Below are 144,179 nucleotides of genomic sequence, written 5' to 3'. Positions count from 1 at the left end.
AGAACGTTTTTTTTTTTTAGGTAGGAACTTCGTATTTAACGACTAGTAAGCACTTATACTCTGTACATATCGAAAAAGTCCTGTGCAAATGCGAAAAAGAAAAATCCGTTCTTCCACGATACGTTAGGACATAGTCATGCAATGTTTTTTTTTATGTTTGAAAAAATCTATCACATATACACGAACCGAACTGCCAGCCAGCCAGCATCCATGCATAGATATCATTGTTAGGCTTAACATATTTCAACCATATCAACAACCGAGACAACGAAGCACAAGACACGTACAACAATAGCCATGTAGTGAACTCTCAAAACTCCCCCGTCTTTCCTGTGTACATACATTATACAACTGTTTTACAGTCTTCCTCCTAAGGATCGATAATTTACAAACCCACTAGGAAACAACAACAAAACTGAACATAAATCAATGCAATAGAATTAATCATCAATCACTTCCCACAAACTCATTTCACACACACAAACACATTTATTTTTCGCAACACTCATGATTTATAGATCCGAGCTACAGTCAAAAAAAAAACTACTTTCGCTGTGAAAAGAAACACATATATCCTTAATAATTTTATATGTATACACAACATTTAAGTGATGCATTTTGACGACATATTTCAGGATTGAATCTAAAACCTCAAGATTTCAAATTTAAGTGCAAAAACGACGAAGATTGTCATAAAAGGGCGCAATTAATAGTAATTATAGATTTTTACAAAACAAAGCAAACAAAACCGTTCCGATGTTCGCTGATTTCGGTAGCTGAAGATATCACCCGCCATGGTTGGTAATTCCAACTGACAGCAATCTACCGAGCGTCTCCACTTGAATGGAACAGCTTGCTTGCAATCTGAACTGTAGCTGAACTTGCATGCAACTTGAAGCAAGTCCAGTTGGAAAATCATGCCCGGACTTTGAATACTCGTTAATCCGACTGGCAAATCCATTCCTATTAGATTATCCATACAGAACAATCAGAACAAACAGACAGTACAAATCTGATAATTGACAGCACAATGTATTGAAATACCTGTTTACACTCATTAATCCGGCGGAGACCCGGCGAACCGGATTTTGAATGCCCACGATGACTTTCTACAGAATTGTATGAAATAAAAAATAACTAGGTAGACCATGCTTTTATTGTTGCGTCAAGAGACGAACCAGCCCAAGGCTGAAAGTCTCTCTAATAACGAAAAAATCAAATATTTTATAGTGAAATCAATTGGTAGGGGAAATGGATGTAATGTCGGCCTGAATGCCCATAATTTGGGCCCATACATAAATTCAGCAATCAACTAAATTTTCAATAGCGACCAAAAATATACATTAGTACCGTCCCAATGACGCGTTCATCTAGATAAAATTGATAGATAGCAGATTTCTAGCGACGGGCCGAATCTTAGATCCATAGGCCAATATTAGAGCCATTTCCCCTGATTACCCGTTTTGCAGCTGAATCCGAATGAGCTTTTGTAAGTTGTCAAGCAATGTGGTATGTCATGGCCTAGCTAGTTATTCCCAATCTAATATTTTACCTCTCCTCCGGTAAAATGAAAGTCAATTAAAACTAGGGTTGAAAAAATATTAAGATAGGGGAAGATGGGGTAGCTTCGCAGGGACTTTTACTTTCCTTGGAAGGACTGTTATTTACAACGATGAGTCGTATGCGGATCTGCGATGATTATCTCTCCAGTGTGTGCCGTGTTTGTGAAGATGTATAGTTACCGACATATTTTTCAAAATTAAAGATTTCAATTTTTACGTTAATTGCAAAAAATATGTTTTGGATTTTTTAGCAATCATATCGGGGAAAAGTTGGCTTCGGCAATGCCTTAACCTATTATCGTCAGGGGGTAAACAAAGTCCTAGAGCACTCACATTTGGTCAATAGTTGCTCTGAAACACAATGTATCCACATGCCAAAATTGAGCTCTCAAGGACGTTGTTTACCCCCCTGACAATAATAGGTTAAGGTATTGCCGAAGAAAACTTTTCCCCTCGTCATATTGCAATTTTCGCCATCATATTGTCGTATTCGTAAATTAGAAAGATTTTGAACGTTAATAACTCAGCTGCCCCTGGACCAATTTCAATAATTTTATCACCAATCGATCAGAAATATCGTAATGTTAAATTTTAAGACTTTATCATTTTTCAAAATGTCACTTTTGAAAATTGCACGAATGTGCAACTGTTGCTATGATAATTAAAATTATCACCCATTGCCTGCGAAAAGCGATTTCCCTAACTCGGATTTCAAAGTTGAATTCCATCCGGTCTCACCAAACGGCGTTTATTCAATCACCGCGTGGTAAGTGGTGGTGTTCTCCAGTACACAACGAAAGGCTGCCTGCCAGCAGCGAGCTGCAGCCCACAGGAAGAAGCCGTACCGCTATTGATCGGAATCAGTACCTCTTTGTGAGTCGCATGTTCAGCTTTAAAGGCTCAGTAGACCAGCACATCATCCAGATAGTTTTTACAGCCTGTACAGCCAGCCAGGATCTTGCGTTGTAGAGCCTCTTGAAACAGGTCGGGAGAATTACACAGGCCGAAGGGCAATCTCGCATAACGGAAAATACCAAATTCCATATAGAAATTGGTGAGATGTCTGGATTCTTCATCAAGACATTTGACAGATCAATTGTCGAAAATCATTTCGCGCCGTTCAACTCTGCCAGAATCTTTTCTATAGTGGGCATTGCAGTGCGGTAGATGCATCGGTTGGGTCCCCGGAGATCGACGACCAGGCGTATGTCATTCGTCCCTTTCGGGACCACCAACGTTGACGAACAAAATGCTGTGTCCATGCCATCTACAATATGTTCGATGATATTCGCTGATACCAAACCTTCCAACCTCTTCTCGACCTACGGCCTGACTGCTAGTGGTATGTTTGAAAACACATTTCTAGACGGAGATTTTTACTGGCGGAATGTTGAATTTGGGAAAAATCTGATTATTTTCTATCGCAGCAATCTCTCCGGCCCAGCGGACTGTTTCATAAGAGCATTGTGAACAGGTACCATCAGGCCAAGCATCAATATATTGTATCTAGGAGAAGTTTGTCTGTTAAGGAGTGCTCGACTTTCCCTGACTACGTAAAACTTCTCTAGCAGCATGGGTCTATCTTCAGTGATGTAAAGGTGCACGTTGCGAGAACGTCGATGTTTTTTCTCTGTTGCATACGCTTTGATTGGACGGTCTACATAATCCTGGATGTTGAATACCTCCTTACTAAAATCAGGAGTCTCGATCAGCTTTTGGAACATATGTTCGGTGAAAGTGTTCACCGTAAATTTTCTCAAACTCTTTGCCATCGTCGTATCCACAAAGTTGAGCCGTAGATCCAACCCTGATGATGAACGCTATCCGAACCCGAGCCAAAGTACGATTTGAGTCGGTGCATTGCGTTGGAAAAAGGCTTTGTTTTTGGATCCGGATCGTCATTTTGGGATTTTGTGTTCCGGAATATCTGAAATAGCTTTACTCCCGCTTTCACTTTGAATACAGTTGTGTTTATTCTACGAATGGAGTGAGGGGAGATGATTCGACTCACTTTAATAGAGCGATTCCAGCTGTCGAATGCAGTGAGAAAGGTCACTGTGAATGAACCCGCATGAACTCTCGCTCTATTCCAACATTCGAGTTATATCGACTTTTGTCGGTGCATCGTGACTTTCCGAGTCGTGACGTTTTGACTTGTCGACTGGTGTTAAAAAGCATGAAACATGGAGGTGAAGAAGTAAGATTTTTTTTCTTGTGATCAAATTTGTATTTTTTGACGAAAACTGTTCTAATTTCAGGGTGCGCGTTACAAATCGCAAACAATTTGAAATGCTTGTGTCGATGTTGGAGGAACATCCTCCAGTAGCCAAGGGCCAAAAGTTTTGCGAGGTGATGCACATTTCGAAGCAAAACTACACCGAAATATGGGACGGTATCCGCAAAAAGCTGAACAGTCTGGGCCCTCCCATGAGAACTGTTGAGGGGTGGCAAAAAGTAACTATTGAACAAGTTTTCCTTTATTATGATAACTTCCTAGCGGTTTAAACCCACCCGAATGAAAAAAACCTATCCTGTATTTGTACCATAATTAAGTATTCATAGAAGCTCTTCAATTACTTGACTCAACTTTCAGGTTTGGTCGGATTACCGCCAAAATGTTAAACATAAGCTTGCGTATAACAAAAAGGAATCTCAAGCTACGGGAGGTGGTCGAAATAAGATGAACGTACTTTCATCATGCGAAGAGGCTGTGGTGAAACTGTTGGCGTTGGACAGAACGGTAAACCATTCAGGTATTGTATTACTTTTTATTGCCTTTTCTGGGTGGCTACTGGCCACTTATTCGTGCGATGCAGTATATGTGGTATAAAAATCGGTAATTCCGTTGAATTTGTTATTAAATTTGGTATCTCTATTTAATTTCGGTTCATGCATTTTCATATGTAGATTTTACAGTGCACAAGTTTAAAACTTGTTTTCAAATTCAGTGGCCATCCTTATTTTTTACCTTCAAATGTAGCAGATTCTTAAATTAGGATTTTTTTTTACATTCTTCAGGTTCCGTATTCGGCATTCCACAAGATGAACCTTCATCGCATCGATCTTCACATGTTTCGCCATCATTCCGTGAGCTACTCTCGAGTACACCGCAGCAAGCTATGCTTCCCATTCCAGAATCACCGATATTGAATGAGGATGACCAAGAATCGGAAAATATTGAGAACATAAATACAACGAACAGGATTGACAGAAACGGGAACATTCAACTAGCCAACAAAAGCCACAAAAGAAAGAAAGAGGAAGAAGAAACAAAGATGGGTATGCTAAGAAAGCAAACGGAATGTATGAAGACGATGGCAGACGACGCCAGAGAGACGGCCCGATACACGCGTAAAATCTACAAGCTGAAGGAGGAGCACTATAAGAGGAAACAAGAACACATGCTGGCAAAGGAGAAGCAAAAAAGCGAAGAGCTGCAGTTCAAGATGCAACTCCTGAAATACAAGAAGCGTAAGCTGGAGTTCCTAGAACGAACTGCATGAAGGGCTAAACGCAACATGGGGAGAATCGGAATGGAGACGGCAAGATGTGTATCCGATGTCGAGGAAGTTCTAGCTAGTTTTCCATTATTATTATCCTATTTTATTAAGATTGAAGTTTCCGCAACGTTGCCGATCCGCTTCCGCTGTCATCGCGTTCTAGCCTTAACTTCAAAGTGATATTTCTATTGATTTGAGAAAAATAAACCAAAGTTTCGAAGCAGTTGGCAAATACTAAGGGGTCCTTATTACACCCATAGCTCCTCCTCCGCTCCTACCATTAAAACCTAAATTCATCCACCAACGGTGTGATCGAACCCTTATATTGCTTATATGCTCTAACGGTATGATCTGACCACAGATAAACAGACATAACACTCGTAAGTTATTCATTGAACAAGCATTTATCGATCAATTTAAAAGTACAGTCAAGATTCCTATAGTACGGTTAAAAGGGACTGCACTATATGAACTGGCATTAACGAATACACGTAGCATGTGGGATTAGAGCTAATTGGGGACAAACTCTTATTTTAGGGTAATTTGAAGAGATAACTTCCTGGTGTCTTCTGAAAAAATATTGAACAGAAAATTTGCCACCTTTGGGAACATTCAGCATCTGGAAAGTCACGAATCTGATCCTCCCGAAGACCCGGAAAATCCGTAAAAGTGGTCAATTCATGAAACTAATCCTAGAGCTCCGCGGTTTTTTCGAAACCGCTCATAGACGTCTTATCAGAATTAATTCGGAGTTGTGACCTGAATATGGTTCCAAGGGACCACGTGATGGTTCACCGGAAGATCCGGAAACTCCGTTAAAGTGGTCAATTCATGAAACTGATCCTAGAGCTTCATGGTTTTTTCTAAACCACTCATAGATGTCTTATCAGAATGGATTCGGAGTTGTGACCTGAACATGGACCCAAGGGACCACGGGATGGTCCAGTGGAAGAGCCGGAACATCCGTAAAAGTGGTTAATTCATGAAACTGATCCTAGAGTTCAACGGATTTTTTTGAAATCACTCCTAGACGTCTTATCAGAATGAATTCGGAGTTGTGACTGGAATATGGACACTGGAGACCACGGTATGGTGCTCTGGAATATCCGTAAAAGTGGTCGAATCATGAATCTGATCCTAAAGCTGCGTGGTTTTTTCGAAACCGCTCATAGACGTCTTATCAGAATGATTTTGGAGTTGTGACCTTACTATGGGCCCAGGGAACCACGGGATGGTCTACCTGAAGATCCACAACATCATTAAAAGTGGCAGATTTATGAAACTGATCCTAGAGATCCGCAGATTTTTCGAAACCTCCCATAGACGTCTTATCCAGACATGGCAAATCATTTACATTCATTTTGTGCATTCATTTACATTCCGTAAAATTATGTGTGAAGTTTTTGTAGGTATTGAGATTAGCTACAATTTTTGTAAAAGACTCAAATTTGTATCTCTTATGCATGATGAACCAGAGCGAACAGAACCCACCATTGTTTTTCAGTGAATGTAAATTACATTCACTGAAAAACAATGACAAGTTCTGCCCTCTCTAGTTCATCATGCATAAGAGATACAGGTTTGAAATATTGACAAAAGTTGAAGCTATTATCAAAACCTACAAAAGCTTCATACATCGTTTTACGGATTTCTGTTGATGAAAAAAGTTAGAGGCAAATGAATGTAAATGAATGCACGAAATGAATGTAAATGATTTGCCATGCCTGGTCTTATCAGAATACATTCGGAGTTGAGACCGGAATTTGGACCCTGAGGACCACGTGATGGTCCTTCGGAAGATTCGGAATATCCGTAAAAATGGTCAATTCATTAAACTGTTCCTTGACCTCCACGTTTTTTTTTCAAAACCACTCATAAACGTCTTATCAGAATGAATTCGGAGTTATGACCGGAATATGGGCGCTGGGTTTCACGGGATGGTTTTTGTATGAGGAATATCCCAGTGCACATACTCAATGGATGGGAAACTATTTTTAATGCACAAATGAGCAATTGTTACCCCCAAACACAAAGATTGTCGAGTAACGCAAAAACAAGTTACTCGGGGGAACGTTGATGAATGTGGGTAACAATTATTAATTTTTGGGAAACAAAATTTAAACCATCCATTGGATATGTGCACCTAGATATATTCTCCAATCAAAATTCCACAATCGAGTACTGCAGCAATCCATACATTTATTTCTCATTTGTGGGTAAATTTTAATATTTTGTAGGTTAAAAATTGTAACCATTTAGCAACATGGATTTACACGCTAAAACAAGCTACTTAATTTTTAAATTTTGCATGTAGAAGTACCTTTTCAAAATGTGAGGTTTTGAATATTTTTTTTCTTTTTTTGAACACTTTTGCGTCATTTGTGATTTTTCCGGGGCTGAGATTTTAATTCAAAACTTTAGCTTTTGAGGTATGGATGCTAACCACTCATCGGCGTGTCACTCCAAAGACAAATGAATAGTTATTTTTTAGCTAAAAATGAATAATTGTAAACCACATTCATCAGCGTTCCTTCGAGTAACTTATTGCGTTTGTGGGTAATTGTTAGTCATTTGTGCGTTAAAATCCATAACCCATCTATGAAACACTCAAAAAAAAAGGAAATTTAGACTTTTTTCCATGCCAAATCCAGCCTCGCCGTTTCATTCATTCGATGCATAAAAGTCGAATAGTAATGGCTTGTATAAATAGATTAAACACTTTGGTTTTAATTTAATACTTTATGAACGTGATTTTTAGCCGAAAACTAGTTCAACATGGAGATAATTTACACTGTTATACCACAAACGAAGTGACAGACGGAGCGGCTCGAAAACTTTGGTGACTAACCTGCTATTTCAATTTTTCAGTGTACCACATGGCAACACCACTACTTCTGGATTGTACCACATGGCAACACTACTACTGGATTGTACTAGCATTTTCACCAAATGTATTAGAATGTTTTGGTTCTATCTCTTTCACTCTACTCAAAACTGAAATGCATAAAAAATGGCAAAATGATACACTCTTTGCACACTGTCAAAGAATCATTGTACACAAAATCAACTTTGTTCAAATCAAAACAAAAAAACTAACCCATCTGGTGGATGATGGCACAAGCTTCCAAGAAAATTCTATTACAGTGAACCACATTATTTTAATTGATTTCTTCGCCAGTTAGTCGTCTGTCACTTCGTTTGTGGTTATACTTACTTTTTAGTCAAATTTAGTTTTCTTTCAGTTATTTTGACATGCATATCTGCTGCACATATTTTATGTATGGTATAACAAAAAAAAATATGCATTTTAAGAGTATTATAATGTTCATTGGGAGTTTTTGTCAAACTTGTAATGTATTTTAAAGATTTTAAAGTTGGCCAGTTTTATTTGATTAGTACCGTACATATTGAAAATCAATGATCCATCATTTACATTGATATAATATACTCGGAAAAAATCTGTTCCCATATTCGTAAACGGCGTAGAAGCCGAGTAGTAAACGAATTAAATTCAACAGTTTTGAATTCGTTTAATGTAAAATTTGACAAATTTTATAACTCTTAAAATACTCACATTTTATTTTGGCAAATCAATTTAATTTCACGGAATAATTTCATGCCTCAAAGACATCCGTGTGTTTGATGCCACCAAAAAAATTTATGAAGTAGATGTCTGTGTCTAATAAACTAAAGTTCAAATAGACAGGCTTATCATAAAAAGTATTTCAAAAGTGCATATTTTTTATGCATAGCGATGTATAAATAAAGTTAAGTCAAAGCTTGCATTGAAAATACCCTATTTACTACTTTGATTATTTTTGGGTGAATATGTGCACCTTTTGGAGAGATGTGTAGTTTCTCATAGAACAAGCAGAATTTTTGGGTACCGTAAAACGACATTTGACATTCTTTGAAGAATATTATAAATATTTTTTACCACAACTAAAGTTTGTTAAATTTTTTTAAAGTAAGTACTGAGGATCGAGAAACGAAGTGCTCAATTTTTGCCCCTTATTTTTATGTAACAAAATATCCATCTCGCTTATGCGATCTTTCAAATCATGGGGTAGCTATATTATAGTCAACCAATACATTTTGCAGATAATATCGGATGTTACCGAGAAAAAGCACTTCGAAGCGATGATTTTTATTTATTTACTAATTCGTCGCCAATCAAACGTCGACTATTTCAGTTATAACAAATATATAACGTCTAGTTTTGTCACGTCGATCGTTTCGCAATAAACGTACATCATTCTATTTAACAGCCCATTTCTAGCAAAATTTCTTCTTTGATTGTTGAAATGAAAGAAATTTATGTTTCTTAGAGGACGAGTAGGAGCATAAATCTCTGTGGCGTTCACCCTTGCGCAATAACATCGTTTATCAAATGCTATCATTGCAATATCTCTTCGTCTCTATATTAATTCGCGACATACATCGCGACGGATGTTCCAGATCTTCCGGAATATGTACTATCCCGTGGATCCCAGGATCCATTTTCTCCGAATTCATAGCTATAAGACTTCCATACATAGTTTCGGAAAAAATCTAGTTCTAGAATCAGTTTTTTGAATTAACCACTTATATGGATGCTCAAGATCATCCAGAGGTCCGTTCCGTGATACCCAGGGTCCATATTCCAGTCACAACTCCGAATTCATTCTGAAAAGACGTCTATGAGTGGTTTCGAAAAAAAAAACCATAGAGTTCTAGGATCAATTTCATGAAATGAACATTACGTGGTCCTTAGAGTCTATATTCTGATCACAGCTCCAAATTCATTCTGATAAGATATCTACGAGAGGTCTCGAAAAAACCACGGAGCTCGAGGATCAATTTAATGAATTGACCACTTTAACGGATGTTCCGGATCTTCCGGTGAACCATCATGTAGTCCTCAGAGTCTATATTCAGGTCACAACTCCGAATTCATACTGTTAAGATGTCTTTAAATTGTTTCGAAAAAACCGCGAAGTTATAGGATTAGTTTCATGAATTGACCACTTTTACGGATGTTGCGGATCTTCCGATGGACCATCTCGTAGTCACTAGAGGCCATATTCAGGTCACAACTCCGAATTCATTCTGATAGGATGTCTATTTGTTGTTGAGAAAAAAACCACAAAGTTCTAGGATTAGTTTCAGGAATTGACCACTTTGCGGATGTTCCGGATCTTCCGGTGAACCATCTCGTGGTCCTCAGAGGCCATATTTAGGTCACAACTTCAAATTCATTCTGATAGGATGTCTATAAGTGGTTTCGAAAAAACTGCGGAGTTCTAGGATCAATTTCATGAATTGACCACTTTTACGGATGTTCCGGATCTTTCGGAGGACCATCATGTAGTCCTCAGAGTCTATATTCAGGTCTATGAGTGGTTTCAAAAAAAAAAAACACGGAGTTCTAGGATCAATTTCATGAATTGACCACTTTCACGGATGTTTCGGATCTTCCACAGGACCAGACTTGTGACCTACCGGAAACTGAATGTTCCCAAAAGTTGGCTTACTATCTGCTTAACAACTTCTTCAGACATCAGGAAGTTATCTCTTCAAATTGCCGTACAATCAGTGTTTGGTCCCAATTAGCTCAAATCCCATATGCTACGTGTATTCGTTAATGCCGGATCGTCCGTACTATAGGAATCCAGTGGCAATCGTACTATAGGAATCCGGCAAAAACGAATCCGTACTATAGGAATCTTGACTGTATATTAGTTGGTAATACTGCCACCTGTGGCGTGCATAGTCAATTCCCTTGCGTTTGACGTTATCACACTACCGCCAATTGAACATTTGAACAATTTGAGCATAATAATTCGTGTAAAAAAGACCTCAGTTTTTGTGTGAACTATAGTGTAACATTTTATGTAGAATTTATATTAAAAGTAGTGTGTAGTGTCTCATAATATTTAAATTTTAAAATTTATAGCATTAAGATGGAAATTATCGCGAAATAAGAATCGAGCATGGGGATTGAAAATAGTATATATTTATGAAACATTTAATCGTTTTTTTGTTATATCTTGAAGCTAAAACACTATCGATTATTTTGGAAAATTGCATACATTATCTCATCTCTGATATTAGCAGCAGTAACATTTGCATTATCATCAGCTGCTTCTTCTTCCTGCAAATCTGCTTCGAATTGGGGTATAGTTTCATGCAGTGGTACATTAAATCTTATGCGAAGGTTGTGCAAGGCACAGCATACATTGATTATTTTAGTAGCTTTTTCGGGTTTATAATGTAGCTGGCGTGCACCCAGAATACATTTTTCAGGACCCCAAACGACCGCTCGACAATCCATCTCGTTTTTGAATGAATTTGATTGAATCTGAGCTTCAATTCATTGTTTTGGGAGCTGCCTGAAGTTCGATAAGGAGTAATCAAAAAAGGTTTTAAAGCATAGCCAGCATCACCTGTAAAAATAAAAAGTTATCAATTATTAGCATTGTCCCAAATTACTATGTGCCAAAATGATGCTGACTTTGGCTTAGAAATAATGCAATCATTCCGTTCTGCTTGCATAACAAACATACCTAAAATCCACGAGTTCCTCTCGCCATTCATGAAGTTCGTTTCTAGCATGTCATTGAGAGAGCTTGTGTTCCAAATAAACGAATCATGTGAAGAGCCAGGGTGGTTTGCATCGACATACCGTATGATCATGTTATGATCGCATACCTATTGATATTTTAACAATTGTTAGTAAATAGAAATAGAACCAACTTTTTATGCCTACCACCATAACGTTCAAACTATGGTATCCCTTCCGATTGTAATATAAATGCTGCACGTCAGATCTTGGCTTAAATATTTTTACATGAGTACCATCGACGCATCCAATGACTCCTGGGAATCCAGTATTTTCAAAAATAGATTTTTTTCTGCTTCGTTAGTAGGAAATGTAATCACTGTTGCACACACATGTTCTTCAAATACATCAATTACTTTCGTTAAAATTTTCGACATGGTGGGCTGAGCAACTCCAACGAAAAGATCATTTCCGGCTCCTTTTTGATATCCACCTTCAGCAAAAAACCTCAAAGCAGCAGCTAGCTTGATAATGGGTAGAACAGATGCTGATCCCACTGTTGGACCAAGTTTTGTATCGAGGATGTTCAAAAGGTGATTGAACAAATCTTTGGAGACTCGAAAATAGTTAACAAACCTAAAAATTGCCAGATTGTTAGAAGAAGAAAAACTCCAACGCTCTAGTATACGAATACATACGTATCGGAAGGCAAATCCAGAGGATTTGACGCATCTCGCAGTCTACGGCGTTCAATTCTTACAGACGACAAATCTTCCTCTGTGATATCATCACTTTCCACATCACTGTCGAACCAGAGTTCAAAACTGCTCATTTTCGTGTTTTGGAGGGCCGGAACCAGTACTCCGACCAGGAATCGATTTTTGGCAGAGGTTGATCAATCGCGTAAACTTATTTTCAGTCGGTATTTCGCCTTCCTAAAACAATGATTGCTTTGAGAATATGCAGGAACTGCAGGATACAAATACAACTTACCTTAATTCCTAATCTTTCAGCGAAATTCACTTTTTGTTTTGCACAAATCCACAAATAACATTGATTTCTCACAAGTTACTCGATAAATAAACGATACATATCGACGTACTTTGTGAATCATGATTAGGGCGAATTAGTTTTTGTAACCCCAGGTAATATAAAGTATTTCGCTGTATATTGGAATAGTTTTCAAAAAATTGTAGCAATCTGGTATAAAAGAACATTATTAAGTGATTTTTGTGGCAAAATATATATTTTCGTCGAATTTTCGTTGGAAACCAGCGTTGTATTCACAAATTAACATTCACCTCATTCACAATAAACGACGCTTTACAGAATCTGACATTCTATCAAATGAATACTGCACATAGCTGTTCATTTGCGATAAATGAACTTCTCACGTCGATCGAGTCGACTTTCGGAATCAAGTGAGAAGGTTCATTCGAGAGCTAAGTGACAGTTTTCGATTCCCCTCACCCCATTCGTAGAATAAACACAAGTGAACATTGTTTGTTCGTTGTCAATATCCGCCTGGATAATGGAATCAACCCAGAGATTTGTTTATTTTGTTTATTTGTTTCTACATCAACAGACTGGGCTTAGTCCTAATGATGGATTAAGCAATACTAGGGAATACAATATAGTCAAGAAGTAACAAGCTGCAAAGGCCGTGAAGTCCAACTTAATTCCCAATTAATCATTTTGTCAAGCTTCTGCATTCATGTTCCATCAGATGTCACAGCTGTTGTTTGCGGTGACATCAATCGGAAACTAGACACAATCTGTTTTCCTATAATTGTTCACAGAGGACACTGCAGTGCAAAATATGTCTGGTACCTCTATATATGCTTTTAGATTATTATTCGAAGTCCCTCCTTTTTTACACTTTCTGCACACAAAATAGCTCACCCCTCACAGAATTTCCAGCCGAATTTTATGTATGGGGCGGGGCATAAAGTATCTTTTGCGCAGAATATGTAAAAAAGGAGGGACTTCAAATGTTAAAGCAAATGCATATATAGAGGTACCAGACATGTTTTGTAGTGTCAGGTACTCTATTTTGTAATCTGTGAAAGGGAAATCACAAATCGAGTGTCAACAAAATACATGGCATGTTGAGAGATTGAGGTCGTGAGAGCAAATTTTCTCTCTCGAATTTGAATTTTTTGGCTCTCTGGGAACTGGTAGTAAAGCAGGTAAAACTGTATGGGGAAAAATCATTTTTATTTAATTGTAGCTTGTTTAACAATAATTTCCGGGAAAAAACTGAACGACAAAGTCCCTGACTAGTTTCTTTAGGTTGTCGTTCACTTTTTTTGTTTCTGAATATGCACCGAAAGCGAATTATTCCCACTTCTCTCAATTTCTATATGGGAATTTTTATCACTTCCTACCAGCGGAACAGCGCCATCTCTGCGGAAAATGGTTGAACAAAATGATTAATTCTTAAAAATATATCATGGAATCTCTGACGCAGCGTCTCGCGTGCCAAGTGAAAATCAGGAAGCAATACGATTGAAACCCCTTTGTAGCCCATTAATAGCACCAGACTGTACTAACTATAGTTTGTACGACGAAAAGGTATCCTCAGCATTGCGTTGTTACGGAGTGCTCGTGGTTGAACGTTAACGTCGATTTGTTGTAGAATAGAACGACAATCGATTCTGCCCTGTAGAATGTCTGCCACAAACAGGGCCCTTGTCGTATCTCTTCGACTTCACAAAGGATCCAGGTGAATTAACTTGCACTGAATTTCGTAGCTTGGAAGGCGATGAGGATCCCTCCAAGGCAATCGTCGAAGGGCAAACCAGATGAATCGTCGTTGAATAGATTCTACTCTTTGTACACTGTTTTGGTAATTGGGATTCCATACAGGGGAGCAGTATTCTAACACCGACCGGACGAGGGAGCAGTAAAGCGACTTCAAACAGTAGATGTCCGTGAAACTTTTAGCTATCCTGAAAATGATTCCGAGCGTTCTGGATGCCTTGTCGATCACGTACGAGATATGCTGGCTGTATGTGAGTTGACAATCTAAGATGACTCCCAGATCCTCAATGTGATTCACACGATGTACGTCAACGCCTTCTAGGATATAACTGAATGTAATTGGATGTTTCTTCCGTGAGAACGTGATTACTGAACCTATTAGCAAAAGCGTTGAGTTGGAGATAGATTTTCATGTCGTCTGCGAACGACAGTCGTGGACCGTCGAAGACAAAATTGACGTCGTTGAAATACACAAGAAATATCAACGGGCCGAGGTGGCTACCTTGCGGAATACCCGAAGTGGCAGGGAACGAAGGAGATCGGCAGTCGTCGACTGTAACTTCCAACTGACGATCAGATAGATAGGATGAGAACCATCGCAGGAGACTGCCGTTTATACCGAGCCTATCGAGTTTGGCGATCGCTAGAGGATGGTTCAACTTGTCGAAGGCGGCTGATAGGTCAGTGTAGATGACATCTGTTTGCATATGGTCTGTCATACTCTCCGTAATGTACGAGGTGAGACACAGAAGGTTGGAAGTAGTCGACCGCCCTGCCATGAAACCATGCTGGACTACGCTCAAGTGCTGCTTGAAGTGAGAGACTAATGGTTCCATAACGACCAACTCGAACAGTTTAGATAACACACACAACGATGTGATGCGGCGATAGTTGTCGATGTTTCTTCTGCATCCCTTATTATGCACTGGAAACATCTCAGCTGATTTCCAGCAGGAAGGAAACACCCCACTGGAGAGGGACATTTCGAACACCAGGCTATCGATGTGCTGCTTGAGAAAGACGGAAGGAACTCCTTCCAAGCTTAAATGAAGACTTCAGTTGTGAAGCCGCCCTGGTTATCATAGCGAGGTCGATGTTGATAGCTGCCAAAGATTGACCAGACATTGGAACATTACTGGTTGCTAGAGAAACGTGCTCGTCAGGTAGGTTCTCATCCGAGAATATACTCGCAAACTTGGTCCTGAGGGGATGAAGCTTCTTTGCCGTTCAGTACCGTAGTCGATGGAAGACCAGACTCCTTTCTTTGCTTATTCACATAATTCCAAAAAGTTTTCGGGTGAGATCGAAGCTTCCGTTGAACATCTCGTTGATAACGCCGATAACATTGGCGACTAGTTCGTCGATACGCATGATTGTTCCTCGCATAATGGTCCTTGAGTTGTAGGGTGTGGTACTTGGTGTATTTTCTTAGCGCGGCTCTTTTGGAAGACTTTAACATACGGAGTTTACTTGTTTGCCTCGATTATGATTACCTTGTTTAGGAACATTTTTCAGAAAGTGTCGTCGCTCAATGACGTAAGCCAAAATATGCGAGAGCATTTGGGCAGCGGCATTGACATCGGCAGGGACGAGTATCCTGTACCAGTCCAAATTCGAAAGAAGTTTCCCGATACTGTCGTGGTCAGCATTTCGGAAATCGTAGGAGACCTCTAGGGGGCGGAATGACCTCAGGAATTTGGTTGCCTTCAAGTGCAATAACTAAAGGAGGATGGTGTGGAACAGTCTTTATCAACGGAGAAACAGTCATAGACAAATGCGGAAGTATCCTGAGCGGTGACGAAGCAAAGGTCTAAGCTACGATTGTTCTCATTAACCACGTGGTTGATTTGCTTCATAGTGGCGATACTGTAATGATCCAAAAGGCTTACAGCTCCAGAGTGAAATGTAGAACGGTCGTGGTCCGGATACAGGAATCCACCGTAAGATGATCGATGAGATGAGATCTTTCCATAGTTCAAAGGATTGCCGATGAATGTCTCCGTCATCAGTCGCTTTACATTCAGGTACATTTATTAATTCATCGACGAAAGGAACTTGGACTCTTCTTGACTTGTCACGTTTTGGGAAAAGTTTGTTTGAGCATTCCTCTACTAAACTAATACTAATCCGGGATTCGTTACCATTAGTCAAGAATCGTGATTCATCCTGATTTGTACCACTTGTATCCCGCGCGTTATTGTCCTGAAGCTCCTCCTAGTCCCCCTTATCTTCATCCTGAACCGTTCATATAGTGTTTCGTGTGCTCCTGAATCTGTTTCCTCCATCGATCCCAATTGTAGTGCTACCGCCCGTAGAGCTACCATCGGTCACCAACTGGTTGTTGAAATTGTCAACAAGTAGTTTCTTTTCCTTCCTGCTCTTCTTAAGCATTTTTCTGATAAATTTGGTTTTTGCTTTCTCGGCAGCCCAAAGGCGAGCCATTTCTTTAAACTTGCTTTTCTTCCTCGGCTTCTGTGATGATTTCTCTTCTGGAATATTTGAACGAAAGAAAAAATGTACAACTTCAGTTCAAATAGGGGAAATGGATCTAACGTCGGCCTCTAATTTGGGCCCATACATAAATTCAGCAATCGACTAAATTTTCAATAGCGACCAAAAATATTCATTAGTACCATCCCAATGACGCGTTCATCTGAATAAAATTGATAAATTACAGATTTTTAGCGATGGGCCCACAATTAGTTCCATAGGCCTGGATGGATTTTGTTTATGTGTGGTCACATGAAAATCATGTGGAATTTCACATGGAAATTCGTCAATAAAAATGTGTGGAATTTTATTAGTGCACACTTAATCTAGCTCGGTAAAATCTCCTCGGTATTTATTTTTACGGTTCTTCTTCTTCTTCTTCTTCTTCTTCTTCTTCTTCTTCTTCGCATTTCAAGCTTATTGCATATCGCATATTAGCTTATTGCGTGCTCTCAACTTAGTGTTCTAGATGCACTTCCACAGTTATTAATTGAGAGCTTTCGATGCCTGTACCATTTTTGCATTGGTATGATTGTGTGGCAAGTTCAATCATACTTCTATGCCCAGGGAAGTCGAGAAATTTTCCAACCCGAAAAATTCCTAGACCGGACCGGGAATTGAATCCATCCACCTCCAGCATGGTCTTGCTTTGTAGTTGCGCCTTTACCGACTGAGCTAAGGGAGGCTCCAGTTACCCGGTTATGCCCGGTTACCTCGGCATTTACTTTTGCTGATATCTTTGCAAAATATCTGTTTGTTTGCTGATATCTCAGCCAGTGATGGCATAATCCTCACTCAAATGATTTTGTTTCGCTCTCAAGGGCTCCCAATATCACGCATGATATTGGAATAAAATATCAAGCATTATATTGTTTTTACAAGCTCCTTTGATATTGCGAGACTATTCAGAACATGTAAAATTGCAGCCACGAGTTGAATTGCCACAAAAATGATTCCTTTGCACATCGTTTTCTTAGAAAGAGAAAGCAGTCCGCATCGTGCTCTCTTGCCGTGCGGATCTATTTGCTTTTTGCTGAAGGAAGTGTTACTACTACCTAAAGCTACAACAAATTTAAACAGCACTTTTCAGTGCTCAACCTGTAAAAATTTTCTACCTTGTTCAACTCTTATTCCTCTTCGATCCTTGTTTGGACCCTACCCGAGGTAATCCTTCTTGGATATCGATTTGGAAAATTCCTCTTCGATCCTTCAGATTCTTATAGTAATCTGCTTGGAAGTCGATTTGGATAAAAATTTACTGCCGCCATGGCGCCTAAACGCAAAAGAAAGGGGCAAACTCTTGATCCCCCTTCTGATTAAATTAATTTTAGTAATCAATTTGATTTGCTCACGGATGATGAGAATGATCCATCATCCAAGAAAAATTCTAGTAAACTTTCCCGGCTTAATGCCAAGAAGGAAAAGATTCCCCCTATTGTGATAACCACTACCGATTTCCATGCTCTTCGCATGGAACTTTTGAATTTCGTGAAAGTTAAGTTTTCACTACAAATTGGACGTCGGGGTGAATGCCGTGTATTGGCTGAAACCTTGGACGGATTTAAATGTCTTCTCAAGTATCTTACTGAGAAGCAGCACAATTTTTTTACTTACGACACCAAAACTGAACGTGTGTTCAAGGTTGTCATGAAAGGACTGCCCAGTGGTGAATCCCTGGATCAGATCAAAGATGAACTGGCAAAATTACTTGGAGTTGTGCCACTCCAAGTAATCAAAATGAAAATGAAATCCCGTCCTGGCGATTCGCGCAACGGGATTTCTAATGATTTTTATTTAGTTCACTTCAAGTCTAGTGAACTAAACAACCTTAAGGCCTTAGAAAAAGCTAGCCTTATGCTCCATGTCCGAGTGAAGTGGGAACACTTCAGGAAGACTGGAGGAAATTTCCAAAACCTCACCCAGTGCCGTAAGTGCCAGGGATAGGGTCACGGAACTAAAAATTGCTACATGCCGGCTAAATGCATGAATTGTGGTGATTCCTCTCACGCAAAGGACGACTGTCCTGTTAAGGAAGATCCTAAGAAATTTAAATGTTCAAATTGTGGTGAAAACCACAAATCCAATTTTTGGGAATGTAAGACTCGCAAAGCGATCCTACAATCTCGTTCTAACCGTCAGGTAGGAAACGCTCCACGTTTCCGACCAGGTACAAATTCCTCTGCTGTTAACAACGGTCAGCGAGGAACAAATTCTACATTCGTACCCGTAGGTACAAATATCTCCCCTGCTTCAAATGTTTCATCTGTACCTACTCCCCTCGCTGCTAACAATGTTCAGCGAGTTAATGGAGCTACCTATGCTGCTATTGCAGCGGGTAGAAATCAAAATACTAACCAACGTTCTAACGGAAATTTTGACAATTTTGACTTAGGAAGCATTACTGCCCCCAAAATGGAATTTTTACAGAATTCATTAATTGACATGATTTCTGATATGCTTAAATCTAACTCCATGTTTGATGCTATTCAAACTGGAGTAAAATTTGCAAATAATATTGTCATGACTTTAAAATTCAGTAATGGATTTTAAAGCATTAAATATTGTAAATTGGAATGCTCGATCTCTTAAAGATAATGAAGACGAGCTATTTAACTTTTTGAGAGTTCATAACGTGCACATTGCCGTTATAACTGAAACGTTCCTTAAGCCTGACCATAAGGTTAAGAAGGACGCAAATTACTTGATTTATAGAAATGATCGTCTTGATGGACCCTGTGGTGGCGTTGCCATCATTATTCATAGACGAATCAAGCATAAAATTCTTTCTTCATTTGAAACCAAAGTTTTTGAAACTTTGGGAGTTTCTGTTGAAACAAAATTTGGACAACTTACGTTTATAGCTGCCTATTTGCCATTCCAATGCGTAGGCCAGAAAAAGAATTTTCTCAAGGGTGACCTCCAGAAACTTACCCGACATAGGTCTAAATTCTTCATTATTGGTGATTTTAATGCAAAACACCGCTCATGGAATAATGCTCAAAGCAATTCCAATTGTAATATTCTGTTTGATGATTGTTCTGCAGGTTATTACACTATTCAATATCCAAACAGCCCAACATGCTTTTCTTCTGCAAGAAATCCCTCCACTATTGATTTGGTCTTAACTAATTCATGTCAACTTTGTAGCCAATTGGTTACCCATGCTGACTTCGGTTCTGATCACCTTCCAGTAACTTTTGAAATATCCCAAGAAATAATTTGTAATCCCAACAGCTCTACTTTCAATTACCATAGAGCTGATTGGGAGCAGTATCGAACAGTTATGGAATATAACTTCGATCCAAACATTCCTTTGCAAACCAAAGATGAAATTAATTATGCTCTTGAATCTCTGACTACTTCTATAGTTGAAGCAAGAGCTGCCTCAGTACCAAAATGCGAGGTTAAATTCGATTCAATTATAATAGACGATGATCTTCAGCTCTTGATCCGTCTTAAAAATGTCCGTAGGAGACAATATCAAAGAACACGCGATCCTGCCATGAAGGTTATCTGGCGGGATTTGCAAAAACAAATTAAAAAGCGATTCTCTGCCCTGAGGAACAAAACTTTTGAAAATAATATTTCTAAATTAGACCCGAGTTCCAAACCCTTTTGGAAACTCACAAAAATTTTGAAAAAACCTCAAAAGCCTATTCCAGCGCTTAAAGAAGGTGGTAAAATTTTGATCACAAATTTGGAAAAAGCTCAGAAACTTGCTAAGCAATTCGAGAGTTCCATTTCAGTTTGGGTCTTACTAGTCCTATCGAGAATCAGGTTGCTCGGGATTTTCTGAATATTTTCTCTCGGGAAAATATTTTTGATGATTCCTGGGGGACTGATTTGGACGAAGTAAGGTCTATAACTAAAAATTTTCAAAATATGAAAGCTCCAGGTGATGATGGAATTTTCTATATTCTCATCAAAAAACTCCCAGAGAGTACCTTGTCTTTCTTGGTAAAATTATTTAACAGATGTTTCCATTTGGCATACTTTCCTGATAAATGGAAAAATGCAAAAGTTGTTCCAATTTTGAAGCCGGATAAAAATCCAGCTGAAGCTTCTAGCTACCGTCCAATAAGTTTGGTTTCTTCAATAAGTAAACTTTTTGAAAAGATAATTTTGAATAGAATGATGCTTCACATCAATACGAACTCAATTTTTGCAGATGAGCAGTTTGGATTTCGCCATGGGCATTCAACTACTCATCAACTTTTAAGAGTTACCAATTTAATTCGTTCAAACAAATCTGAAGGCCACTCAACTGGAGTTGCTCTTCTAGACATAGAAAAAGCATTCGACAGTGTTTGGCATGAAGGTTTGATTGCTAAATTGAAAAAGTTTAATTTTCCACTTTATATTATGAAATTAGTTCAAAATTATTTAACTGACAGAACTCTTCAAGTAAATTATCAAAATTCCAAATCTAATCGACTACCTGTTGGGGCAGGAGTTCCTCAGGGTAGCATTCTTGGGCCTATATTGTATAACATTTTCACTTCGGACCTCCCTGATTTGCCTCAGGGTTGCCACAAATCTTTGTTCGCTGATGACACAGGCATTTCCGCTAAAGGAAGAAGTCTTCGTGTTATTTGCAGCAGACTTCAGAAAAGTTTAGATATTTTCTCTTCTTATTTACAAAAATGGAAGATTTCTCCCAACGCTTCCAAAACTCAACTTATAATATTTCCACATAAGCCCAGGGCTTCCTTTTTGAAACCTAGTAGTAGTCACATAGTCACTATGAACGGAGTTCCAATTTCCTGGTCAAACCAAGTGAAATATCTTGGATTAATACTTGACCAAAAATTAACTTTTAAAGATCACATTGAGGGCATTCAAGCCAAATGTAACAAATATATAAAATGTTTGTATCCTCTTATAAACAGGAAATCAAAACTTTGCCTGACGAATAAACTTCTAATATTTAAACAAGTTTTTAGACCGGCCATGATTTACGCTGTGCCAATATGGTCTAGTTGTTGCACTACCAGGAAAAAAGCACTTCAAAGGATTCAGAACAAAGTTCTGAAAATGATTTTGAAGTTGCCTCCCTGGTACAGTACTACCGAGGTACATAGAATTTCGAATGTTGAGACTTTAGAACAAATGTCCAACAAAATAATTAATAATTTCAGGCAAAAATCGTTGCAATCCTCAATTGCAACGATTAATTCCCTTTATACTTAGATAAGATTTAGTTTTAGTTTTTAGTTTTAAGATATCAATTGTTATACTGACATGCAGGTTAAAAAACCTGTTTAAAATACTGAATTGCCAAGACATGAACAATGTAAAAACACTTAGATATATATCATTACAATTAAGGCTGGTACGTTACTGCAGTAACTGGAGCACCTAGGTTAAAATGAAATGTAATTTATTTTGAATTTGGAACAAATAAAGAGTTAAAAAAAAAAAAAAAGAAAGAGAAAGCATAGTATGCTATCTTTCTTTATGCTTCACAGATGGCAGACACGAAGTTACTGCTGCCAGCAGTGATGGAAGTTTCGTTTCGTGTTCGGATGTACAGCAAAAATCTTGAAGCTCAAACTCAACACAGTTTGGTGAGAATTGTAGCCGGGGAGTTTTGTTAGCATGATATCATAGCAACCGTATCACAGCTTGTAATATCATCGGCTGTTGTTTGCGTGTTGAGTTTTTGGTTTACGATACTCAAATGAGATTATGCACATTGGTGAGATAAGATCTTTTGATATTTTCACAACACTGATCTCAGCAAAACGTTATTTGTTAGCTGAGTCTTGGCAATTGTTTTACTGCCAACAGCCGAGTAGTTCTGCAATTTATCTGGCTGAGATTCAGTAAAACAATTGCCGAGACTCAGCTAACAAACAACTATTTGCTGAAATGTCCGCTAACAAACAGATATTTTGCAGAGATATCAGCAACAGTAAATGCCGAGGTAATCAGCTGTTGGACATTTTACCGAATTAAGTGTGTAGTGCCCTAAATTTTCATACGGCTGTTCTAGTACCTTATTAACTACACATATCAACCAACAGCAGCAGATTTAAAGGGAGTGCAATTTGCTCGCTATATGCATTTTACCCCCATTTCGCCTATCATCGACTCTGTTGCTACTCAGTCACTGAAATACAGTGTCCGACCAGGCACCTCCACCATCAGTTGCACAGAAATCAACCACAGGTTGTGTACAACATTGCAAATCTAGTGTCTTGCGTGCAACCTTGCGTACAGTTTATCGCTCTGATGCAACATTCGTGGGCCGGCTGTATTTTTAGCATTGATTGAGTAAAAAGTTGGGATTATTTCGATTTATGCACCTATTTACAAATAAAGTGACCTGACTCCTTTTTTAATTACAGTTTCACCTTGATAATGTTGCACTCATTAATCGGGCTTCTTTTCGAAGCGTACTCGGCTCTTGAACGCGAACTCAAGAGCCTCATCAAAGCCAAGAAACGCTGGATACTGGCGGCAATTCGTGGACGGATTATCGCGCGAAACGTCGATGAATACGCTTTGGAACGCGGCGCGAAGGATGCGTAACCGGTCTTCGAACAACGAGAGCGTTGGATTCTCAAGTTCGCGCGAAAAGTATGTCCTGATTCTATGCCGGCACAGATGATTCCTCGCGAAACGACGAATTCGGTATACGAGATCAGCCAGCCTTTTTCAATGCTGGAACTCTTACTCGCGCTCCTTTCGTGTGGCAATTCGGCTCCGGGGGCTGATAGAATCAAGTTCAACTTGTTGAAAAACCTCCTGTTGTACTTGTTTTGTCAGTTCCTGGAGCTCAATATTGTTCCGGATGATTGGAGGCAAGTGATAGTTATAGCCATTAAAAAGCCTGGAAAACCCGCGTCAGATCATAAGTCGTATCGTCCCATCGCGATGTTATCGTGCATTCGAAAATTGTTGGAGAAAAGGATCCTTTTTCGGCTCGACAAATGCGTTGAGACGAACCACCTACTCTCAGATACTCAATTTGGTTTCCGTAGGGGCAAGGGAACGAACGACTGTCTCGCGTTGCTTTCCACAGAAATCCAGTTGGCTTTTGCTAAAAAAGAGCAAATGGCTTCTGTGTTCTTGGATATTAAGGGGGCTTTTGATTCAGTATCGGTTGAAGTCCTTTCAGACAAACTCCACGCTTGTGGCCTTTCTCCATTAATTAATAACTTTTTGTACAATTTGCTGTCAGAGAAACATATGAGCTTTTCTCATGGAAACTCTACACCTACTCGATTTAGTTACATGGGTCTCCCCCAGGGCTCATGTTTAAGCCCCCTTTTGTATAATTTCTACGTCAGAGAAATTGACAATTGTCTAAGTGACAACTGCACGTTGAGACAACTTGCAGATGACGGTGTAGTGTCTATGACAGGGCCCAAAGGGGTCGACCTGCAAGGACCCTTACAGGATGCCTTAGACAATTTGTCTACTTGGGCTATCGAGCTAGGTATCGAATTATCCTAGGAGAAAACTGAGTTGGTCGTTTTTTCTAGGAAGCATAGCCCAGCACAACCGAAGCTTCAACTTTTGGGTAAGCCGATCACTCATTCCATGTCTTTCAAATATCTTGGGGTCTGGTTCGATTCCAAATGCACCTGACGATCCCACTGATTAATTTCATTAAGTATCGATAAATATGAAATAGTGCTTCTTATGTTTTTACATTAGAAAACGAAATCCCGGATGAGGATAATGACCCCAACGAAGATTCTTCACCACATAAGAAGCAGAAGATTTCCATTCACAGTTTGCTGGACGCGCAGGTGGACAATCAAAGAAGATCTCTGAGCGATTGAGTGACATTCACAAAGTTTTGAGTGAAATCGTCAAAGAACAAATAAAACACAACTTGGCCTTGGAAAAAATCACGCTGGATAAACTTAAAGTCAAACAGAGAATCCTGGAACTTGAATTAAGCCGTTTGCAGTAAGATGTATGTCCTTTATATTTGATCACACTCTGAAGCAATAAATTAAATAAAAACCTGTTATGCCCTGAATGCTTACAGTAGTTTATCTCATACCGAGTCTCATATGACGATCATTCACGATAATAAAGAAAAAAAAACAAAACAAATACCGAGTCCGAAGTACCACTTTCCGGCCTGGGGTCTTTCCATTGAGTTCTCGCAGGTATCACGAATACAAACATGTAATTTCAGCCGTGTAAAATCGATTTATTTATTATTTTTAACCACAAACCCAGCTGTCAAGGTGTTTGACCTGACAGCGGTTTGTTTTTTTTTATTTTCAACCAGTAAAACGCAAGTAGCGAAGGTCCATTAATTATGTAACGCAAATTTGGCCCCCCTCCTCCCTTTGTTACATTTTTTGTATGGACCTTAAGTTTTTTTTGTATGGCTCGTCACAGTTTCCAAATCCCCCCTCCCACCTAAAAGTGTGACATAATTAATGGACTATCCCTATTAATATAACCGCTCACTAATAATAACGGTGGTAGAGAAGTCTATTCTCGCATAACATTTGAAAACGGCCCAAAAGATTTGTAAACAAAAATTGTAAGGCAGTTTACACGCGAACAGAAGTATGCCTACGCAAATCAACAACATCTCTCCTCTTTCCGACAGTGGCACTGGTTTGCGTAGGTGTTCTTCGGTTCGCGTGGAGAGGACCTTACAACTTATGTTTTCAAATGTTACATCTGTATTGTTCGTGAAACAAACGATGCTCGGCTAGCGAACGACGATGGCGCGGATTAAACGTGAAAACTCTGTTGAAAAATACAAAACATCATTGTTGACACTAATTTGTCAATTAGATTAACCGAGAAATGTTAAATCCGTGCATAGCTCTATGTTTCGAATTGTTCAGAAACATCTAAGTACATCTGGTAACACCAACACTGTTTATGTTCGAAATAGTCTTTAGCAGAGGAACATTTTCGTCTCATTCTTGGCCTCCTCAAATCGTATATCCACGCTGTACCGGTTCGATGCCAGTTAGCCTTGTGATTGTAGGAGTTCTATCCTATTCGGCGAAACAGTCCGAACCCCCCAGTGAGACGATCGAAAGTGTGCAACAAAGATAGATTGTAAACTATACGAAAAGCTACATATATAAACCGTCTGAATAAACCAAACAGCTGCTTTTATGTAAAGTAGTACTCGAAGAAACTCTGCTGTGTTTAGTTTATTTATTCTGCTCCGCGAGTTGAAAGAATTTAAAGTGGCGTACGAGGATAGTTCGGTCGTTTGGTGATTTTTTTTTAACAGTGAAAAGTGAAGTGGCAGCTGATCCCGCCGGATTTTGGTGGAACGCGAAATCCGTGGAGTTGAGAGCCATGTGGTAAGAAATCTGAAAAGCGAGCTACGCGTTTTGTTTGTGCCGCTTTGTGAAACCATTTTTGACCTGCTGCTGAAAAGGCCATCTTTTGTTGTTCGGCAGATTTTGTCGGAACAAAGCGGAGTGTTTTTCATAAAAAAAAGTGATTTTAAGAGAGTGCTAATTTAGGCTTTTGTCTTTTTTTGCCAAGCAGGTCCGGTGGTGTTGTTTTACCGGCTGTTTATTTGCTTAGGCAGTGTAATGTTGTGAAAGATTGATCCGGAAGGAATCTGGAACCGGAATTTGGAAGTTTTGTACCGATTTTCGGTGCTGCTGGCCGCTGAACGGCAAGAAGAAAAATTGACGGAGGAATTCGGCCGTTTACAGAAGCACGACGGACGATTTACAGAGGTGTTGCTGGTTGCTGCTGTGAAGCTGGTTGCTGCTAGGTTGCTGTTGTTGGTTGCTGTGACCATTTGAGTGGAACCGTGGTGCTGATCCCCGATCCGAGCCAGATTTTGGTCGGAAGTAGCGGTATTCCGTAAGGAAAAAAAGGTACGTGCTCCATTTTGATTTCTCTTTTTTGTTTTGGGCCATAGAATTTTGAGTTAGTTTTTTTTTCTATTGTAGATCTGCCGCTGCCGCTGATAGGCTCTATTGAAACTTTTGTCCTTGGTACTAGCTTCACACAATATGTGGAGCAAATTGAGTGGATCTTTAAGATCAACAAGATTCCAGATGAAGAAAAGCTTGCATATTTCCTAGGGCTGTGCGGTATGGAAACCTACAGCGAGCTAAAACTCTTGCACCCTGGTGTTGATTTGGCTACTAAAACTTATGATTCGATTATCGGCTCATTGAAACGTCGCTTTGACAAGGCTGATACAGACATGTTCCAGCGCTATAAATTTTACAACATGGTGCAAGGGGAGGCAGAAACCGCTGAAGATTTCATCTTGAAGGTCAAATTGCAAGCTGAATCTGGCAAACATTGCTGTAAATTTTCGTATCACTTGTTTGCTGTCTGTTCCAACCATTTAGTGTTGCTGTCCACTATAATTAAAAATACTTCTCTTTGAAAGTAGAAAAAATCAGCATGCAAACGACTGAAAGGTCGTGTTGTTGGAATCCAGGAATTGGTTATCTTCGGCTTTTGTGAAATATGCATCTCGTTACAAACCCTACAAGATTTAATGAAGTTGTCTATGTCCTTATTCAACCAAAACCAGAGTTCAAGGATGTTTGCGCGCATTATCAGGACTTAGAAATAGTTGACGGATGCATCTTATTTCAAGACAGAGTGATTATACCCAATACCTTACAAAAGCACATTCTCAAAATGATGCATATAAATCACACAGGAATACCTAAGGTGAAACAATTAGCCCGAAGAAGTGTCTACTGGTTTGGGTTGAATAAGGACATAGACAACTTCATTAAATCTTGTAGGGTTTGTAACGAGATGCATATTTCACAAAAGCCGAAGATAACCAATTCCTGGATTCCAACAACACGACCTTTCCGTCGTTTGCATGCTGATTTTTTCTACTTTCAAAGAGAAGTATTTTTAATTATAGTTGACAGCAACACTAAATGGTTGGAACAGACAGCAAAAAAGTGATACGAAAATTTACAGTAATATTTGCCAGATTCGGCTTGCCTGATGTTGTTGTTACCGATGGTGGTCCACCCTTCAACCATAGAGGTAACTCTAAGACCACTGGGTCCCGAAGAAAATCATTATTATTTTTGGCTCACTCAGTACCAGAACAACGGTCCCAAGCAGTTCCAAGCTATTTCACTCACCCCTGCATGTTCTGCATGAATCCACACACCCCTGATGTTATCTGTCAAACTTTTATAGCGAATCAAAACAAACATAGTGTAGTAATAGAATTTCAACTAGAATAGGGTACGTTAATCGTTTGCTTGGGACCAATAGGCTACTAAAGTGGTGAGCCAATTTAAAATCGTTAGTTTCGTATTGATTGTTGCTTCAACTCTTCTCCATTCATCAAGTTCCTCGAAAATCAAGGCATTAAAGTCCTAAAAAGCCCTCCGTATAACCCACAAAGCAATGGACAAGCAGAGAGGATGGTAAGGTTGATTAAAGAAGTATTTAAAAAATACTTGACCCGCAGATGCAAGCTTTAGACACCGAGGAGAAGATCTACAATTTCCTGTTCAACTACAGGACCACTTGTTTGGACAATGGTCAATTTCCTTCAGAACGAGTCTATACCTTCAAACCAAAGACAGATTTAGACCTTATTAACCCCAAATCACACTACAAGCACAAACGAAGTGACAGACGACTAACTGGCGAAGAAATCCATGTAAATAATGTGGTTCACTGTAATAGAATTTTCTTGGAAGCTTATGCCATCATCCACCAGATGGGTTAGTTTTTTTGTTTTGATTTGAACAAAGTTGATTTTGTGTACAATGATTCTTTGACAGTGTGCAAAGAGTGCGTATCATTTTGTCATTTTTTTATGCATTTCAGTTTTGAGTAGAGTGAAAGAGATAGAACCAAAACATTCCAGTACATTTGGTGAAAATGCTAGTTCAATCCAGTAGTAGTGTTGCCATGTGGTTCAATCCAGTAGTAGTGGTGTTGCCATGTGGTACACTGAAAAATTGCAATAGCAGGTTAGTCACCAAAGTTTTCGAGCCGCTCCGTCTGTCACTTCGTTTGTGCTACAAGAGGCAGCTAACCACACCAAAACATAATGAATCGTACCTTCAACAATCTACAGATATTTCTGTGCATGACCCTTTTACAAAACTGACAGCAGGGCAACCTGTATACTATAAAAACCATAACCCTACTGACATTCGACGATGGTTAAGGGGAAAGTTTGTTAAGAGATTGTCCGCAAATATTTTCCAGGTTTCATTCGGCGGTCGCTTGTTTTCAGTCCACCGACAACAATTACGTTTGGCTGAAGACTCTCTACGTCAGACAGCTTCTACGATTTTGATAGATCGAGACTCGCCAAAACCACCTGAAGATCAAACCGCAGCAAACCAACAGTTAACAGCTCAACCCAGTGATGAAGATTTTTACGGATTTGCATCGGATTCTAACATCTTTGATGCGCCCGTCCGATCTTCGCCGTCGATTTCTACGCAGAGGTTGTTTGAAGATGATTGCCCTTATCAGCAACATGAAGTTTCGGATCCGAAAGCAAGACCAAGCAAGCGTAAGATGCCGCCAACGCCTTCTATAACCAGGCGTTCGAAAAGAAGCAGAATTATCAATAAGAATAATGATTTTGTTTATTTTTGAAGTAACATTCCCGAGTTGAATTTTAGTTTTGAATTTTAATGTTAAGCATTAACTAAAGGGAAGAGAATTGTAGGAGTTCTATCCTATTCGGCGAAATAGTCCGAACCCCCCAGTGAGACGATCGAAAGTGTGCAACAAAGATAGATTGTAAACTACACGAAAAGCTACCTACATAAACCGTCTGAGGCTCTGAACCATTTGGTGGATTATTTTAACTTTTGGTTAAAATTTGACAGATGAAAAGTTATCGATTAACCCTGCTATCCGAGCGTGGTTACTTCTGACATAAAAGAAGTTAAATTTTGACGACCGTGGCTCGAAAACCGGTCGATCGACAGCACGGGGATTTTCGAACATAAGAAATAACTTTCGAAATGTCACTTTTAACCACGAGTTAAATTTAACTCGGCAAATGGTTCACAGCCTGAATAAACCAAACAGCTGCTTTTATGTAAAGTAGTACTCGAAGAAACTCTGCTGTGTTTAGTTTATTTATTCCGCTCTGCGAGTTGAAAGAATTTAAAGTGATCTCCGCAGCCGATTTCGATCTCCGAAAGAGTTCCATTCGCAGCAGCTTTCCCCGACGGCTGAAAATTCCGAATGCCATCAGATGCGTTTTTATGCTGTCTTTGCTTTGAAACTCCTTTTCGAGGGGACCCTCCAATCGGGTCAGTTTGTCCAGGATCTGGATCATCGCTTTGGTTCGTATACCACTGCTTATTGTAATCTTCCATCCAAACAATACATTCGAACTGTCAAATGCAACGGGTTGCCAAGCATGCCATTATTCACAAGCAAACAAAAGCCTGCTGACACAGCTGCGGCACACGTGAGAGACACACTGAAAAAAATTTGGTACAAAATAAGTGTGTAGAGTGACCACCCCTTGCTGTAATGAGCATGTTCAAGCCTGATTTCAAACGGTAAATTTTTAAATTTTATTGTATTTCTGAGAATTTTTTATAGAGCCGGCAAAAAAAAACATTCACATTCATAGCATTGACAAAGGATCGCTCCTCGTCCTCCCATTGGGTAAATGAATAAAAAATGTGCTTTCTTTCACGCATTCAACACCAAACCCCCGTGATGTAACATTTAAAATACATTTATTAATTTTCTTGTTTTTTTTTTTTCTTTTATGTTCACAGGACTAATTTTCAACTTGTTTTTTTTTATTCATTCTTCACTCTTCTTGGCATCTCTCTTCCGTTTTATGTACTTTTCTCCTGTTTTCAGTGTTGTTTCTTTGTTTTTTTTTTGTGTTTTGCACTTGCTTTACACATTCCTTCGCGTCTCAATACCTGTGTGATTTTGTTTGTGTTGAACTGTTTTAGTTCTTCCAATCTTGCCACCATTCTTGACTGACGTTTTATTTTTTCGTTTTGTTTTTGACTGTTTTTAAATTTATTTTTCATCATTTAATTCCTCACAGCATTTGGGTTTCATGTCATTGAATATTTGTTTGTTTGTTTCTACATTTGTTTTAAACGTCTTCTGTTACGTTCTGTTTCTTTGATTTTCTGTTTCTCCCTCGTCGCTAAAGTTTCTGTTTGCTTGTGTTATGTTTTTAATTTTTGTTTTTTTTTTTTCATTCTGTCATTATTCTTTATCAAAAAGTGGAACGGAAACAAACGAAAAAATGTTCATGTTTTTAGAGTAATTTTCCTCATAGCAGTTGTTCAGTGCGCTGGACTGAATTGACTGACGGTACGCGCCCAACCGGGGTTGAACGGAAATGGATAGATTCGAGAGTTGAGAAAAATAGCACTGTGATTGAATTTACGGAAGTTTCAGCCGAAACGAATCTGACACAAATTGTGGAGGCGTGTTCTGGTGAATCGTTTCGGATCTGGGCCTTCCGGGTTGGGTGCGTTTGTATGTTTTTTTTTTCATTTTCTTTCATTCTTACTTGCTAGGGTTTATCTTTTCTTTTAGTAAAAATTAGTTACACTTTTGTTTTTCATCTTTCATCGTTTGATCTCCTTCTCTTCTTCAGTGAGACTGTGTTTGTGTTTACTTAAAATGCGTTTAGGTGTGTTACTCACATTTTTTTTCTCTTCGTTTTCTTATAAAAAATAAAGTTTCTGTGTGTGAGTGTGTGTTTGGCTTCTTTTCCTTGTTTGTCGTTTCCCTCGAACTCAATAGAAAAACAATTGGCACTAACAACGTTTCTTTTTTTTTTTGCATATGCCAAGGTTGGTGAATCCCGTTCAGCGTTTGTTTACATACTCATATTTTGCACTATAAGTGTAAATATCGCATCTTATCTCTTTAAACCCTCCCCTAATCGCTACGTCCCCTGCGTCACTGGGCGAGCTACAGATTTTCGGAACCGAATATCTGTGTTTCGCTATATTCATTTACCTATAACTTGCACCACCTGTGTCGGGTTGCATCTCGATTTGTGTATAAAAAAATAGTAAACAAATCGACGAAAACGAATTCAAGCCTGACGTTCCGTTCTTTCTAATGCACTAAAACGCGCATTTGGAAAAGGTTCAATACACTGTGTTGTTGGAAAATTGAAACGGATTTTGGTTGGTGGTTTGGAAATCTTCCCCGTGTTTGAATCTTTTAACAACTTGTGCCTCTCTCCGTCGAAGGTTGATTTACACTTTTCTGCGCTGAAATTGGTTTTGTGTTTGTTTGGTTGCTTATCGGATCCGCGTTGCCATGTCAACCGCGCTGCGCTGTCCATCTCGTGAGAGCCAATCCGCACTTGCTTTCGGGTGGAGAAGCTAAACCGAACGTTTATGAACGTCGTTGGTTGATTATACTCAATTTAGAGCCCCATAATCGGGTATAATCGCTGTCGGCTTAGGTTGTCGCTATGGTGACCCGAAAGGCTCGATACCTGCCCCGGCAAACTACCTGTTCTGCGCGTCGTTGACATGGCAGCTGCCATTTGGGTGTTGTTTTTGTTTGATACAAGCAAGTAAGTTAAAGTTTATTTTCTGAACAGTGTTTTTGTTTACTCTCATGCTTTTCTTCTTAATTTTTTGTGTGTCATTATTTGATCTTTATATTGTCAAATTTATACAGTGATATATGAGCAAATTTATTTATGTTCTTTCACTTTGTATTTATATCAAAAACCTTATATAGTTTTACAAAACTCGACTGAAGTGTTTTGAACGAAACGAAAATATCGATTTGATCGTTTAACCCATAGCTGTGACAGTGAATTGAAACGTAAGTACAAAACTTCAGCGGAATCCATTTCACAAAATGCTCGCGAGAGCAACTTCCGCAGCTAAAGAGCCGCCTCATGCGATGAAATGGATCATCTCCGACAACCAAAGAGGTGTTAGCGTAAACAAACATGACAGAAACGTCAACTGAATCATCAAAGTATCGGTTTTCACCTCAATTATGACCTTTTTTCGTAATCACCCAAGCGATCGACTCATCAAAAATATAGAGAGAGAAAGAGAGTAAAAACTCAGACAATCAAATCAGTCTTTTATCCACTTAGTGAAAAATATCGTTTGTTTTTTTTTAACTTCCTCGTTTTATACGTTTTTGTTTGGTTTAGATTTTTCCTTAGTGAGCAGACAGTATTATTTTACAGGTTTTCTCTTCACGGAAGAATGGCGAACGAGCGAGCCAACGGGGCGGAGCCGAGTGACAGCTGAGTGCGTTGTTTTGGAGATCAACGCCTGCTGTGTGTCACCGCGGGTCTCGAGCCTGACGTTTGCGCCCGGGTTGCCATCTTCCGGCTAGTTTTTGGCACAAAGTTTCACTTGTTTTCTTCTCCCCCGTTCCTCTCGAACGCTCCCATTCCACTTAAGTCTATATTAGATGTAGGTTTTTAGTTTCTTACAATCGATTCAATGAGTTGTTCACTGCAATTGTAGGAAAGTATTGTTATGTACATTAACGTTGTTTACTTTATCCCAGATAATTACTCTAATTAACTTGCTGTTTTCTGTGTTTGCTTAATGCTTGATAAGAAAATGTATGCAAACTGCAAAAAATCAATTTCCTTCCTGTTTTAATTTTTTTTTTAATTTTATAAACTGTCATTCCTTTCTTGTTTGAAGTGAACAAATCAACAAAAACCAAGCATGCCTCTCACTGCAAATTCGCTCACCCTTACCTAACTCACCTCCCTGTCAATTCTCATCGTTCACAGAAAACTAGTAACTTCCGGCTTCTGAGACCAATTTCAATTAAAAAAATATACATCCCTACGCATTTCCTCCCTTGTATTTAGTTGCCTATATTTACAACACTCAGATTTGATCTGGCATTATTTACCTATAAGAGTACATACTATCCGTACTTGCAATAATCGTAAATTCAATAATAAAGTTTATTAAAATGACACCTCAGTTGCCACACTTCAGTCCGGCAGCAGGGTAGCAGTGAGCAGTTCCTCTTGCGTGTTCGCCCAAAGAAACTTTTATAATCCGCGAAAATCATTCGTTTTCAAAACGTCACACAGCCATGTTGTCAATTTTACTTATTTGTTTTTTTGTTTGTTTGTTTGTAATCAATAGTAACCCGAAACCAAACGTCAAAATTCGTAAATCAAGAGCCGAACTCACAAACGGAAAATTTACTCGTTTCACTAAAGTTTCTGATGCGAATTGGGCGTAAATCCTCTCTCATGCCTTCGTCTGTTCAATCTTCCTCCATCTAGTTGCACAGGATATGTATAAAAAACTAGAAATATATAAAACATTCATATATATATACTTTTTTAGTTTTCCTTTGTTTTCATTTTAAATAGCGTTCAACGACAGTTTTTCTCTTTTCTTTAATTTTAGATACATGGTTTGCTGTTGGTTTGGATTCACAAATCGGGATTTGCTGCGGGATCAGGAGGAATCAGGAGGCGGTGACCGAATCAGGGACGGTTTTGGCAGAGGCTGTCAAACCGAAAATTTGGAAAAATCAACTTCAACTGCGGCTGTTGTTTGGTTTGGTTGGTTGTTTACTATTCAGCTGTCTCTCAGTGTTAAATTTACTCTATAGCTTCCGTTGCTTCGGGTTTCGGGGAATGTGTAAGTGTGTGTGTTTTTGTTTGTTGTGAGATAGTGATTAGATTTCTATTTGTTTTACTTCTGCTCATAAAATTACAACCAGTTTCATAACCACACTAGTTATTGGTAATGTATGCTTTTTGTAGTTCCAAATTACTGGTTAACAGCGGTTTGCTTATTCATTTTGGGTTTGCGAGCCTTCGACAGCTCTTGAAAAAATCTGCCTTTTCTGTTGCTTCGACGTCATCGATCGGTACGAGAAGAGGTAAAATTCTAGTTTGCCTTATTTTTCATTTGTCAAAGTTTAGAGTTTTTCGTTGACTGTCCTCTTCTCGTTTTGTTTACTACCAGCTAAAATCGTGTGACAGTTGTTTTTTTTCATACTCGAAGTGAGCCTTTTTATCAGTTTGTTTTTTGTTTGCGTTCATGTTTCCAATACAAAAAATAATTCGGGACAACACCGGCTAAAAAATAGTTCAACGTTTTGATGTTTTATTTGTATTTATGTCTTAAATGTCATTTCTTTAGTTTGTTCTCAACCTTAGGTTTCTCATAGTTATTAGTTAGTATCTCTCTTGTTTTCGTTCTAATGTAGCTGCCTTGAGTTTCTGTTTTATAAACGTACTCATTTTCAGTGAATATGTCTCATTGATTTGAATCAGTTTCTTGCATTTTGTTTTGGTTGTGTTTAATCAGTTCCATGTGTTTTTTTTTTTCTATACAATTTCTACTTGTCAGCGAGCTGTGGCGCTGTTGTTTACACTGGAAGCACTGCCGATGCGGAAGAAATTTGCGATGACGAAGCCGGTGAGATCAGCGTCGTGGTGGCGGTGCCGTGCGGTAGGCCCAGGTACTTCTCCTCGTAAACTCGTTCCTGCGGAAATAGTGACGAAATGGTGAGTATTGTAATCGAGAATTTTGATTTATGGCAAGATGTTATGTATGATATGTTCGGCAGTTAAGACCCACGCTTATACGTATGACACGAACAATATTATATAAAACGGCAACACCGTTGAGTGCTGAAGTTTTTCTAATTGATTTACCCGTTGCTAAGGTTTGTTTACTCCAAATGAAAATATCCGTCTCAATCAACATTTAAAATTCTAATGTCGTTTTCGTCACTGCCGTACACCAAAATATTTTAGGGTGTAAATATAGGATGCATCTTTGTTTACAAACAAATGATGTTGAGCTGTCAAAGACTCGCGCTTATTCCTGCTTACACTACACCAGTGCTACACCGTAAAAACGAAAACGACATTAGAATTTTAAATGTTGATTGAGATGTATCAAGTTTGGTGCCGTTTTTAAAATGAAAGAGACTTGGGATGAGGTAAGTTTTGTCAAAAGCGCTGCTCGATCGAAAAACTATTAATTATAATATACAAACTCAACTTTGATGTGTTCTTTTGGAAACAGTTGAAGCTTGAGTATGGCCAAATAAATGTCCAAATCATGAATATATTGAAAGTCCAGAACTCCCAAGTAAGCAGCTCAATGCAAGAAGCTATGTGCAAGAAGGCAATGGGCCCAGTAATAGATACATTGGCGACATGTGACAGCATTTTTTTTTTCAAACTTTCTAAATATTTTTGGTCATCTCCATAAAGGGTGGGAAGCCTTAGAAAGAGGTTCCTCAGCCACATTGCTTGAATATCATGCTACTTCAACATTTAATTATCTACTTAACTAAAAGTACAATAACACAGTAAACAGCATACGAAAAAGACAAACTAAAAAGGAGCCCCCGACGGCCGAAAGAATCGATGGTGCTTAATCTTGAAATATAGCTTCGCTGCCTTCAAAAAGCGCAGTACAACCATAGAGGTAACTCTAAGACCACTGGGTCCCGAAGAAAATCATTATTATTTTTGGCTCACTCAGTACCAGAACAACGGTCCCAAGCAGTCCCAAGCTATTTCACTCACCCCTGCATGTTCTCCATGAATCCACACACCCCTGATGTTATCTGTCAAACTTTCATAGCGAATCAAAACAAACATAGTGTAGTAATAGAATTTCAACTAGAATAGGGTACGTTAATCGTTTGCTTGAGACCAATAGCCTACTAAAGTGGTGAGCCAATTTAAAATCGTTAGTTTCGTATTGATTGTTGGTACAACTAACCGGTGGAAACTAACGATTTAAAATTGGCTCACTACTTGACTAGTCTATTGGTCCCAAGCAAATCGATTAACGTGCCCCATTATAGTCGAAATTCTAGTACTACACTATGTTTGTTCTGATTCGCTATGAATGTGTGACAAATAAAATGAGGGGTTCGTGGATTTTCCTATGTTTCGAGGGGTGCATTGATTCGCTTGGAACCGAAGATATTTAGTACCAGAGCTGAGCCAACAAGTTGAGCACTAGACTGATGCAAAATTTGAAATTTTCGCTCCACAGTGCTCAAATGGTTCCAAATTGGTCCCTGATTAGCCTCCCAAAATTTGAACTCATTTAGTTTAAAATTGACTAGGCACAAACCATTTCAAGTTTATATGGGAATTACTATGGAGAAACCATAATTTCAGTTCATATCTATCTCAAAATTCACCAGTTCACTCTACTTTAGAAAATGATAGCTGAGCTTGTTGAAAATTTTCTCAGCTACAACTTTGTTGAAAACCACTTTTCGATCAAATGTAAGGAACAAAAATTATTAATGATTCAAGTCACTGATGTCTTATGATTATGCTCAATCAACTGTTCAGCAGGCAACATTGGTGTTTATGGCGCGTAGAATAGAGGACAAAAATCATGGCTACTATGTCACACTGCAGAATACAGTGTTGCCCACAATACAGTTGCTTAATCTTGCCATAAGATTATCAATCTCTTAAAAAAACAATAACTATTCAATTTGACGTTTGGCTGAAAAATGATCTTCTGCAAAGTTGTAGCTGATAAAAATTCGCATAAGAATAGCAATAGAATTTGGCTAGAAGACAATGAACAAAAAGTTTTGTTTTCCCATAGTAATTTCCATGTAAACTTCAAATGGTTTGTGCCAAGTCAGTTTCTTATAAAATGAGTTTTCACTTTTGGAGGCTAATCAGGACCCGATTTGGCACCGTTTGAGGACTGTGGAGCGAAAATTTCAAATTTTGCATCAGTCTATTGAGCACGTTTCTTCGAGACCTACTGGTCTTAGAGATACCTATGTGGTACAACTCTTAGCATGTCCCGTACGCAGGATGGGCAGACCATGGAGGCAACGAAGCGATTCCCATTCCGACTCCAGCTCTCAATCTTGCATGTACAGTGTTTAAGAAAAAAACTACAAGGGACAGCTCTATGGGGTTGTACCAAGGGGTGGTCACTCTACACACTTGTTTTGTGCCAACTTTTTTCTCAGTGTACCTCAGTGTGCCGCAGTTGTACCGGCAGTGTCAAGAAGTCATTGAACTGACTTTTGATTGCTTGTGAATAATGCCTTGTTTGGCAACCCGGTATTTTAACAGCTTTTATTTTTGTTTTGTTTTTCAATGTTTTCAAAAATGACACGGACTCCAGTTGGGACTACACACTGGATGCATCCGTCTCCAAGGATGCCTGCAACGGACGAGCTCCACGTTCCTTCCATCTTTGGCGGAAGGCTGACCCCGCACAGCGAACGTCAATCATTAGTCAACCAATCCTTCTGGGAGCCGGCGGAGGAAATGGATTTGCACCGAATTTTTCACCGCCCGAGTATCATCCGTCGGAAAACTGGAAACCAACACCAGCCAGAACACACGTCGGACTGATGAAGGACGCACCGCTGACCCGAAACGCACCAGCCAATTTTCCAAGCTGAACTACTTGTTAGAGTCCACCAACCCGTACACCCTGCAGGACAATTCGATCAGCTTCAAGGTCTACAGCGCCTTCAAGAACAATCGCGCACCCGTATGCCGTCCGAGGATCTGCTGCTGACTGCATTCACCACCAAGGGCTGCCACCCGTCGCAAGTGCGGATGTTCCCGCTGAAATCGGGAAGTTCCTCCTCCGGATTGGTCGAGCTCCCGAGCGTAGCCCTGGCGGTGAACGTCATCATGAAGTGCAACCACAGCGCGATGATCACAAATGCACAAAACTCCTGTTCATTATGAAGCTGTGCTTCTCCTCCTCCAAGAAGATGAACGGTGCGTGGAGCAACGAGAACACCGAAAACACGTTAGCTTTGAAAGAGCGGAAGCTTATTTTCTGAGAAAAGAAAGGATTTTCCTTTTTCTGGGTAGTTAATGTTATGATTCGTAATTATAATTTCTTATTGTATTAGTGGGAAGTGCAAAAAGGAACGAGAGTGAAAATTTGTTGAACTATTTGAGATTTTGCCAAGACGGTCCTCCAACATTATATGTTGGACGATGGAATGGTTGATGTAGCAGCCACCGCCATGGATGTATTCGAGCAGTTTTGTTTGGTTGTTGACTTTCCGATTAAAACTCAAGCACCGCTTGTCGTGACCGGCCCAAGATTTCCAGCGTCGACCACGGCTACACAAATTAGCGATGCAGCTCCCACGGCTGCGGCTGATTCCAATGCTGCTGCTGCTGCTGTTCCTTCTGCTGGTCCGTCTCCTCTAAAATTCGTCAAAAAAGACGGACCAGCAGCAGCATTGGAAGCAGCCGCAGCCGTGGGAGCTGCATCGCTAGTTCGTGTAGCCATGGCCGGAAACCTCGGTTAAGTCAAGATACCGCTGTCAGCTGTTCTTCGTATGAGAGGAAATGTGGATGTTTTGAGAACCCATGGAGAGACTTGGTGGAGATTCACGGTTGTTTTGAAAATAATTTGACTAGGAGTGGCAACGTCAATAACAAATTTTGACACATGCACACTGGGCAGGCGCAGAAAAAGTTCAGTGTTGCCAGTAACTTTGAAGATCATAAAAATTGTAACCATGGGTGCCAAACAACGTCAATGACTGCACCCCGATGTGCCCCAGTTTGATTTTGGCACACTGTGTAGAGTGACCAACCCCTTGGGTTGTACGCAATGGTGACGTAGGACTACGTGGTCTTATATAATAAATTTTATTTGTTAACTGCAGCAGGAGCTTGTGTTTTGTGTAGGAATAGGAATTTGAGCGGGGTTCTCTATCTCTGTTTATATTCTTTAGTATGACGCGCTTGACATGGCCCACAGCGACTCACGAAGAGCTACTGATTCCGATCAGTAGCAGTGCGGCTTCTTCCTCCTTATATGGATGCTCACGTGGGTTGTAGTTTGCTGCTTGCAGTCAGCCTTTCGTTGTGTAATGGAGAACAATGTTGAACACTGTTGCTGAAGCCGACGACCGGACATCACCGCACACGGTGATTGGAGCTGAATCCGATCAGCGGTTGCGGGCAGCCTTGATAGCTAGTTGCTTGTGTTGCTCTTTCATAATTTTGTCACATGTTCCATTTTCGGTTTTTACAAAGTGTAACCCCATATAGAAATCACAGACGTAGTCCTACGTCAAAAAGGCTCTAAAAGTACAAGTTAAAAATATACGTCTCTGAACTTTTGGCAGCTGACTCAGCATACATTTATTAATTATTGGGAATATTCGGTTGAGTTTACAAAAAGTTAGAGCAATTAACCACTTCATTCGAGCAGTTAAAATGACGTTTACTACAACTCGAACTTTGAAATAAAACATTATTTTGAGAATTTTTTTTCTAGAACCTTGAGAAAAGTAGCCAACATTTGTGCGTTTCATAAAAAAATAGAAATTAGTTGGTCCAGTTTTGTGAAATCGCTGGTAGAAAGTCACGCCAAAACTGCTTGACAAAGTGGTTAATTTAAGAAAAACGCCTTTTCTTGAATAATCTTATTTTCTTGAAATAAAATGAACATAACTTCTTGAAATTTTGCTCATTTTTAGTAGTAATCAAAATCATTCATATTCCACTAATTTGACTACAATTCGTCCACTAGGTAGGTTGTACTAAAATAAATCTAACTTCATATAGGCTCCTCAAAGAAAGACCAAAATACAATAAATCAATAATCATCTGTTCAATCACCAGCCACGATTATAAAAAAAATACGTCTATTCACCATGTTTAAAAAAAATCTTCTAGGGTGTACGATCAATTTTGAGATACACTGTAGCTGGGGTATGATCCGATCAACTCTGCTACCGATCTCCTAAGGGCTACGGAATTGTCCCCGGCTCTAAACTTCTCCTTGCCAACCCTTATCTCCGTACCTGTGAATCTTGGCCACTGGGGGGAGCTCTGCGTACGGAGAACTCTACCCCCTTCGCTGAGGAGGCAGATTCTGTCGTTTTCGGTGGTATTCGCTGAAAATTCAGCGGCTTTGTTGGCAATGGCTGCGTAGATGTGGTACCGGAAAGGGAGAGTGCCGGCTTCAACACAGCTGGCGTCGAGGGCAGGAGGTCGCAGATGATGCGTGAGTAGCTATTGTACACCGGAGCGGACAACTGAAAGCCTTTCGATGCGGCCCATCTGGCCACGGCGGAAACCTCTGCTTGGGCCGTGATCCTCGTTCGTCCCAGAGTGGTTACGATTAGCACGTCGTCTGCGTATACGAAGATGTAGATATTCGCTGGTAACGGCACGAAGACACTGTTCATGGCTACCAGGAACAAGGTGACAGCGATCACTGAACCTTGAGGAACGCCAGTTTCCTCGCAGAACGTGCGGGATTTGATATTAACTACCAAGACTCAGTCAGGAACTTTCGGACGAAATGGATGATATGGCCGCTAAGGCCCCAACTGTGCCCCGTAACGTGGGTAGATCACCTTTTCGTGGTACGTTACGGGATGTAAGATCTACCACCGATTCCTAGTCTTGACTACTTCAAACTAGGGGAACAGGATTTTTCAGTAATCAAAGGAACACATCCTAGACCTTGTTACTTTTTATGCCTTGTTGATAGTGATAAGTTGATGATCTTGAAACAAGGAAAAAATGAGTTAGTTAGTCTTCAGCTATGTGATTCCTAATCTTCTATTCGTTGTTCCCTATAGGGTTAAGTGGTTAAGACTAGGGTTCTGATGCACGGTCCTTATCGGTGTCATTGCTTATTTTTGTTGCTAAGGAATTCAATTTTGACTGACAAAGGAGCGTGCCTTTAGAGGGTGTTCCAACACTCCGAAGGGTATAACTAGCGGGACCTTTCAAGAATCGATTCCTTGCAATGAAGCACATATGCTCAGTCTTGTAAGCGGTCACGGTAGTCGACACATTTTCTGTGATAATTGACTGCCTTTGCCTCCGACATTTGCAAAACAAGCTATCATAGTACAGTACCAAACTAAAATGTCGTATGACAGGCTCTGTCATACGACACTGTCGCCGAAGACCGTTACGAATGTGTGTATTTTAGTTTTTCTCATAATAAGAACTGCTGATGGTGTGCTTGTGTGAATTCTGAAAATAGCAAGCAATGATGTCCTAGTAATAATATTTCTGATCAGAAATGGTTTGATTTACACCAAATTGAGGAATTACAACGAAATCACACATGTCATATGATAGCTATTTTGATAATTTTCTTTTAGCTCGAATGTTATTCTACCGCTCGTGTTGTGTGAGAGAGACGACGGTAGAGCATGAGTGTTCGAATACAAACAGACTGTCGCGCACGACAACGAAGCGCGTGTAGTAAAAAAACGTCAACTGTTTCAACCCCTGCATATGCTTTAGAACATCCTGGCGGCGCCCACTGGGATTGAATCTAGGCCTGCTGGGGTGAGAGGTAATCACGCTTACCACTACACCATCATCGGCGCTGCTCGAGAGCGTCCATGTACGGTTGAAATCTTTCACAATGTCCAGGGAAACCAACTCCTTATGGCGATGGTTATCCTTGGCGTCTTCTAGTGTCTAAAATATGGGGATGTTCCGTGGCCTTGCCGGAATGCGTGTTGTCGATGGTCTAGAAGGCCGCCAGCCTCGAGAAACTGCTTCAGACGTCGGTTGACCATCCGCTCGAACACCTTTGCCATACAGCAGGTGAGCGCAATGGGCAGGAACTTCGCTACACCCGGAATCGATTACGAAAACGGCGCGTTCTTTTTTTCAGCCGCTTTGGTTTGGTTGACCATGAAGGCATTTGCGTCGGCTCCGGTAATCTTGACTCGGCAGTATTTTTGCATGTGGCCAGTTTTTCCACAGCGGTGCAACTTTCCGTTGAACGTCCGCCAACGAAAGCAGCAGGTTTCTCCTCAATCTAATAGTCCGCTCGATCGGCACGCTTCGACTCTTCTCCTAGCAACCGTTGTTTAACGGTTTCCATGGTCATTTCCTTCTCATCGATGTTTTCCAGTGCGGTCACGAGTGGGTCAAAACTGTCTGGTAGCGCCAGGAACAGCTGGGAAACCAGATCGTTTTCCTCCAGCAGTTTTGAGCTGTCACACCATTCGGCAAAATGGCTTCTCATTGGCGTACCTTGTAACCCGACAGCCTTACGAGTTTCCCGTTTTTAGTAAAAATGGCTTAAGCGCCACTCCCGAGGGAGACCATCTACCGAGACTAGGGTTGCCCGACCATATGAGACCTTTCAGGGAAGGTTCTGTTTTTCTCAAATGAATGAGCGGGAAGCAAGTTGGCTGTTGATCGATTACGGTAAGGACGGAAATGCCCACGACCTATGGTCGTGAAAGAATCAAATAAAAGAATGAAGCATTCACGAAAACGATTTCTGCCACCGATGAATAGCAATTTCATCATCACGGGCAGGCTTGACACAACACTTCGAACGGATCCCGTTCGAATAGAGAGAAATCCTGGCTGGTTTCGGGGCCAACTTCCCCAGTAAAACTCTGCAAAAACTTCAAAAGAAAACGACCGGAAACGTGAAAAAGCCTTACATTCGCTTTTCTAGATCACTTTGGGAAATGATGAACAAAAACTTTTTATCTGTAGTGTGTTGGTTTATTGAAAACGCCTCCTATTCATATTCAAACTACCTCTTGTTCATGCTGGTTTATTTTTGTACTTCTACGTTACCGACAATTTATTATTCTAGGCCTATCTCAAATTCATTCCCTCTAGTTAGCTATCCTTTTCTTCTTTCTTCTTCTGGCGGTATTTATTTAGTGTGCTGTGCGACGAATTGACGAGTGCACAGATGGATTTGAGTTCACTCACTCGACAAAAAGTGACACAACAGCGGGGCCCTGTTTACTAAAAATGAACACATATATGTTCATTTTTAGTAAACAGGGCCCCGCTGTTGTGTCACTTTTTGTCGAGTGAGTGAACTCAAATCCATCCGTGCACTCGTCAATGGTGTTCATTTTGTGTGTGCTACCAAAAAGCTGTTTGGCGTTACCGACGCTTGCGCGGATCGGAATGGGTAACGGCTGAATGAACAGCGGCCACGCTAGCGGTTATGCTATGCTAGGGGCTTTAACTCACCATGCGCATGGGATTTTTGTGAACATGCATGTTACTCACGTTTTGACTCGCTACTTGCGTGGAGGAATTGGCGGTTGCTCGATGATGCCGGTTGGACCCACGTGTACCACACGTGATACTCCTACGGACTCCGAAACTATGCTACTGCGGACTGCACATAGCCGATGTCGTTTTCCAACTACGCCTCACACGCTGAGTTGTGGTTTTCTACTTAGACGGGGTACGGCCGTCGCCTCGATGGCCTAAATTAACAAACTTAAAGATAATTTCACGTTTACTAATTCACCTTTAAATTCACACCACGGCGCGATAACTGAAACTCGGACCGCTCTCGCCTCTTCCACAAACCAGAACGAAGTGAAAGAATCAAGTCTGAAGGTCCTCAGATTAGGCGCAAGAATTGCAATCTTCGTCGCCGGAAATTACGTGAAATCAACGAAGTTGATTTTCACGAAGTTCAAAAAATCGCCTTCACGCATACTATTTTTTTGTGAAAAATTACGAAGGAAGGCATTCTCCTTCTATCAAGTTAACGCATATGCCAATTCGCTTCCCACCCGAAGTGCATGAAAGGATGGGACGGGTCAACAAATCCTGAAAGCAGAATTGTGCAGGTCGATGTCCGTGCGTTTACGCGTGGTTTGCTTAGACTCTTCGTTTGGCTATCGAATTACGCTTTGGCGCCCGAAATGGTACAGAGAACTCATTTACCATCTAATGAACATTTCGGTGAGTGAACTTTTTGCGAACGCTTCATGCGTCAAGGGGTAATTCGATGGTGTTTGAAACATTAAAACTTTTTACATTTTGATTTTTATAATATGGCACCTGCCACAACCTTCCTTCATGCGTAGCATGTCCAGCTGCTTGCGCAAGATAGTCTGACTTGCCACAGACTTCTTCGCAAACGTGTATAACAGCGCTTTCCACATGGCTTTCGTAGTCGTCTTTTCCCGCACGATTCATCGCAGGCACTCGTCGCCAACGAATCCAACCAACAAGAATTTTGCTTCCCGGTCCATCATCAAAAATTTGTTCTTCTGTTCATCTTAGGCTGTAGGTACGTCCTCCGTGAGCGCGTCTGAAACTTCCGCGGCTTCCAAAAACAGCTGCACCCGGAATCGCCAGATCTCGTAGTTTGTACCGTTCAGCTGGGCAATACCAGCACCGTCCTTCACTGTGGAGCCCATAACCTCAAAGAACTACTGTCTTCCGGAGCACAGAAAAAACTGACACGACGATGTAAACGTAACTTGAAAGGTTTATTGAAACGAATTAAAAAACCACAAAAGCAATGATGTACCAAAAATATTCCATACGATTTGACAGGTAGCAACACGTCATTATCATTTTCACATCATTTTCATCTGCTGGTCGACCGTAACGTAAATTCATCAATAGAGTTCTCCAGATGCACAAAAGTGTGCGTGAGACCGCGCGCTACCTTTTTAAGTAGTTGTGATATCGCGATACCTTTTTGTTTCTTCTTCTTCTTCTTCGTTTTTACGTATGGATGTTGGATTTTAGTGTTCGTGAGATTGCGCTTGGAGATCTCTATAGATTTTTTACCCTGCAGGTGTCAAGGCGATCGATTCAAATAAAAAACCGCCTACTGTGTGTAGAGTCCTAACTTATGATAATAAATGGTAATATTCAATTCAGTGTATTCATGCTGAATCCAACAGCAGCATCGGTGTGCTGACAGCTACTACAAGAGTATGTGTGAACATACTTAATTTCGAACTAGATGTGGCTGGATCCCACAACTGTCATGGTGTGGGTGTGAGCAAGATATACGTCGTGGGATAAGAGGGCGTAATAATGATGTGGGGCTTTTGGCTGTGAATACGATGCTGAACGGCAGCAAACAAACGTGGCTCCTATTAAGGCTGTGAACAATTTGCCGAGTTAAATTTATCTCGTGGTTAAAAGTAACATTTCGAAAGTTATTTTCTATGTTCGAAAATCTCTGTGCTATCGATCGACCGGTTTTCGAGCCACGGTTGTCAAAATTTAACTTCTTGTCTGTCAGAAATTACCATGCTCCGATAGCAGGGTTAATCGATAACTTTTCATCTGTCAAATTTTAACCAAAAGCTAAAAAATTCGCCAAATGGTTCAGAGCCTAAGGCTGTGTTCCATTTGTAATTTTTTTACTGAAATTTGACACTTCGAAAATAAAGATGTTAGAAAATCCCTCTGTTGTTGATCGGCAGATTTTCAAGAAAGCGTCTGTCAAAATTGATTCCTTGACTGTCAGAAATAAATCTGCTGAAATAGTAGGTTTATTTGAAAATTATTCATCTGTCAAATTTAAGTGAGAATTCACCAAATAGAACACAGCCTAAGTTGCTGTGGGGATTCTACACTGCGTTTTCAGTAGTTAATCCGAAACATCTGGCACAGGTTTCAACAGGGCCTGTTTTGGAACCAATCTTTTTGTATCATCAAAGCTAAAGAGGCTGAATTTTTGAATAAGAGACGACATGTCAAAATTGGAACGCTTGGCTGACATTTATATGACAAATTAAACAGTTTTAGTTTTTTTTCAATTATCTTTGCACTCAGTAGCGCCATTTTGTTTTCCTACACTGGGGAAAAAGTTCACCTGCCTGTCCGAACAATTATCCATCAACGAAACGAAATGAACCTACCTGTGCCCGGTCGTACTTGAGCCGCTTCCAGATAGTGTTCCGCGCGGACGACGCCACCTCGCCCGGATGGTGGTGGCACAGCCCATCGACGCCGTTGTAGTTGGGATTGGTGAACGTCAGGACGTCGCTTCCGCTGCGGGACGTTTTCCTACTCTGTTTCCGTTTGGAATTCACAATCAGCACTGGATCAGCCACGGCGATGTATGACACCGGCGAGGCGATCAACGATCAAGAGTAAGTGTAAGCGAATTTGATGCGATTCAGAGAGATGAATACACACACATACATAGAACAGATGAAACACAGGCGTTTTGTTAGTGATGAGCTGATGCTTTTGTGGAGGGTAAGGGAAAAGGTGGAAATGGGCACACTAATTGGTTGGAATGTTACCTAGGATGGCGATCACTACTATAATGAGCAAACCGGCCACGATGGCCGTGGCAATGATGACCAACTGGGCGTGCATTTTGTTTTTGTTGAGCATGGTGGATCCGTTGGATTTGGGTGGTTTATCAGGTTCTATACTGTGGATTATTTCGTCGTTGTGTTTGATCGGCACACTGAAAGCAGGTTCCAGACGGCAGTGCTTCTCGTCCTGAACATCCGGACAGCCGCAGACGTAGCGTGTCTCGGCGAAGAGGCACAGATGGCTACAGCCACCATTGTCCTGGCCACAGGGGTTCCAATCGTGTGGTTGTCGACTTCCGGACACCGATCGAATCTCCAGGGCACCTCGAAGGCCATAACGGACTTCCTCCACTGGAGCGGCGACCCGCTTCGGAGCTCTCTGGACCGATTTGTTGTGCCAATCGGTCCAGTACATGTAGCCACCGGTCAGCGTGAATCCGAACGAATGTGCAGCTTGGGAAATTACTCGCAAGCGGCTTTTTCCATCAAAGTCACACATCTCGATCCGATCATGCTGAGCGTCAGCCCAATACAGCTTCTTCATCTCGAAGTCAATAGCCAACCCCGTGGGGAATCCGAGCTCCGAATCGATAATACTGCGCCGCTCCGAACCGTCCATGTAGGCTCGATCGATTCTCGGTGCCTGTCCCCAGTCGGTCCAGAACATGAAACCACGCTTCGGGTACAAAATTATCGACCTCGGGTCATCCAAACCCCTCAGTATGGCCTTGCGACAGGTTCCATCCAATCTGGACACTTCGATTTTCTTTAGAGCCGCATCGGTCCAGTACAGGTTGTCGGCCAACCAGTCCACGGCAATGCCATTCGGTGTACTTAAGCCTGTGCTGGCGATGACCTTGGAGTTGGAGAAGTCATTGATGCTGACCCGCCGGATCGCATCTACATTTACGTCCGCGTAGAAGATGTACATTAGATCAAAGTGATAGTCGAGTGCCACCACGCCGTGAACTCCCTCGATCGGGAGCACTACGTCGAACATGTCCTGAGTGTCTAGCGAAATGCGACCGATGCCGGAGCGGAGAGCGATCAGTAGATATTCCTGCGAAATTGAATGTCAATTAAGATCGGTTTTCCTTCAACAGCCCATCCCACCATACTCACATCTGGAATAGTCTTACACTCCTTGTTGCTACCGTCCCTCATCAACAACCCTGTGGGACACTTGCAGCTAAAACCCGCGGGAGTCCTCAGGCAAATATGCGAACAGCCACCATTGTTCTTGCCACACACATTCTCCTGCCTCTCGCCCTGGTCCAGCACAACCTTGACATCCATCAGTTCCTCCAAATCCTTGGCCACCTTGCGAATCTTGCTAGCGTTGATCTTGGACACGGAATGCAACGCCTTGGTTACCCAATCAGTCCAGTAGACCGTACCTGTGGTCACTGTTAGAGCATGCGGATGCGACAGATTGTTCAGCAGTACCTTTCGCGAGTTTCCGTTGAAGTCACAGGACTCAATTCTCTTGTGCTTGGAGTCCGTCCAGTAGATGCGTTTCTCTACACTGTCCACCGCCAGACCATTGATATAGCCCAGATCCGTCGTGACAATTCGCTTCCGGTGTTCCCCGTCCATATCGGCCCTCTCGATGACCGGGTCCTTCCGCCAATCGGACCAGAACAGATAGCCACTGTCGTAGTCCATAGCAATACCCTTCGGATGGGTCAGATCGTGCCAAACGAGAACCGTTCGTACGCTCCCATCCAGTTCGCTAACCTCGATCGAACAGCGCGCGGCGTCGGCCCAGTAGATCTTACGACCGATGGAATCGATGGCCATACTATCGACGCTGCCCATACTTTCGCTCAGTACCTGCTTGATGTGCATTCCGTTTGGCGAGGATCGCATGATCACATCTTCCATCGTATCCGCCCAGTAGATGTCACCCGTATCGGTGTCCACATCCAGCGTTACGGCATTGGATATCGGCGGCAGCGGAAGAACCACGTCGATCTGGTAGTCACTGTCTAGCGAAACCTGGCGGATGTCGGTGCGGTGTGCGAAGATCAGATAATTCGACGGACCGTCCTTGCAAGTTTTGCCGTTGTCCTGTGCGGGAGAGAGAGAGAGAATTGTTAGTAAGCAGACAAGCAATTTGACAACAACGAAGCACTTACGTTCAACTGAATTCCGATCGGACAAGCGCAGGTATAGCCGGTGGGACTCAGTAGGCAGATGTACGAACAGCCCCCATTGCGATTTTTGCAGGGGTTTCGGATATCCGTCCGGTTTCGGTGGAACACCCGGATGTCCATCAGATCCGTATTGTTCGCCAGTACCACCTGTTTATTTGAACCAGTTAGCTTGTCGGCCATCTGAATGCTGTGTGTATCCCAATCCGTCCAGTAGACGTTATTGTCGTACACATCCAACCCGAAGGGGTGCTTTAACCCTTCCATGATCAACCGATTACGACCCGTTCCGTCGAAGTTCACATACTCCAGCAATTTCGTTCCACCGTCGACAAAGTACAACCGGTGATTGTTCGTATCCAGTGCTAACCCGTTCGGCCATTGAAGGTTCTCGGAAACCAGCGTGACCCGACTGCTGGGTTGCCCATCCATGCCGGCTCGCTCGATCAGCGGATTCGATCCCCAATCGGACCAGAACATGTAACCTTCGCTCGGATGAACCACAATATCTCGAGGCTTATCGAGCCGTTCCCAAATTAACAGGGCCCGTTGCTTCCCATCGGTACTGGCCACTTCGATCCGGTTGGTTCCCGCGTCAGTCCAGTAGATCTTGTCGGTGATCCAATCCAGGGCCAAACCGGCCGGTGAGATCAAGTTCGACTTGATGATTGCTTCCTGCTGGCTTCCGTTGATGAACGCCCGACTGATGATGCTCTTTCCGACGTCGGTCCAGTAGATCACGTTCGTCTGGCTACACCAATCGATGGCCACGTTGGACTTGATCCCATCCAATGGAACTACCATATCGACGCCATTGGTTACATTCTCTTGATCCAGTTGACGCACTCGGATGTCCTTTTTGCGAGCGATCAGCAGTAGCTTATCCGGTACGTTGGAGCAGGTTCGATGATCATCCTTCAGCGAAAGACCTATAGGACACGCACATCTCCGGTGGTCGCGGTTCGGTAGACACAGATGCGAGCAACCACCTCGACGGCCACTCGAATCTAGCGGACAGCGATTCGTGTAGTCGGGCTGACGGGATGGATGGAAACTTTGAATGTCCATTGGGAAGTGCAGACCTTCATGGACCACTCGGTAGCCACGTCCATTGACCTTGTTCGCCGAGGATACAGTCCTCGTATGCCAATCGGTCCAGTACATGGAGTCCTCGAACAGAGTCATGGCGAAGGGGTGTGGAAGGTTATTGCTCAGGATTTTCTTGCGAGCCTTTCCGTCAAAGTTGGCACTTTCGATGACGTGCTTCGCATCGGCCCAGTAGATTCGGTTCGTTGTGTAATCGATCGCCAAGCCGTTGGGCCAGAAGATGGACTCCGACACTATGGTCTGTCGATCGGAACCATCCATGAAGGCCTTCTCGATCTTGGGAACCGTGCCCCAGTCGGTCCAGAATATGGTCGCTATGCCGGGGTGAACTGAGATCGCTCGTGGTTTATCCAGATCGTTGGCAGCGATCACCGCACGTAGCGTCCCGTCGAACGTAGACACCTCTACCCGACGAGTTCCCGAATCGGTCCAAAATAGCAAGTCGTGGATCCAATCAACGGCCAAACCTCCAGGTGACTCCAGACCCCATTTGATGACGTCCTTGATGCCGGTCCCATTCAAATATGACCGCTTGATCACGTCGATCGATACATCCGTCCAAAATAGCAAGTCCCTGGCGTAGTGGTAGTCCAGTGCGATCGCATTCGGTAGGCCTTTGACGAGCGAGGTGAATTGATTGTTGCTGAGTGAAACCTGTCTAATGTCAGCTCGGTTGGCCATCAGCAGCTTCACTGCTCCGCCAACGGCCTTGCAGGTTCTCTGATCCGGTCTCAGAACATATCCGGGTTTGCAATCGCAACGGAAGCTTCCAACTGTGTTGATGCACTCCTGCGAACACACCGGATTGTTGAGGATCGTACATTCGTCGATGTCGGTACAGTTGTGACCGTCGCCATGCAGAAGGAATCCCAGACGGCACTTGCATTCCTCCTGTTTGTTGTAGGCAGTTATGCACTCTTGCTGACACAGACTATCTCTGCCGCAACGATGAATAATCGGACACCGCTCTTCGTCCTCCCCGTTGACACAGTCCTTGTGACCGTCGCACACGTTCTTCTGACTGATACAGAGCCTATTGACAGGTGGGAATTTTCGTTAGCTTTATGTAGGTCGAATATACCTTCCGGAATACTTACGGATCATTGGAGCTGTTCCGACTGCTGGAAGAACACGCAAACTGATTGATCTCACACTTGATGTCGCAGTCTTGTTCGTCTTCACCTCGTCTGCAGTCGGCGGTTCCATCGCAAACCCATGAGCGCTGTTGGCATTACAACTTCAATCAGTATCATCTATCCCAAGCCCCAACAACAACACAATCCTTACCAGTATACACCGTCCATCCTTGCAGGTGTACTCATCCGGCGAGCAGGTTCCGCCGACCATTTTGTCCACCGGGCAGCCCTTCTCGTCCTCTCCGTTGTTACAATCCTGCTTATCATCGCACCGCCACTGCACCGGAATGCAGTCTCCGTCGTCGCACTTGAACTCGTTGGACGTGCACATGACCTGCTTCTTGGGGCAACCTTCCTCGTCACTCCAATCGCCGCAATCGTTATCCCCATCGCAGCGGAACCGGTTGAGGACGCATCGACCGCCGGGACCCCCGAGGCCGCCCAGAGTGCCCTTGCACTTGAACTCGCCCTCCGGGCAGTCCTGCATGGGTCGGTCGCAGGAATTTTCGTCCGATCCGTCGATGCAGTCCGCTTCGCCGTCGCACTCGAAGGACGCCGAGATGCAGGAACCATCCCGGCAGCGGTACTCGTCCTGGGTGCATCTGGAAATGGTGGGTAGGGGGGAAAATAAGGGAGAGTTAGAATGGTCTTCGAGGTAGCTGGGCAGTTACACGCCAAATGACGAATCTATCACACGCAACCTTCTCCGATTTGCATGAAACATTGCGTAATTGTTTGCTATGGCCAAACGTTCATATTTTTGTTAGAATTCGGCCATTTTGAATCTCGCAAAAAATTGGAAAAATGGCGTATTCTAGATTTTTTACCAAATCCTAACTTGAAAAGGTCACTTCCATTCGAAATGACACCAGAGGCAAAGTTGTGAAATCATATGAGAAGTCTAAAGAATTTTAGGAGAATTCTGTAAACTTGAAAAAAGGCTAGCTTTATGGAAATTCAGAGATCTCACGGGCAGTCCCAAAAGCTTCAAGAAAGAACAAATTTTCGGGAATGTTTAAAGATCTGTAGATCTTGTGAGAGGGTACTAAGCAGTGCTAGGATCTGTAAATTTCAAATTCTATAAATCCAAGACAATTTTGAAAAACTATAATAAGTTCAGGGTAGTCCAGAGAACTGCAGTTTCCTAGAAAGTATAACCACACTTTCAACTCGTTGCCATGTCTACCCCGATGAAATTTATCAGCTGTTCATCGATGTGTGTTGTTGTTTACTTATTGTTCAACAAGTTTGTGAGCGAAAAGTGCATTTTTTTTTACAAAATCACAAGGGGTATTCAACTCTACACACCTTAATCTGTGCCGAAAGCTGTGCCATGCGCTATGCCGAAAGTTTTCAAAGTAGGCCGAAGTGTGCCAATATCCCATGAGTTTGGCAACCCTGAATTTATAATGACATTTGTGATTGTGTTTGAATTTTCATTTTCGAAGCGGGAGGTGAAGAGAAACTGGAAGTTATCAAACGTGTACAGTGTTCAAGCAATCTCAACCGATCCACAAGATTCTGACTCAATGTCTATTTGAATTACTGATTCCTTTCCGAAGCCGTAACCTGATCGATAGAGGAAGAAAATGCCACCGGCATCCTTTGAAATCCTCTACAACTATATCAAACAACGAACTCGAACGGACGGATAGATTAACGACGGTCATGTAATCGACGCGTCGAGTACCTAGTGTGGACTTAGAGCCATCCCTGCAAGAAGATACCTCTTAATCTCTGCCGGATTGGAATGTGGTGCTTGCTAAACAAAAAAATGCTTAGGGTCGTCAAGCGGGAACCGCTCAGCGATCGGTAGGCCACCCATCGCACTGGGGCCTCTTGCGATTAACAAGTTGAGCTAGTGAGGTGAATCCCCGTGCAAATCAAATGGAGAGTCACCTCGCTAGTGACAGAGTCACACGACTAGTAGAATAGGCCTGGGAGAGACACGTCAAACGACGTGACTATGGTCATCTCACGAGTGACAGATAGTCACACGATTCTAGGTATAAGCCTGAATAGCAAGCAATAATTTCTGAGGAAACACTTAGGGGAAAACGAGAAAAATTCCATACTGGAAGATCCTCGGCAAAACCGATATTCGAACCTGGCCAGAAACCCCTAAGATTATAGTTTTATCTTTATTGATTATTCGGTGCTGGGTTATTATAGTACGTTAGGCTCAAGGCTTTTACACTGATGTACATTTATGAGTTATTCTACCACTGTAGCTCGACTCTCATACAAAATATCCTACCCTATCTTTCGTTCCAAATGTAAATTTGACCATCGCATAATGTGTCAAGAACATCTCCACTGCTGCAATGAAGAGCAACATTTCTGTTGGGAACATGGACATCCCTAACGATCGCTACCAACACCAACACTGCTGAGCTCACTGGTAGCAGCTAAGCTGTCACCCGTAGATGCGCGAACCAGCATAAGAAAGAGGAACAACACATTAGATATGTTCGAGTCCGTCATCTTGTATCGTGTGCGCTTCCCGCAAGTCAATGTCATTTTAATAAAGTTTTATTTGCTAGTTTACGTTCGCGTTCATTTTATTGTACATGATGTACACGGCCACACCGTTAGCGCGTTCGTAACAGTGGCGACGTCGGAAAAACGAAATTAATTGAGAACATTTCACGCGTGTGGCCGAAAGTACGAAAGTGTATCGTTCACGGAAGAGGAGAAGAATTGCGGACGACAGTATGTTTTCACCTGGGAGTGAACCCCAGCAACAATCAGTGCCGGGAAATGGACTGCAGCAGGATCCAGCAGTACAAAACCAGCAACCGGGAGTGAACACCCAGCCGCAATTAAACCCAATCATCCGTCCGCCGATGCTCCAGCAAACACAACCTCACCTCCACCAGCAGCAGCAACAACAACAAAACATTCCATCGATAGATCCAGCGATGTTGCATTTTTTTCAGCAAATGCAGCAGCAGGTGCAACAGCAAATGCAACAACAAATGCAACAGCAGATGCAGCAACAGATGCAAATGCAGATGCAGCAGCAACAGGCGTTTTTGAAACAGCAGGAGCAGATGTTTCGGGCGGCGATGTCGGCTATCAACATTCAAGCGCCGACGAAGCCCGAGCCGGATCAAAACGTCACGTTTGTTGCATGGTACGCGCGTTATCAGGATTTATTCGCCAAAGACGCCGTTTGCCTCGACGATGAAGCCAAGGTGAGATTGCTGCTACGGAAGTTGGGTCCTTCAGAGCACGAGAGGTACACCAGTTACATCCTACCGAAAAGCCCCAACGAGGTGAAGTTCGATGACACGGTGAGTAAACTGAAAAGTTTGTTTGGTATGCCAGAGTCTGTGATTAGCAGACGGTACCGGTGCTTGCAAGTCACAAAGCAAGTCACTGAGGACTACAAAACGTTCGCCTGCCGGGTGAACAAACTGTGTGTCGAATTCGAACTTGGGAAGCTTTCGGAGGACCAGTTCAAATGCCTCGTGTTCGTCTGCGGGTTGAAAGCGGAAAGCGATGCGGAGGTCAGAACCAGGTTGCTGAGCAGAATCGAGGAGCGGAATGACATCACGCTGGAGCAGATTTTGGACGAAGGTCAACGGCTTCTGAACCTCAGGCACGACACGGCGATGATAGAGGCAGCGTCTTCGTCGACAGCAGTGCAAGCATTGAAGCGGAAGCAGTTCGGTGGGAAGCATTCCCGCTCAGGACGAGGATCACCAGGTTCAAGATCCCCGAATCAGCGAGGTGCCGTTCCAGCAACGCCTTGTTGGAACTGTGGCGCCATGCACTATTCCAAGGACTGCCCCTTCCTCAAAAATCGGTGTAAGGAATGTGGTCAGGTGGCCCACAAAGACGGGTATTGCTCAAGCGCCAAAAAGGTGAAATCTCCAGGCAAGCGGTACTCGTCCAAGCCGATGGTAACCAGAAGCGTGCAGGTGAATAACGTCCGGAAGCGTAGGAGATTTGTGAAAGCAGAAGTCAACGGCAGGCAGATCAGTCTCCAACTCGACACTGCGTCGGATATCAGCGTCATTTCCGAGCAATCATGGCGGCATATCGGAAAACCCACAGCAAGTCCTGTAACAATTCAAGCCACTACTACATCGGGCAAACCCTTGAAGCTGGAGTTTCAGTGTTCCTGTGAAGTTGCAATCAAAGGGGAGAAGCATCAAGGTTGATTTTTCGTGGTCAAGCAGCAGCTCAATCTGCTTGGACTGGACCTAATCGATACGTTTAACCTCGGGTCGGTGCCTATGGATCAGTTCTGCAATCAAATCAGCAGCTATCCAACATCGATCAGCTCCCTCCAAGCAGCTTTTCCAGCGGTGTTCAATGATGAACCAGGGTTGTGCTCGAAGGCCAAGGTGAAGTTCACGTTGAGGGAATGTAAATCCCCAGTGTTCTGACCGAAGAGACCAGTGGCTTACGCCATGTGCAGTACCGTCGATGCGGAGTTGGACCGGCTGGAACGTGCCAACATCATCACACCGGTCGATTTCTCGGAGTGGGCAGCTCCAATCGTCGTTGTTCGTAAGGCAAGTGGTGCAATCCGTATCTGCGGTGACTACTCCACGGGCCTCAACTATGCTCTGCAGCCGCATCAGTACCCACTTCCGCTACCGCAGGACATCTTCACTAGGCTGGCGAACTGCAAGGTCTTCAGTCAAATCGACCTTTCAGATGCGTTTTTGCAGGTGGAGGTGGATGAAAGCTGTCGAGAGTTGCTCACCATCAACACACATCGAGGTCTCTATCGGTACAATCGGCTTCCACCGGGAGTTATGGCAGCACCCGGAGCATTTCAGCAGCTTGTGGACACAATGCTCGCTGGACTCAACTGCACTTCGGGGTATCTCGATGATGTTCTGGTCGGCGGAGTCAACGAAGCGGACCATTGGCGCAACCTTCAAGCCGTCCTTCGTCGAATTCAGGAATTTGGATTCACCATCAAAGCGGAAAAGTGCTCGTTTGGCCAGCGTCAAATCAAGTATCTGGGACACCTCATCGACGGGCAAGGTCTGCGTCCGGATCCAGCGAAAGTTGAATCTATCTGCAACATGCCAGCGCCGACAGACGTTTCTGGAGTTCGATCGTTTCTGGGAGCGATCAATTACTACGGGAAATTCATCCCGAGTATGCGTACGTTGCGATATCCACTGGATGAGCTTCTCAAAGCCGACAAGAAGTTCGTTTGGTCAGTGGAATGCGACAAGGCCTTCTGCACTAGACTGATGCAAAATTTGACTTTTTCGCTCCACAGTGCTTAAATGGTTCCAAATCGGGTCGTGATTAGCCCCCAAAAGTTACAACTCATTTGGTTAGAAACAGACTTCACACAAACCATTTGAAGTTTACATGTAAATTAGTATGGGAAATCTCAACTTTTTGTTCATTGCCTTCTAGTCTTTTTCCATATTGAGCTGCAAAACAGCTCGATAACTATTCTTATAGAAAATTTTCTCAGCTACAACTTTGCTCAAGATTGTTTCTATGTAAAACGAGACAGGAAATAGTTATTAATTATTTAAGAGATTTGTAGACTTATGACATGATCAGGCAGCTGCTCTGTAGGCAACACTGTATTTTGCAGTGTGACATAGTAGCCATAATTTTTGTGTCCTATTCAACGCCCCAGAAACACCAATGTTGCCTGCGGAGCAGTTGATTGAGCATGATCATAAGACATCAGGGCATTGAACCATTAATAACTTTCGATCCTTGCATTTAATCAAAAAGTGGTCTTCAGCAAAGTTGTAGCTGGGAAAATTTCCTAGAAGCAAAGCTAAAGGTTTTTAAGGAGACCGATATGGTGAATTATTAGATAGACATGAACAAAAATCTTGGTTTTACCATAGTAATTCCCATACAAACTTCAAATAGTTTGTGCCACCTCAGTTTCTCACCAAATGGGTTCAAATTTTGAGAGGTTAGTCAGGATCCGATTTGGAATCGTTTAAGTATTGTGGAGCGAAAATTTCAAATTTTGCATCACTCTATTCTGCACCTTCAAGCAGATTCTCACTTCAGATTTGCTTCTGACGCACTACAACCCGCAACGCGAGATAGTGGTAGCAGCGGATGCGTCATCGGTTGGAGTTGGTGCGACAAGTTTCCAAACGGGTCGATTAAGGTCGTGCAGTACGCTTCTAGAGCACTGGCAGCCGCCGAGCAAGCCTACAGTCAGCCAGACCGTGAGGGGCTCGCGATTATCTTCGCTGTGACCAAGTTCCACAAGATGCTGTTTGGTCGGAGCTTCACACTACATACTGATCATGCTCCACTTCTTCGGATCTTCGGGTCGAAAAATGGCATCCCAGTCTATTGGCGTCTTGCAGTGAAACTTTTCCAAGCTTTCGCCTCCTACATTTCGAAGTGAGAACTACTAGAAGGAGGATAGTTTCCAAATTTTCCAAGTAAAACAGACGATTTTTAGGGCAAATCGGTCGATAAAGAAAAACTAATAATTTCCCGTGGAAACTTTTGCTTGAATCGTGTAAGAAAACGTGTTTGAAAACTTATTGTTATTATTTCGGTATGGATCGGACAGGTTTTCATGGAATATAATGCATAACAAGTTAGCACCCACAGGGAGAGGTTACCTCCTGCGTAGCTGCATTTTTCGGAAAATGGTGAATATGTGTGATTTCCACTAAGATGAAAGTGGAAATTATGTTAATTTACTTAGGAAAGGTTGTATCATGCTGGTGGTAATGGAGAATTGGTTGTATAGGACGCCAATATTCAATAAATGTTCATTTTGGTCTTTTCTAAGCAAACATATTGATACTCACAATTTTCGACGGAAAACGCAACGGAACATGCTTTACTCAACACGCACCATACTATAAAATGGTGCTAGATGGTCTTCAAAGTGATAACAAGATGACAAATCATCTTTATTGTGAGTAATTGAGCAATTTACTTCTGTTTACATCATATTTACGATGCAGCATTGATGGAGCCGCGAAATGAAATGAATATATCTTATGAAAGTTCAACTGGAAAAGTCAAAGATGCACATCAGTCTGATCGTAAAAACGTTTTCTTCTTCAATTCGAATGTTATATTGGAAGGATTTTACACAGGCTTGATGAAAATTATGATTTAACGATAATTTTCACGAATTTTATATGCAGTCTGTCAACATTATCATCATCATGCAGTGGCGACATCTGCGTTGAGCTTTTACGGCAATCTTCCAATACGGCGAACCGGCTACAACGTTGGGCTTTACAGTTGCTGCTCTACGACTTCAACATTGTCTAGTCTAGTCTAGTCTAGTCTAGTGGAAAATGATAGAAATACATTTATCATTTTTCTTGTCATTATTAATGCCTGCTGCACATCAAGGATGTGAAACAAACAATAAAGCGGCCAGGCCTACTGTGTAGCGTTTAGTTAATTTTTGTGGAAGTGAATGTTTACCATGTCTACTTAATAAGTACAGACAGTGGTTAACATTTAATCCACAGGTAATCAAAGAGCGGGGACATACCGTACCAACCGCTCCGTATGCAGGATTTGAAAATAGGCTATATAAATCGTTGGGTCCTAAGTAACATTGGCAGATTCTCTTCGTCGAATTTCTCTTTGCATCCTCACGGCCATGTTAAGATATTCCCAGCTATTTTCAGCTCACAGATCGACGAAAGAAGCTATTATCTATCTTCTAATACGACAAACATGACAAGAAACGGCCCTATACCTAAGTTATTAACGAAAGAGAAAGTCGATGAAGAAAATCGATCAAAGTTACTTAGGACCTAAAGCAATGTTCAGCTTGATATCTGCATTTGTAAACAAAGATTCAAACGTCGATTTGTCGAAACTGTTAGCTAGTCCACGCAAACTAACACCACCATGTTTCCCCCAACAAGATGGGGGTGTTAGTTTCCGTGGGAGAGCCAAGAGTTTCGACAAATCTCAAATTGATGTGTTTATAAAAGCAGATACGCCCTTCGGAAAAAGCATCCTTGAATTGTAGCTGTCCTAACGGCGACGTGATCAAACGCAAGTAATTTTAATGTCGATTTTTCTTCAGCCTCCACCAACACCGATCTCATTCAGAAAAAAAACCTATTTCAATTTTCAATACGCCACACTGTCAAACACGAAAGCACTGTTCCACCCCATCGTCAGAGCAAAGCAGTCCATTATATGTTGGGAGAAAACGGAAGAGATAAAGAGCGAAAGCTCAATTTGAAGAGAGAGAGAGAGAGCGCCCTCTCTCACAGAACTTGCATGCAAGCTCGCTCTCACCCGCAGCCCACTCTGATCGAATGGCGAAACGCATTAAATTTTAGTTTCTTTTTGCGAACTTTCCCTCAAATCCCCTTCTGTGTAGAGCTTTTTTTCAGATTTTCCCTTTGAGCAGCCTCCGCCTATGATTCGATTGGGGAAATGTCGTTCGAAGGTTTATCATTTTCTAGAGGCAAGCCAATCGTATTAAAATACCTAATAATACCTATTTGAGATGTCCAGACTTCTTCTTGGTGAAAAGTTACCATGAATCGATGTGGCGAGCTCGGGCACCACCTACGCAACAAATGTTGACAGAGTGAGCAGCAGTTTCACCTCGTGTCAACTGCGAAAACGCTGCTGGTAGGAAGATTACATTCATCGCTCTCCACCACCGAGCTCGAATGTTCACACAAAGACGAAGACCTTCATCGCTCTACACAGCCCAATCAATGGCTGCCGCTCGCTGCTTTCAAACTCTTCTAACTCTCTATACATAGAATCAAGCAGTGATTCACCGTGATGGATGCTTCTTCGCTTCTGGGCACTTGCCACTGGTGCTTCTATAATTTTTGTTGTTATTATTATTATTGCACAGCAGTGTATCATTCACGCCCACGCATAGCGCCATCGCTCGTGGAAGCTGAAGAATGGAACAAAAAAAGTGTGGGACGACGGCCGGCGGGGACAAGGACGCGTGTCCTATTCTCGGTTCGCATTCATACATTTGCTACAATAGAGATCCTGGCCCTGAGGACGCTCGTGCAAGAGTATCAATGCCGGATATATCAAGAACACGCAGGCAATCGATTTTGGGGAAAATGAATTCATGGCTAATTTTTGCAACAGATGTCGCTAGTAACAGAGTATAAAGTTACGGCGCTTTATTTAGTATGTGCCAACATAAGTATTTGGTACAGGTGTCGGGTAATTATTATACGCTACACTCAGCTAAATATTTTTTTTTCTATTCTCGCTTCCAAAATCAATATCACTCACGGTGGACCAAAATCAACGAAATCATGAATTATATTTCAAAATAAAACTTCGACTTTGGCTATATTAATTTTTCGGGCTTGTTGTTAAAATCTAACGGGTACTGTACTCATTTTCAGTAATAGGTACAAGGGGCAAGACAGCTGTACTCAGAGTAAATATATTTGCTGAGTTGCTCACATTAACTCAAAAATGAACAAAGTGGTCTCGTATTTTTCATCATAAGAAGTTCTGGAAACAACCACCGTCTGACAGAATTTTTTGTTTAAATATTTTAAATTAAGAGAAAATTTAGTATTTAGCGTGTCCGGTCACTACCATTATCAAGTTAAGTGAAGTTTTCATGTATTAAAAGATCCAAGTCACATTGCTTTTGTCCAGGCCAGGGGCCTCTTTTGCTTTCTAGGAATTGATGATCTTCGAAGTTTTCCGTGATGTGTTGGTGTGATTTTAAGATGTGTTGGTGTGATTTTTAGTTTCTGACATGAGGAAACTCAACATTACTAATTATTTATAATTGAGGAGCACAGTGATCAGCGAAATTAAACTTACAAGCCTCCGTCATGAAAGATCGATATAAATCTCCGAGAATATGTTGGTAGAAAAAGTCAGAGTAGTGGTCAATTGTCACTAGAAACTTCCTGATTCTCTTAAAAAAGACAATTGAAAATTGTGATCAGAAACGGATTAAATTTTCATCACCTAGTGTTGTTGTGATGATCCACATTTAGCACAAGTGGAATATTGACAAATGCGGTCTTTTATGTAGCTGTTTATCCCAGCTCACAATATTTAGATTAGTTTTGGCCATCTTCATAGTTGATTCTATTCCAACACTTACATGAGCGATCATCGAAGGAATACAGGAATCTCTTTTTTGTCATGCTACTTAGAACTGTTGTAACCGTTTGTTACAAAACATATTAGATTTTTATTTGTGCATATTTGTTAAATGTACCGTCACGTCTCTTAAAGTTATTTGGTGTTGGATTAGTAGGGTTAGTAGTCGTTGTATAAAATTGTTAATTTGTTAGTAGGATTAATTGTTTTTAAATTTGAAAATTGTATAAAACCTTACAGCAGTACAGTGGGTATGAGTATTCTATCAGTAGGTACAACAACATTCGGGCGAAATTATGATTTCAAAATGGGTGGAAAATGACGTCTCACGAGAAGAGCAATGGGATGGGAAAAGCGCGAACGAAAACCGCTATTCCTCAATCAGTATCTGGCGTTCGTGTGCTTCGGATAGTTAAAACCAAGTGTCCTTAAAGTAATATAAAGTGAGTGGTGAATCGCGGGAATATCTATCTGTTCAATCAGGACCTTTTTGTGGTACCATTCGGTACAGCGCCAGCGGTCAGGAAGCACACGAGTTGGATATTTGGTCCTTAGTGGACATCATTTCGCTTTGGCATTGCAAGGTCAAAATCGCCGCATTCCTCGGGCCAAGACGGCTCTAAACGCAAAAGAGGACCCCTCTCAGCAGAGTCACTCCGGCCTTGCCTGGACTCTGGTGATTTTCGTCAAGGAGGGTAGACGCCAGGAGACCGCAGATCGCCATCAAGTCAAGTCGATCTGTTGACCGATCCACTAGCAAGTAAATTCAAGCTCGTCGTACGAAGGATCATCGGCGAGCGCTCGCACATCGGCAGAGTAGTCTTCGGCGGAGCAGAATCAACGGCAGCAGTTCAGTACCGGTACGTCAAACCCCCATAGTAAAAACCCACTGTACACCCATAAAATTCAATAGAACTACTATTAGAAATCCAATCCACACCTGCTATAGCTTTTATTAATAAATAATTAGTTTACACCCTTTGATTACTGTGTCACTCAAACTTTTCATAGCTTTTAGTCAGGTGACAGTACTGCACATGAGGATCGCGAAGCCCTTCCAGATTACCCAGTAGTAAGCCGACCTTGAGACACAGCTCGAGAGGTTTCTTGCTACTGAGCGTTTTTACCGGGATACAGACAGTAGAGTTACACTGTTCAGAATCCTCCATTTGGGATACATGTAGTCCTCCCTGAGATTGTCTGAAATCTCCCTGGAATTGTACGGAATCCTTTCTGCGATTGTTTGGAATTCTCTCTGGACTGTCATGAATGCCTCTTAATTTTTACTGAAATCGTCCTTTTGACTGTCCAGAATCCCTGTTGGGTTTGCCCGAAGTCCCCTCTGATATTGTCCGGAAGCCGTACTGTGAGTGTATGGAATCTTTTCTGATAACTGTCTGGAATCACCCCTAGGCTAGTTCGGAGTCCCTCCGGAGACTGTCATAAATCCCCTTTTCGATTGACTGGAATCCTCCCAGAGATTGTCCGAAGTCTTCTAGGGATTGTCCAGAATCCCTCTGGGACTGTCCTGAATCCTTCTTGTGATTGTCCATCAGAATCCGTATTATGTGATTGCTAATGTTTCGCAGCCTGCTATACGAAAGTGCAATAGCCTTTCCATTCCCGAAATATGTTCTCGGTTAAGCTTTAGTTTGACAAGGCACCGCTTAAAATGTTGAAATACGTTTTACAAATTTACAAATACAAATTACGCCCCTTTGAAATGTTGCCACTGAATTATCTTTGCTTGACAGCATCGCTTTTAGCGGCGCTGGTGGTGTAGTGGGAGGCGTTATTGCCTCTCACCCCAGTAGGTCTGGGTTCAATCCCAGTCGGCGCCGCCGGGATGTTCTGAGGCATAACATCTCTGATCACGCCTTCCTTTGGAAGGGAAGTAAAACCGTTGGTCCCCGGTTCATGGGTTGATGGGTCGATAGGTAGGGTTCATGTATGGGAGCTGCCTCCCTGACGTCGGTACCATTGGTGCTCAGCATGGAAAACAAGATCGACGGAAAACAAATCAAGAAAAAAGAAACATCGGTTTCAACACAACAACCAGGTTACTATGTGTAAATGTTGATGAGCAATGCGAGTTACTCAGAGTTACTCCAAATTAACTCCGATTATACTGATGATCGAAAGCTGTCTTGCCCCAAGAATAGGTACCACGTGTTTAAAGAGACAACAGTTTTCATTTCCAGTTTATTCCAATCTAAAACTGAAGCTCCTGAAATGAAAAAAAAATGCATTTAAACCTTCTTACTAAGAACTCCACCAAGCTCAATGGATTTTCAGGAAGGTGCTGATAATTCTTCCAAAATTTGAGCTTGATGAAATGCTATACAGATTTCTTTTGATTTCTTTAACCGAAAACTTTATACGGAACAGCTAAAAATTAAAGGCATTTTGATCAATATTACCCCGGTGATCTATTTGCCCGTAGATTAAAGTACTTTATTTTTTTTAAGTTCTGTAAATTGAAAGTTCTGTAAAATCTCATGCATATAAATATGTTCATAGCACAGACAAACAGGCATAACACTGGCAATTTGTTCATCGAATACGCATTCAACGGTCAATTTAAATATTTTTAGTTGGTAGTACCGCCACCTGTGGCGCGCATATTCAATAATTCTTGCGTTTTACACACTACCGCCATCTGTTCAGCGTACTACCCATCATAGTATACTCAACAGATGGCGATAGTCTTTTAGCGACGATGTTTTTGATTGAAAAATATTCAATGTGTTATGTCTGTTTGTCTGTGTCCTTAGTATTATACTGAATCCGTATGTTTTGTGATTTCCACATTAAGCGTCAACAGTCTTATAAAGTACCAAACGTTCTTCGATTCAGTCGCTTCGCCGCTCTCGCTCCAAGACCGAAGCGTCCACCGAGAAATTTGAAATTCAAGACTGCTGAGCCATGTATGTATGTATACATGCTTGGCATGCACAGTTGTACACACCAACTGCTCATTTGTTAATAACTGTTCACTCAGTTGTTGAAATTTGTTTTTCTTTAAAGTAATTGATTGATAAAGATCACAGCTTACTATAGATATGCCAAGAGTAGGTAAATCTTAACATTTGAATCAACACCAATGAATTTTTACACTTAAAGTCCGAGATGTGCAGCGAGCATTTCTCATTTCATTTTTACAACGCAAAAACAAATACGGTTTATTACTAGAATTAAAATCTACTTTTTTTTAAAGCTTAAACTCTATTCTATCTTCTGCCTAAAAAAGAACTATATTTCGTCAACTGTGTGCAAATTTATCAGCAAATGAGCAGTTCATGACCAAAACTGTGTATGCCAAGCATGTATGTATGTATATGTGTGTTTACATTCCATCTCTCACTGTCTGGCAGTGGCATCTCCCTGCAATCATGCCTTGTGACTGCTGTCTTTCGGAACTCCGCTATTCACCAGCAACTGAAAGGAGTGGGACTCCATATTTGTATTTGAATTTGTATTTAAAATAATTCATCTGACAATTTACACGCGGTGATTGATTCGTTGTTCCCAAACATGGTTCGGTGAAAACTTGGTTGCAGTAACGTTGTATTCCGAAGAGATCTGCTTGGCACACGAAAGTTCAACATTGCAATCAGTTCGGGGGCATCAGATTCACCATTCAACAGCTTAACAATAAGCAACGATTGCTGTCATTCCGTCATTGTTCCAGTGTGTCTAAGTCCAACAGCTGGCATCTATCAGGATACGGCGGCAAATTGTCAGGATCACTCCCCGGCAAGTTTCTCAGTGCCAGACGAATGAACCGTGGTGAGGATGCCAAACGACGGACGCATTTTCCAAAATTGGACAGTACAATGACTTCCAACAATGTGGGTCCGAAAAATCCTTCGCAACTTTGGAAATAAAGCCCAACTGTCGCGTTGATGACTAAGAGTGTGAATGAACCCAAAATGCATGAGTGAATGTGAATGGGGCATACGTGATACCAGTATGTATTGTATAATGGTATTTTTACAGTTTGTACCGTTCTGATTCATATTACGAACACGCTCAAATTCTGAGCACTTGTGTTTTTGTATGGGACGGATTTTGAAAAATTTTCTTTTAGGATGTCCATATTACGATAGGTCGTGAGTTTAAATACATTCTGAGCGGATCAGCAATATTTTAGGTAAAAAAGGTGTTTTTCAAAGGATGATTTTAACGCACTGTTCGGAATTTGAATCAATACGGTAAATCGCGCGATGATCGAGACGTTTCCGTCGGATAAGATTATTTTGCGGCCGAGTGTCTAGGAAGCTATGTAAACCGAAATGGCTCTTGATTTTGTTTTATGCCCTTATAGTATAAACCACCATCGCACTTTGTGAGTTGCCCCAATAGAACCCTTGCTTTTGGTTTGAATCAGTACAAATTCGTTCTATTATATAAAAAAAAAAGAAGTATACATATTCATTTTCTTCCGAACTAAATAAACCACCATCACACTTTGTGAGTGGCCCCAACGGTATCCTTGCCGTTGGTCTAAATCGGGTCAAATCGGTTCTAATAATTATTTTATATTCAATCAAGTAAACCACCATCACACTTTGTGAGTGGCCCCAACAGCATCCTTGCTGTTGGTTTAAATCGGTTCAAACCGCTTATAATTAATTATTTTGGTCATTGATAAAATAAAATAAACCATCATCACACTTTGTGAGGGGCCCCAACAGTATCCTTATTGTTGGTTTAAATCGGTATACACACATCTAATAATGATCTACATCTCTAGACAGCCGGCTGTTTAGAGCATAAATCGAAAACACTTATAAATAACTACACAAAACAAAAGATCGCATCACTTATCAAGGTGAATCCTGATCCAACGAACCTAACCCACTAACAAAACCTCCTTCCTGTGACTTTTGTGGGATGCAGAGGTAAACACGGTCCCAAAACAACAAAAGTCACACACTAACATTCCTTCCCTCTCCCACCTGATTGCAAGGACGTGGCCGGTGACGTTATTGATCTTTAAAGGTAGGAGTCACTGGAACATGTACACTGAGAATGGCAGGTTACTACCAAGCCCCATTCAGTTGATTCTTTGTACAATTTCACTGGTTCAGATCAATCACGGAGTGCAACTATCGATACGTGCAGTCAGACTAAGCTAAGCTAAGCTAAGCTAAAGCCCAACTGTCGCGTTGCTTTCGATATGATCGCTGAACGGTGTAAATCAAAAGTAATTTTTGAGTCAAGTTAAACCCCCAGATCAGTCACACTCTGGTAAGAGTATCGCCATCGATATGACAGTCAAACAAAATTGGATGTACCATGCGGTGAAACGTGATTATCTGACTTTTTTCCACGCTAATAGCAACCGATGGAAACTAACGATTTAAAATTGGCTCACTACTTGACTAGCCTATTGGTTCCAAGCAAATCGATTAACGTACCCCATTCTAGACGAAATTATAGTACTACACTATGTTTTTTTTATTTGCTATGAAAGTTTGACAGCTAAAATGAGGGGTTAGTGGATTTTCCTATGTTTCGAGGGGTGAATCGATTAGCTTGGGACCGAAGATAGTACCAGAGCTGAGACAAAAAGTTGAGCTCGTTTCTTCGGGACCTTCTAGTCTTAGAGTTACCTCTATGCTAATAGTCAGTTTGTTTCTCTGGCGCCAATCGGCAAACAAAGTCATCGAGTTTTGTAGAAGCCAACAATCCTCTTGTGTGCGCAGCACCACAATGTACAGCTTTAAATCATCTGCATAGACTAGCTGAATCCTTCGTGCAGAACCTAAGCAGCATCGTTGAAGAACAGAATAAACAGCAACGGTCCGAAATTACTACCTTGTGGAACTCCAGACTTGTTTGAAAACGGAGAAGATACACAACCCTCAATCTTCACTCGAAGTACACGCTCTGTAAGGTAGGATTTCAACCAAAAAAACAATTGCATAGAAACTCCAAGACGAGTTAACTTGTGTAGCAGTATGTTATGGTCAGTATAAATTACATCGACTTGCGCATTTTCCTCCATACTCGTTATGCACCTAGACGTAAATGTCAACAAATTGGTGGTAACCGATCGTCCGGGCATGAATCCGTTTGATCAGTGGCTATGTAGCTTTTCGAGAATAACTCCACCCGCTATAATCTCAAACAATTTCGAGACAGCGAAGGGACTCGTGATTCCCCGATAGTTAACAACATTGTGACGATCACCACGTTTGAAAATGGGTGTAGATTGCTTCCAAAAGCGAGGGAATTTTGCTTGCTGAAGTGAGGGATTGAAGATATCCCTTAACGGTTGTGCTAAAGCGGCAATACAATGACATATTATAACTGCTGGCAAACCAGAGACAAACGAACGTTCCAGCTTATTTGCAGCCAATGAGACCATTTCTGGATTTACAGCAAATAGCCCAAGCTCAACAAAATCAGCGAGGACATCACGGGTGGCTTCATCGATTTCCAAGTTTGAAGCGCTGTAGTCGTTTCGTTCAGATAGACATTCGTTGGGATCACTGCACTTTTCCGTTTGGAGTTAACAAAACGCCAAGAACCACGTGGATTTCTTCTCAGACCCATTTGAACACGCTAATACGTAAGATTTGTAGAGAGTGGCATTCAAAAACCTGTACGCATTGCTGGCTTGCTGAAAACTTCGTTGGTTGCCAGGCGTTCGTTGACGACGTAGTTTCCGTTGACAAGCATTGCGTGTGCGTTTTAAATCCCGTAAACGGAGAGTACTTCAGGCGGGCGAAACTGACGGCCGAATTCGTGGAACATTCGTCACATGGTCACCGTCACGCAATCAACTGCACATTTTTTACAAAAATACGTCAATTTAGAAGCGTGGCCTACTTCGATCTCAATTCAAGACTGGTTAGCAGTGCTGAATAACTGATTTCTTTGATACACTCAACTTAGCTGAAAATGAAGACAACCTTAACAGATAGACCAACTACCTGCATGAATTTGAATTTTGACATAACAACATTCTTTTGATCAAGGCTACCTCTGAGCATCAAAGTTATCATTTGTTTTTCTTCATGCGTGACTAGATGTTCATTATCGCCTCTGTTGTTGTCAATATTAGTATTCGTCTTCGTCATGGTGGGGATGATTTTGAGGATCAAATGCAAAATGATTATTTTCATTTTACACTAAGGGCCCATGCATTAATTATGTCATGCTAAATCGGGCAAAAAAATAACGCCCTCCCCCCTACCGTGACGTTTTTCCTATACCTAATGCATTGCTTGTCACAAAATCTTAGACCCCCCCTTACCTCTTAGGGCGTGACATAATATATGCATCAACCCTAAGATCGTAGAGGAACTCTAAGATCAGAAGGTCCCAAAGAAACGTGCTCAACTTTTTGGCTCAGCTCTGGTACTCTCTTCGGTCCCAAGCTAATCGATGCACCCCTCGAAACAAAGGAAAATCCACGAACCCCTCATTTTATTTGTCAAACTTTCATAGCGAATGAAAACAAACATAGTGTAGTGCTAGAATTCCGACTAGAATGGGATACGTTAATCGATTTGCTTGGGACCAATAGGCTAGTCAAGTAGTGAGCCGATTTAAAATCGTTAGTTTCCACCGGTTGGAACTAGGCCAGAAATTCGCGGTTGCATTTATGAAACCAAAAATTGGATTGTGTCAACGACAATGATTAAAACTTTGACACATGCGTAGGCGCAGATATATTACAGTGTTGCCAGTTACATAAGTTTAATAAGAGTGCCCAGGTGTGCCCAATTGTATTTTTGGCACACTGTGTGGAGTGACCACCCCCTTAACTTTTAGTCGTTATTCAATGCCTGTTGAATGTTGCGTGGATGGATGTTATTCAAAATATGGTCAGCATAAAGTGAGCTTTCATAATTTTCGTAAAGTTCAAACGGCGCGTGATAATATTCGAAGAGAACTATGCATTGAAGCCGTAGGAATGAAAGGAAGATACATTTCCAGTAGTGTAATATGGTCTGGTTCGAATCCGCTCTGACATACACTTTGTCTATAATTGAACGGGTTTCGGCAACCGTTTAAACCAGCACGTTCTTATTTCGCAGAAACGCATTGTCTCTGTGACGCTGAATGGTGCTTCCGGAAGCGATCTGGGTGCACCTCCCGATTTCTGTTGTGTAACCCTCAACCGAGAGCAGTCCGAGTGTGTTCGCTTCTGGCGGCCAATCAACTCGTCCAGCTTAGTTTTGAGCGTCACCAGCTGATTTTGAGTCGCCATTTGAGCTTCCCAAATCTGTCTCAACTCCCGAGCGATCTGGTGGTTCGAGCTTCTTTTGATAGTCCTGATATTCCTGGCTCAGCTTTACCTGATCCTGTGGCACTTCTTCCTTGGTCTGCTTGGGGACATGCAGCGACGTAGTAGGAAATTCAATAAATCATAGCTTCTACAACTGTGCCATACAAATGGTTAGCATCTAATGTCATAGATTATGGCGAGCGCAACAAGCCGCATAACCGATTTTCGTTAGAAAAAAAAAAACAATGTTATTGACAATTGACAATTGTTACAAGAATTTTATCCCCTTTCTTCCCCTAACTGAAGATATCAACAAAATGAGTTTATTCTTGGAGAAAGCTGGTGGTAACTTTTATATTAAAGGACTAAACGAGACATTTACTTGAACAAAAATATGCATTTTAATGAGTAGAAAAAAGTCCTTAAAATTGAAATAAAAGAGTTATTCTATAAGAGCAATTTATTTTAGGGATAGCCTAATCACAAAAAAAAAAAAAAAATCATAAGCTTTACTACGATCAAGGGGTAAGTCACTCAGCACATTGTACCGAAATTAGATTCGGCACACATTCGGCACAATCTCGATTGTTGTAAATAAAATGGGAGCACTGCCGGACAACTGTCATTGAAGTTATGCACAACATTACGTGCTGTTTGACTGACTGAGGAACTCAGACCAGCAGTTCACTTATAGATCTAAATACGAAATGTAGGTTCCCGAGTGAGCTCAAGATAAAGAGCAGTTAATTAGATCCCATTAATACCCTTAATACAAACAATGCTGCAACTCACACAAAACACACTACAGAAGTTTATTCATCATCATCTATAGTCGGTCTCCAACAATGTTCCCACCGGTTCCAACTCTTTCCGGCCGCTGATAGACCGTTGCTTTTCACATCACGAAAGGCTAGGTTTCTGGTCCTCCTTTGAGGGCATTATAAAACCCTTAAACACAAGACTTTTATTATCCTATGAACAAAAAAAAAAAAATCGCGCACCCGCGTAATCCTCAATCCGATTTATCCTTGCGATTTCAAACCAAAACATTCAAGGTGCTAGAAATACCGGGTTGCTTCCTGGGCAGGAATTTTATACCTCGGTTGACCAGAAGAATGTAAAATCAAAATGAAGTCGAAATTCCCCAATAAGTCCCTTGTCTGTCAAGCATTCTGCAGTTGTGGGCTGACAAGCGAAGCTTTCGTCACTTCTGATCATGAACCAGCAAATTTACTAGGAGGAGTGCCTACGGAAGAGACTACCCAACTAACATTTTCAGCTTTGTAAGCCAACTTTTCCAGCGTTGTGCTGTAAAGTAGCTGAAAAGAAGCTGCAGATTCAGCTACAAGCAAAAGCTAGCAAAGTAGTTTTGGAGAGTGTTTACTCAACTTTCTAACAACCATTATTCAGTTTGTCAGTCGCACTGAATAACAACAGCCAAAAAACGCGAGTGTCTCTTTTATACACATACTAATCAAGTTTCAACTTGTTACTGCAAAACAAAGCTAATAAAGTGAATATATTACTCATTTGGTGGCTTCTACACAACCAACCACTCTTGCTGAATAACATAAACATCAAAAGTGCTTTTTCAACAACTAAACATCCTGTACTCAGCTAATAAACTGTGTTAGAGCAACTTCGGAAGCATTTTCACAGTCAACTAGGTTTATTTTTAGACGTGTGCAGTTTTACAGCTTTTACTCTGCTCTCTTATAACTAGTCGAGAAAAGTGATTCATGTGTACTATTATAAAGCCTCTACTCAGCGATTTTGTTGTAGAAGTGAATGTTGATTTGTTTACATAAGTTCAAAGTGTTGGCGTAGCACAGTTGGTAGTGTCAAGGTTTGCCAATGAGGTAGTCTCGAGTTCGATTCCAGGTTCCGGTGCAGGGTAAATAATTTGGTGATGATTTGTAACTAATTTCGATTAATTTGATTCACAGCAAAATAAACTCAATAAATTCCTTCATAAAAAGCGTAAACAGTATTTAACCCGGCTTCAAGAGAAAGCTGTGTAGTGATTATTGGATAACCGGGAAAAGGTTGAATAAGCGCCTTTCAAGTTCACACACAACTTAACAGCAGGATAACAGCTGTATAGAAGCGTTAATGGATATGCAATAAGAGCTTCTCCCGACCGTTCCAACAGCCATAAGTAGCTGATTAAGTTCGCCAGATTTGCTTGTATAGAGGTTGAGTAAAGGTTTCCTCATATCGTATAACGTTTGAATACAGCTTGAGGCTGTATAAATGAAATGAGTAAAGCGTTTACATTGTGAAAATTGTTAGTTGGGTTGGCAGGCTGCCACTACTTAAATTCCAACAAACAGTGATACTGCGAAAATGGCGTCACAGTGGTTCCCAAGGAGATGAATCCGGCCAATACTCCGGAACTAAGGCCAATTGAGGAATACTGGTCAATTGTGAAGCCACCCACTTAAAATCCGTTTGCTTTGCGTTGACGTAAATTTGACAGCTAGACAATAGACTTAGCTGACACTTTGCCACAATGCGTCCGATTCGGATCTAATGTAGGTGGACTTTAAGGGTTGGTTCTTCACGCACAGAGTGACAGTTCCTTGTGGGATTTTTCAAAGGTGGTATCAACTGACAAATATGGTTCTATCAGTGAAACAGATTAATTCCAATAGATCGTCGAGTTGGAGTGCTTGAGCCTGATGAATGGATATATCCGGGCTTACATAACAAAGGGTTAATGTCCCTAATATCGGCCTAAGTGTCCCTACCATTCCCAAGCAAAACACATGTTCTATAACAGTTGTTATAACCTTTGTATTGCTGGTTGTGGTTGCATAGCAGTATACTCAACATAATTCTATGAATTTGTATTACTTTGGATGTAGCCATACATAAATTTCGAATGAAGGTAGTTTTTAACAATTTGTCCCTAGCAACCAAAAATTTCAAATTTCTATTGTCCAGATGACGTATTAGTACAAGAAAAATTAAAGAACACTAGATTTTTATCGATGGGCCCAGTCGTTAGATCTCTTGGACTTGGATGGATTTTGCATCATGATATTTTACACCTGAAAACTTAGTTGTAGGCTTATTTGCCAATTGTTTACTGTACAGCATTTATCGATGATCATAAATCATGGTGACATACTAATCAGAGATCAATTGTTGAATGAAAGAACATGTGTATTTAATACTCAGTATTAGAAGTATTGTGATAGCACATATAAAGCCGGCGCCGGTGGTGTAGTGGTAAGCGTGACTGCTTTCTAACACCCCGATGGGTCTGGGTTCAATCCCAGCCGAGGTCGGTGGGATTTTTCTGAGGCATAAAAATCTCTGGTCACGTCTTCCTTCGGAAGGGAAGTAAAGCCGTTGGTCCCGGCCCATGTGTGTTGAATGGGTGCGATATCCTACGCAGGTGTGGAAGCTGCCTTCCTGCACATTCGATTGCCATCAATGGATGGCAATCGATGTTCGTCGGTGATTGGCACTAGATTGCGGAACAGAGACCGACGTTAAATAAAGGAAAGTGATAGCACATATTTTAAATATTTATAGGTTAGATTTTGTGATAAGCAATGCATTAGGTATTGGAAAACGCGTCAAAGGGAGGACGGGGGTTAATTTTTCCTCAATTTAGCGTGACATAATTAAAGTAAGGCCCGTAAACTGTTACATCGACATTATAAATTCAAACTGAAACTATACTCACTGTCTGGTGCAGTTCCGCTCGTCCGACTGGTCATTGCAATCGTCATCGCCATCGCAGACCCACTCCTTCGGTACGCACAGCTCGTTCTGGCACATAAATTTACCATCCCTGCAATCCCGGCGGCTCGTGTTGCAGTGGGTTTCGTCCGTAAAGTCGCCGCAGTCGTCCTCCCCGTCGCAAAGCCAATGTTTGGAAATGCAGATATGCGTCGTGGCACAGATGACGTGCGTTCCACTGGCCTCGCAGCTGTCCGTCAGCTGTTTGACCATTTCCTGCTGCATCTCTTCGCAGTTCTGTTCGTCTTCCGAGAGGATGCAATCGGCCTGTCCGTTGCAGTGCAGATCCATGTGGACGCAGGCACAACTCTTCTCGCATTTGAACTCTTTCGGTTCGCACTTGATGTCGCAGTTGTCCACTCCGGGTGCGTTGTCTCCATTGCCACCGCCTTCGTTCAGTAGGTCATTTTCTGGCACGAAGACCTGGGAGCTTCCCCAGTCATTGAGGTGCGGTCGGTAGTCGTCGGTCCGTTCGCCGCCCGCCAGTCGGTAGACGCCATGGTGGCTGGCTCCGTACCCCGGTAGAACGTAGGGCGTTCGGGACCTAGTGTGGCTTCGCACGTCCTGCGGTAGCTCCGGACCACTGCTGAACGGCGGTGGATGACGAGGCGCCAGTACGATCTTGCCCGGGGGCAGCGGCGTTCGGCCGTTTGGTTTCTGTTTGACGTTTAATTTCGGCTTCGGCCGAACGTCGGTGGATTTCACCTTGCCGGCCGGGTAGAATTGGCGCGATCCGGCAAACTGGTTCGCGCCGGGGTAGTAAATCGGTTGCTGGTACCGTCGATGCTCGTCCAGCGGGTGGGGCGTTGTGTCCTCGTTGCAGACCACTGTGAGAAAAGAGAGAAATTGGCAAATGTTAGTCCGGCATGAGTTTGATTTTATGAGCAAATGCGTTTCAGCTTCTTGCAACTTCTAACAGGCAGAATACCAAGGGTGCAAACTGCGTGTCGAATCATTGGACAAGCTCACTTCTCGGACTGTTAACAACTTCTGTTGGTTACAACTCTTCACAACTCGATATTGAAGAGACCATCGACTTATTAACATGCTTCACACCGGCAAAAATATTGTCAATACTCCAAAGTATTGACAACCATATTGATACAAATATTGACGACGAAAATGTTGATGAACATATATGTCTTTTTAATAGAAACTAAGCGATCGATTCAATCTCTGGTGGTGAATGTGAGAACATCAAAAAGAGTGTGACATTGGAAGCGAAACCCTTTTTCACTTTTCATGATAAATTGATTCATCGGAGATTCTCGAAAACTTGATCTATAGTTGAAAAATTTAATTCTGTATCAAAATCCTTCTTCGGATGTAAAAAAAAAAAACAGTTTGGTTGACGTTTCCTCTCGAACTCGCGTGGTGCCCTCTACGTTGATGGTGCATTAAAAAGGGCTATTGAGGCAAAATCAAAAAAGTTCCTTAGATTGTTTAGAACTTGATACCGATATACAGATAAGGTTTCTCAGAATACCGATTTTTGAGTTTTAATACCGATTTATACCGATTTTTTATAATAATCAAAATCATTACTGCTCGCTTGCGCTGAAACTATCGTGATAGGCTTTTATCTTTTTAAACATTCAAATTTTTGAGCCAGCTCTAAAAAATGTCTTATGCTTTATAGTCTTTCGACTAACGCTTCCATTTTCTCGCCTCTTGCTGATGGCACATCCTGGTAATTCGGGGAAATCGGGAAATAGTTTTATTCAGTGAACAAATAAATCCATCAAAATGTGAATTGGTTAACTTCCTGAAATTTCTCTAATCTTCCCTTCGAAGTTTCGTCCAACTTTCGCTAGGAATTTTTATCCACCTTACTCTTTTTACAATTCCTTCCGGAAATCTATTTCGACTTCCCTTGGAAGCTTCTTCTGGCTTCCCTTGAAAGGTTCTTTCGCCTTCTCCCTTACCTTACCAATTACGCCTTGTTGTCCTCTGCTGTCCGTAGAAGTCGTCTCCACTCTACTCGATCCATGACCACACGTCGCCAGCCTCGTAGTCTGCGAAGGGTCCGCCTACTTAGTCTTATCCCGTCAGTTTTTTCAACTTCCCAGGAACTTCAGGGATGCTTCCAGAGATTTATAGTAGTTCCATTAGCTTCAAGAAAACTGCAGGAACTTTTCAGAAATAGTTCGGACTTTTGGGTAAGTTTAAAGATATGTAAGGGTATGTTCCTATACATTAAAGACAATTTCATTAACTGCTGTTAAAATTCGAGATCCCGGGAATTTCAGGAAAGTCCAGAGAACTCCAACTTAAGGAAACATCTGACATATATTGGAAACTTCACAAATCCAAAGAACTTCATAGAAATGCAATGGTTTAGAGATAACTTTAGGGAAGCTCTGAGAACATCAGGACACATCAATTCATGAAAATTTCTAAACCTTCAAAGAAGTTTCGAGAAACTCAGGGAATTTCCAAAAAACTTCAGAGGCTCATGAAAACTTTGTAATCTTCACAACAGCCCCATTAACTTCTGGAAAATTGCAAGAATTTTTGAAGAGTTCCAAGGAATTAAGTAATATTCCAAAGTGCATTTCAGGAATGTTCTAAAAATTTCAGAGAAATTAGGGAGTCTCAGGGATGTTTCATAAATATCAGGAATATTGCTGGATCATTTGAGCATGTAAGGAACTTCAGGGAATGTTGCTAACATCGCCCAGAAATCTATTTCTTCCAGATTTTTTTCCCAAATTATCCTTAAAGTTACTTGCGACTGTTCCGTAAGCCCTCTGCCTTCCGCCTTTTTCCAGAAGTTTCTTCCAATCTACCTTAGAAAGTTTCTCCCAGCGCCTCAAAAAAGTTTCTTCCATCCTCTGGAAGTTTCTCCATAAGTCATTCTTCGTAGATTTTTTTCCGACTTCTATTGGAAGGTTTTTCCGAGCTTCTTATGACTTCCCCTGCAATTGCCTTCCAATTTCCAAAACTTTTCTGCTTTCCTCTGGGTGTGTTATCTGATTTTTTTCCGAAAATTTCTAAAGTTTTCGCCAGAATTTTCTCCATATTTCGCTTGGAAGATCCTCATCGGATGTTTTTCCGACATTTATTAGAATGTCTTGCAAACTTCCGCAACAAGATCTTCTTTATTCTTTCTCTGGAAGTTTTTTTTCGGTATCATTAAGAGACTAATTCCCAACTTCTACTAGACATAGAATTAAGTGAATTTTGTTACACTGGATTTGTGACAATGGATTTGTGAACAATGGATTTGCGAACAATGGATTATCGGCTCCGTAAAGCTAACGCGATTAAGCCTTCCAAATAAATGAACTGGATAAAAAAAATAAGAGACTAATTCAAATATTCCCGGAAATTTCTTCCGACTTCCGACTTCGTTATTAGCCCAAAAGTTTGAATTTTTGCCTACAAAAAGGCAAAAATATAAAATCAATTAAAATAGTGAATACCGATATATACCGATTTTTCAAACATTTGATACCGATGAGCTTGAAAACAATCTGGCAACGCTGGTACGGACGCAGTTCTGACTCTTCTTCTTCTTCCTGTTTACTCCGTCAAAGTTTTCGTTTTGGTGAAAATCCGAGGAAAATACATAACAAATCGCTGTCAAACTTATTTTGACAGCTTTAATTTCAGACATTTTTTAGGTTAGCCAGAGAAAAATAATAAACAACTTTACACGGCTAAGCACCCACTACCAGCAACAATCAATACGAAACTAACGATTTTAAATTGGCTCACTACTTGACTAGCCTATTGGTCCCACGCAAACGATTAACGTACCCCATTCTAGTCGAAATTCTAGTACCACGCAATGATTGTTTTGATTCGCTATGAAAGTTTGACCGATAAAATGAGGGGTTATTGGTTTTTCCTATGTTTCGAGGGGTGAATCGATTAGCTTGGGACCGAAGATAGTACCAGAGCTGAGCCAAGAAGTTGAGCACGTTATTTCGGGACCTTCTAGTCTTAGAGTTACCTCTATGCTACCAGTATGGGTTAGATTCCACCCAGATCGGTCAAAACTGAACCTACACAAAAATGGGTAAACTATGTTGGGAGTGACAAGTTGAAAAATGGAAAACATCGAACTGAATCCGATAGACTTTGTTAATTTGTGAACTTGTCACTCCCAACATAGTTTACCCGAGTTTGGGTAGGTTCAGTTTTAACCGAACGGAATAACATCCCTAATAAAAATAACCATAAAAGAGAGCTTAACGACGTGTTCGGGGTATCATCCAAACCATTTGTGGGATAGTTTACCCATCCGGGATACAGTTCGTTTATGATATTTGTTTATTAGGGATAGAGGTAACTCTATGACTAGAAGGTCCCGAAGAAACGTGTTCAACTTTTTGGCTCAGCTCTAGTACTCTCTTCGGTCCCAAGCTAATCGATGAACCCCTCGAAACATAGGAAAATCCACGAACCCCTCATTTTATCTGTCAAACTTTCATAGCGAATCAAAACAAACATAGTGTAGTACTAGAAATTCGACTAGAATAGGGTACGTTAATCGATTTGCTTGGGTCCAATAGGCTAGTCAAATAGTGAGCCAATTTAAAATCGTTAGTTTCCACTGGTTGGTAATAAGGTATACAATTATTCCACTAACATGCTCCTCAATTAATTCATACAACATTTAATGTTTTTATGACCACATCGTCGGTAATTTTTGACGTTTTAATGACCATTTAGGCGATCCTAGAATCTAATATGTTCGGTCCATTGTTGATATAACAGTATTCATTGGTGTTCGCAGGCAGCGAAAGTTTTGAGAACCGCTGCTATACTATATAAATCAATCAACCTTGATTATATGCATCGTTGCACAACGCCATCCTACCATGTCCCCACCTGAAAGTGGACGAAGCGGTAAAACTTTTCCATAAATAGTTTCATTCATCCATCTCAAACGAACGTTCGGAACAGCTAATCGATTCCGTAAGAGGTCACACGCAGCAGCAAAGGCGAGATGAAAGCCCAAGCCTTTCCGCACACTAAACGTGGTTCGCCCACGCAAAAGTATCCCCTCAATATTGTGCCATGCGACGTAGTTCGGCAGTCTTCTAAAATAATATCCTTTTGCGCGAAAGCCTATAGTGAAGTGATGAAGTGAAGGTCTCACCCACGGCCTCAACGAAACAATTATCCCACAGTTATATTTTCGCTACGCTCTGCCATTCCAACGACAAACGGCATGAAAAATTCCAAAATCCATCATCCCCAACACCAAGTAGAGTTGAATGAAAGCGAAGACCTCGGCACTGCGCAGCCGTCGTTTTTCGGTGGCACTCCGAGAGAACCAGGCAGCAGGCCATGAACAACAACAATCACACCGGAGAGCAGCGAGCAAAAGCTCCCAGTCAGTTGGAGCACACAGCATCGTGATCTCCCTTGCTAACAGTGCGAATGTGTGAGTGGTTGGAAGTATTTGACAGATCAGAAAGTGAATGAAGCAAAAAAAGTGTATACATTTTAACGACTAATGATTATTCTACGACCGGGGTGAGGTCGACTTCGTATTCCTAACTTAATCACAATTGTAATTACAGTGTTTGTAAATATCCAGGGTGTCAAAAAATCAAGATTTATTCGTCTAATTGGCTGCCTTAAGATGAGAGTTATTATTTGCACAGCAAACATTTCTAGATAGAGCTAGAATTAGGGCGTAACAGCTTTTGTAAGCAATGACTTCTATCGATGATTTCTAGGAACTAAAGGCACGCCCACGCAGACCAACATAACCATCGGATAGGGAAAGTCTTTCCCTACCCGATGAGGACCCAAGTAACCAACAAGCCCACTAATTCGCCTTTTTGCATTATGAGGCTGATACACGGCTAAAATAGGGCATGCTAAGCTTTATATCAGCCGCATATTAGCCTTATATTGCAAAAAGGAGAATTAGTGGGCTTGTTGGATACTTGGGTCCTCATCGGGTAGGGAAAGACTTTCCCTATCCGATGGTTATGTTGGTCTGCGTGGGCGTGCCTTTAGTTCCTAGAAATCATCGATGGTTACTTGGGGAGGTTGGTTTGCGTGGGCGAGCCTTGAGTTTCTAGAAATCATCGATTGAAGTCATTGTTTACAAAAGCTGTTAGGCCCTAATTCCAGCTCTATGTAGATTTGTTTTCTAATCCCTCATAGCACAATGGAAATTTGAATAGCTTTATTTTTTATATTTAATAATTGTAAACTTGATATATCATATCACGTCCAAAGCTTCACAGTTATTCGGAAAGTCTAAGAAAAATATTAAATAAGCTTGCAGATTTTAGCGTGCAGAGCAGAGGCAAACTTAACTCATTGATGCTTAAATCGGACAAGACAGCTTCTAATCATGAGTAATGTCAGAATTGCTTTTGATACACCTCGAGTAACTCACATTCAGAGTTACATTTTCCTCGTGTGTGCAAAAATGTGCTGCCGAGACTCTCAACAAACCGTCTCCCGTCGCAACGAAAACAACGTGTGACGAGCGAGAAAGAGACACGCGAGAATAAGATACGAGCGAGAAACAAATGCGACACCCAAAAATCCTGGCGTGCGCGAGGCTCGCGCTGTTCTCATGTGCCTCATCTCATGTGCTACGATTAATGCTAGAACTGCAGAGCTCGAAGTTCTGGAAGTCTTCTATCTTTACGAAATTCCCTGAACTTTTTCAAAATGCCCTGTACTTCTATGAAGTTATACGCAGTTCCTCGAATTATTACACAGTCCACAAAACTTCATCAAAGCTTGCTTCACGTCTACGTTTCTCGTTGATTTTCCACAAAGTTCGACGCACGAAATTTCCTGAATTTGTGCGGAATTCTCTGAACTATTTCAAGTCCATGAGGTTTCATCTAAGCTCTGAAGTTATAAAAAAGGTCCCTGAATAATAAAGAGGTTCCCTGCCATTAAACAATAAACTTCTACGAAGATACGTAGACTTGTATAAAGTTCCCACTTCTAGGAAGTTTTCTGAACTTTTCCATGATCTCAGAACTTCAAATAATTTCACTAAATTTAGCTCATGATTCATCTGACATGTGTTGGTCTTAATGCATAAAACAAAATATAATAATAATACCAAAGAAACATTCAAAATCAGGACAGTGTTCTAGTGAAAACAGTTAACGGAACATTAGAGTCAAACGAAGCATAAGTGTTACTAATCACATTAGCGACAGTATGAATAGCCTCATTCAGCCCATACTGTCAATTACGAGCTGCGAGGTGTATGAAGTGTTGTTGTCTTATAACTTTTTTCAGGTGCGTGGAAGAAGAGTTACCGAAGCAGTTCGATAAAGCTCTACGAAGTTCACTGAAGTTCGGTGAGCTTCTACAAAGCTAGCTGAACTTTAAAGAAAAATCTGCACTTCAAGAAAGTTTCCTGAACTTTTAAAAAGTTCCCTGAAGTATCACGAAGTTTCTTTAAGAACTACACAATTCCTTGCAACTCGGATAGCAGTTCGTACCCTGGTGTAGTGGCTGTAGATGCATTGTCAGACAGCACCAGCAAATCAACAGAGGAAGTGGTAGAGGTGCCGCATGAAGAGGTGGTGATAATGGACGTGCCCTTAGGAGGCCGATAAAGCATGCAAAAACGAACATCAGCTTTCTCGGCAGAAAGGGTTTGCGGATCTGTCGTGATTCGATGCGTTGCAAGCACAACAAACATAGGAAATCGATTTAGATCTCCATTGTAATATTTGTTTAGTCCTTCGGCTCCACAGAGCTTTCAAAGATATTAAATAAACATTTTGGAAAAACATGGTTTTCGATTCAGATACTGACCGTTGAGTGTGACAAATATGTTAGATTCATCCAAAAATTTACAATCCAGTTTTCTTATTTCTCATCATATTTTCTACTTGGGACGAACACACCATGCTTTTTTTCTAAATATATTTGAACAGTTCTCAAATTTAAGTACATGTTTGAATTAACTAGTGATGTCGGCTACAGCTTGAAAGGCTGAAAATACTGATGGATGAAGTCACACGAATCAATTTCAACAACGAAGTTTTTTTAAAAAGGGCCCTCCGAACTATTGGTTCTCTGCCAGCTGCAAAATACCTATCAATTTGATCCACCAAGATCAATCGGATCCAAATCAGGCTGATCAATATCCCAAAATTTGAGCTAATTTGATGGCGAACTGATTCTGCACTGGCTCTTTGAAGTTTATATGGGAATTACTATAAGAAAATTGTATTTTTGGTCCTCATCGTTCTAGCCCTGCACCATAATAATTTACGGAAAAGTTGTCCATCAGAGCTCCCCCCTCCCCCCTCTTACGTGAAAATTTCCCAGCTACAACGTTGTTCAAGACCGCTTTTTAATTGAATGTCAAGAAAATTTGTTATAAATTAATTTCCAAGTTGATAACTTGCTGGTAGGATTAATTGGCTGTTTTCAGGGCAACACTACATTTTGCCTTTATGACATAATAGCCTCGATTTTTTGTCCTATTATTCCAATGTTGTCTGCTGAGTAGTAAATGAACCATGTCAGAAGAACATCATCTTCCTAATCAATTAATAACTAATTATCCTAACGTTCAATTTTTCAATTCCCATATAAACTTCAAAGGGCCAAGTGCAGTATGAGTTCGAATCCTAATGAGAACAAATTTTGTGAGAATGATCAGGAGCTGATTTGCAATCGTTTGAACTTGGTGGAGCTAAATCAATATTTTGAACCATGAAAATTCCATGCGCATGGATCGGTAGCAAATAACTCCGCCGGTAATTGGTTCGTAATCGTTTAACTCATCTTCCGCTTGAAATACTTCTATAAAACCACAATCTCTCAACTGAATACCAACTGATTGAAATCAATCAGTTGTACCAGCAACACGAGAATGTGACAGGACTACAACAGTTCTCTGCTGTTTTTTTTATCACCAACCACCCGGACCACGCAGGACGTAGGTACGCTGCCGATCTCCCTGGAGCTCGCCGAGCTTAGCTCATGAGACACAGCACATGTGACACGAATGAGGCACGTAGGAACAAAAAAGAAACGCGAAATAGTACGTCTCGAAATGTACCAGGCACCTACGATCTTATAGAAAGCGTGTCTCTATCACGCGGGATGGATGCACGTGTACATTAACTCTGCTCACATTGCTCAGTAAAGCGCTGTCCAGACTGAGCAGTTATAACATGTTATAACGGTTAACGGTCAAATAATTGCAACACAGAAACCACCATGAAGATAGCGCTATAACATGTTGTAACTCTGTAGTCTGAACGTACTATAAGCAAGATCACTGTCATTATTGCTTTCTCACTTTTTGGATCACAGCAACACATGGAGGTGCGAAGCCGATAAGCTGCTGTCAAGCAAAACATCTACATTCTGAACTTTCGGTGCCTAAATTTCCTTCGGTTTCCAGCTCGCTGGATCGCTCCTCGAATGGCCTCCGGATTTCTTATCACAACGTGCTTGGGCTGAGGACTAAAATCGACAAGTTTTTCTTGCCTGTTGCGGAGGCTGTACATGATTTGATGGATGACCGGATCTATTCATCGCATCTTTTCGGATCACTTTATTCCGTCTGCAGAACTAACCGATCTCCCCTGAACAGTCAAAAGTCGTGCGGTGGAGGCGTTCTGATTGCTGCCTCAAATAGACTAACCAGCTCCTAAGTACCTCGACCATTTCCAGTGTACAGGAACAGCTTTGGATTCTTGTGGAATTTCCACAAAACATTATCAGAATTGGTGCATCAAAGCAAAGCCAAAACTAGTCAGATCCGCAATTACAAAAATGATGATGTACTAAAAAAATGTCATGCAATATATCTATATAGATATCAAAACGTCATTACCATTTTCACCCACTCGCCATTTGTGAGTCAATCGTTACTTGTTACCATGTGGAACGTGGAATCTAACGTGCAATGGTATAAACAGAAGCGGAAACAGCAGACCCGTATCTTTCTGGAGAAAAAAACGCCGCCTGGAAGAAGCGGAGTGCGAGGAAATGGAACTGCTGTGCCGTTCCCAAGAAACACGGAAGTTCTACCAGAAGCTCAACGCATCCCGCAACGGCTTCGTGCCGCGAATCGAAATGTGCAAGGATAAGGACGGGAGCCTCTTGACGGACGGACGTGAGGTAATTGAAAGGTGGAAGCAGCACTTCGATGCGCACCTGAATGGCAAGGAGAACGTAGGCACGGGAGACCAGCGCAATGGAGGAAGCGACTACGTCAGTGCAGCAGAGGACGGAACTGCCATTCAGCAGCTCAAAAACAACAAAACAGCTGGTAAGGATGGTATCGCAGCCAAACTCATCAAGATGGGCCCGGAAAAGTTGGCCACCTGCATGCACCGGATGATAGTCAGGATCTGGGAAAGAGAACAGCTACCGGAGGGGGTAATCTGCCTCATTCACAAGAAAGGCGACCATTTGGAATGTGAGAACTTCAGAGCGATCACCATTTTGAATGCTATCCCAGATCATCTTCCGTCGTCTATCACCTAAAATGACCGAGTTCGTGGGAAGTTATCAAGCCGGCTTCATCGACGGCCGATTGACCACGGACCAGATCTTCACCGTACGGCAAATCTTCCAGAAATGCCGTGAATACCAGGTCTCAACGCATCATTTGTTCATGGACTTTAAGGTGGCATACGACAGTATCGACCGCACAGAGCTATGGAAAATCATGGACGAGAACGGCTTTCCTTGGAAGCTGATCAGACTGATCAAAGCAAAGATGGACGGGGGCAAAACTGCGTAAGGGTTTCGGGTGAACTATCCAGTTAATTCGAATCTCACCGGGGACTGTGACAAGGTGTGTTACCAATACACTGGTAACATTTCCTTGCAGTCAAATGCTACATCCAGGTGGACATAGTCAACTCAATAAAATAAAATAATTATATTAGATTAGTTATTAATAAATTAAACTAGTGGCACATTAGATTAGGAGTTGAAATTAAAGTAAAAAGAAAAGGAAACAAAAATAGGTACAAACACCCCATAAAGACAGCTTACATCTCTGCCTACACATCAGCAGGCGAAATTGACCTGTCAGTTTATTTTGGCATATAAATATCCGGACAAGAGAGAGAGAGAGAAGGAAGAAGAGTAGATCGAGGGAGAGAGAGGGTGAAACACAAAAAGGGAGACGAGAGCTAGTTGCTGAGAAAACGGGGAGACAGTTTCCAACCACCGGAGAACACGGATCGAAAAAAAATTGAACGATAGAAGAAAAGTTGGTTAAGAAAAGGAAGAGGAGTGAAGAAGACTGGGACAGAACGTAGTTCGGAGTGGTTCCCCAGCGTGTGATCGATCCGCCGGAGTTTTCGCGTGAAGTGGAGAGGACGAACATCCTAACCGACGTTATCGGTGCAGTGGATCCCCGGTGAAGCAATTTGCCCGGTAGTTCGGCGAGCCCAGTGTTAGTGTGTGACGAGCGTTGAGCCATTGCCGCACCACACGTGGCGGGTGAGTGGTAACGGACGTTGTGGAGGTGAGGATTTGGCCAGGTCCGTGTGGGTTCGCCCCCGCTGGTTGGATCCAATATCCGATACGTTACCGCCCCGTTAGCGAGCACAAGGGACGTCGGACCGAAGACACGCACCACGTGAAATCGAGTCAGCCCGTAACCTCGAAGCCGATCCGCTGTCGAAGACGAAGAAGAAGTTATCGGCGAGTCCCGTGCTGGTGGTGGACGAGCGTCGTACTATTGCCGTACCACACGCGTCGGGTGAGTGGTAGCCGAAGCCTTGGAGGTGAGGGTCTAGTGAGGTCTGGCGGGTCCGCCCCCGCTTGCTAGTGCCCAATATCCGATGTGCTACCACCCCGGAAGCGAGCACGAGGAACGTCGACAGGAGTACCAGCATCGGACCAGATCCCGGAAACCCAGCAGAACCACCAGCTCGCTAAGGTAACGCCAAGCTCTCTCTCTCTCAGCATGCATGCTTAAAAAAAACAACGGCCGCAACGAACCCCCCCTTAACAATATGTATCCTTTGTTAAATAAAAAAATGTAAATCAGATAATTTATTGTGTTTGTGCCACTATCCCTCAATAAGAAGTCCCTGCATGTAGTCCGACTGAGTGGTTGTTTTCCCCTTCGATTTTGAAACGGGTTGTGAGTCCACCGAACAGGAAGCCGGCCTTGAGATAGAGGTAAGAGTACCCGGTTCGAGCTAGCCGCTACTTACAGGTGACGGACTCTCATGCCTACTCTTCAACATCGCTCTAGAAGGTGTAATGCGACGAGCTGGGCTTAACAGCCGGGGTACGATTTTCACGAAATCCGGTCAATTTGTGTGCTTTGCGGACGACATGGACATTATCGCAAGAACATTTGGAACGGTGGCAGAACTATACACCCACCTGAAACACGAAGAAGCAAACGTGGGAATGCTGGTGAGTGCGTCAAAAACAAAGTACATGCTAGTAGGCGGAACCAAACATGACAGGATTCGTCTAGGAAGTAATGTCACGATAGACGGAGATACTTTCGAGGTAGTGGAGGAATTCGTTTACCTTGGATCCTTACTGACGGCTGACAACAATGTGAGTCGTGAAATACGAAGGCGCATCATCAGTGGAAATCGTGCCTACTACGGGCTCCAGAAGAAACTACGGTCAAAAAAGTTTCACCCCCGCACCAAATGTACCATGTACAGAACGCTAATAAGACCGGTGGTCCTCTATGGACACGACACATGGACTATGCTCGAGGAGGACCTGCAAGCACTTAGAGTTTTCGAGCGACGTGTGCTAAGGACGATCTTCGGCGGTGTGCAGGAGAACCAACAATCAATACGAAATTATCGATTTTAAATTGGCTCACCACTTGACTAGCCTATTGGTCCCAAGCAAATCGATTAACGTGCCCCATTCTCGTATAAATTCCAGTACTACACTATGTTTGTTTTGATTAGCTATGAAAGTTTGACAGATAAAATCAGGGGTTAGTGGATTTTCCTATGTATCTCTCCTATTTACCGACTACAACCAAGCTGGTTTGCAGTAGCGCTTCACCGGCAGCGGCACATATTGACCCACTGCTATCGCATATGCCGGTGGCAAATGCATTACCGGATACATCTACTTCTTTGCCGGTCGAGTCACTGATCGGTCTAGATGCTGACCATCCCGCTCTCGTCGTGTCCTTCAGGTTACCTACTCCGATTTCAAATAGACTAATCTACATCGATCGATTCTCTTCATCGACTCTCTCTTAAACAGCTCGGCTACAAAAACGTTACGATGAATTTACATGACGGTCCACCAGCAGATGGAAATGAAGTGAAAAAAGATAATGACGTTTTGCTACCTGTCAAATCGTATGGAATATTTTTTAGTAAATCATCAGTTTTGTAAATGCAAATCTGAAACGGGGTGTCGCATGGCCAGTTTTACCTTTACTTAAATTCATCAATTGGCCAGTTTTACTTTTGCTTAAATTCATCAATTGATGAATTTGAGCAAAGGTAAAACTGGCCATGTGAGTGTAGACTTCAGTCTGAACTTTTAGGTGCTTCAAGGAAGTTCCCTATTTTTTCTACTGTTTGAGAAATTATCTTGCTGTTCATATAGCTTCCCTGAAGATATTGCAATGTCCCTGAAGTTTTCGGAACATCCCATAATTTATCCGAACTTCTTGAAAGTGTCTGCATTCTTCCTGAAGTTCGCAGTGAATGAAACTGTCTTGATGTTTCGGATCTTCGCTGAAGTCTCCGCATTTTTGTAAGTTCTCGGATCTGCCACCAAAACAACGGAACTTGCCTTAGAATGTTTTCACATTTTCCTGATGATAATGTAACTTTTCCAACGTTTCCAAGAACCTCTCGGGATTTTGCTGAACTATTTGATTCAAAGTATCAGTAATTTTCTTGAAATTAATTGAGCTGCCCTTAGGTTCCCCGATCTGACCTGATTTTCTTGGAGCTTTCAGGAAGTTCTCGCAAATCTCCAGAAGTTATTGGTACTGTCGTGAAATAAATGGAACCTTCCTGCAAACCATCAATCACCCCTGAAATTCTCTTTTCTTAAGTTCTCTAGAGTTCGTTGAATTTATTTGAAATTCCTGGAACTACTTTAGGGTTCTCGAAATTTTACAGAAGTTAATCGAACTGTCTTGAATTTATCGGAACTTACCCTTACAGATCTTTACACTTTCCAGAAAGTCTGGAATTTCCTGAAGTTTCTGGAGCATCCCTGACTTATTGGAACCACCCTTAAAATCTCTGAAAATCCTTGCAGATCTCAAGATTCAACCATTTTCCTCAAGTTCTCTCTTCTCTGAAGCTCTCCTGATTTCCCTGAAGTTCTCTGGATATCTCTGAAGTTCTCAGAACTTTTTAAAAGATCCTGCAGCTTTCGTGAAGCTAATGGAACCACCTTAAATGCTTCATGCTTCCCAAAAGAACCTTAAACCTCCCTGAAGTTCTCTGGACTACCGGGAAATTTGTGGAGCTTTTGTGAAATTTTTGTCACGTTCACTAAAGTTCCCTGAAGTTCTTTGGACTATGCTTAAATTATCGGAACTTATTGAAGGTTCCCGCTATTTTCCTGAACTCATGTGACTGCTTGAAGTGTTCAGAACTGCCATGAAGTTTACTGTCTACTCCTCGGCTTACTCCGTTTACCGCCTTCACATATTAAAGGGTGTCCACGATGAAATTGCCACACACAAAATTGATTCGCAAAATTCGAATTTTCATCCGATTGCCATCAAATTTTCAGGGATTGAGAAATAACTATTAAACTTCATTTTACCATTTTACTCGTATTTTATTTACAGTCCATACGCAAATGCCCGCACCTTGGCCTTAACCCCGGCCATAAGATTCTGCACAACCTGTGAATCAACCGTTTTTTGCATGTAAACCCATACTTTCTTCAGTTCCTCGACTGTCTTCACTACCTTAGGTCGTTTAAGAAGGTGCTGTTTCATAATCGCCCAGTACTTCTCGATGGGGCGGAGCTCCGGAGTGTTGGGAGGGTTGAACATTTTCGGCACGAAATTGACCTTATTGTCCGCATACCACTTCAGCACGTCCTTGGAGTAGTGGCATGAGGCCAAATCCGGCCAGAAGATTGTTGGGACGTTGTGGGCCTTCAGGAGAGGAACCAGCCGCTTCTGGAGGCACTCTTTTATGTACACCTGTCCGTTCATCGTGTCCTGGGTCACGAAAGGTGCACTCCGCTTCCCGCACGTGCAGATGGCTTGCCAAACCAGGAATTTCTTCGCAAATTTGGACATCTTCTGAGTGCGGACATGCTCCGGAACGCTGAACTTATCCTTGGCCGTGAAAAACAGGTTGCCGGGGATCTGTTTGAAGTCGGCCTTCACATATGTTTCGTCGTCCATGATGCAGCATTCAACTTTCGTCAGCATGTTGAGGAACAACTTCCTCGCACGGGTTTTGGCGGACTTGTTCTGCTTCTCGTCGCGATTAGGGGCCTTTTGTACCTTGAACGTTCGAAGCCCAGCCTTAGTTTTGGCCTTCTGGACAAAACTTCGGCTTAGGTGCAGCTTCTTAGCCACATCCCTAACGGAGGCGTTCGGATTTCGGTTGAAGGCCCCAACTACGCGGTTGTGATTTTTGGTGTTGTACGGAATACTTTTTCCTTCACTTCTGGGCTTCCGATCGGTGGTCAACCGTTCCTCGAACCGCTTAATCACTCGCGACACCGTGGAATTCGCGATTCCCAACGTTTTAGCGATGGAACGATGCGAGAGATCCTTGTTCCCGTGATGAATGCGCAAGATTTTATCACGCACGAGCTGTTCTTTCGACTCCATTTCCGCGAGTTTTGATCACAGGACTTTAAAACTTGCAGGATGTAAATAATGCACTATGAACTAAATCCACCCAAATTTTCATTAAATTCTACCCAACGGTTAAAAAGTTAGAGCAATTTCATAGTGTGGCAATTTCATCGTGGACACCCTTTAGGCGTCAGCCTTGTTTGTAAACAAAATAGAACTCTCACGTCACTTTTCATTAGGTCCTATCTACATTGATCGATTCCCTTCATCGACTTTCTCTTTAGATCGCCACGGTCGTGTTAAGATATTTCCGGATATTTTCGACACACCGATCGATGGAAGAAGCAACAATCTAGCATCTAATAAGACAAATATGCCTGAAGAATCAAAGTTACGATTGATTCACAGATGGCGAGTGGGTGAAAATAGTAACGATGTTTGGATATCTGTCAAATTGCATGACACTGTTTTTTAGTACATCTTCCTTCTTGTAATCGTGGGTCTGAAAACTAGGTGTCGCATGATCAGTTTTGGCTTTGCTTTGGTTCGCCAATTGATGAATTTACGTGACGGTCGTCCAGCAGATGGAAATGATGTGAAACATGATAATGACGTTTTGCTAGCTGTCAAATCGTATGGAATATTTTTTAGTACATCATCAGTTTTGTAATTGCAAATCTGAAAACTAGGTCTCACACAGAGATGTGCGGGGAAGATTAGGGGAGAGTTACGCGATCTTCAAAAAAGCTTGCAAACCGTCAGGAAAATTACTTGAACTTCAAGGAAGATCTAGGAACTTCATGTCGATTCAATTAACTTCAGAAGAATGGTGAAAACTTTAATAAAATACTGATAAATTCAGGGAAATCAAGAGAACTTTAAAGAAATTCAGAGATCTTTCGAGTGGTTCAAATAACAGTTCTAAAATGTTAAAGGTAGTTTAAATAATTTATGGCGAGTTCCATGAATTTCAAGAAAATTTAGAGCACTTCATTGAATTTCGGAAAAAAATGAGGGAATCTTAAAGAAGTTCTGGAAATTTCAGGAAAGTTCAAAGAACGTTAGGGAAGTTATGAAGTTCCAGTAAATCTTAGAGAACTCATGAGTCCAGAGAACATCAGGAAACCTTCAGGAATTTCATAGAGGAGATCCGAGAACTTCAAGAAAGTTTCATGAATATCAGGAAAATGCGGGAACATTTTGAAGGAAGTTGCGAACGCTTCAGGGCAGATTCGAGTGTTGGGGGAGCTTCAGGGATTTTAGGGTAATTTGCCGAAGCTCCCAAATTTTCAAGTACAGTTTACCCGATTTTGCCAGCTCCGTTTTTGAAAATAATTTCAAATATTTTCCGAAACCCTTTCGATTTTTCTGTGGTCTAGTATACCTTAAACATCCAACTTGATGATGAATGAGAATAGTTTGGAATTATGGATACGTACAATTATTGGAATGTAGAAGTCTGATTCGCGGAGTAGCTAAAAAAATCGGATCATTACTGTAGTTCAGAAAACTTCAGAGATGTGAAAACTTCATAAAGAGGTTCAGAGGTTATCAATGAAGAAGCTTAGGTATTATTAGGACTGTTCTATTAAGTTCAGGGCAGTAACAACCGGCTCAGGAGAATTTAAAGAACTGTAGAGAAGTTCTGAGAACTTTAAGGAAGTTCAGGGGACCTTGCCCAAGACGCATTGCAAGTTATATCAAGGTTTTAAAGCATTCTACAAGTCCAAATCATGGTCTACAGAACCTTCATAAAACCCTAATTGTTACTTGGGTAGGGCAGTTTCATTAGCTTCAGTGAAAAAGTTCAGACTTTCGGGGTAGTTCAGTTAACTGCTATGAAATTTCCGGTTAATTTATGAGAAACTCGGGAAATTTTTTTAAACGTAAGCAAAGTTCTCAGAGATTCAGTAAATTAGCAGAATCTTCAGGAATGTTTCATGTACTTCGGGAAAATGCGGTAAAATTTTCAGGGAAGCTCAAACAACTTCATGGCAGTTTCTAGAGCTTAAGAAAAGATTCAGGAACTTCAGAGTAGGTTAGAGAACTTTCATGAAGTTTCAAGATCTCAAGGGAAGTCCAAAGAACTTCAAAAAATATAGAGATTTTTAGGCAGTTTCTTTATCTTCAGATTAGTTCGGAGTACTTCAAGCAATGTGAAAGAACTTCAGAGCACTTTATTTAACTTCTGGAATATTGTAAGAACTATCATGGATTTTCAAAGAATCATGGCAAATTCCGAAAATGTTAGGAATGTTCTGAAAACATACGGAAAATGGCGGTTCATATTTATTCAACTTTTAACCTGCCTTTGGTTTAGATATTTTGAAAGCCGTCCCGTGAACAAAGTAGTTCTGAAACGGTGACGGTCTTATATTAGGGTTTAGATTTGAGTGGATGATTCTTAGCGTGCGTCACCTTGGTTTGCAAATTCAGAACGTCTAAATATCTAGGTAGAGCCGGAATTAGGGCGTAACAGCTTTTGTAAACAATGGCTTCTCTCGTTGATTTCTCGAAAGACATGACTCTTCCTGGCAAATCAACAATACCATCGAATAGGGGAAGACTTCTCCTAACCGATGGATATGTTTATTTGTGTAGGCGTGTCTTGAGTTTCTAGAAATCAACGAGAGAAGTCATTGTTTACAAAAGCTGTTACACCCTAATTCCAGCTCTATCTAGATATTTGACAACTTTAAGCGTATGCCAAACCGCCTACTATGACCGAAGACTTGATCGTTGAACGAACCAGCACCATTCCTGTGCCGAGCTACGACCCACAGGGTGAAATGCCATACCTACTGTGCAGACAAAAATAGCCAAGAAAATTAGCTACAGTATCGAGTTCGTAGAACCAATCAGCGCGGTAACTCCCGTAGATATAGGCATAGACCGTTTCCCAGCGGGATCAGTGCAGATAATATATGTCACTTGCCAACGTTGACGACGCTCCCCCCACGAACGGACAATGCAACGGGTAACGAGATAATGCACTGATTGGATGCTATTTACGGAACACCACCAGTATCATCATCAACATCGAATCATCCTCAAGTGGACTGTCACGTGATTCGGATTGAACTTGGCCCATTTTTTTTGTAGCTTTCAAAATTGGAATTGGATTTGTACCCAAACAAAACATCCATGTCATTATTTTTGTCAATTCTTCTCGAAATAAATTCAATTGGCAGCGTGTTTGATCCAGTCAAATATTTGCATTTCCATAGAATGCATCAATCTGCAGCGCCGTTCCCAGAGAAGGGGTCGGTCGCAATTTGGTCTAATTTTAGCTTTGACCGTATACTCCATCAATCAGCTTCAGTCTACACGCGGAACCGGGTGGCATTGGAAGTGCCATTGACATCGTTTGTTGGCGTATGTTTTCCCTCCAGCAGTGGTAGGCTGCTTGGACGGTGAACAGAAGCTGCATCATCAGCTCTCTGCACTGAACTTGATATTTATATTCTTGTAGGGTAAATGCTCATGTAGTTGCGGTACGTTTGAAGCGTTAGGTTCCTATAGACTCCATAAGCAACTATAGTAACCTAACGTTTCAAGTAGCGACAAGCTGGAAAGTGCACGAAAGTGTTCGAAAAATTTCGCCACCTTTGCACCAGGTACCGCTATAGCACCGGGAATTTCCGACGCCCAGGAAGCAAAAGAGGATTTTATTAACAATGCCAATGAATGCAATAAGTTATAAGCAATAAGTTTTTGTTTAGCATTCGGTAGCTTAACAAAAAAAAAATGCTTCTGTAGTAGATTGATCGAACTTCTCTTGGTTGTTCTGTCGAACTTCCTCAGGAATATTGCTCTCATAGTCGGTTGCTTCCATGAAATTCTCCAACGTGTCCTTGGTCGCATCGTTATTGCACAGATTGGACGCTTCCGTCTTCATCTGGTTCAACAAGTTGTTATAGCTTCGGGCCGACCAGGAAATTTTAATTAGCCACACGCTGCACAAAGTCAAAGTCTTTCTCGAGCTGCTCGTTGTGCCAGTTGCATGATTCCAGTTCCGGGTACGGGTCCACGCTAATACTGGCTACCTGGTATACGATAGCACATGGCAACCGCTATTACAACTCCTGAATGATGAAAGTAATGCAGGACGTTAGAAGCTTCAGATCAAGGTTCAAGCAAGTGTGGAACGTCTACCCGGTGGAGACTTTACCTTCCTCGGATCCGGACTGGAACACTGGCTTCAAGCACTCCAGATAGACATCACACAGATAGTATTGTCAGAAGTCGTGGGACGAGGTAGGGTTATCGGAGCTCTGGCTGCCAAACTTCAGAGAGGCCTGGACGTCCTGTCTGCATATTTCAACAGCTGGAAGATCTGTATCAACGCGGCAAAGTACCCAGGTCATCATCTTTCCACACTCAAAATCTCCCAGACTTGTTCCATCTGAGAATAATAAGATCTGCTTAAACGACTCAGTGGTGGAATGGTCCAAAGCGGTCGTGTATCTCGGGCTAACACTAGACAGCAAGCTTCTTTTCACCAAGTGCAACATCTTGATAAGATCGTTGTATCCACTCATCAACAGGAGGTCTACCCTGTCCTTGAAAAATAAGCTTACTGTCTACAAACAAATCATCCTTCCCGTAATAGAATACGGGATGCCAATCTGGGAGAGTTGCGCCAAATGCCATCACCTCAAACTCCAAAGGGTCCAAAACAAGATCCTTACGATGATCCTTAACAGCCCCCCGTGGACTGGAAATTCTTAGGTCCACCGCCTGGCTGGTCTTCAGACACTGGAGTTACGGAGAGCTGACTCCATTGCAAGAACCAGAGATTGCTGTAGGCGATCCTATCAACAGTTCGTCGGAGCTGGCACGTTAGGTTAAGTTAGGCTACGCTACGGGCTGGCGGCCAAGGTATTTCATCCTCTTAGTACAGTCGGGTGGAACCGACCGAAACGACGTTTGAGATAATGCCTTGTCCGTCTCCGTCCCATTAAAACCCTGGCAGGCCTTAGAATACGTTCCTTCCGCGCCACCCAGTTGGGAGACTGTGGTGGGAATAGGTTCGGTTGAGTTATTCCCGTCTTACGCGATCCGGCGCTGAACATAACGCCCCATGAAGGCCTATGTCAACCCTTGCCATGGACCTCACTGCTTGCATAGGCACCCATGGGGATCAATCAGCGACTATTCAAGTTGCACGGTAGGATAGTCGGGATGATGGATCATCATCAAAAAACCTCCAAAACCCAAACCCCCCAGAGAACAAGTCGCCGAGGAGGCGACCGCGAATCCGTTCGCGAAGGGTGGTCTTACGAGATCTTCCCCACCCAGTGACTCGATCAAGGACACCAAGCGGCCGAAACCTCTGCTGGACCTAGAGCCAACCGATGAGAGCGGCGGACAGCCAGAGGAACAACCCATGGATGGGCCCAGGCTAATAAAAGCCATAAATGGCTTTGGGGCCCTCCCTAGGATATTGGCTATCGCGGGTCAGCTTGATGCGATCATCGAATTCACCAGCACGCGGAACAATATCGCAAAGGACCTCAAGCAGGCCTTGCGACAGCTCCGCGCAACGGTGGATGAGGCCCATGACGACCACAAGTGGCTAGAAAAGCGACTGGAAGTCGCCGAAAAGGCGGAGAAGAAGGAACCGAAGTCTACCCAGACGGACGCCTTCAACTTCGCAGGCAACAGTACAATGGCCAGCGAGGCCCTACACTTTGCCGTGACACAAGGGCATAAGCGTGACCGAACCTCGCCAGTAAAGGGTATGGCACGCTCTAAGAGACGGAAAGTCTCAGCTCAGGTAGAGTGTGTGGCTGTGGTTGAGCAGTCCGAGGCAGTAGTGCATGAGCCGCAGGAGTGGCCTAAAATAGAAATACAAGCGATTGAGAAAGGTGCTTCAAAGCAGGGTAACAAAAAGGGTGCTCCTCCGAAGCCCCCGAAACCCCCGAAACCTCCGGATAAAACTGCCCCTAAGAGCAGCACCGCCGCCGAAGCGTCGAAGTACGCCGAAGTCTTGAGGAAGATGAGAGCTGACGAGCGTCTTGTGGATATGAGCAACAGCGTGAGGAGCATCAGGCGCACTCGTTCTGGCGAGATGCTCCTGGTTTTAAAGCGTGGCGCTAGAGACCAAGGACCAACTTTCCAGAAACTGACAAACGAGGTCGTTGGAAAAGTAGTGCAGGTAAGATCGCTAGGCTCATCGATCACCATCCAAGCTAAGGACTTGGATGAAGTGACAGAGGTGACCGAACTGGCCAAGGCGCTCAGGGAGCAGTTCCAAATCGAGGTATCGCCAACAGCGGTTACCTTGAGGAAGGGACTGTTCTCCATCCAGGTGGCTACTGTCAAGCTCCCGGCAGTTGATGCCAGGAAGGCGGCAGCCACAGGGAGGGTACGAGTGGGCTGGTTGGTTTGCCCGGTGAGCATCCCCCGACCGGGGACGGCTTGCTTTAGGTGCTTCGGTCAGGGCCATGTGGCCCGTGACTGTAAAAACACCGACAGGAGCAAGCTATGCAGATGATGCGGCTCGGAGGGCCATAAGGCGCGAGGTTGCCAAAAGCCGCCGAGGTGCACTATATGCGCGGAGAAGGGGAAATCCCCTACCAACCACATGGCAGGTGGCCCACGCTGCCCGGGGGCCAAGAGCAATGCTGCCCGGCAAATAGCAATGCTCAGCCATGTTCGAGGTAGCGCAGTTGAACCTGAACCACTGCTCGGCTGCCAAGCAATATAAATATTGTTGAAATACTTATAAACATTTTTTAAATACTTTTTAAACATTATTTAACTTCCTGGATTTTCGTTCAACTTTCCCCTGGAATTTTCTATTTACGATCCCTCTCGGAAACTTGTTTCGACTTCCCTTGGAAGCTTCTTCAGTCTTCGCTCGAATGATTCTTCCCGGAACTTCAGGGATGCTTCAGGATTTTGATTGCGGATCCACACTAGCTGCAGGAACATTTAAAAAGTTCTGAAACTTCAGAAAAGTCCAGACTTTTGAGTAAGTTTCGATAAATTAAAGAATATTACTTCTGTTAAAATTCTAAAACCCGGTCCAGCGAACTCTAGTGAACTTAAGGAAACATCATAAATATTTTGGATACTTCACAAGTTCAAAGAACTCCTGGAAAATGTAATGGTTTTCAGGACAGTTCCATTAGTTTCAGGAGAATTGAAAGAAGTTTAGGAAGTTCCGAGAACATCAGATCAGATCAATAAATTTCAAGGAAATCGCTGAAATTTTAAATGAATTCCGAGAAACTCAGGCAATTGCCGAAAACTTCTGCAATGTTCCGAGGACTTATGCAAATTTAAGAAACGTAAGGGAAGTTACACGAACATTAGTACATTGAGAGAAAATTTTATGGGAAGTTCCGTGCTTATTGATGGCAGTGTCGATAACTTTTAAAAATTAGAAAAATCGGGAAGATCCAAGAACTTCAATGATGATGTTACAATAAATTCCAGAAAATTGCGAGAGTGCTTAAGAAATTTCGTAATGTTCAAGAAAGTCTAGAAACCGTCAAAGTTTATTAGAGATATTCCGGTAGTCTCATTATAATCAAGGAAGTTCCAAGTATTTCAAAGATGATCAGAGTACTCCAAAGCAGCCCGAGGAAATATGGAATATTCCTAAGTACATTTCAGGAATGTTCAGAAAATTTCAAAGGCATTGCGGGGTCTTCAGGGATGTTTTATGACCATTTGGAACATTTTCTGGATCATTAGAACATCCCCCAAGAGCTCTTTCTTCCAGAATTATGTCCTTGTTTCTTTCGACTACTCCGTTAGCGCTTTGGCTTCCGACTTCCTCCAGATTTTTTTCCAATTTCTGCCACTGTCTCCAGGAAGTTTCTTCCGTCTTCTCCAGGAAGTTTATTCCGTATTCTCCAGGAAGTTATGTTTTTATTTATCTAGTTCACTTATTTTTAAGGCTCAATCGCGTTAGCTTTACGGAGCCGATAATTCATTGTTCTATGTTTGTAACAAAATTCACTTAATTCTATGTCTAGTAGCAGTTGGGCCGAATACTCGCGGCTTACTCGAGGTTAGAGAGGTACATTGTCGAAGGATAGGAAAAGGGGAGGAGCTTGGGGGTAGTGTTTCGTTGTCTCATCAGAGCGATGTCGCCAGTATGAACGGTAGTGTGGTTCTAGATTCGTCTGGAGTTCGACCGGCTATCGTGACCAGTGGGCGACGATGAGACCCATCGAGACGGGGGACAAGACAAACAAAAACTAATAAAGAGATACAAAAGACAAACGAATTAAATTCTTATACTAGACATTTGCAGAAACACATAAATCGACTGCATATAGCAGAGATCGCGGGTACCTAACACGTCTCTGATAGGGATATAGGGTTGTCTTCCTTGGGCCTCGAGGGTATTCAAAAGTCGCTCTCTGGCGGCGTCATTATCCGTACATTGTCAAACTGCGTGATCGATGTCATCGTAAACGTTTCCACACCGACAGATGTTGCTGTCCACGAGGTTTATTCTATTGAGATGAGCATCTAGCGAGTAGTGGTTGGACATAAGTCTGCTCATCACAAGCCTTTAAACCACGCTCTCTAAGAAAAATTAGGAATAATTGAATGTAACCACCGTCCAAGATTTCCATTGTCCCAATCGGTATGCCAACTCGAAAGGGTACTTTGACGCACTAAATGGTAAAATTCATCGTGTGAAATTTGCCTGTCATAAAATTCGTCTTCCTGCGCGCCCACCTTTGCGAGAGAGTCCGCCTTCTCATTGCCTGGGATTGAGCAATGTGAGGGGACCCATACAAAGGTAATCATATATGATATTTCGACCAGTACACACATCTGCTCCCTTACCTTTGAAAGGAAATAAGATGAGTGCCTACTTGGTTTCATCGACCGAATAGCCTCAATTCCAGGAAGTTCAATTAATCTTCTCCCAGAAATTTCTTTCGTCTAGTTCTGGAATTTTGTCCACTTGGTTTTTGTTTTTACTTCTTTTGGAAATGGCTGCTTCTGGAATTTATTTCCGATTTCCGAAACTTGTCTGCCTTCCTTTGAATGTGAAATCCGATTTTTTTCTGAAATATTCTTTAAATTTTCCCCAGAAGTTTCTCAATTTATGTCTTGGAAGTTCCGCGGATGTTTTTCCGACTTCTCTCAGAACTTTCCTCAAATTTCCTCCAGGAGAGCTTCTTTCTCTGGCTCTTGTTTTCAGCTTCCTCCAGAAGCTAATTCAAACATTTAAAATAGTTAATACCGATAAATATCGATTTTTTAAAACCTTTGATACCGATAAGCTTTAAAACATTCTGGCAACGCTGGCTCTAAGTGGGAACTTTCAAGTTAGCGTGTATGGCAAACACCAAGATGGCCATGATTGAAGAAAATTTTCTGCACTTTGACAGCGCAAGCAAAACAAATCTGACTTCAATTTTGGTTGAATCAATTTTGTGCATACAGATACAGAAAATGCCTGTGAAGTGTTGCTTGGATGGGCACCACAAGTGAGTTTTCATCATCATCCTAAAGTTTACGTCACTTGCGTGAAAAGATATTTTACAGGCGGGTCACGTCTCAATGGATCCACTGGCTTCGGTGTCTTCAATGAAAATTCTAGCGCCTTCCGCAAACTTCAGGAACCTTGTTTCGTTTATGTTGCTGAGCTGGCAGCAATCAACTTCGCATTGGGGATGATTTCCAACATGCCCGCAGACCATTACTTCATCTTCTCGGATAGTCTCAGGCTCGATTGAGGCTATTCGGTCGATGAAACCAAGTAGGTACTCATCTTATTTCCTTTCAAAAGGGAGCAGATGAGTGTGCTGGTCGAAAGATCATATCAAGCATAACTATTCAAATCGACAATCTTTTCAATCGACGATTTCAAGCACAACTTTTCAAAAGGACGGAAGTCGTAAAAATAAACAAATCGATATTTTGCATCTAACTGAATATAAAATACTTGCTTTTCCTACGAGTTAATGAAAAACAAGGTTTGAAATTCTAATACATTATGGAAAATATATTTAATGAACGCCCTATGTGACTTTCTTTCATTGTTTTTAAAATGGTGTTGATACACTCTTTTATTGTCAACATGACTTACTGTTAAAATTTGAGGATAACACAAAAATGCAGATACGCTCACAGTGAAGCGTCGTATGTGAAAAAACAAAGCAACCACTATCAATCAGCAAATGCGTCAAGTTTGTATGTTTGTTTTAGTCTTTCCGGGAGCAACATGTTTATTATTACAAAAGTATTCTAATAAAATTGCACTTTAATCTTGACTCTAATATTGAACTTCACATACCAATCTGACCAGTGAAAAACACAAAACGTATAACATCTGACAGCAGACAGGTGACCCTCCCATCTCCGCTTTTAACATCGATTATTGCACAACTCTGGGTAGTTATGTAAACAAATCAACCAACCGACAATTTCTCAATGCCGACGTATCTTCACTGCAAAACAAAAACCGGTGTATCTGATTTGACGCATGTGAAAATCCTTCTGTCAAATAGACGAATCATGCAGGGTGTATGTAACAATCAAGGTGTGATACCGACGAATCAATCAGGGTGTATGTGAGTAGTACACAAGTAAAAGGTGTATGCTGTTGTTTTATCAAAAGTATTGTCCGTGTTTGCAAAACTCGAAATTTTTCACAATTCGTTTAAACGCAATCCCTTTATCCAACTAATAGCACAAACAGATTTAAAAAAATAGCATTAACTTTTAAATAGCATTTAATATTCTAATATAGACATTGCTATCCAGTGTTTCTAATTTCCTATCCATTGTTACATACGTCCTTTTGAAAAGTTATGTTTGATTTCTGGTAACTGCAAGCTCACTCACAGAAACTTATAGTACGTTCAGACTACAGAGTTATAACATGTTATAGCGCTATCTTGATGGTGGTTTCTGTGTTGCAATTATTTGACAACCGTTATAACATGTTATAACTCCCCAGTCTGGACAGCGTTTTACAACACCAGCTAGTATAGGCGAAAGTTTCCCGTATCTGATGATGGTGTTTGTTTGCGTGGGTGAGTTAGTAGTTAAGACAAATCGTCGATTGAAGAGATTGTTTACAAAAGCAGATACGTCGATTAGAATAGTTTCTCTTGATATATGATTACCTTTGTATGGGTCCCCTCACATTGCTCAATCCCAGGCAATGAGAAGGCGGACTCTCTCGCAAAGGTGGGCGCGCAGGAAGGCGAATTTTATGACAGGCAAATTTCACACGATGAATTTTACCATTTAGTGCGTCAGAGTACGCTTTCGAGTTGGCAAAACGATTGGGACACTGGAAATCTTGGACGGTGGTTACATTCAATTATTCCTAATGTTTCTTCGAGAGCGTGGTTTAAAGGCTTGCGCTTGACTTCATTCGCGTGATGAGCAGACTTATGTCCAACCACTACTTGCTAGATGCTCATCTCAATAGAATAAACCTCGTGGACAGCAACATCTGTCGGTGTGGAAACGGTTACGATGACATCGATCATGCAGTTTGGCAATGTACGGATAATTACGCCGCCAGAGAGCGACTTTTAAATACTCTCGAGGCCCAAGGAAGACAACACTATATCGGACAACACTATCAGAGACGTGTTGGGTACCAGCGATCTCTGCTATATGCAGTCGATTTATGTGTTTCTGCAAATGTCTAGTATAAGAATTTAATTCGTTTGTCTTTTGTATCTCTTTAATAGTTTTTGTTTGTCTTGTCCCCCGTCTCGATGAGTCTCATCGTCGCCCACTGGTCACCATAGCCGGTCGAACTTCCAGATGAATCTAGAACCACACTACCGTTCATACTGGCGACATCGCTCTGATGAGACAACGAAACCCTACCCCCAAGCTCCTCCCCTTTTCCTATCCTTCGACAATGTACCTCTCTAACCTCGAGGAAGCCGCGAGTATTCCGTCCAACTCCTACTAGACATAGAATTAAGTGAATTTTGTTAAAAACAAAGAACAATGAATTATCGGCTCCGTAAAGCTAACGCGATTGAGCCTTAAAAATAAACGAACTAGATAAAAAAAATCCTAAAGTTTGAAAGGTGCGTGATAATATTCGAAGAGAACTGTGGATTGAAGCCGTAGGCATGAATGGAAGATACATTTCTTAATAAGGTTATCCAAGAGACGTTTCTCAGTGGAACTGACAGCTATAAATCTAGTGTGTGTGTGAGTGATCTGGTGTTCACGGTGCTGCAGAAATTCATAAAGTTTTTTGACGTTTGATCGGCGCACACTATTGCACCATTTAAATCAAACAAGTGCGAGCAAGAGGAAAAAAGATTAGTGGGAAAACAAATCGTCCATTCATCCATGTGTGCTAGATAGAGAAAGACGATTAAACGTCAAAAAGGTCTATATGCGAATAAACAGCCAGTTCTACCAACAATCAATACGAAACTAACGATTTTAAATTGGCTCACTACTTGACTAGCCTATTGGTCCCAAGCAAACGATTAACGTACCCTATTCTAGTTGAAATTCTATTACTACACTATGTTTGTTTTGATTCGCTATGAAAGTTTGACAGATAACATCAGGGGTGTGTGGATTCATGCAGAACATGCAGGGGTGAGTGAAATAGCTTGGGACTGCTTGGGACCGTTGTTCTGGTACTGAGTGAGCCAAAAATAATAATGATTTTCTTCGGGACCTACTAGTCTTAGAGTTACCTCTATGGTTCTACCATAGAGGTAACTCTAAGACCAGAAGGTCCCGAAGAAACGAGCTCAACTTTTTGGCTCAGCTCTGGTACTCTCTTCGGTCCCAAGGTAATCGATTCACCCCTCGAAACATTGGAAAATCCACTAACCCCTCATTTTATCTGTCAAACTTTCATAGCGAATCAAAACAAACATTGTGCAGTACTAGAATTTCGACTATAATGGGGTACGTTTATCGTTTGCTTGGGACCAATAGGCTAGTCAAGTAGTGAGCCAATTTAAAATCGTTTTTAAATGAACCGTGTGAACCAGCACGTTCTGATTTCGCAGCAATGCACCAACTCCGTGACGCTGAATGGTGCTTTCGGGAGTGATATGGAGAGCACCTCGAGGTTGTTGTTGTAATATTATGTGTTGTTCACAAAATTACTGATAAGCGAACCCCACACGTATCAATATATTGACGCGAAGGGGAATTATTAACAATAATATTGATGATGTGAATACAGAAATATTGTCAATACCGATGTATTGACGTCAATATAGAATGTATTGGCAATACGATTATTTTCAATAAAAGCAGTCGTGTAGGGTCCACTATAGTCCTCTGTGTCCAAGTTCAAGAGAAAGGGAAGGGAATCTTTTAATGCGACGCAGGGTTACTTCCACTCACTTGCTATAAAAAACTGCTGTTCGGAATTATGGAATCATTAGACGTTCTAATGATAATTAGTACTTGTAAGATACAAGAAAAGGTTATGAAGCATGTGTTTGACTCATGAAACCTGTCAATTTCGCTTTCAGAGCGTCGCAATAAGCGATTTTATGATTCGTGAGCGTTCACTCAGAGTGAGCGCTCACGAATCGTAAAATCGCTTATTGTGACGCTCTGAAAGCAATATTGACAGGTTGTATGTGTCAAACACATGCTTCATAACCTCTTCTTGTATCTTACAAGTAATAATTATCATTAGAACGTCTAATGATTCCATAATTCCGAAAACAGTTTTTTATAGCAAGTGAGTGGAAGCAACCCTGGATGCGAGTTTCTCTTGACGTGACTCTTATACACATACTCTACTTTCTACAACTGTGCCATAAAAAAGGTAGGGAAACGCTCCTACACACTAAGATTATATTACCGAAATCTGTGAAATTTCACCGAAATCTCAACAGCTGAACGTTCGGTAAACAGTTCGGTGATTTTTCACAGTTTTCCTGTAATTTTTCAACGAATATCTGTGAAAAATCACAGAAAATCTTTGAAAAATCACCGAACTGTTTACCGAACGTTCAGCTGTTGAGATTTTGGTGAAATTTCACAGATTTCGGTTATATAATCTTAGTGTGTATAGTTGCGGTACGTTAGAAGCGTTAGGTACCTATAGTTGTGCATGGAGACTCAATACACAACTATAGGAACCTAACGCTTCTAACGTACCGCAACTATAGGAGCGTTTGCCCTAAGCGTCTAATGACAAAGATGAAATAATGGTGAAATAATAGTACGTTCAGACTACAGAGCGAGGGGTGCGACACATCTAGATTGTAGCATTTCATCGTGAATTTCCCCAATCTTATAAACATCTTTTCATCTGTTCTCACCTGTGCCATCTAATCTCACACTTCTCGAATTTTTACATCTACTCGCACATCTACTCGCACCGCCTGCACCTAATCGCATCGCTCCGCAAACGAACGAACAAAACAGCGAAGCAACAAAAGAAAGCAGTGTCAAATTTGTGTTTGTTTATGTTTTGGTGTCTCAGGTTTTGATGGTTTCTGCGGTTTCTGCTGTATTAATTTGCCGATTAAAACATGAAAGGACGTGTATTTCTGCTGTTTTTGCATATTTGCTTAGTCATCTTTAATAGATGCTACTTCTTATCATGGTGAGATAATCAAATAGAATATCCCTTACAGTTGAGCTCATTAAATTGTCACTACATAAAAACTGATTATTTCGACAGAATCGAGTGATCCGATGGACAATAAACCGCTGGACGTTGTGGAGAATGATGATTCGGATGGTAACTACTTTGATGAGATGGAATTCCTTGTTAACCTTATAAAATACCTGATTCCGGAAGGGAAATATCTCTATGTGCACATTAATCTTCAGCAGATGTATTTTGCTAGAAATGGTCATGAACAGCTGCCCTATCAATACCAGGAAACGAAATCCCAGCAACAATATCCTCGCACAAAACATCAAGGTTTCTGACGAACATGAAGAGGTTTTCTACTATGTATAGCCTTTTCGAGCGGTAGGATTGGTTACGTCGCTGAAACAGTTGCACGAAACACAAATCTATGTTGTTCTTACTTTTTAAGGAAGCAATCGCCACTTAAAGCCATCGTAGGAATGGCTTTATACAAAAGCTGATGGACTAATGGTGCTGGTGAACTCTACCAGCTACACCAATGAAAACTACGGACCACTTCATCGGACTACGGTGTTACGTCTAATCAATAGCAATTCAGACATAATTCGGCGTATGGCTAGGTTGTCACTGTACGCATAACTGTTTCAGGTTACATGTAAGTTCCTTAGAACATGAAACAGTTATGCAACCACCGGAACCATAGCACCAATAATTAGCACTATTTCGAGTATGAAGCCTATACGGTTTATATAGTATTCAACAAGTACAGATTAGTTTTATTTTTCAGAAATATAACTATTTACTTAGACTTGCATTTTCTGTGGTTGGTATCATTGAAAGTTTATATTTAAAATAGCATTAAAATGGGTTTAAATGGATTAAATTTTAGAAATGAAAATTACAAAGTTGATGCTTTTATTTTTCAAGAATGTAGTTCTTGTTTTATCACACATTATGAAAGTAGATGTCTATTGATAGTGCATAACAAAATGTTTAAAAAAGTCCAAAAGGAGGTTATTTGTGTTCATAGTCATTGTGAGATTTGATTAATTAGATTAAAAACAAAATTAAATAAATTAATTTTAACTGCAGTTCTGCATTTGTGTACGCATAGGTGCGTAAAAACAGCGATTTCTATTCTAATGTTTTTGGTGCGCTTAGAAGCTAGAACAAACAATTACTTCAATACATGTATTGATAACATCGGGACAATGTTACAACATGATTACGACCAAGTAATTCTCGTCCATTCCAGGTCTTTCAATCCCATCTGACTTTCACTGAGACAATCTTATTTTTCCTCGGACAACCACCGCAACCTTGAACGCGGTTATTGTCTGTAGATGAAATCAAGGACGAAGTGGCAAGAAATTTGAAACTGCACAGTTGGTTGAACGTTGAACCTTTTTTTCTTTATCGGCCACCAACATCTGATGCACTTATATTTATCTTCAAGAGACGAAATATGAATCATTAATATTCGAACAGTAACGCAATTGTGACTTAAAACATCAACTTCACCAAACTCTGCTCTTACTGCCTCTATAGAATGTTAGGTCTTCATAAGCTGGATTGCATCTTCGGATGAGCCCGAACTGAAAGCGCTAATCATGATTTCAATAGCAAACCGGAGGTTATCGGAATCTGTACAAGGTGTAGATTTTGTTTGGAATGTTTTCGAGTTTGAGAAAGAATTGAATGTATGTAAAACTGTCGACTAGTAGCTAGACTGTCTCGGATCAGCGGAATCTACTGCTTTAGGTTGGTTACAATCTGGTCGTAAATGTTGCTCTGATTACCAACGTTCTATCAGCTTATGAATGAATGTCTGTAATAGTAAACTCGTATCGAGATCCAAGACAAACATTTGGATGTTGTTGTGATTCGATGATAGAGGTCGTTTATATCGAAGAGGTTCACTAGGCTAATGTAGCTCTTTCACATTTTTATATTGAAAATATGCAGCCAGTATTCGGTCGTCATGAGAATGTAGCAAATTGTTCGGGTGTAATACAATGTTGGCCAACATCCTAGAAAAAATGTGAATAACCAGTCCGGCTGCTGTGGAGTTGTTCTGCAGATCTCTAGTCACATTATACTAGTGATCAAACTCGTCAAACTATTCGGGTCGTCGGGTCTTCTGGAATATTCTCTTTTAGAAATGAGCGTAACATTATTATTGTTCAAATGAATTATATATTTAAGTATAATTTAGAAATTCGGAAATATTATCATACGTGGGCAGCAGCTATTGCTGATCAATCAACTCCTTTCGGTATTATCAATAATGACAAAATAACACATGAACCACACCTCGATCAAATCCATAACTTCTTTTTTGACAGCAACTTCCACCGGTTTTGACTCTTCCAAAATCATCTCACTGAGTAGTTTTTCTAGCAGATTCCTCGGAGGTGGTAGTCTTTTGTATTGCAAACAAATTCCTTAACGTCGAGTGCATTTATTTGGCGATACAACATCTTGATCAACAACAACAGTTTCATGACATCACTGGTTAATCTTACCAACCATCAGAAACTGTCCTGTTTTTCGCCGAACAACTGAACGTATTCCTCCTGCAGTAATTCCTCCAAAGCAAACTCATAGTCAGACAACATTCAACTGATCCAAACTGTATACGAACCAGCTAAGGGATGAAAGTCTCTCTAAAAAAGCAAAAGAACTGATCCAAACTCGTTCGAATCCAGACGCTGGCTGCACAAGGTCGGAGCGATTATTCGTATTCTTGCAGAATCTCCGAGAACTGTTAAAAGCGATGATTAATCTCAATAGTGATCAACAGCGGATCCGATAAACACATTTATCACTGCTGATACCTCTTCAAATTACACAGTACAATATGATAAAATAATAATTTTTCACTTCACACTCACACCCTTCTCGCAACATCCAGATTACTGTGTTGATATCAAAATTTCAAAATCCACTTCTATCTTTTGCATCTTCTGCAGTATGGAAAAGTAGATGCAGCGAAAACGAAAGCGAAAGGTGGAGAGAAATCTGACAAAATTACACTGATCCAAAAAAGGACATTTATCGTGGCTGCTATCTACATGGCATTTTAGATGTGTCGCCCTCCTCGCTACAGAGTTATAACATGTTACAGCGCGATCTTGAGGGTGGTTTCTGTGTTGCAATTATTTGACAACCGTTATAACATGTTATAACTCTCCAGTCTGAACAAGGCATAAGGCTGCCCACGAGACAGTTGCGATCAGCTGACTTTTTGTTTACCAAGAACTTTTGACAGATCACAGTAGAACTGGCAGTTTATTCTCATATGAATTTCTGCTATGTTTATGTATACATTCAGCACCATTAACACCAGATCACTCACACACTCTAGATTTCTAGCTGTCAGTTCCACTGTGAAACGTCTCTTGATCACCTTATTGGATAAGGTAAAAGCTCGACGCAGATGTCGCCACTGCATGATGATGATAATGTTGACAGGCTGCATATAAAATTAGTGAAAATTAGCATTAAATCATAATTTTCATCAAGCCTGCGTAAATTCCTTCCAATATAACATTCGAATTGAAGAAGAAAATGTTTTCACGATCAGACTGATGTGCATCTTTGACTTTTCTAGATGAACTTTCATAAGATATATTCATTTCATTTCACAGCTCCACCAATGCTGCATCGTACATATGATGTAACAGAAGTACATTGCTCAATTACTCAAAATAAAGATGATTTGTCAGCTTGTTATCACTTTGAAAACCATCTAGCACCATTTTATAGTATGGTGCGTGTTGAGTACATCAAGTTCCGTTACGTTGTCCGTCGAAAATTGTGAGTATCAATATGTTTACCTTAAAAAAGCCAAAATGAACATTTATTGAATATTGGCGTCCTATACAACCAATTCTCCATTACCACCAGCATGATACAACCTTTCCTAAGTAAATTCACTTAATTTCCACTTTCATCTTAGTGGAAATCGCACATATTCACCATTTTCCGAAAAATGCAGCTGCGCAGGAGGTAACCTCTCCCTGTGGGTGCAAACTTGTTATGCATAATTTTCCATGAAAACATCTTCGATCCATACCGAAATAATAACAGTTAGCTTTCCAACACGTTTTCTTACACGATTCAAGCAAAAGTTTCCACGGGAAATAATTAGTTTTTCTTTATAGACCGATTTGCCCCAAAAATCGTCTGTTTTACTTGGAGAATTTATAAACTATCCTCCTTCTAGTAGTTCTCACTTCGAAATGTAGGTGGCGAAAGCTTGGAAAAGTTTCACTGCAAGACGCCAATTATGGCGAGCGTTAAATGCTGAATAACAAAAAATAGGTTTAAAGGATTAGAATGAGAATGTTTGAAATATATTCTAACAAACAATCAATACATTTCCAAATAATTTTTGTTGTTATTAATGATTCCGGATTTTTTAAACAATTGTATTTGGTTCGAATCGGAGTCAGAGTAGGTTAATTTCAAATCAGAAGAATTGGAGTCGATCGATTTTCATCCGACTCCACAGCCCTGTTTATAAGTTACAAGAAGAAGTTGAAAAGTATGTATTTGACACATAAAACCTTTTTTTTAGAATATCACAATCAGCGATTGCATGATTCGTGAGTGCTCACTCTGAACGAATCATACAATAGCTAATTGGGTTTAATTTTAATTTTTGAAAAGTAGGGTAGAGCGCTACTTCGACGTAATCGCCCATTTCCGTTCTATCGATCAGAAAAGATCAAAAATATCAATTATGTCACCGTGCACAAATCAATAATAGGTTCGTTCCGATGCGTTAGTTCATTAGCTACAATATAAATCCTACTAAGACCCACGCACATTAGATCCAGACCAGACGCGTTGCAGCAAAGTGACAGCTAAATCTATTGTCTGTCAAATTTACGTCAACGCAACGCAAACGGATCTAATGTGGGTGGCCTTTTAGAGCGCATTGTATGAATATTTACACTCATTGTTCTCAAAACAAAAGAAGCGCTTCTAGCGAATCCCCTTTCCTACGTTTATATTATAAAACTAAACTAACAAATTGACAGATCGCTCCCATACATCGTACCATTCGAGGGGCGCTGAAATGGTGAATTTTACTAATGCAATCACACTTATTTAAAATAGTTCCACTGCTTTAAAATGGATGAAATTTTGGATTTCGGTTCCATTTGACATGCAGATTACGAATATGCAATTACCTGAATACCCCTAAATAACCCAATTGTGAGTCTCGCAAAGCAATTGTATTTGCCAAACAGATACTTTTCAACCTTGTCTTGCAACAAACAAGCACCGAATCTAATTATAACATCTAATGATTTCACAATTCCTAAAAATATCCACCCTGGCCTCGGACTCCTAAAACTGCTGAAGTCCTTACATTTTCACATGTTCTGCGAGTTTCAGAAGCGCAGTTTTCGACAGTTTTCAGAATATTGATTTCGGACAACCGTCGTTGCTTTCAACTGTCATTTTGCAGTTCACAACAACATTTGAATCGCATAAAAACGTCGAGAGAGTAGCATATTTTTTTCTCTGTTCGCCGTCGTCGCGTAGGCATCGCGTGCATCGTATAGGAATATGTAGGTACAGGGCGGAGAAAAACTTCACACAAACTCCACCACAGCACAACACCCAACAGTGGGGTATTTGCGACCATGGGATGCTGTGCATGAAGCTTTTCCGACCGATTCTCACAGGAGAACGCGAGATTTGCGGAGAGCGAGAACGCCTTTCCACGACTTTATGAGGCGCGCAGCAGTGTTGCCAGAAATGCTCTTATTTTTGGCCACTTGCGAAATTACATTTACGAATAGAAATGAATTGACACTTACCAACTTCGACGACCAACAGGAGGGCCGAGAAGGTGGCCACCACGCCAAGGAGCCGGCCCGAGACATTCCGTATGAATCCACCTCGACTGCTTCGTTCGCTAAGGTCATTCCCAATGTTGCTGCTCATGATCACGCACAATCGACGGTGGCTGAGGCGAGAGCCAACTCTGCTGGCTGTGGACTGGAAACTGACCCGAAATTGCGTTGTTGTAGTTGTCGTCGTCTCGTTTGGTTCGCTATGTGGGCAGATGCGTGAATAATCCGGGGGTGGTCACTCCAGTAGTGAAGCACAATCCTTGCTTCAAGCTCGACGGATTTTCCACCTACTCCCTACTTGCTGACGTGTTACACGCTGCTGGGATCCAAAAATGTTCAAAAGAGTTTCCCTATTTCTTCGCTTTACACTTTTTCACAGCAGAATTCCAAAATCGAATGCATCCGCGAAAGATGACACTTTGTGGGCTTCGATTACACCCACTTTTCTTCGACGGAAAATTTCTTCACTTTTGCTTTTAAACGTTACAATCGGTAACTAGTTCCGGTAGGAATCTTCTCTTATATCCTCGCTTCATAGTGTCTGCTTGGTTTGGGCTACCTTTTGTTAAATTGAAGAAAATATTTCGTTATCAACTGAGGACCGTCATCTGCCATCCGTCGCCAGAAGGTCGATTTTCACTGGGGTCGCACAAATCGTGCACAGCGGGATGCGGGCGAAAAGGACCAATTTTCCGACACACCGAGGAAAATTCGATGAATGAAATGCACATACACACCGACACGAGGCGCAGCTTCTCTGGGAGGGAGCGTGAGTAAAAGCTAGCTCTCTCGAGAAGAGCGGAGTAATACGTTGAGATGATGATATCTGATGGGTGGTGGATGCTGTGGGTTCGGATAGAGTTGTTAGTTTTTGTTTTCTCTCAAAGGAAAGTTAGTTTGGGAAAAATCTATTCTATTTAAAACTTGCACACATTATTTCGAAATCGTTCTTGGCAACTGTCCACAACTCGATACCTGATACCATCGGGATATAAAAATGTCGAGTTTCGTAGAACAACATAACGCAAAGGGAATCGATGTAAGGGACTATTGAATTAGCCTTGAAAATCATTTTTCACTCTGGTTCTACATCGCTATTGACGTATGGGTTAGGGAAGATGCATAAATGACGTAGCATTTTAGGGTGCCCAGTACAGTGATGCAAAATTTGACATTTTCGCTCCACAATACTTAAACGATTCCAAATCGGATCCTGACTAACCTCTTCAAATTTGAACCCATTTGGTGAGAAACTGAGATGGCACAAACCATTTGAAGTTTGTATGGGAATTACTATGGTAGAACCAAGATTTCTGTTCATTTCTATCTAATAATTCACCATATGGGTCTGCTTCAAAAGCTTTCAATTTTACTTGTAGGAAATTTTCCCAGCTACAACTTTGCTCAAGACAACTTTTTGATTAAATCTAAGGATCGAAAATTATTAATGGTTCAATGCACTGATGTCTTATGATCATGCTCAATCAACTGCTCAGCAGGCAACATTGGTGTTTCTGGGGCGTTGAGTAGGACACAAAAATTATGGCTACTATGTCACACTGCAAAATACAGTGTTGCCTACAGAGCAGCTGCTTGATCATGTCATAAGTTTACCAATCTCTTAAATAATTTATAACTATTTCCTGTCTCGTTTTACATAGAAACGATCTTGAGCAAAATTGTAGCTGAGAAAATTTTCTATAAGAATAGCTATCGAACTGTTTCACAGCTCAATATAGAAAAAGACTAGAAGGCAATGAACAAAAAGTTGAGATTTCCCATAGTAATTTACATGTAAACTTCAAATGGTTTGTGCGAAATCTGTTTCTAACCAAATGAGTTTGTAACTTTTGGAGGCTAATTACGACCCGATTTGAAACCATTTAAGCACTGTGGAGCGAAAAAGTCAAATTTTGCATCAGTCTAGTGCCCAGCCTTGCAGATAAATACGTTACAAAGGGGAGGGGTTTCAAAGTTGGTGCTTCATCAAACGTAAACAAACGTTTAACGGTCCCCCTCCCCTTTGTAGGGTATTGTTCTATATGGCTGGCCACTCTAAAATGCTACGTCATGTATGCATCTTCCCTTATCGAATTGTGGAGAATCGATTGTCACACACTCAGTTCAGATTACCAAGATTATAACAGCTGAGCTCTGAGGTCATCTCGGTGTGAACAATTGATCCTACCAAGCTCTCAGTTTAATGATGTTTCTCGTAATCTGTTCACTGGTTACAAACTAGGTCTGGTGAATACATAGAGGTATTCGGGGTAAGACGGACAGCTGATTGTATGAAATTCTGTGCCTGCCGGTCGTAAGGTTTTCACTCGGTATATTTTTAATAAATTTGTAGTTTTGAAACTACATAGGGTCGGTGTTCCAGTAATAGTTGTGTATGTATACCGCATACCAGAATAAAGGTAGAAGTTTGGGTAATTTTTTTTTCATCTGTAACTCTCCTACAATAAAGTATATATGTATAGTTGAAACTTTAGATTTGCTCATTAATGACGGAGAAAAATCAGGTTGCACCTAAAACGGAAAGGGTAAGTCTGACAGTTTCCATGTCAGATTATGAAATGTTTGCTAATTAGTACACTGAAATCTCCGTTTACGAAATAGTTGTTTACGCAGTATCCGAAGTAAATCCCAAAGAACGAGGTTTTTGCTTATGAAGCAAGTTCCAAATAATGAGTTTTTTTTTGCGTTCTACCCTACAATATGGGCATTTTTGGAAATCCAAGAAGGCGGTTTACGGAAAAACCGGAACACTCAAAAACGTTCACACGTCTGATCGAAGTGTTTACACTTTTGATTTTTCATATGTACATATTCAGAGACGAACCAGCCAACGGCTGAAATTCTCTATAATATTGAAATCAATCAAATCAAATCAATTCAAATGTACAAACACATTTATTTTAAGCAAGGGTAATCAACTCTGCACACTGTGCCGAAACTAGCACGGCCCCCTTTTCGGCACGTAGGGCATACGTTAACAAATATTATATAAAACGGCAGAACTGTTGAGTTTTGCCAATCGTACTTATTACTATGGTTACTGCTTTGTTTACTTCAGATACTGAAAACAAAATTGAAAAAAAATATCTATGGACAGCTGACTTCCGATCCCGCCCCTGGCAAACCATTATCCAGACCAAATCATCTCGGAGCCTTCTCCAGGAGATCTTCTAACGTTACCTATAGCGCTGCGGGTTCTATTGCAGGGAAAATACAGCATAATATTCAAGACGTTTGGTCGACGGACACGGATTGGGGCAACATAATTCCTATGGAGATAGCTACGCACTGGATGGATTGTACTGTGCCACGAATAAATTCCGATTCTTTCGCGCCGGCTCTTCTTGTCTAGCATCACAAATGCTTCCAAGTAGGACATCAGAGTTGCATCAAGAGATCGCAACATTCGTCACATTTCCCGTCGTTTCTTCATTGTGCGCTGTACGGAACTGCGGAGCTAGGGCACCACACACGGGACGCTACGTATTATGTTGTATACTTATCCGAACAATTGTTCCCATATTGCGCGAGATAATCGCAGATTGGTGGCTTATATGTGGGAGTTTCTTCAGATCAGATCCAACCAAACCAGAAGGATGTTGAAACCGAAACAATTAAATCCAATGTTCAACAATTCCAAATACTTTAAATAGCGCTTCTTTTCCTGATACTAGAAGGCTGAACACTTGTCCGTATCGGCTTGGAACATATCCACTGGTTTGATTTCCCGTTGAACAAACGCCGTCACGTCCTTCTTAAGTCCCTTTTCAGCTGCTTTGCGAACTTCCTCTACGTGTTTCGCTTCACAATTCCTATGCAACGCTTTTTGGTTCATTAACTTCAAGACAGACACATCCTTTGCGGTCAGGAGAATGTTTTCATGTCATTTAGGAGGCCATGCAAAATCGGAGACAAAAATCATTATTTTAATTGAGCTCGTGGTTCCAAAGGAAAATAGTAATTACATCAGCATTAAATATAATAAAATAATTGGAGTTTCGGCTATGAAGTCTGGCGAGTTCACACCTAGTTTTTTTTAACTGCCCAACGTTTTGCTTGTTTTTGGCAGTCTTTCTCGGAGGAAATAATTCTACCGTAATTAAATTTCTTCTGAGGAAAGCTGCCAACATTTTCTGAGTATTTTTCCACCGAGAAACCGTTGTGAACATAAACAAGCACAAAGGTCATTATAAATTCAGGGTTGCCAAACGCATGGGATATTGCCACCTTGATTGACAGATTTCGACTCATTCAACACAGCGTAGGAACAGCTAAATCATTCGGCACAGATTAAGGTGTGCAGAGTTGAATACCCCTTGATTTTAAGAGTATTTCACCATGGTTCAATGTGTTCTACACTAGAAACATTGAAATCTTTCTCTATCAATTTAAGTGCATTGCACATTGAAACTACTGTTCAAAACAGATAGATTTGAAGTGTTTTACATTTCAATGAAATGTGAATTGCTTGTTCTCCAAGGTAATCATCATAAACATCGAGCACATGAGTTGTAACTTCATTCTTGTCAAGCAGCCTCATATATGAGAACAACCGTGGCCCTGTAAGATCAAACGTTGACAACAGTTCAAGATTTCTCACCCCAGCAGGCCTGGGTTCAATCCCAGTCGGCGCCGCCGGGATGTTCTGAGGCATAACATCTCTGATCACGCCTTCCTTCGGAAGGGAAGCAAAGCCGTTGGTCCCCGGTTCATGAGTTGATGGGTCGATAGATAGGGTCCAGGTGTGGGAGCTGTCTTCCTGGCGTCGGTAGCATTGGTGCTCAGCACGGAAAACAAGATCGACGGAAACTAATCAAGGAAAAAACAGTCCAGGATCAATTCCCAAATCAGACCAATTAAAAAAAGGCAAATGTATGCTCTGCCCTGTGGCAGCTTTGTTAATAAATTTGTCGATTCAATTTTGGACTCGGAAAAGTAGAAGTCGATAAAGTAGAATATTGTAGAAAATTGAACTATGATGTGCTAAGCTATTGATATCACCATATGTGGCACATAGACTCCAAGTGTGGCACAATTCGAACCAATGGTGCTCAGGCATGGTTCACAGCACAAGATTCACACATGAAATGGATGTGTTTCACAATAAGTGCTCAATTAAGTCTAGATAGAGCTGACATTAGGGCGTAACAGCTTTTGTAAACATTGACTTCTCGCGATGATTTCTAGGAATTCAAGGCACGCCCACGCAAACCAACAAAACCATCGAGTAGGGAAAGACTTCCCCTATCCGATGAAAATGATGGTTTGCATGGGCGAGCCTTGACTTTTTAGTAGTCATCGAGAGAAGTCATTGTTTACAAAAGCTGTTACGCCCTAATTCCAGCTCTATCTAGAAGTGTGAGACACATGATGATAACGTGTGGAATTTGTTGAGTGTAAATGAGCATCATAACTTTCTTATTTTTTTTTTTATCTAGTTCGTTTATTTGTAAGGCTCAATCGCGTTAGCTTTACGGAGCCGATAATTCATTGTTCTTTGTTTGTAACAAAATTCACTTAATTCTATGTCTAGTAGGAGTTGGGCCGATTACTCGCGGCTTACTCGAGGTTAGAGGGGTACATTGTCGAAGGATAGGAAAAGGGGAGGAGCTTGGGTAGGGTTTCGTTGTCTCATCAGAGTGATGTCGCCAGTATGAACGATAGTGTGGTTCTAGATTCGTCTGGAAGTTCGACCGGTTATGGTGACCAGTGGGCGACGATGAGACTCATCGAGACGGGGGACAAGACAAACAAAAACTAATAAAGAGAGACAAAAGACAAACGAATTAAATTCTTATACTAGACATTTGCAGAAACACATAAATCGACTGCATATAGCAGAGATCGCGGGTACCCAACACGTCTCTGATAGGAATATAGGGTTGTCTTCCTTGGGCCTCGAGGGTATTCAAAAGTCGCTCTCTGGCGGCGTCATTATCCGTACATTGCCAAACTACGTGATCGATGTCGTCGTAACCGTTTCCACACCGACATATGTTGCTGTCCACGAGGTTTATTCTATTGAGATGCGCATCTAGCGAGTAGTGGTTGGACATAAGTCTACTCATCACACGAATGAAGTCACGACTTAAGCCCAAGCCTTTAAACCACGCTCTCGAAGAAACATTAGGAATAATTGAATGTAACCACCGTCCAAGATTTCCATTGTCCCAATCGGTTTGCCAACTCGAAAGGGTACTCTGACGCACTAAATGGTAAAATTCATCGTGTGAAATTTGCCTGTCATACAATTCGCCTTCCTGCGCGCCCACCTTTGCGAGAGAGTCCGCCTTCTCATTGCCTGGGATTGAGCAATGTGAGGGGACCCATACAAAGGTAATCATATATGATCTTTCGACCAGCACACTCATCTGCTCCCTTACCTTTGAAAGGAAATAAGATGAGTGCCTACTTGGTTTCATCGACCGAATAGCCTCAATAGAACTGAGACTATCCGAGAAGACGAAGTAATGGTCTGCTGGCATGTTGGAAATCATCCCCAATGCGAAGTTGATTGCTGCCAGCTCAGCAACATAAACGGAACAAGGTTCCTGAAGTTTGCGGAAGGCGCTAGAGTTTTCATTGAAGACACCGAAGCCAGTGGATCCACTGAGACGAGACCCGTCTGTAAAATATCTGTTCACGCAATTGACGTGTTGGTACTTTTCAGTAAAAATACGTGGGATAATAATAGTTCGAAGTTGATCTGGAATCCCGTGAATCACTTGTTTCATGGATAGATCATATTCAATTGAGGAACTGCGATTGGTGAAGTGAGCACGGTCTGGAGTATAACAAGGAAGACACATATCCGAGGATATGTAGTGGTGGTAGATTCTCATAAATCGAGATTGTGTGTTCAGCTCAAAAATTTCTTCAAAATTTGCAATTATAAGTGTGTTCGTCACTCCGCATTTGATTAGTATTCTGAGAGAGAGCTCCCAGAAACGGTTCTGGAGGGGTTTTACTCCTGCCAGAACCTCGAGACTCATGTTATGCGTTGAATGCATACAGCCAAGAGCAATACGCAGACAACGATATTGACTTCGTTCCAATTTTATAAGGTGGCATTTTCTTGCCGAGAGAAAGCAGAAAGAGCCGTACTCTAGAACAGAGAGAATTGTTGTTTTATAAAGCGTTATGAGGTCTCCCGGATGAGCACCCCACCATGTGCCGCAAATTGAACGGAGAAAGTTGATCCTCTGCTGACATTTTTGCTTCAAATACGTAATATGGGTATTCCAAGTGCACTTTGAATCAAACCAGACCCCAAGGTACTTGAAAGACAATGATTGAGTAATGTTTCTGCCCAAAAGATTAAGTTGCATTTGGGCTGGGTACCGCTTTCGAGTAAACACTACCAGTTCAGTTTTCTGCGGCGAGAATTCGATCCCTAGATTCCTAGCCCAAGAAGACAAGTTATCTAAGGAACTTTGCAATGGTCCTTGCAAGTCCATGGCATGTGGACCTCTTACGGAAACCACACCGTCATCTGCAAGTTGTCTTAGCGTGCATTGTTCTGCCAAACAGTTGTCGATATCTTTGACATAAAAGTTATAAAGAAGAGGGCTGAGACATGAGCCTTGGGGTAGGCCCATGTAGCTAATTCTGGAAGTTGTCAGTTGTCCAAGGGAAAAGTTCATTTGCTTTTCTGACAACAAATTGTACAAGAAATTATTTAAAATTCCAGAAAGTCCACATCTGTGCAGATTGTCTGACAGAATTTCAATGGAAACTGAATCAAAAGCCCCCTTAATGTCCAAGAATACTGAAGCCAATTGCTCCTTGTGCGCAAAGGCCAGTTGAATATCTGAGGAAAGCAGCGCTAGACAATCGTTTGTTCCTTTGCTCTTGCGGAACCCAAACTGTGTATTTGATAGCAAGTTATTTGATTCGACCCAGCGATCGAGTCTCCGAAGGATCATTTTCTCCAACAATTTCCTAATGCACGAAAGCATCGCAATCGGACGGTATGAGTTATGGTCAGACGCTGGTTTGCCAGGTTTTCGAATGGCTATTACTTTGACCTGTCTCCATTCAGGCGGTATAATGTTGTTTTCTAGTAAGGAATTGAATAAGTCTAGCAAGCGTCTTTTAGCGATATCTGGGAGATTTTTCAGAAGATTGAATTTAATCATATCGCTTCCCGGTGAGGAGTTGTTCGATGAAAGAAGAGCCATAGAGAATTCCAGCATTGTGAATGGTCTATCCAGAGAGCTGCCGCTCGGAGACGCTTCTCGAAGAATGTGTTGTGCTGGAGCTGAGTCCGGACAGACCTTTTTAGCGAAATCGAATATCCATCGGTTGGAGTATTCTTCACTCTCATTAGAAGATGAGCGGTTACGCATGTTCCGAGCCACCCTCCACAAGGTGTTCATTGAGGTTTCTCGTGAGAGTCCCTCGACGAAATTGCGCCAATAACCGCGTTTCTTTTCTTTGACTAATTGTTTCAGCTTTGTCTCAAGCTTTGAATATTCCTCGAAATATGTGGAAGTTTTGTGTCTACGAAAAGCTTTGAAAGCATCAGATTTTTCTACATACAATTTTGTGCATTCTTCGTCCCATCCAGGTGTGGCTGGTCTCCTTTTGAAGGGCGCACTTGGAACTTTTCTTTTTTGTGCTTCCAGTGAACTTTTGTATATCAAATCGGCGAGGAATCGATATTCTTCCAATGGTGGAAGCGTATCTATTGATTCGACACCGATTGTCACCGCCGTTGCAAATTTATGCCAATCTATGTTCCTTGTAAGATCAAATGGAAGTCGAGATGGTTCTGCAGAGTGAGGGGCACACTTAATTGAAATGATGATTGGCAAATGATCGCTACCATGGGGATCATTGATAACCTTCCACAGACAATCCAGTGATAGCGATCTTGAACACAAAGATAAGTCGAGTCGACTTTCTCGAGCCGGAGGTTTTGCTATACGTGTCGGTTCACCAGTGTTCAAAATAGTCAAGTTGAAATCGTCGCATAAATCGTAAAAAATAGCCGCTCTATTGTCATCATATAGATCGCCCCACCCAGTACCATGGGAGTTCATATCACCCAGAAATAATACTGGGGATGGAAGAATCGAAACTAGATTCCAGAGTTGACTACGGCTAACGGAGGTTCTTGGTGGAGCGTATACTGAAGCTATGCAAAGATCTTTGTTCTTCACATTTATTTGGCAAGCAACGATTTCGACGCCGGATAGAGCAGGAAGGGAAATTTTGTAGAAAGGGTAGCACTTTTTGATCCCTAAAAGTACTCCTCCATAAGAATCGTCTCTATCCAGGCGTATAATGTTAAAATCGTGGAAGTTGAGTTCTTTATCGGAAGAAAGCCATGTTTCACAGAGAGCAAATATATCACAATCAGAATTGTGAAGTAAAAATTTGAACGAGTCTAGTTTAGGCACTAGACTACGGCAGTTCCACTGTAGCACAGTGATCATATCTTCAACCTCGTTCGACGAATTATCCATCGAAAGATATGATTGATGCAAGGAGGGGCCATGAAACAGTCAATTGCTTAAGATATGATTCTAGTGTTGGAAGCAAGGCAGAAACTAAGCTTCTAAGAGGGTCTTGTATGTTGAACATATTTATTATGAATTCCACAATGTCCGAAAAAGCTAGCAAACCGCGTTCGGACTTGGATTTCTTTTGAGAAGTTTGAGGAGCAGCTTTTTTGTTTTTCTTATCTTTGTTGGGTAATGGCGGAAAATCCTTACTGCAGCCAGGAAGTGGAGCAGTAGGAGCCTTCGATTTAATTTTTTCATCCCCATTACCCTGGGAATTTTGCAATCCTCTGGGAGTGACTTTAGTTTTCTTACGGCGCACTTTCGGGGAGGAGCATTTTCGTTTTGAGGATCCGTTCGTTTTCAAAGTGTACCACCGTAGAGTCACCCTCATCGGATGAGTCAGAGTCCGATTCTTCAGCTGACAAAATCGAAAATTGATTTTCATCTTGGACGGCTGATGCAGCCTTCACCATTTGTGCATATGACTGCTTGGAGCGTCCAGAGATTGAACGCTGCACTTTATCGGAGTGCTGCTTGTACATCGGGCACTCCTGCAAGGGGTGAGGATTCTCGCCACAATAAGCGCATTTTACTGATTCTTTGTGGCAAGAATCCTCTTTGTGGTTTTCACCACATTTGCCACAACGAGTTTTGTTGCCGCAATGGCTGGCCGAGTGTCCCAGCCTTTTGCAGTTGGTACAATTATATACCCTCTGTACAAACAACCGCACCGGAAAAAAAGCACCATCAACTTTAACAAAGTTTGGGAGAACTGAACCAGCGAAAGTCACCCGAAACGAGTCTGAATGCTGATAAACTTTTATGCCATCTTGCAAAGATACTGAATGCAGTTGCCTGACATCCAGTATCTGTACCTGATCTCCGATTTTCGAGTTTTTGAAGCAACCCGATGCTCGTTTTAAGTCCGCGACACTCAGACTCGCGTCGGAGACCACACCTTCTATCTCCACATCTCGAGAAGGGATGTAGATGTTGTACTCAACACTAAACAGCTCATGTTCAGCAATTTTATTTGCCACATCATAAGTCGGTGCTTCTACACGCAGTTTATTGAATCTCTCTTTATGTACCAAGATTCCCGGATACTTACGCAGCAAGTCTCTTGAAATGTCGAGAGTTTTCAAAGGTTTATTTTTAGGCCGAAAAAAGACAACCCATGGTCCTTTTGAAGACGGTTGATAGTATCTAGTTCGCGCAACGTAGGTATCTGAAGACGCCATAAGTGTTGCGCAAACGCGGTGCACAACCGCTTAAAAAGGAAAAAAAAAAAAATACTTCAAAAAACCTTCACCAATTAATCTACTTAACTACTAGTTGTTAATATTTTGTTGCCCAGTGTATGAACAACCAAGCAAAACAAAAACAAAATTACCAAAAAAAAAAAAAAAAAAACTTTTTACTAGTTGCAAGAAGTTGCACCACTATAGCCCTCACAACCCTATCAGGGGAGAGGGCAAAGCCACGCGCAAAATTCTATAACAAAAGCGCGGCAATGGGCTAGAGAAGACTATTGTATAGTATACTTAACACCGGCCGTTGCCGGCTGTGTGAGCTGGTGCAGCCACTCCGTTTGCTGCTTTGTTGTTGTTGCTTGCTGCTTTGGAGTGGTGATGAGACGATGACGGTGAGATGATAGTCCACCTATAGCGTCGCTAAAGGTGGCTACTTCCTCTGCTGACTGCGGTTGCCTTGGGCACTGAACTTCGTCCACGGTAGGTAAAACGCGCGATATAAAAAAACCACTATGGTGGGAAAAAAAACTCCACCGGCTACGAAACCAATACCCGCAACGGAGACACGAACAAACTACGTCCGGCTACTTCAAGCTATCGGCGAGGAATGATAACTAACTTTCTTATTGGAATTAATCATTTTAACTCTCAAACCCCCACTGTCTTTTACTGAAAAATGCAAAAACTTTCATAATTTCGTCATTTTTGAACAGATTATTTTTATCTATCCATTGCAATAGAACCACAAACGCCTCAAGTTTTGATGAGCATTGCAGTATTTAAAAAATCTTTTAATTCTGAAAATATTATGAACTGAAATAGTGATTTTTTTTTTGATTTTTTGGGTTTGAAAATCAAACGAAAGTTTACCGGTTCGATTTTTTTTCGATGCGTTTTGATTTTTCTAATAGGAAGCCATCCACAAATTATGTAAGGGTATTTGAATGATCATGAAATCCCCTCCCCTTCCTTGTAAGACTCTGTAATGTTTTCAGTGCGCAACTCTTCCCCCGTAAATCTTTCTAAGATTTTAAAATTTTCAGAAAGTCATTAGATTTGGGAATTTTTTTTTCATGCATTTGCGCATTTAATGTATTTGGAGGTGTTTTGGCATTAAATCCCTTAAGATAAAATTATGCTTTTCACTCACCTGAATTGTATGCATGACATTGTCAATCCCCCTCTCCCCATATTCCGTTACTAAATTTGTGGATGATCGCAAATGTTGGAAACATCCAAGAAAATCATTTTTTTTCCAAAGATTTCATAGAAAATAAGAACGTAACAATACGCTTTCAATCTCATTGAAGAAACTTGGACTTGCAACAAAACCGAAAGGTTGATTTTCTGTGGCTTTTGAGTCCATCTTTGTGTGATGATGTCTGAAAAAAATATATTTACCCGTCAATGTTCTCTAAAAAATGAGAAAACTTGAGCGGTTACGGATTCCGAAGACGGTCGTTGGAGATCAGTTGGGGGACTCGTATGACTCCCGGAAACAAGAAACAAAAATTCAACTCAAAATAAATATTCCTGCTAGCTGCTACGGATCATCAATTTGTGGTCTTGCTTTTGACCCCTTGGTCGATCATAATATTACAAGGCCACACACCATCCAATAATTAGTGTATGGGGTCGATATTTCAACGCTTAGAGTTCTTACTTCAAACCCTAAAGATTCAAACTCCCAGTTTATTGCGCGAGAATTAAAGCGTAAGACTTCTTTTCATAAACATCTAGTCAACATTCACTGATCTTTTAAAAAATAGCTTATAATTATAAAGCAAAAATTACGATCGAAATGTTGACAAAATACAAACCAAAGCCTTCACCTGAACAAAATTACACCATAAGAAAATAGAGTCAACCAAAATGGAGAACTTAATATAGTTCTTTAATTTCCTGCACCGATAACACATCAAAACGCCCTCTCATAACCATCAACAAGTGTAAAATTCTGAAATGATTTAATTTTTTAATGTTTTGAATATTTGTGAACATTCTCCATTATAGCAACATAATTTCGGCCGGTAATGTACGTTTCACCAAGATATAAACCAACTAACTGAACTGTTGCAAACATGTTAAATAGTACGTTACAATAATGTAGCTATTTTTCAAGACATCATGCAAAGTTTACATTAAGTATTGTTTACGTTGCAGATAGGTGGATATTAAAATTAATTATTCATACTAAACTGCAACAACACCGCAACGATTTGTCAATATAACTGCACCATTACGTATTATCGATGGTACCCATGTTCCAGTTACGTTAACAATAAGTAGCAAATGCGTAGTTTGAACAATCATAGAATTTGTTGTGTATGTGCGTGCGTTAAGCGTCACTTGTCAGTAGTAATGTGACATCGAGTGGTAGCGAGATCGGTGCTCCTCCTCCGTCAGAAACCATCAGGTTTCGGCATTATGAGCCACTAGTTCTGGCAATCCACCCGCTTTTTGGTGCCGTTTCCTGTTCGCCAGCAGTTCCGGCAAATACGAGCTCCGTCTCCAACGGATCGTCAACGGCCACATCTCCCCTCGGCGTCATCAACATATTTGCTGCCCCCAGCTCATGCAACAATCAATCCAACGTCATCTCAGGCTTCTCACCGTTCTATTTAGCCCTTTGGACCAAGTCGGTTGAGAGACTACGGCCACGCCAGCCGCTGTTGGCATCGTCTTTAGTCACCATCGTCCCCCACCATCCGTAATCCTATCGTCCTCGTCGTGATTTTCCATTTCCAATGTAGATGTTAGAACATGCATCATGCCTTACGATTTCTCCGCTTTTGCCAATGTTGTCCAAAGTAACAAGACATATTTGAGCCATGGTAGATACTAGATGGTTACAACAAACCTTTACAGTGACAACTTGATTCCGTTGGTTGCAAAACGAAGTTTGAAAACTTATAGATTCATACGCTTAATTGGAACAAGATTGGAAATAGGTTCTTCAACACATCTTGGTTCGCCAACTTTTTAGTAACATCTCGAAACAGTTGCTCAATTGGTACAAAAACATATAAAGGGTGATACGGTCAAAATTTGGTCAATATCAACTTGACGTATTTCTTTCAATTTTGCATTTAAAAAACCTGAACACCCCTCATTTTGAAGGTGTGTGTGTGTAGAATGTTGCTCCTATTTTGATTTTGGAATTCACTCTTCAGTTGTCAAAATGCCGTCCAAGCAAGAAGAGCAGCGTATCAAAATTTTGCTCGCGCATCGCGAAAATCCGAGCTACTCGCACGCAAAGTTAGCAAAATCGCTAAAAGTTGCCAAATCAACCGTTACAAATGTAATTAAAGTGTTTGGGGAACGTTTGTCGACAGCCAGGAAGTCTGGATCGGGGGGAAATCGAAAACCGGAAGCCGCTGAGACGACAAAGAGAGTTGCCGGTAGTTTCAAGCGAAACCCTAACCTCTCTCTCCGAGATGCCGCAAATAAGCTGGGTGTATCGTCTACAACCGTGCATCGAGCCAAAAAACGAGCCGGACTATCGACTTACAAGAAGGTAGTGACTCCAAATCGCGATGATAAACAAAATACGACGGCCAAAGCGCGATCCCGGAGGCTGTACACGACGATGCTGACGAAGTTTGACTGCGTGGTAATGGACGACGAAACCTACGTCAAAGCCGACTACAAGCAGCTTCCGGGACAGGAGTTTTATACGGCAAAAGGAAGGGGAAAGGTAGCAGATGTTTTCAAGCACATGAAACTGTCAAAGTTCGCAAAGAAATATCTGGTTTGGCAAGCCATCTGTACCTGTGGCTTGAAAAGCAGCATTTTCATAGCTTCCGGGACTGTCAACCAAGAAATTTACGTGAAAGAGTGTTTGAATAAACGTCTGCTGCCTTTCCTGAAGAAACACGGTTGTTCCGTACTGTTTTGGCCGGATTTGGCATCTTGCCATTACGGTAAAAAGGCCATGGAGTGGTACGCCGCCAACAACGTGCAGTTGGTTCCCAAGGACAAGAACCCTCCCAACACGCCAGAGGTCCGCCCAATTGAGAAATACTGGGCTATTGTCAAGCGGAACCTAAAGAAGACCAAAAAAACTGCTAAGGGCGAGCAGCAGTTCAAGGCAAACTGGCTTTCTGCGGCGAAGAAGGTGGACAAGGTGGCTGTACAAAATCTGATGGCAGGGGTCAAGCGTAAGGCCCGGCAATTCGGATTTGGAAAAGCGGAAGCCTAACTGAATATTTTTCCTGAATTTTATACTAATTGAACTTGAAAAAGAAATTTAATTTGATTTTTTAAATAAACGATTTCACCGATTTACACGCGTTTTCCCTTGACCAAATTTTGACCGTATCACCCTTTAGTTCATACTCTATTGCACCAAAGTTTTAAGAAACATAATATTTTATGGAACCCTCATTCAACAAACACAACACAAGTCAGATTTGTTGCCCAAGTGTTTCATACAATATCACGTAGCATATAACTTCATACCAATTTGAGTGTAACATGTTTGCTCCTCCCAATTGAGGCATGATTTGACAGGTCATCCAAGCAGTACATTGAAACAGTTGAGTTTCATTATTGTGACCTAAAGTAAATGAAGCAACAAAGTTGAAACTTTGTCGTATCAAGATGTATTTCCTGTCCCATTTAAGGGATTTCTGGGTAACTTAAATAAAAACATAAAATAATTGAGATGTTTTCTGTGTTGCTTGGGAAGCTCCTTCTTTTGAGCTTAACCATTTCATTATTTATCCACCTGGCAGGGAGATGGAAAATTTACTTTTTTGTTTGTCGAGAAAGCAAAATGGTGTCTTGAGCAAAGTTTTAGACAATATTAAAACAAACATTTTTGCTGAAGATTTCAACCCTCTATCTCTTATGTTTACAGAAATATGTATTTTTTTTTTGGTAAGAGCTTTCAGAAAATCAGTTTTTTGCAAATAACTTTTCAGAAAGTAATTAGTATGTTCTACACAAATGTTTGTTTTTTTTTTAAATAGGGTAAATTATGGCTTCGGCACCCATTGACTGTTTTCGGCAACCGAAATTGAAACGTTTATTTCACTGTATTTTCCCATCAAAACTCTTCGCTGAATGTATTAAGCCGATTCCTTACCTTTTCAGCTTAAATCTGATTACATTTTACGACTGTGAATTCCTGTTATACCATAGTTTTCTTTAAATGAAATATACATAGTACAAAATACGGCTGATTTCGAGTTGCCGATAATAGAACAGCTGGTTAACACGCAGTTCAAATGGAAAGGGTGCCGAAGAAAAAGAGACTGCCGACAATAGTCACTCTCACCTGAGAAGTTTGGAGCGTTGTAAAAACATGTTCAACCCGTTTTGATCAATTCTGTCGATTGGAATTGGTAGAACAGCAAGCAGCAGATAAATGTCAACAAACAAACCTGTCATGTATGTGTGTGACGCTGAGAAATCGCTAATAGAAGTTCGGACGCTGCTTAGATTGACGAGAATACGTAAATTCTCCTACGTTATTTTGTCTTGGGAAGCAAGTCCATTTCTTCAATATTTCTTAAAATATTCAAAGTTTTGATCCAAAATCAGCACTATTTACAAGGTAAATAGCTCGAAGTTGGGCAAACCAGGTTGATTACATTTGAAAGTATACTCAAAATGCTGCCCAATGCATACCAAATCATTAGTCTTCTTTTGTATTCTCTGCTGATCTGCTTATTACCAAACTATAGGGTCACAACTTCCCGTATAATTGTTTTACTGTTGTTTTTTTTTATGAACATTAAAAACAACATTACTACCTCAAATAATTACTACCTATATCTCAATAAAGTTTGAGGAGTCTCATAGCCTAGTCAGTAAAGGCACGGTATTACCAAGCTGGAGAGGGCGGGTTCGATTCCCGGTCCGAATCTTTCGGGTTGGAAATTTTCTCGACTTCCCTGGGCATAGAGTATCATTGTGCTTGCCACACAATATACAAATTCATGCATTGGTATTGGCATCGAAAGCTCTCAATTAATAACTGTGGAAGTGCATGTAGAACACTAAGTTGAGAGCACGCAATAAGCTAATATGCGCTAAGCAATAAGCTTGAAATGCGAATAAGAAGTAGAAGAAGATCTCAATAAAGTTATACATTATACAATATCAAAGAAAATAAAATTCATCGCTACCCATTTCTTCGTCACTTTCAGAATTCAGTGCCAACATTTCAAAGGGGCGTAATTGATTTTGTAAACAATGGCTTTAGACGTCGATTTCTCGCAAATGAAAACCCACCCCTTCAAATTACAAATGCTAGCTGATACAGGAAATATTCCTCTGCGTGCTGGTGTCATTCATTTTCATGAGTGAGCTTTCATTCGCGAGAAATCGACGACTAAAGCCATTGTTTACAAATGCAATTACGCCCCTTTGAAATGTTGGCACTGAATTGTCGCTTACTTCTGTTTCACCATCGGTTCATGCATCGGTAGATGGAACTAGAAGAGTTTGAACATCTTTGGACAAAATCAGTTTTGCTTGTTTTCTCCCTGCTAGGTGGATTATACATAAAATGGCTAAGCTCAAAAGAAGGGGCTTTCTAAGTGCACAAATTTCTCCGAAGACACTATATGGTTTAAATGGACCGTTTTCGCATAAACTAAAAAACGCACGTTTTGCGAATTTTAGACCACTGTGCATTGGTCGGTTGACTGAAATGCTTCCAAAAATCAATCAATGACCAGGCGTATATAAACCCCAAAGGCTCACATTGTCTATGGCTACCGTAATCGTATTGAACGTACTATTTTATTAAGTACCGGTCTAGGTATAGGTACCCAAAAGTCTTTATTGAACCACTTGCAGATCTAACGAAACCTAATTTTTGAGCATTGGATCTTTGAATCACGAATGAGGAATTAACTCTAGAATTAACTTCGATCGAAGCTGAAGTAATGGTATTTCGTATAGTCGCTATATTCATAGTCTGGCGGATAGAATCTCGGGAACCAATTGAGCTGTCAAAGAGCGTAACCAATCGAGCAAATCACGACCAACAACAGAAAAGAGCACATCAGCTATTGAGAACAAAACTTCGGAAACCCTTTTTTCGTGACTCAAGACTCGCCTACGCAAACTAGCACCATCTTTGGGTTGGAGAAAGTTTCCCCTATCCGATGTTGCCGGTAATTTGCGTTCGATTGGCGAGGAAAAAATAAGCAACGTTTTGTTTATAAAAGTTGATAGTACCTTTTCAATTGTTGGTCTAAAAAATATTGAATTGGTTTCGCTTTTTGATTGATCGAAATTCTATCCACCAGCCTATGAATATAGCGACTATAGTATTTCGGGCATCTGGCGTGTTATCCAGCTTCTTCATTTTCGATTATGACGAAGGCAACAGATTTGGTAGCGTCCCTAGGCGGGTAATACAAAGGTGAGACAGCTTCTGGTTGTATGAAGCAAGTCAAAAACTGTCCAAATCCGCCAATATATATTTTTTTTTTGTTTTGATTTTCTGTACACGGTAACCGCAAAATACCCAATAATGACAGTTAGCATTTTCAAGAGAGACTGGGACTACCCATTAAATGAGTAAAAATATTACCCATTTATGAGTATTTGTTACTCAAAAATGAATACTTACTACTTGTTTTTGTAGTTGTAATTACTCATAAATGGGTTACATTTTACTCATTTAATGGGTAGTCCCAGTTTCCCTCGAAAATGCTTACTTTGCAGTCATTATTGGGTATTTTGCGGTAACCGTGTATGGCAAAATAGTGAACTTTTCGTGAACATTAACGGCAAAGAACTCACCAACACTGGGAGACCGTGAGCTCCTGCCCACCTGTGATATTACCCGCATAGGTAGCCCAACAGCTCTCACCTTCGCTGCCGAACTATTTTTACACTCATAGGATCGAAGTGTTTCACAGCTGATAAGGATGAAGAAAAGCTAGTTAGCTTAAAATTTTGCTTGAAGTTTTGACAGCTTGATCGACCCGGAAAAAACACCCAGAAACACACAAGAAACACAATCAGAACAGACACAAGGTGGCAGTTTGACTTACGCCCTGTAAAGAGCCTGAATTTATAAAGAGACGACATCTTAGCCGTTTGACAGGTCTTCTGCTCGATTGGAATAACGTTTCCTAACTGACTTTGACAGATAATCGATTGTTCCAATTTTGACAAGTCGTCTCTTTATAAATTCAGGCTCTTTAAGCTTCCTGGTAAGTGTTCATGTCCCAACTGTTAGAGGAAAAGGGAGCAAACAAGGAGTAACAATTTCAAATTTGTATGTTTTGTGGAAGCTGACATTTGTGCCTTTGAAGTTTCACGCTAAGGCTTCCTTAGAGTATCACCATAGAGGTAACTCTAAGACAAGTAGGTCCCGAAGAAACGAGCTCTACTTTTTGGCTCAGCTTTGGTACTCTCTTCGGTCTCAAGCGAATCGATGCACCCCTCGAAACATAGAAAAATCCAATAACCCCTCATTTTATCTGTCGAACTTTCATAGCGAATCAAAACAAACATTGTGTAGTAGTAGAATTTCGACTAGAATGGGAAACGTTAATCGTTTGCTTGGGACCAATAGGCTAGTCAAGTAGTGAGCCAATTTAAAATCGTTAGTTTCGTATTGATTGTTGGTATCACCTTAACCTCTATAGTTTAGATGCTTCCAATGACCAATCAATCATATAATTACCAAAAACCGAACGTACGGTACGAGATGTCCATGTTTCATCCTCTTATTGGATTCTGAAGCATCGTGTTTAAATCTTCGATTTAACAGGCCCGATGTTTTCTGAATTGTTTTGCCCCTTAAATGCTGCCCAGCTGGCATGGCCGTTTTGGTATGTGTGACGCATCTTCGATGTGAAACATATTTCAAATAGACAAGAAAAATGATGGAGATATATCCATCATTTTCCAGGATGCTATCAAGAACTGGCTGTGTTGGTGTTAGATTAGATTAGATTACATTAGATTAGATTAGATTAATTTAGAATTGGTTACCCATGCTGACTTTGGTTCTGATCACCTTCCCGTAACTTTTGAAATATCCCAAGAAATAATTTCTAATCCCAACGCCAACAGCTCTACTTTCAATTACCCTAGAGCTGATTGGGAGCAATATCGAACATTTATGGAATGTAGCTTCGATCCAAACATTCCAATGCAGACCAAAGATGAAATAAATTATGCGCTTGAATCTCTTACTACTTCTATAGTTGAAGCAAGAGCTGCCTCAGTACCAAAATGCGAGATTAAATTCGATTCAATTATAATAGACGATGATCTTCAGCTCTTGGTCCGTTTGAAAAATGTCCGTAGGAGGCAATATCAAAGAACACGCGCTCCTGCCATGAAAGTTCCCTGAGGAACAAAACGTTCGAAACTAATGTTTCGAAATTAGACCCGAGTTCCAAACCCTTTTGGAAGCTGAAATTTTTTTTTTGGAAAAACCTATTCCAGCGCTTAATAAAGGTGATAACATGTTGATCACAAATTCGAAGTCGATTTGAAATGATGAATACAATATAATCTGAGAAAATACACTGATATTTTTTTTTTTTACATTATTATGAAAGTTTGCGTAGACTTTAACGGGCGTGGGGGAGGGGTTTCATGAAATTCTACTATAGGGAGTGGTTAAAGAGTATCAAACTTTGGTTCCAATGAATTTTATGCTTGCATTTCAGATGTTTGTCTTCATTCTCCCATATTCTTGTTTTCGTTCGAACCGTATTTTCATTACAAAAAACTTTTTTTTTTAATGGCAAATACGGTTCGAACGAAAACAAGAATATGGATGATTATCTATGATGGAAATGGGTTCCATTTGCCGATGTAGTGCTACACCCTATGGTCAGCAATGCCAGATCTACGAAATTGATCGAATTTTGCGGATCCGTAGACAACATCCAAGTGTTTTTCTACGAAATTATATGGATGCGCCCTTCCTCAACCAGGATGGCGCCTTGTCGAACCTCCCGCTCATCACTTACAAAAGTTATGAAATCTGTAAAATTGTCCTCAACTAAATCTGGCATCGCTGGCTTGCCAAATGAAAGTGCACGATTAACTATACAACTCAGCGACTGAATTAAATTGACTCAGAGCATTTTCTTTCGATACGAAATTTACTGCAGTTACTCATTGCAGCTGATGTTCCAAAATTTTGACCGATCAGTGTTTCTTTTATCTGAAAATTAGCGATCGTTTAGTGTTCATATTCAACTACATAATAAATCGTCCATCTATCCTGCCATACATCACATCGCATCAGCTTTACATTTTCCACCCATCATCAATCCCAACCCGACTTGCGATCTCCTCGATAGGCTCCGAATGTCTCAAACCGCACCACACCGCACCAGCTTTGTTGCAACAGCAGTGCACAGCTGCAAAGATGGCCGCCCCGAACCGTATCCAATCCTATTCAGGAAAATTTTACTCAATGAAACTGGTCTCTACCGTCGTCCTTGCTAACACCACCACCACCACCACTACTACACGAACGAAACTAAGGGCAGCTGGCTATTCGGATTCGGAGCGAGACGATTTGGAACCTCCTCCCTTGCATGTGGTAGTGCCTCGTTGGCTGGTAGGACATCGTCGAAGGACGTCGAACATCCCAACCAGATGGGAGCTTTTTTGGGTTGTTCAATCGCTCGCAATCTCTCCGCTGCTCTCTTATCGACGATGAGAGCGCAAAAATTGCAACAACAACAACAACAACCATTTTAATGGGTGTGTTTTTTCCCGAACCATTCTCGGGGTCGGAAAATTTCCTTTCAACCTGAATCCCGAATTCCCAGTGAAAAAATCCTTCCGACCTCAACCATCCGTAAATGCACTAACGGTAATACTAGTCGGTGATGTTTGACACGCGGTTCCGACAGCCCTCCTTATCCGGACCGTTGGGGCGTTTTTTCACGTGGGCGTGATGTGGGCTCTTCTTCACTTGGCACCAGATTTTCATCCATTTTTACTGAAATCCATCCGAAGGCTGCGGGGCCGTGGAAAATTTCCATCAACCTCGGATCGCTCGCAGCCCATCATGGTGGGGCCACATTTTTTCCAAACTCAACTCGCGTCACTCGCGGGGCACTGGCCACCCGACGGCACTGGCCGAATAACGTTTCGATTGCACAAAATCACTTTTTCCCGTTTTCAAAGGTGCACAAAAAATTTCCAAGATGGTGGTCCTCTCTTGCACTGTGACCACCCAGTATGTGAGGGAATTGCGTTTCTGCTCTCCTATGTTATGTCCTGCGGGATGCTGGAACGTTTCTGATTTTGCTTGTGCTTCTGTACGTGGCTTACTCGAGACTGAAGTTCGACGCCGAGATGCGACGGAGATTTTTCCTCTACACACGGCTGGCTGCCAGCATCCATCCCAAAAGCACACGGAGCTTTCGCCCCAGTTTGATAAGCGATGATCATACACAGCATCCGCTGCGCTGCTGGGAGAGATTTGGAATTGCACAAATGTGCTGTTCGCTGCGTGGAGAGTCGGCGAAGCGTTTGAATTGATGGGTGGTATCGATGCCGTATATGTAACAGGCTGCTTTGAATTAAACGAGATAAGCAGTGATTTAATGGCAGCTGTTCTGGCTTAATTAAATGTAGGTTCAAAAGAATTTTAATAGGGCACATGAGTCTTGACATGACATTTAACATGCCTGCTATTTCGTTTACAATTGGATGCGATAAGCAATTTCTAATTTTGCCATTCCACGCAAAACAAAAATTTATTACATTCAATGTTAGTTGAAGTTAGCATTTCCTATCATCCTCCGCAGCGAATGATATAAGTTGGCCATGCAGACGATACTGTAACAAGTGTAAAGGCTGGCGCACAATGCATAAGTTTCCGGGTTTTTTGACAGATAATGCATGGGCTAACTGTCAAAAAACCTGAAAACTTATCCATTATGCGCCGGCTTTAAGTGTTGCATCCAAGATTGGTGAGATAAATCGCGTGTAGTTTTCGTATATTTGTCATTAAATTCCAAGAAAAGGTTTAAGTGTTTGTAAAAGGTAAAACATCCCAGAATCCCCACGAACGCAGCCAGTAGGAGACACTTCCCTATAAAATGTAGGACAATGCCACTAGCCACCGCCAGAGGACGCTGTATGGAGTCATGAATACACTGCCAATGGGGGGCCATTGCGTGGAGAATTCTTGGAACGTACGACAGTTCAACGGCCACGGTTCGAGGTCATCGTTCACCAAGAGGCACAGTCATTAGCCTGGTGATCTTTGCAGACGATAGTCGCAAGAAAGTTCCTATTCAAGTGATAGTAAAGCGAAGTATGGAGTGGAGGTAAGCAGAGAGGAAGAACAGAGGAAGTTTCCACGTACCGTTGAACATCCAGGTAATAACCGTCACCAATAAAAAAAGTAAGAGGTTGTATCCAAGACTCGACCGTAGATTTGACGTAGGATTACGTGTTCGGTATCAATATTTGGCGACTATGTTAGGGAAACCACTTTTTGCAGGCAATCGGTGATAATTTTGATAACCATTTCAACAGTTGGACATTTGTGTAATTTTCAATAGTAACCTATTGAAAATTGATGAAGTATTGAATTTAGCCGCTTTGAAGAAAAACTACATATCAGTTGGCTTGTTGAGAATTAAAATCCATCCGCTATTGACAGAGTTATAAATGGTCAGCACCTGACCACTTTTGGTAACACGGTCGATTTTTTTTTTTTTTTTTTTAATTGTATCCCCAATATGTTGCCAAGAGACGTAATCCTATGTCAAAATGTAAACTTTGCGGGAGACGATGTCATAACACTCAAAAGCAATTTTGTGAAATATGAAGTGAAACAAATCCTCGTTCTGCATGATGATTTTGTTTGATTGTATTTATTTGTAAAGTCGCCGGGAAATACTAGCTGGCGCATTGTTTTTTTTTATGATAACTCTTCACTTGAAAACAGGCAAAAACTCACATACAGGCTGTTTTTTCATGGTATATAGAGTGCTAATTCAATAATCAATTAATTACCTCAACATTATGCCTCTAATTTTGGCTCATACATAAATTCAGCAATCAACTAAATTTTCAAAAGCAACCAAAAATATTCAATAGTACCGTCCCAATGACGCGTTCATCTGGATAAAATTGATAAATTGCACATTTTTAGCGATGGGCCCAATCTTAGATCCATAGGCCAACATTAGAGCCAATTCCCCTACAAAAAATTCTATAATCCATATTGAATTTCCTATGTAAGCGCCGATCGAAACAAACATTTTGACGTCACTACAAGGTTGATTGAGTAAAAAACGAATCGTGCAAAGCGGAATGAAAGCTGAGGGAAAAACGGATTAATCATTTTGTCAAGCTTCTGCTTTCATGTTCCATCAGATGTCACTGCTGTTGTTGGCGGTGGCATCGATCGGAAACTACACATCATTTGTTTTCCAATAACTGTTCACAGAGGACAGTGCAGTGCAAAACATGTCTGGTACCTCTATATATGCATTTAGATTAACAACTGAAGTCCCTCCTTCTTTACACATTCTGCACTCAAAATAGCTCACCCCTCTCAGGTGTAACCCTCGTCTAGGGTGACAATTAATAACCCACCCTTTTAACGTGTTTGCCATGAGCGTGTGCCTTGTCTGTTATGATTTGTTTTTGTTTTGGTCGCACGCTCGGCAACATACTCACCACTGCTTTATTTGTAAATGTTTTAATTTGTTATTTTCACCGTAGATTTTATTCGTGTAGGCATGTTTTTAGGATTAGAATATAGTGTAAAAAATATCGTTTAAAATTGTCTCGCGTGTAGAATAAAGCTAGGTCCCGTTTCTCCTCCCGCTGCAAAATAAGGCGAAAAAACATAACCAGCACAACATTCGAGCGCGGTTGTGGGAGAACGATGGCGGTTGTTGTATTGTCCGTGATTGTCAGCTAGTACAAAAAAAAGAAACTTACGAGCCACGGTTGGAAGTCGACGCGGTTTTTGCCCGGTCCGTTTAAGTAAAAACGAGAGTTGGAGTGCCGTTTTCGTGGCGTGTGTCAGCTGGAGGGATAATTCCCAGCATCGTCGCGTGAAAGTGTCGTCGTTTCCTTGAAAAGTGCCGTGGTTCGTGAGCTGAAGTGAAGGGTGTCGGATCGCCGACAAGGGAAGCTAAATTTCGAGGATTTTTCCGCTTCCCGGCTAAACCCCAAGGATCCCCGAACACCCACCGTCCTCTCTGCGGTGGCTCAGCCAGTAGAGCCAGTCTCGCCACCGCAGTTAAGAGCCAAGGAGGGACGAAGCAGGCAGAACCGAAGGAGCGTTCGCCTGGGTAGTGCGCTGCGGTGACTACCGGGACCATCTACGGCGAGTAGTTGGTCCGGTGATTCGTCACCATCGTCGCCGAGGGGGTTCCGATAAAGGAGCCTTGCTCATCCCCCCCGCTAAACACCAAGGATCGCTGCTACGCAGCTAACGTGAAGAAGTACGATCTGCAGCCGTCGCCGCTATCGTCGAAGGGCCCCACCGAGTGACACCGAGGACAACGAGGAGAAAAGGGAAAGGTTAGAGGATAATAGACGTCTTAAATTGTATTTTTCTTTTTCTTTTCTTAACAATCCATCCAAATCCGAACGTCTTTGGGGGAAGTACTCTGCTCGTAGCCGCCCCGCCGGGGTAAATCGGGCCAGCTATAGGCTGGCAAGTAAGCCGCAACTTACACAGGATTTCCTTCCGAATTGTATGAATGGGGCGGGGCAGAAAGTAGCGTTTGAGCAGAATATGTAAAAAAGGAGGGACTTAGAATGTTAATCTAAATGCGGTACCAGACATGTTTTGTACTGTAAGATAGGGTTCACTACCCCATTTCCGGCTTATTAAGCACAACCCGCACTTAGTCTTTCTTAATCTAGCGCAGTTTAGCACCAAACGAAATATTATTATTACTGATGGCTTCCAAATTTATTTACCTTTATGTACGTACTGTAAAATTTGATATAGAGAAACAAATTGTTTAGATATTGTTATAAGTCTAACACTGCTTCTTGACGCCAAACTCGGTCTACGGATTCTAAACTTGACCTTACGCATTGAAACCCCCAATGAATTCACTTCGGCCTATCGGATAAAGAAAAAAATTGATTCGGTCGGAGAACTTCTTTTGTTTGTGGGAATAATGGGTGCAAACCTTCATATCACGCGTTTTCATTGACTTTATTCGGTAGCTTATTAACTAAATTATCGTACAAAACGCCTAATTGACTTGTTAACTCTGAAATCATTTATTTAGATTTATTTGAAGTTTTCTGCTCGATAGGCCCAAAATCAGCTATTAGACCGAAGTAGTTCTCTACCCTACTCTATTTTGTAATCTATGAAAGGAAATCACAAATTGGGTGTCATAAAAGCATGGCAATTGAGAGATTGAGCTCGTAAGAGCTAATTTTCTCACAAATTTGAATATTTTTTGGCTTTCTGAGGATTTGTAGTAAAGCAGGTAAAACTGTATGAAGAAAAATCATTTATATTAAACAGTATTTTGTCCCTGACTAATAAATTTAACTTGTCGTTCACTTTTCAACCTGAATATGCACCTGAAGCGAATTATTTCCACTTCTTTCAAATTCTATATGTGGATTTTTATCACTTCCTACCAGCGGAACAGCTCCGTCTCTGGAAAATGGCCGGACGATATGATTAATCTCACCAGTACAATCAGGCCTACAATTCCACACCTTCTATAGACAGGTTGAGCTGGTTGCGGGAACTGATGACCTTGACAAATTTCCAAATAATACTCTTTAACAATTTTGTGCTGGTCCTGAAAAGGACCGTTTAGTCGTGATGGTTGAGTAATGCTGAGCTATTAGGGTGTTCAACACGGATGAGGCTGGCGATCTGTTAATTGTTTGGAGCAAGGTTGACGCGCTAGGCATTGATGACCCACAGCTCTCACGAGGAAACTGATTTCGATCGCGGTGCGGCTTCTTCTTCCTTCTATGGATGCTCGCTGCTTTCAGGATGCCTTTCGTGGTGTACAGGATAACGATGTTCAACGCCACACGCCGAAAGCACTGCTGCTACTGATGCTGCTGCTGCGGACACCGTCAACCGGACACCACCACACACGGTGATTAAATGAGCACCGTTTAGTGAGGCAGGATCGAATTCGATTTTTAAATCTGTGTTAGGGAATGCGCTGTTTGCAGGTAATCGGTGATAATTTTGATCACCATTGCAACAGTTGGACATTTGTGTATTTTTCAATAGTGACCTATTGAAAATTAATAAAGTGTTCAATTTAGCAGATTGGTAGATAAATTCCCAATTCTTTGGCTTGTTTAGAATTAAAATTCATCTGCTATTGACAGTGGTATATGTGGTCAAAACCTGACCTATTTTCGTCCCGCGGTCGATTTTGGTTTTTTTGAAATTGCACCCCCAATATGTTGCCGAAAGACGTAATCCTACGTCAAAAACCCGTACCAGACCCGACCGTCGCCTACTGAGAATCTTTCGTGTGCCTAACTAACCGCCATTTCGAATTCAACATCGCGCCCGCAGGGCTTCGTTTACGGTACGAACGTATTTTTTCAGAGTCGACCACGCCAAACGCCGGTAGTGTGTCCGAATCGCAGTTCGTAAACCTGATCGCACAGCTACAGTGTGCGCCACCAATCAAGGCAAGCCAACTTACCCTTGTGGTTCGTTGAAGGGGTGAAGTAAAGCCCTACAGTAAAAGCATAGAGAACAGACGTCCAAGTTCTATCAGAAACTTGTGTAAAGTTAAGTGGAAACGTCGCCGTTACGTAGCGGTAGCATCTCCTGATTTCCTCTATAAATTTTGCACTTTCAGCCAATTTGGCTCTAGTATTGATAAATTATCTGTTGAAAATTGCCACTTGGCGCTACCAGCACTTAGTGTCTAATGTAAGTTGTGCAACGCCAGTGCCATCAGGTTGTCAAAGAGGGTTTTTAAGTGGGGAAGTCGCCGTTAGTGGCGCTTAAGCCGAATAGGAATCTTTACACAAGTTTTTACAGAAATTTAGTTCGAGCCTCAACATCTGCTCTCTGTGGTAAAAGTATGGACGACTGTCACCACAAAACTGAAAAAAGCTGTTCCAATCGAGCAAAGCGGTGCATTTTGACGGTTCGATTGGAACAACTTTTGACAGACGTCCACACTTTTACTGTAGGGCTTTAGGGTGAATGGGCCCCGAAGACAAAACGAAGAGTAATGCTAGCACAAGGTAGGAGTAGACAATTAAGAAAGTGGGTAGTAGAACCATACCAAAGGTTCTGCTTCACGACGAATGAGAACGACCCAAATTTGAGTTTAGTTTACTCATAAATCACATAAAGTGCAGGAACTCAGCGATGAGTAAATTTGCCTCATGTTTTTCCAGGTTTGTCTAGGAAAAAATTCCCGATTATGAGAAAAGTAAAGATTGGATTCACTCGAGGGGGTCGACACATCTAAATCTCAATTAAAGATGCTCAACAAATCTCACACTAGCGAATCGATCTTCGAAAAATCTTCTTTCATTTCTCCCATCTATTTGGATCGCACATCATCTTTTTGCAGGAAATTTTCAGAATCGTCATCAATATTTTTTTTATCTACTCAGCGTGCGTGCAGCTAACCACAGCAAAATACAACTTTTCCTGCATTGTAGATAGAGTCGCCCCCCTCGGATTCACTCAGGTACCCCTAGACTGAGTAAAATTTCCGTAAATTTTCCTCATTTTCTGGCAGATTTTTGAGGTTTCCAACAGGAAAACATGAGACAAATTTACTTATCGCCGAGATTCAAATTTGGGTCACTCTCACTCGCTGTGTACAACATGACACTTTTGTATTCCACACCTACTACAGGTTAGCTGGCAACTTTTCTTGTGGGTGAATTTGTCACCTTTTTCGCCGGTTTCTTCGTTATACAATGATATTGCGTAGAGAGGGTCTAGTATAGGACCGGATTGGCTGGTTTTGTGCCAAACGAGCTGTCAAAGCCAGAGCCAAACGAGCAGCGCCTATCTTAATTGCATTGCCAGTGTTGGTATTCGTCGATTGGTATCCGTCGATTGGTATACGTCAATTGGTAACCGCATAGGGGATGCTCGATGCCACTAATCTGCAACTCAGACGTGTATAAAAGTTGATTTTTAACTTCATTTTGGAAAAAAAAAATTATACCAAGGGGTGGTCACTTTCTACACATATTATGTGTCAACTTTTTTTCTCAGTGTGGCACAGCTGTTTAGTAGTTTCTACAGTGAGCATGCATAAGGGTCTATACGCGATGATCGATTCTCTTCGTCGATTTTCTCTTTTGTTAATAACTCGCTAGATTTAACGTTTCTCGGTGCGTTTGCTGTTGCTTTTGATAGCCAATACAACCTGTTACTACTCTGCATTGAACAAATTCTAGAAAATTGTTTCGCTTAGCTGTAGCAATGCAAAGAGAAAATCGATGAAGAGAATCGATCATCGCGTATTCGCCCTTATGCATGCTCACTGTCGGTTTGGTTGTTAATAATGGCATGTTGGCAACCCGGTTAATTTGACAGCTCAATTCAAGACTCATGTTTTTTGCTTTGATTTTCGAGTTTTGGCGAGATTGACCGTGAGCGGTCCAAGCCATCCGCCAGGAAACAACATAGAAAAAAAAAACAAGTCGTCGATTGGAAGATTGCCGTAAAAGCTCGACGCAGATGTTGCCACTGCATGATTATGATAATGTTGACAGGCTGCATATGAAATTCGTGAAAATTAGCATTAAATCATAATTTTCATCAAGCCTGGGATTATGGAGGTGAACCAGCCCCAGGCTGAAAGCCTCCCTAATAAAGATAAATAATAATAATAATAATAATCAAGCCTGGGTAAAATCCTTCCAATATAACATTCGAATTGAAGAAGAAAATGTTTTCACAATCAGACTGATGTGCATCTTTGACTTTTCTAGATGAACTTTCTTAAGATATATTCATTTCATTTCACAGCTCCATCAATGCTGCATTGTACATATGATGTAAACAGAAGTAAATTGCTCAATTACTCAAAATAAAGATGATTTGTCATCTTGTTATCACTTTGAAAACCATCCAGCACCATTTTATAGTATGGTGCGTGTTGAGTACATCAAGTTCCGTTACGTTTTCCGTCGTAAATTGTGAGTATCAATATGTTTACCTTAAAAAAGCCAAAATGAACATTTATTGATTATTGGCGTCCTACCACCAGCATGATACAACCTTTCCTAAGTAAATTCACTTAATTTTCACTTTCATCTTAGTGGAAATCGCACATAAATATTCACCATTTTCCGAAAAATGCAGCTGCGCAGGAGGTAACCTCTCCCTGTGGGTGCCAACTTGTTATGCATAATTTTCCATGAAAACATCTCCGATCCATACCGAAATAATAACAGTTAGCTTTCAAACACGTTTTCTTACACGATTCAAGCAAAAGTTTCCACGAGAAATAATTAGTTTTTCTTTATAGACCGATTTGTCCCAAAAATCGTCTGTTTTACTTGGAGAATTTGGAAACTATCCTCCTTCTAGTCGTTCTCACTTCGAAATGTAGGTGACGAAAGCTTGGAAAAGTTTCACTGCAAGACGCCAATACACTCCAGCTAGACAAGCTGATAAATAACAAACTAGCCAGAACGGAGGATCCCCTCGTGAAGGCGGTCGAGTTTTTTCAACCGCTCGACGAAGACAACATTGAAACGGATCTGCATTTACAGACGCTGGGACAATCTGCTGCTGATGTTACCTGCCATCGCCATCGCCATCGCTCTTCCGGGGATCAAAATTGGCTTCGGAGATCAACGATGGCTATCTGCCAGCGATTTGGGACAAGGCGGCGCAGCAACGGACGAGCACACTAGGACCATAGAGGTAACTCTAAGACCACTGGGTCCCGAAGAAAATCATTATTATTTTTGGCTCACTCAGTACCAGAACAACGGTCCCAAGCAGTCCCAAGCTATTTCACTCACCCCTGCATGTTCTGCATGAATCCACCACATCCCTGGCAAGACTAGTACTCGCTGAAGCTGCCACCGATGGTGGTGGTGTTAGTGTTGATAACACGTTTTTAAGCTACATTCATGTGTACCGCATGGTTATATCGCTTTAAAAGTTTTTACTAATTTAGTAATGCTGCTATCACATCCAATTATAATGCACTTCTTTTTTAGGCAACGATAATTCTTGTTAAACACAGTAAACAGCGCCTATGGCACAACAAAGAGTAAAAAAAAAAATCTTCCCCCCTGCTCGCGACAAACTTTCCAAACAACGTATCACGCATGAACAGAGCTTGCTTGCGAATATTTGCAGCAGCTGTCAAATGTTGACGTAAAATCGAACCAGAGAACCAGGATTTTTCGGCTTCACACAAAGTATATGGGAATGACGTTTGTGTCATAGATGTGGAATCCACACACCCCTGATGTTATCTGTCAAACTTTCATAGCGAACAGAGCTGCCAGGTGGTTTTATAAAAAATCTGTATCCACTCTATTAAAAAATCTGTATTTTCTGTATTGACGACTTTTTTCTTAATTAAAATCATTTTTGCAGTATGGAGAATATCAGAAAATCCGCAATTTCTTACGAAATACATTTTCAATTCAAGTAAAATGTTTACGAGTACTAGTATTTGTACCATTTTAATGTGCTCGGGCACTTTTCTTGTATTTAATACCCCGTTCACATTACAGCGTATATCACGTGATATAGGCTGTCTTGCAATGAGCACTCATACATCTAGTTTTCACTGGAAATCCTATGTATGAGTGCTCATTGCAAGACAGCCTATATTACGTGATATAGACTGTAATGTGAACGGGGTATAACATACATGCTTATATTGGAAATATTCAATTAATACTGTAAATCCCCATACAATCTCAAATCGTTTACTACCAGCTCCATATGCATCCGAAAGCAGTTGGTCCTCTGGTTGTGAATGCTGTCAAAAACACCATAACATGATTAATTGTCGATGGAAATTTGATAGGTTCCCGAGCAGAGGGTGAGAACAAAATGAAAACAAGAATTATGTTGTTTTCATTATTCCTGATAACTCAAATTGATTTCATTTTGATGGAGTTGATGGCTAACAGAACAAAAATGAGAGCTAAAAGATATGCGAAGAATATCAAAATTATAACATATATTGATATTAGTGAGAACTGCTTGATAATTTATTTTGATATAGATATTTTATTTAGATTACAAATTTAGTTATCAACATGTTATTGCATGCATGCCGAAAAAACAAAATAAAGTACGTCGAACTGCTTCCATACGCGAGCCGATTCATACAACGAAACTACCGTGACGGGCGTGACTACGTTTTCCGTTGGAGGGAGTGAGAGAAGCATAAAAGAAACAGCAACGCCTCGAGCAGATCCCACTGCAAAAAATATGGTTTTTAGCACAACAATTAATTTTGGAGAGAAGGGGGTACGCTGATAAAATCGAGCAAGTTATTTTGTTTTTATAAATTTTGAATTTTATTTTCTCAAGCATTTTATAAAAATCTGTATAAATCTGTATTGTTATTTAAAAATCTGTGATAAATCTGTATTCTGTATCGGGTCTGTATTAAGATTAAAAAATCTGTATAATACAGATAAATCTGTATAAATGGCAGCGCTGATAGCGAATCAAAACAAACATAGTGTAGTAATAGAATTTCAACTAGAATAGGGTACGTTAATCGTTTGCTTGGGACCAATAGGCTATTAAAGTGGTGAGCCAATGGATCAATGAAAAAGCAGAGGTTTTGACAGAACTGTGCTGTGGCTACCACAGTATTTTACATTTGATCGTCCATATACAGTAGCGCCAAAAGCATGCTGTGGTGGGTTCAAAACTTGACCATCTAAAATGATCAATTTAAAATCGTTAGTTTCGTATTGATTGTTGCTAGGACCCTCTATTGTGCACATTCCGATGCATTGTTTAGCAACCGGAGGATCCCTCGTTCATGCAGTTTTTTCACTAATTGTTTTTCCCTCGTTCTGTCAACGCGTCAGCTGTGTTGAATAAAAACAAAACAGATGGAAGTCAAGGCCGGCGCACAATGGATAAGTTTTCAGGTTTTTTGACAGTTAGCCCATGCATTATCTGTCAAAAAAACCCGGAAACTTATGCACTGTGCGCCAGCCTTCAGTGATGTCGGTTCTACGAAATTTTCCGTAGATCTATAGAATTGATTGAATTTTGCAGAAATACTGATCCGTAGGAGAAATTCACAGAAGCTCAGTCTGTTTAAGGAATTTGTTTTGATTGTAAACTGTGATTTTTCTTTTGCTTGAAACAAGTTTTTAAAAGTGGTAATGCATCACTAATGAGTGCTCTTTCTACCACCGCTCATCACTTTAATGTGTACAAAGCAAACAATATGTATCAATCAATGTTATTCATGATGTATTGAACACCAGTTACTAAAAGTGGATACAATGTTAAACTCATTCAAATGATTTGTTTACAAATTCTTTGTACATCGTACAGCTTAATATTACACAACAAGCGATCCCCTTATCATTATCGAGAGCTGACATAAGGTCGTATGAATAAAAGCGTTTGCTTTACTTTTCCCGCAAGAAAAGCACGGGAAAGTAAAGTCAACTCTTTTTATTCATACGGCCCATATACTAAACTGACCTTAAAAAGAACTGCCATCACTGATAAGTTCGAAATGTAGTGGCTTGTTTAACGCTTCAGTGGCGCCACCATGACAAATGCGTGCACATTCCCAACTAAAACCTTATTTACGAGGAATGTGATGGTGAGTGTTATGTCTGTTTGTCTGTGGTGCTATGTTCACTGATGTTGCTATCTTCTCCACCACCCAGTCGTCGTCGCCGGCGTCTTTATGGGGACAACACGGTACCCGTCATTGGGACGACCATGTACCAAGTGGAGCAACAGTCATCGGAAGCCACCACCCTACTGCTACATCAAAATCGAGATCAAAATAAAGACCAGCTAAAACTGGCCTAGCCCTCCTGGCCGATTTTGAACTATTTAAACTATAGTAGCTAGTAGAGCCCTATAAGAGAAAGAGGGCAAATAGGAGATTCTCATCGACGGCTGTCATCATTCGCGAGATTTGTTTCTCTAGAAGGATCACATCTGCTTGGAAGTCATGCCTGCTGTTGTCGCATACAAGAGCTGTCAAACGTAGATTGCATTGGAGAGAAAAAGGTAATCTGTAGTTTAATCCGAATCAGGTGCCATAACTGGGGATGGGTTATTATTTCTGGGTAATAAACTTTCTTGGAGGAGCAATTTGTACATACCAAAACTACAAGGGACAGCCCTATGGGGTTGTACGCAATGGTGACGTAGAACTACGTGGTCTTATATGATAAATGTTATTTGTTAACTGCAGCAGGAGCTTGTGCTTTATGTATGAATAGGAATTTGAGCGGGGTTCTCTCTGTTAATACTCTTTAGTATGACGCGCTTGACACAGATGGCCCGCAGCGTCTCGCCAAGAGCTACTGATTCCGATCAATAGCGGTGCGGCTTCTTCCTCCTTCTAAGGATGCTCATGTTGGCTGCAGCTCACTGTTTGCAGGCAGCCTTTTGTCGTGTACTGGAGAACAATGTTCAACGTCACGTCCGAAAGCACTACTACTGCTGCACTGCAGCTGATGCCGACGACCGGACACCACCACACACGGTGATTGGAACTGAATCCGATCAGCGGTTGAGGCCAGCCTTGGTAGCTAGCTACTTGCGGGGAGCCTTTCGGTGTGTACTGGAGAACACCACCACTCACCACGTGGTGATTGAATAAACACCGTTAGGTGAGACCGGATGGAATTCAACTTTGGAATCTGTGTCAGGGAAAAGTGACCTTTTGAAAATTGATAAAGTCTTAAATTTAACATTGAGTGGACATATTTTTGATCGATTGGTGATAAAAATTTTGAAATTGGTCCTGGGGAAGCTGAGTTATTAACGTTCAAAATGTTTCATATTTTTTGAC

General features: G+C 41.4%; 3 protein-coding genes and 1 pseudogene across 6 annotated transcripts; 2 read left to right on the top strand and 2 right to left on the bottom strand.

Annotated features, from left to right (window-relative positions):
* Positions 1–3,745: 3,745 nt before the first annotated feature.
* Positions 3,746–5,065, top strand: LOC135699037 (uncharacterized). The gene is made up of 4 exons (XM_065219217.1): positions 3,746–3,759; positions 3,821–4,016; positions 4,156–4,315; positions 4,581–5,065. The coding sequence occupies exons 1-4, from the start codon at positions 3,746–3,748 to the stop codon at positions 5,063–5,065; spliced, it is 855 nt and encodes a 284-aa protein (XP_065075289.1).
* A 6,219-nt stretch (positions 5,066–11,284) lies between these two features.
* LOC135699036 (putative nuclease HARBI1) lies at positions 11,285–12,341 on the bottom strand (annotated as a pseudogene).
* Positions 12,342–30,588: 18,247 nt separating this feature from the next.
* On the bottom strand, positions 30,589–131,490 carry Lrp4 (LDL receptor related protein 4). Of its 4 annotated transcripts, none has more exons than XM_065219273.1 (10): positions 131,013–131,490; positions 109,404–109,998; positions 73,245–74,127; positions 51,389–51,839; positions 51,199–51,323; positions 48,980–51,134; positions 47,964–48,911; positions 46,824–47,901; positions 46,434–46,615; positions 30,589–35,288 (listed from the first exon to the last, which is right to left on the bottom strand). In XM_065219273.1, the coding sequence occupies exons 2-10, from the start codon at positions 109,528–109,530 to the stop codon at positions 35,172–35,174; spliced, it is 6,066 nt and encodes a 2,021-aa protein (XP_065075345.1). In that variant the 5' UTR covers positions 109,531–109,998; positions 131,013–131,490; the 3' UTR covers positions 30,589–35,171. The 4 variants fall into 4 exon arrangements, with proteins under 4 accessions (XP_065075345.1, XP_065075344.1, XP_065075346.1 ...); XM_065219272.1 differs by having other exon boundaries at positions 131,038–131,490; XM_065219274.1 differs by having other exon boundaries at positions 131,046–131,490.
* Positions 53,911–55,406, top strand: LOC135699035 (uncharacterized protein K02A2.6-like). The gene has a single exon (XM_065219216.1). It carries the CDS (start codon positions 53,952–53,954, stop codon positions 55,404–55,406), a length of 1,455 nt encoding a protein of 484 aa, XP_065075288.1. The 5' UTR covers positions 53,911–53,951.
* Positions 131,491–144,179: the final 12,689 nt, after the last annotated feature.

The sequence above is a fragment of the Ochlerotatus camptorhynchus genome, unplaced genomic scaffold (assembly GCF_037179485.1).
Source record: "Ochlerotatus camptorhynchus isolate MF236.1 unplaced genomic scaffold, CSIRO-AGI_Acam_v1.1 ptg000102l, whole genome shotgun sequence".
Lineage (NCBI taxonomy): Eukaryota > Metazoa > Arthropoda > Insecta > Diptera > Culicidae > Ochlerotatus > Ochlerotatus camptorhynchus.
Note: the sequence above shows the minus strand (reverse complement) of the source record. Positions and strands in the feature narration are given on the sequence as shown.

What these genes read in the sequence shown, in the direction of transcription:
- LOC135699037 (XM_065219217.1), top strand. An exon ending in CTGTTGAGGGGTGGCAAAAA is followed by an intron (nt 4,017 to 4,155) that starts GTAACTATTGAA and finishes CTCAACTTTCAG; the next exon opens with GTTTGGTCGGATTACCGCCA. An exon ending in CAGAACGGTAAACCATTCAG is followed by an intron (nt 4,316 to 4,580) that starts GTATTGTATTAC and finishes TACATTCTTCAG; the next exon opens with GTTCCGTATTCGGCATTCCA.
- LOC135699035 (XM_065219216.1), top strand. Translation starts at nt 53,952, where the DNA reads ATGTTTTCACCTGGGAGTGAACCCCAGCAACAATCAGTGCCGGGAAAT.
- Lrp4 (XM_065219273.1), bottom strand. Translation starts at nt 109,530, where the DNA reads ATGAGCAGCAACATTGGGAATGACCTTAGCGAACGAAGCAGTCGAGGT. An exon ending in CGGAACAGCTCCAATGATCC is followed by an intron (nt 51,135 to 51,198) that starts GTAAGTATTCCG and finishes ACCTGTCAATAG; the next exon opens with GCTCTGTATCAGTCAGAAGA. An exon ending in AGTAGTGATCGCCATCCTAG is followed by an intron (nt 46,616 to 46,823) that starts GTAACATTCCAA and finishes TGGCTGATCCAG; the next exon opens with TGCTGATTGTGAATTCCAAA.